Consider the following 144,179-nt stretch of genomic DNA (forward strand, 5'->3'; position numbering starts at 1 on the left):
TGCAAAGACAGCTCCCCTGATTGACATTATGTAGGCCCTATTGTATCACTAACTTTTTAACGCTGACTTCCTAAAGCATGTACATGTATTTACATGTTTTAAAATAACTCAGGGAAGTAACTGATTTCTCGGTTCTCACTTTCCATTTTGTTGCCAGTTAAGTCACTAACGTAATGCATAAAACACACTGTATGCATAATGAATAAGCAAAACTGGATATGTTTTACATTCAGGGACACCATACAAGCATTACATGGTACACATGTTAAGCAAAGATGACGGGCTCTTGAAGATTAAGTAAATGTTCAGTTTACGATAACTTGCCAACTAGTATTGGTGTGGATGACAACACGATGGAACAGTTCAATATCATAAAACATAATTGAGAACATTTGTTCTATCTCTTTACCACTCTCATTATGCCATCACAAGATAAAGCATGTCTCTCACACTTCATTCAGAGTAAACAGTTTTTATGTTGACATATGATGTACATACACTGTACATGTATCAACAAATGACATTTGATCTCAGTTTGTGTTGAATTGTGTGCATATGCCATATAAATTTGCCTTGTACAAGGAAATGATGGCTTTGAGGATCATTTGTGTACAATTAGTGTAAATGTTTAATTTTGTGGCTGCTCATGTCTCATACAGGCATCTCATCTAAGTGAGTTGGGCAAATTTACAGAATGTGCAGACATGAAATGGAACAGCCATGCTCACATACTGTACATACAAAGGGTGTATGGGCACAGAAAGCAAGAGATTCTCCAAATTCCACACTGCACAGGTGTGAGACTTGTTTGTATCAATGGACATCCACTGATAAGTGATTATCGCTAACCAGGGCCTGTAGTCCAAATGGTAGACAAATAAATGTTTGTTGTGTTTAAGAACCCTATGGCCAAATGCTCACGTCTCAAAGTCATACATCTATACAACATATGATTATAAAGAACAACCCTTGTGTCTGAAAACAGCAGTGTCCTCAATGCTTGTGACTCGCCCAAAGTATGCGGCCCTTGAATGATGCAACGACGTGCCTTCCCTCAATATTTCCCCAAATTCCCAAACTAGACAACTCAAATCAAAGCACCAAGATGCAAAAACATTGGCAATACAAACATGCATATTTACAGCACATGATTACAAAATTCTGACAAAAATTACATACAATGTAAAATGATGCTCCAAAAATGCTTCATCCATGAATGTCTTCCAATTTCCTGAATCCGAGTTTACTACTAGGAGTGACTCCTGTAAACATTGATATTTTCACGCTATTACTTTTTTGCGCTGAGAGGTTAAAAAACATATTTGCGGGTTCTTGAATTCGCACTGTGCAAATGCTTACTTGCATTTCTTTATGCAATTCACAAAAAAGAAAAGACTCCAGGCATGAAAATTACTATGCTGTCCGATTCATATCCATACAAATGTACAGTCTGCACAGAAACTACTCGCACACCAGTACATACATGCGCACAAATGAATACTACATTTGTACTACTAACAAGGGCACATGTGAGCACGCACACACATGCGCACATACACAAACACACACTCGTACTCGTACTCGTACGTCATAACTGACGAAACACATGATTTAGCCCGTTTAACAGAGGAAATTGCAAAGATAGTTTTGCGGCTTATAGAATTCGTGCTAGCCAAAAGTAGTGCGAAATATGTGAAAATTAATGTACTACTAATATTTCAAGTTTACGGTAGTCTGAGGATTCAACATTGAACATATTGTTAGAAATAACACTTCAACATGGGCACATTGCTATTTACAGTAAAGCCGAAAAACTGAGAATAGTTGAGACTGGCTATAGCACAGCTCCTATCTTAGCGTGGAATCAAAGATGGCAGGTTAAAATAGAGAATGAAATGTGACCAGACAAAGGAAACAACGCTTTCACGTGTATGCATTTTATCAGTCTTCATAGTTGCCATTAAATCACAGCTAAATTCCTTTCTTTTGAAAGAGAGTTTATATTCCGTGAAGTCACTTGAAAATTCACTGCACCAGGATACATCAGAATTGGTGTCCATTGCGACTTCCTGCACAGCTCATTAGTTAACCCATTGAGGACATGCTGATTTTGCTACAACATGCATTTCCCATAGACACCTGCCCGAGTATACTCGGGACTAGTCTTCAACGGGTTAGACATACTTGGCCACCTCCACTGGAGGTCACAGGTCAGCTCAAACATCTCGGAGGTGGTCCCCCAGGCTATGCAGTAAACAAACTATCCAGAGTGCTTCTCAGTCATCCACTGCAGAATTCAACAGCACAGATTTCTCTTTCCTGTGATATTGCCAATGCATATCCTCTTCTCTGATGATTCCGTGTTATATACCAGCAACACAAGGATATGGAGTATCAGCTGAAACCATGCTTGAGAAAAAGCCCATTGCCAGCATCAAGATCATATTTTCAATGCACATGCAAAAATCATAACTCTTTGTCTTCTTCTACAAATATCCTGGTACAAGTGTAGTACAGTGTACGAGAACTAAATAAGAAAAAAGGAAAAAAAAAAAGAAAGTGCTTCTGCCAAACAAATGCTGTGCAGCAGAAAGTGTACACAAGTTTCTAAAGTGGAGAAAACTATATACACACCTTATAAGCCAGAGGAGGAACCTTCTTTATGCAGGCAAGACATAATAACTTTGGTCTTGTCAAATTCAATGCATTATGTAGATAAAACCTTTAGTGTGCATTTTACTTTCAAAAATCTTGGCTCCTCGCAAAATTTGTGAAAGTTTCATGCATGCAAAAATTTCTGCTTTTACAGTATCGTTAATCAATATATCAACAGCGCATTTTTTTTTAAAATGCCAGTTAGGGGGGAGGGAATATAACATTACACAACATACAATGCAACTAACAGCCAACTTCAGCCAGTGTATCTGTTGGCTTAAAAAAACAAATACTAAAAATCTGCAATTTTTGTTTTATGAGAAATTCTGAGGAACAAAGTTCTTCATGAATTCCCTTAATTGATCTTTAATATTTTTTTTTTGAATTTCAAAATGCTGCAAATTATACACTAATACCCTAAAACACTTATACCAGCCACTGAGTTCCAATACAAGTTGAGGAGCTTTTAACTATCATATGTGTACCGTGAATCAGTTGATGGTTCATGGTGATTATACGAACCTCTTTCAACTTTGTCAACTTTGACGGGAAGTGCTCCAAAAGCAACAATACGCCATAGGGTGAATCTCATCATACAGTCACTTGGTGATATTAACATTGTGTAAATATAAATGAAATGCTTCCTATACAGTGCCATGACTTGGGCAAACAGAATATAAGTGGGTCCTGCGTAAAAATATCAAATATCCCAAAATGGGATGTTGTTGTTCAGAAGAGTCTTAGTTTCTGTGTTGATGTCTCCCTTGAGCCAGTCCATCACCTCATGTCATCTGAAATTATGCATAAATAGACGAAAAAAAGAAATTTGAGATGACTAAAATAATGTCTGGACAATATATGCAAATGATTACCCCATTGACAAGAAAATCTAATTTATGGTAAGGCTATTTCAATCAAACGTGTTGGCTGATTTCACCTTTCTCAGAAATACGTGACATTTTCTACATGTAGTCTCTGAGAACTTGAAGGAAGTTGTTCACACCTGCAAAATGTTTGAAATGGGGGAGAGTTGAAGAATGCTGCAAGGTGTAAAATCAATAAACTATTAATTTACACATATGTAACCTTTCTTCCCGATAGGCTTGTCTTAGCTGGACACGACAACCTTGTTAAAGCTCCTATACCATTTTTTTATTGACACCTGTGTTATTTCAAAATTCTACATCTGTTCAATATTTGCAACATAAGAATAGGGCACGATGTTTGCCTTCTTTTTATATACAATATTTTGTGTTTTCTAAAGTAGCATTCATTATTTTTCATAACTTATAACTTAGCAACATGAATAACATATATCTCCTTATACATTTTCAAACACCTGCCTCACATTCTCACACAGCTTTATAAAAAGTCTTTGCTTGTTTGTATAATCTTACCAGTAATTACTTTTTTAGCTCTACTACTTTGACTTTACCCAAATTATCCATGACTATCATGTTATCATTTGTTTTGTATTACCCCTTCTCTCAAAGCCAACATGAACATGGAGCATACAATCAGTTGCTTTTAAACTAATGGCATGCTGTGCTCTATACAAACAAAACCTGCTTCTGAATGAGAAACGAACAATTGAATACTTGTGTTAGGTAGCCAAACTGAGATTTTCACAAATCGATTTACGGGATCTTGTCTATGACAAATGAAGCAAATGAAGACATTGCTCAGAATGATACACCTACAATGACATAAATAGAGTTGATCCCAATGTAGAGTCAGAGTCAGACTTAGAGAGAAAGATTGTGAAAGAGGAAGACATGAGGAAAAATACTCCCACCCACAAATATGACGCTTACTTGCTTTCACTCCCCAAGAGGTGGTGGCGGTGGTATTGGAGCTGGCAAACTACTGGTGTCTGCCTGTGCACCTTCACTACCTGGTACAGCTGGCAGCTCTTCCGGCTCCTCGTCCTCATCCGATTGTTCCTCCTGGCCTTCAGCTACTTTAGTAGTTTCCTCACTTTCTTCTTCCTTACCTTGGAAGGCACTGGCAATGTCGCTTTCCTTTAACACAAACTTTGCGGGAGCCTCCTTGTCTGCTTTTTTCAGCTTTGTCTTCCCAGCAATCTCTGCTGCCTCCGACTTGTCACTGATAACTGGCAGTGCCTTCCCGCTGGCACCCTGGAGGAATGCATCGAGGTCTGAAGATGGAGGAGCCTCAGGCTCCTTCACTTTGCGTGTCGGCCTCTTCCCAATCATTGGCATCTGCCGCTGGACCAGGGTTGTCGACCTTACAGATCTGCTCCGGAGTACGGGCGCCTCAGTCGCAGGTGGCGTGGTGACAGTGGGCGATGTTGATGGCGCGGCTGTTGTGGCTGGGGTGGCTGAAGACGCTTGAGCGTTCTTCCCGCGGAGCAGAGCTGTCGGGATCAGGCGCTTGGCGCTGCTTAGCTTGATGCTCAGTTTGTTGACATCCTTCTTTGCAGGTGCAGCCGTATCCGTGTTGCCACTACCTGCATCCTTCCTGAGCTCAAGGGGTGGTGGCATTGTGTCGGCAGTCCCCTTTACAACAGCCTCTGCAGGCTTCTCCCTTGTGAACTCAAATGTCCCAAAACCATCCTTCTGCTTCCTTGTAACTTTAACATCTGAAGATTCCTTCTTGAGATGTTTAGCCAAATCCTGCACATCACTACTGTCTTCAGCTTTTCTCTTGGTCCCTTTCTCCCCCTCTTCTTCCTTGTCTTTGCCAGGACCAGACTCCTGGGAGTTAAGGGATGCTAGTTTTTCCAGGTCGAGCTGCTTTTCGTACTGTTTGTGTTCGTCAACAAATTTCTGAAATGTGAAGAACCAAGAAATGATTTCCCTAAGAGTTAAACGAGCTGCATTTTCTAAGTTACTCATATTCATGAACATAAACAAACTTGAACAACAAAACATAAACCATGCAGACCATATCAGTTGGCTTAAAGTAAAAAAAAAAAAATTTCAACACACACTCCTTGAAACCAAAGAAACAGGGGGAAGAAATGCACCTAGAAATCTCACTCACCTATTTGGAATAAAAATTTCTCTAGCCTGATTAGTTGTTGGAATTAAAAACAATAAAATGAAAAAAAAATATTCCAGTGCATACGTGCTCTGACATGATGCAAAGCATTTAGCACTAATATTCTGTTCATACATCCACTTCGTTGCCCCATCTTAAGTTGTACAAAAGACATAACATACGTGGTATGCCAAGTTGTGACTTGGGCTCTTCATGTGCTCGGTCCCACACACGCCATCACCGTAAAACTCCTTGCAAAGACGACAGTAGAATCCATTCACTGGCATCATGAACTCCCCACCTGGATGAAAGCAACAGCAACATTGTAGTACAAGCCAGTTTAGTCACATTGACAGTATGAAACACTACGAGCACTCAGAGCACAATTCTTGCACTCTTCTTAATGGGAGAAAATAAAAATGGTCTTATTTATCCAGGGTAGCCTCTTCAGTGTTGCCGCTGCTCTACCAGAGGGCCCTGTCCTTATTATTACCCTAGCGTTGCCAGGTACCCATTTATACACCTGGGTGGAGAGGGACATTGTGGGTAAAACATCTTGTCCAAGGACGTAAGCGCCGAGCGGGACTTGAACTCGGGTCCTCCAATTGGGAGGCGGAGTCTCATCCACTATGCCACAGCGCCCCCACAGATTTTGGTAAGGACTACTTGTTGTGGCATGCATGTTGTGGTCATCTTCCATTTTCTGGAAGAGGGTGTGCAACATATGGGTGATGCTACCAGAAATGGAGAACTTACCCGCAGTTTGAGTTTATCTTCAAGATTTGTGATGCATGTCAAGATATTTTGGAGAGCAAGAATCCCAAATGATGTCTCCAACACAAAATGCTCTCTGAAACATGCCAAAATGAAATACCAATACATATAATTTGTGCTAGGAATTGAGATAGATGCTTCTTAAACATTGACATAAAACACAACTTGATGGCAGGATTGAAGTAGCCAACAAACTGAATCTTCCTTCATCCTCGATGTTGAGTGCATCACCTTTGACAGGGGCTTGAATCATGCCCTCGGTGGAAGCTTCCTTGCTGGATTTGAGATCACTAGGCATCCACGGTCGGTCCATTGGATCCATTTGCTGAAAGACATAGAGGATGGGAAGGCATCACTTTTAAACGATGCAAATCAATCCACATGGGGACAACAACTTTTAGCTCGCAACCTACACAAGAAAAACTTGTTACATGGACTGTCCTAATTGGCCAATTTCACAGATTTTCTCTGCTAAACAAAGATTTCTTTTATCGATTACTTGAGTACAATTAATTTGTGCTCCTCTGACTTCACATCTTCCAACAATCTCATCATAAATAACCACTTATTACTGAAGGATGTATCTGAGCCGAGTACTAAACAAATGTAGCTTTTTGGACAGACTGACCTACATACATAAAGATCCTTTACAGGAAACAGTCCAGAGTTCATCAGCATTGAGTGCAAAACTTGGGTGATCTCTCAAAATGCTAGCTTTTAACATGGATACCCCTTCAAAGGCTCCCTCAAACACTTAAAAAACAAATTCCACCACCTTTCCACCAACAACAACAAATGGTGAACACTGCAATGACAGCATGTTATCATATTCTGCACCTGTTGGAGACCTTTCGCATTGTCACATAAAAGTAGGTTTTACATGAATGGGTCTGCTTGCATGTCATTCTGTCTGGCTCAGGAAGTGTGAATTCAGGAACATAAATATCATACAGAAAAGTACATACCACAGCATACCTGATTGATGCAGTGTGTTGCCTACAAGTATCTACAAAATGTAGGTGAAATCTCTTCTTTTTCCTTTGAGGGTGGGGGTAGATGCATTTGATACTCTCTACTAAATCTAGACTGTGCATAGTTAAGATAGTAACACTCTCTTTGACATACTTGAGAGCAACATCCATGACAAGACTAGTTCTTTGTAAGTATCACAGTGACTCACGTTGCTCTTTAGATATATGGTATTATTTTCACAAATGATGCACCACATGACCTGTGCTAAGCAAGAATGGTTTCTATGCTTACGGAATAGTCTACAGCACAAGTCCAGCTCAACACAAATAAAAATGATGTCAAGGCATACTCAGTATCGTTCCAAAGTATCTAATGTCACCATTACGATTGCCCGAGTGCAGATGACTGAAAAGTATATTTGCTACTGCATGGATTACATTTCTGTCCCAGTTCTACAGGTACATTTACTGAAAAATATACTCCACTTTTTTATGTCATCTATTTCGGAAAATTGCTAATAAAGTGAAGATACCTATCATCTATGAAAGAAAAAATTTGGCGACTGTGAACTCTATGATTTTCTACAAACTACGATATAAAACTTACTTGATATAGTATCTTCATGATAAACTAGCTATGTGTCATGTACTACATACAAAGTGTATCCCGGAAAATAAACGCTCAGTATACCATGTTTCGCGGATCTAAGGCCCAGTGATGCAAGAAAGAATGCAAACGTGGAAACTCCAGTATGCATTACTCAGAAGCATAACTGGTATTTAGATTCAACAAATTATACGGGATCAAGCTTGCAAGGTCACCTGTCACTCTATGTTCAAGGTGACTTTGCTAAACAGAGATAAAAGTTAAACATATGAATTTTCTGATTCGTCAGAACTGGACATTATATAAGAAAGTCTAGGAATTTCAAAGTTTCATGTGTTTTTATGAACAGTGATATCGATCACAATGAGATGAGATGATGTTGCTGCCATAGATATGTCTCCCACTGACTGGCAAAGATATTCCTCTACAAATGAAAAGGATATATCATATACTTTGGATCAATTACTCCTTCAGTATGTGTTCATAAGTTTAGCAATGAGGACTTAACAGAGGGAGGGGGTTATAGTTGCTTTGGTGGAATCTTAGATATTTTTTATGCACAAACCAATAAAAGAGTTGCGAGATGATGGCACTGTCATCACATCAAATTTCCACATCTGATTGTGACTGATAAATCACTGTTGTAGAAAAACATGTCATGCCTTTAGAATTCCATGACTTTCACTAACTTTAGATTTTTCTGAAACTTGACCAGCTTTGTTTCTTGGCTTTACTCTACATCGACTTGAAAGTGCTGTAGCATTTCACTGCTAGACTTCCTTCAGTTCCATTATCATGCAAATTAAAGGTATACTCACACACAAAACTTGAAGACAAAACCTCCACGATGGGACTCTCTCTCTCTCCACTCTGAGATCACCAACTGCGAGTGACCAAACACCAACATACAGAGTCAGGCACACAGTCATCCATTGTGCAGTCTTTTTGTCATATTTTTTATTTTTTTTTATTTTTTTTTGCTCCATACCTTCACATGCTTCTTTGAGTGCAGGTGAATGAAAAACTCTTCGAGATTGGGAAAGGACTTCTGGCATGTCCTACACCAGTGGTCGCCGTTGTCAAAGTATGCAAACTTAAAGCGTGCCTTGCTCTCCGGGCGCTCTTCCACTGATTCTCGCTTGCTCTGTGAAGTTGAGGCCTGTACGCATTGGGACGCGATCAACATTAGGGGAGGGGTGAGGGGAGAAATAAGAAAAGAAAAAAGGCTTGTTTGGTGACTGGAAGTATGAGGAAATGGTTAACTGAAACACGGTAAGTCTGATCTGAGGATCACCCCAATTTTAGGAGAATGTTAACATATCTAAATTATGTCTGTGAAGATTGCTTTTCCTTCTCAGAAGAAAGTGAAGTGCTTTGCCTGTCAGACACATGCACAAGGCTGACATTAGCACCTTGTTCACAAGTGATGAAAGGAAAAATTCCATGCCAATCAGCCAGACTTGCAATTTGGATTTAGGATATATGCCAACAGTCTATCTTTCTTGAGCAAAGTTCTCCTTTTTTAATAAGAAACACAAAGATGAGCTTTCAATTCCCAAACACATACTCCAAAGCAGGGTGATCCTACATCTTACAAATCAATACATCCAAGCCAACAAAGTCTATTCTTCAGTCATTACCTGTAATGTGTCACAACTTCAGCACTTGGGTGGCAAGATCACCTTATTACCTTGTTTCATATCCACCAGCCAGCACTTCTCATAAGTCTTCGTTGTACTAGCTTCTTGACAGATGAAGAACAAACATTCATTGGTTATGTTATGAAACTGATTGAATGAAAAACAATTTGGTACACAAAATATTAATCAAGATTTTTCCTTCATAAGATCACCACAGTGGTCGAGGATTATCCAAAAAAAAAATTACATTCTTTATCCTGGTACATGCATACAATATAATTTGATTCACAAACCCTCATAAGTATTTCTTTGGTGTGGAAATGGACAGAATATCTTTTCACCCTTGCATTACACCATCCTGCCTTACAACTAGAATTCAAATCCAATGGTCAGTACAACTGCTTTATGTGCAAGTGTGTGTGGGTGCGTCATCCAATAGAGCACATTACTCTTTCTACTATAGCAAGTATAAGACAAAAACTACGCAAAGCAGCGCTCAATATTAAATAAAATCTCTGATATAATCTTCAGAATCACAATGGTAGTGTGATAAATGTTTATCAGAGTTGGAGAAGGATCCACGAAGGAAAGTTATGCTGTTGTTGCAGTTTGAAATCTTACCTTCCCTTTCTCCCTGTCCCTGTCTCTGTTTCTGTCACGGTCTCTCTCGTCCCTACTACTGCCAGATCTCTCTGTGGACAAGCTTCGCCTCTCCATTTCTCCCCGGTCTTCCAGTGTCCGGGTGCTGTAAGCCTTTCTCAGCGACCGGATCTCCTCAACTATCTCCTCTTGGAGCCTGTTATTCTTCACCAACAGAGGATCTTTGTGGCCATCCTTCTGGTGCTGCTTGCGTCTCATCAGCTCACCCTGCTGCTTTCTCAATATCGACAGCTCTTTTTCAAGGACATTGAGCTGCCTCTGGTACTCTTCCTTCTCTTTTCTCAGTCTGTACTGGCGCTCCTCTTCCTCTTTCTTAAATTTGTACATTCGTTCCTCTTCCTTCCTCTGCTCTTCTCTTCTCCTAGCTTCCCTCTCTCTCTGCAGTTTCTCCTCCTCCCTTCTGATCTTTTCTTCCATGGTCTTGAGAGCTACCTCCCTCATGAGCCATTCCTGCTCCTTTTTCAGCATCTCATGGCGGCGTTTTTCTTTTTCTTTCAGCATCCGCTCCTGGTATTCAGAGCGGACTTCCTCTTCAATGCGCTTTCGCTCTCTGGTTTCCCACTCCCGCTGGCGGAAGTATTCCTCTTCATATCGGTGTTCTTGTGGCTCATGCCACATCTTGGTGGATTCCTCTCTGGTAGTATGCCTGCTCCCTTCATAGGAATATGGCTCATCTTGCCCTTGAGGCAGCAGAACGATGCGTCGATTTGGTTTGGTATCTGAAGACATGGTTTCCTGAGCAACCTCTATCTTTATGTTGGCCAGATCCGAATACTGTGAGCGTTTGCGTGATGCCTCATGATCTAATTCATCATCACTTACAGGTTCCATTATTGGGCTACCTGAACTTGCTTTGGAGGACCTGTAAGGTTTTTTACCATCTTCCCTGTCAAACTCTCCTCTTTTAACCTTGTCTGTATATCCATCATCACTTCTGGGTTTGGCCCCTTTGCCTTCCACATACTGAGTAATGCCTCCACTTTTCTTGGATGGCAGGTGGCTATCTTCTTCCCTAGGCAACTTCTCTGCTGCAGTATTAATCTTTTCCCCTACTTTTTCCTTCTTCTTTTTCTTCACATCTCCTTTATCTTTCTTTTTCTTTTTCTTACCAGGCTTAACCATCTCATCTGGAGCAGGTGTTGCAGGAACTTGTAATCCAGTGACAAGAAATGATGCAGTTTGATTTAAGCCTTCTAACTTGTAATCAGCACTAGAAACAAGAGGGTCAGAGGCACTCTGTGCTTTTATGTCTGCTTCCGATCTTTGCACTTCAAGGAACTGTGAGATAGCACTTGCATGTTTACTCTGTGATTCCTGCACTGTCTCTTGCCCGGCCTTGATCCCTTTTTCTTTTTCTATTGCCACTTTTTTGGCCATGTCAAAATCAAAACCAATAGCTGTGAGAATATTTTGGATCTGTGTAGAATCCATTGTTTGTTGCTGTCCTGTAGGTTTGGTCTCTGGGACATATTCTTCCTGAGATGTAATAGGTACTTGCTCTACATACTGCCCTTGACCTGGGAATGAAGTATGCACTTGCTGAGCCTGATTTGCGGCAAATGGTGGCTGAGCTGCTGAAGGCATCTGATCATAGCCCCCCTGGCTTTGTGCAGGCTTTGTCTCACCATATAGGAACTGGTCTTCCTCTTCAAGCGCATTCGCTTGTCCTGGTTGTGGCTCTGACAGAAATGGTATTTCCTGACTGCGTTGAAATCCCAGCCCGCTTTGCAAGGTTGTTTGAGCACCAAACAATCCTGACAGAGGATTACTTTGTGGCAGTTGCTGCTGCTGCAGCTGGGGTGGTTGTTGTGATTGTTGGGTTCCAGCTAGTACAGCTGATAGCTCTGGTGTGAGCCTGACTCCAGACTGCTGAAGAATTGTAGACAAAGTATTATTGGTCGATTGTGAAGCTGGTGGATATGTGTCAGCTGCTTGATTTCCAAGTCCAGGAATCATTCCTACATTTGTTGATGATGCTGCACCAAACCCATCAACTGAACTGCCAAAGGTTCCTCCTGCTGCAGATGGAATGCCTGCAAATCCTGGAAGAGAGTGCTGATTTCCACCAAGAACTCCGAGCAGTGAAAATGTGTCTGATGCAGTTGATGCAACTGTACTATCACCTCCTAAACCAGGAATCCCCATGCCACCTTGTGCACCAAAGAAACCTGCACTCTGTTGTGGTTGTTGCTGCTGTTGCTGCATTTGTTGCTGAAGTAAATACTGTGGCTGCTGTTGCTGAGCAGCACTCACTGCAGTGAGCAAAGATGCCACTGACTGAGAGAGCGGTTGGCTGCTTTGAGGGGCCAAAGTTGATAAAAGCGATGTCAACTGTGTCAGATCTGGACCAACATCTTTGGCGACGTCTCCACGGGCTGTCTCTGAAGGAATGGAAACTGGAGTTGTTTGCTCCTGCGAGACAGGTGGTGCTGTCCCCTTTTTCTTCAGGATTGATTTTAAAGGTTTGGCTGTCGGAACAGGCAGCAAATTTGGCTTTACAGCAGGTTCTGATGTTGCTGTAACTGTAAGAGGAGGCATGTCAAGTATAGGACCACTGTAAACCTTGCTTTTCATCGGCTTTGTTAACTGCTTCAAGCCAAGAGGATCGTTAAGTCCACCTCCCTTAGCAAAAACAGATGGTTTTGCTGGTTCACCTAGATTGGCATCTTTGACCTCTTCCTTGGATGGGGTGCTTGGTTTTGGCATCAATTCACCAGTAAAAACATCAACTTCTCTTGATGCAACATCTTCTGGCTGCTTACCATTATCCGGTTTATCATCTGTAATGGCTTTATCTTGTCTGACTTCTTTAGTGTCCTTTACATCAATGCCTTCTTTGGCAACTTTTTGATCAGATGCAATCTCCTCAGGTTTAGAGATCTTGTCTCCTTTTCCTGCAGATTTAGAGTCCTTTTCCTTTGACTGACTCCTACTTCTGCTGCTGGAGCTGAAACTTGATCTGGAGTATGAGCTAGATCTAGATCTTGACCTAGACGAAGATCTTGAGGAACTCCTTGAGCTTGACCGACTGCTGCGAGATGAATAACTAGATTCCCGACTTCTTCGCCTTTTGTGCCGAGAGTAGCGCCTTTCCTTAGACCTTGAGCGGGAGCGTGATCGAGACCTCCCTCGCCTTCTGTCAGTGGGCCAGTATGTCCTACCCCTGCTACCTCTACCACCTCTGGTATAGTGGTACTTATCATGATACCCTCGCCCTCTACCACGCACAATGAACCTACCCCTACCAAATGTGTACGGAGAAGACCTTCTCCTATGATGTTCTCTGCTATCTGACCTTGACCGTGACCTTGAATCTGATCTTCGTCTTCTATCGTCTCTCCTATGTTCATGCCTGTGCCTTTTCTCACTACGATCTCTGCTCCTACTACGCCTGTCCCTGTGTCTATCTCTATCTCTACCTCTATCTCTATCTCTATCTCTATCCTTGCTCTTTTTCTTTCTCTCCTCTTTTTGCATCCTGCTTTCACTTTTTTGGTCCTCTTTTGCATCAGGTGGATCTTCCCTTGGTGTAGCTTTTTCTGTACTACTGGAAAGAGCTTCCAAGCTTTTCCTTGCTGTTCCGGGATTATTGTACCTAATATCCTTAACTATTTGACCAACATGCAATGATGGGTCACGCTTTTTGACAGGCTTAACGGGTTCCACTTTGGGCTCAGGTGGTAGAGGTTTAGGCAAGAGTACTATGTGTTTGTCTGAACTCTCTTCGTCACTCTCCCACTTCGATTTTGGAATGGTGACTACAGAAACAGCTGGTTCCTTGCTATCCTGATCGGGCTCCGAGGATGGAGAGACATCATCAAGGCCACCAGAGCTTGGGGCTTGGGGTTCATGTACCTCAGCCTTCGTCACATTTGACTGCTCTTGAACTTCTGAGTTATCTCTGGGTTGGGATGGACCTGATGGCCTCTGGTCATCTTCTGGGTTGTCTCGTTTTGTCTGGAAGGTGATGACGAGGGCTTCCTTGGGCTCACTGACGTTCATCCTGAAAGCAGAATTAACATTAAAGATAAATATCTAATTCTTCATGGGAGACTGAGTTATTACAATGGATTTCAGAAAGGTACCACATATTCTAGGTATCACACTAATGGTCTATATTTGTGTGTGGGGGTAGGGTAGGGGATTAGAGTCCAGTTCATGATCTGTAAGACTGTGAAAATTTGAAGTAACAATAATTTTCAATGTTGTAACAAAAGTGTACATGATGGCAGCTGTCTCATTGTTGCCTGGCTATTTCAGTTGTGACTGCCACTGCAGTAACTCTGTTCATGTCTTTGGTCACTTTAAAAGAATTCTTACAATATGTGATTTCCTTCTACAACTACTCACCATTGCACTCTTAACCCGTTGAGGACGGAATGATTTTGCTATAACATGCATTTGTCATAGACACCTGCCCGAGTATTCTCTGGACTCGTCTTCAACTGGTTAAGGTGTCAAATTCTGTGCAACATTGTGTAATATGACTGTAATTTGGCATGAAATGCAGGGACTCGTTGCCTAACATGCTGTACTTTGAGAAGAAAAAGGTTATGCAGCAGTAAGGAAGAACTCATGCCTTCATTTCATTCCATAGTTGGTGAGGTTACAATTTGACTACACATATTGCTCGGCCTGTAGAATGGCTGAAGTCAAGCTTTTACAATTTTATGATTCTGCATACCCAGTACCTGAAGTGCACTCAAGAAAACATGAACAGACATTGCTCAAAGTTAGCCAATTACAACTATGAAAGTATCTTGTCCATGAGTTAGCAATGGAAATAGTGACCATCACTGAGCATCAAATCAATGATGCTGACAGAACTACAAACACTTTGTAGAGCATGATAGGTACATGTATCAATGAGTATGTGTACAACTACAAACTATTTCATATAGCGAAAGTGTGTGGAATACTACTACCAGTATGCAGATATTACCTTGATAGAGGTGAAGTATAACACCTTTTATATCCCTCGCAAATTATTTCTTGTCCTGTGATTGGTCGAGAGCACTGAAAGCGACAAAAACACGTTTCTACCATGAAAATCCTTGTTCCATCAATCTTACTAAAAACCCTATCAAACTGGTGATGCAGATATCTGGTGTACGTACCGTGTGTGTGCTCAGTGGTAGCGCGTAATGAGTTTGCAGATGGCGCGCATGTCTACTAATGTACAGTGTATACCAGTACTTAGCGGCCGAGTGCGCAGTTGTTTCTTGATAAAACACATGTACGTGCTGGCCTCCCCAAGCATGACTGACTGTGAATGACTTGTCAAAAAGAGTAAAGCAAGGAGGATGCTGTAAAGGGTAAATTACAGAATACCGGCAGCCAATCAATCTTTAATTCATTGGGAGGGATATAAAACAAATATACCAGGCAATTGTTCGAGGCACCAGTTGAAACTATGTACATCTGGTGACTTCAATAGCACCATTTTCTTCGGGGCTGTGCCCCTCAGAAAATAGTACTATTGAAGTCACCTCATGCACATTCAGTATAGTTTCAACCACAGCCTCTCAAGCCTGGTATATTTGCATAACATCCCTACCAATATTTAAGTGTACAGTGCTTAACCACTACTCATGAATCGCTTTAGCAAGAATCCACTTAAATGAAAAAAAAATTGATGTAACAAATTTTTCACATTATTTTCACCACTTAATCAGAACTATGAAGAACTTTATCAGGACAAATCTGGCTGAAACACTTCCATTCTTCATCATTTATTTCTAAAAATAATATGTAAATCCTTGAAATAACAGCAGGGATTTCATTTCCTCACAAGAGGGATTATTTTCTAACCAGTTCCTGATAGCTTATGTTGACTGCAGTCTAAACATTTGCCATTCTAATTCAGTGAGATGAAGCGCAGAGGCGGTCATCTTATTGAGCGTCGTCAGCTACCATTCATGCATTTACACTGTACCACCCCTTCAGTGTATGTGATACAGAGAGTCATCCTTCCCGCGTGCGGCTCATACTCTCCCTGTTCGTGCAAAGTACAATATGCTTGCAGTGTGTGTGTGTTTGTGTGTGACAGCATAATGAGGGGGCATGAATATGAGGAAAATGTGTTCGTACGATCATTGCAATCAGTGTTGTCGTAATGTGCATGTTGTAAACATGCTATAACAGCATGTGGAACGTGGAAGTTAGCATAGCTGACTCTTTTTATGTATCATTAGGGTTCTGAGGCATCTTAAAGCCAAAACATAGTTCTGGTACGCCTGCAAAAGTTGTCAAATTTTGCTCCCAAATGTGAACGTATGCCTAGGAAATGTGTGGAATAACGCTGTAATAACAAGATATTTGATGGGTAATGACGAAAATGCAAAATATTTACCAAAAAGGTTCAGTCTAAGAACTTACCCGAACGGGGTCAGGCTAAACTCGGACTTGGGGATAACTCAGCCTCGCTTTGACGGAGGGATGAGTTGTATTGGTTGTCCCTCTGGATTGTACAGTGTTGTACTATGGGAGCGGCCTGTATAAACTAGCACTTCGCATTCTGGCTACTCGCAGTAATGGTCTGAGTTGTTAAAACGCGCGCATCAAAAAACCTCTTTGGCGCGCATGCAAAATTAGTGTGCGCCTATCAAGCACCTCTAAAAACAATCAAAGACGCTTGATAAACAACAACAAAAACTTCAAAGACAGCGCGTCTCAGCAACTGAGGTGATGTGTGTATAGGCTTGAGGACCGCACGCTGTCCATTTGTTTTGCACAGGATTAGCACGCACTTTCTTGTCTGTTCAGTTAGGCCTCGTTTGGTATTATACAGTAGAATATGGCGATCACGAACTGCGCGTAAATTGTCTGAAATAGGGTCGAGTTTTCCCTGAGACCGAGTTAGTCTGGATCCTTCTGGAATAAAAGTCGGTTTCCGACTTTTATTATTTTTCTCAAAATACTCCAAAACGACTCATCATCCCGGCAAATCGCGTCAGCCAGGTAAGTTTCTTTGTAGACTCTTTCGATATATTGCAAGCAAATATGAAATGGTGCCAGACGGGTTCTCAAACCCTTACCAAAACTATGTTTCACTATAACTTTATGTACATGTACTTTGAACTCTAAAACAGGTTATTTTGTGGATCAAAATGAAGGAAGGTTGTTTCGATAGCGATGATGCATTTGCCAAAGTTATGAGACTGCTGTGCCCATTCTCATCGCCGTTTTGTGTCTATGTGTACAGCGTGTCGTAGCGCATGTGTACTTGCTGCTGTGGTACTCAGCGGGACTGATTAAATGCACATGGTTTAGAGTACTGCCCATATACTGGGCTTCATGTTGTGTGCTTTGCACTCGTAGGCGAATGTCAGCCACCACTTAAACAGGAGCACCACTTAAATGGGAGAAAAACTTGTCTCCCTGGAAAAGAATGATATCACCACAAATTTGACCCCTTGTGAAATTGTGTGACAAGGTCATTCATTTGCAATATATAACATTTACATTCACAGTACAGGGCATACAGTATTAGTATGTCTGTTTCAGCAATGTGTGCATAAGAGCTAAGAACAATCTGTACATACGTGTACACTTGATGTATAATTATGTTTGTTTGTTTTTTTATGAGAACAAACATATCATCTAGAGTGTAGCTCAGTTGTACTCCACAGGATTTAACATCTTCTAGGCCAATTACAATGAAATACCCACATGAAATGCACTTGCACTTAAATCTCGCCATTTCTATTGCATAAACATCTACACTGGAAATGCAATGATCTACTGGAATAATTGGAGTGATATTGTTAATAAAAGCTTCCATACAAATGTCATTGTTACAGGCTTAATTAGGTCCTTATAATGTACATGCACCAAATATCATGACTGCACTACATGTGTAAGCACAAAAGCGAGAGAACAACTCTAATCTCAAGTCAATATGCTACCGCTTTTCACCAGACCATTTCATAAAAATAGCTATGGTACTATGAACACATATAATGCTCAATTACTGAATTACAGGAGTATGGCTGATGTGAGAAAGATTTCATGATACCTGTGTACATTTCTTGACTTTGACCATAACATTGTCATATCGTTATATGGGGGGGGGGGGGTGGTACTCACTGTTCACTCTGATTCTCGGGTGGTGGAATGTCAGCATATAAGTCAAAGTCCTCATCAGCCACAGGGTTTTGCCTCTTCTTTCTATGATGTGGGACAGGAGCTGGTGTGGGATTTGCACCCTGCTGAGATGTCACAGGTGGTCCCAGGCGTTCAGCAGCACTAGGTGCCTTAGTGACAGGAGGACCCAAGCGGTCCATGGCTGATGCTGGGCCTGGGTCCTGCTGGCCAAGGCACTGGTCATTTGTGACAGTTATCACTAGGGAAGTCTTCGGCTCCAGCTGACTAGGCTTCCCAGGCTCCTGTGAGTTTTATTGTAAACACACAATTTAAGGGCCAACTTGCAAGTGTTTTGCATTATCTCACATTGCAACAGGCATTTCATATACACGTATTCAACTGCACACAAAATGTAAGCTTTTTTTGTTTTGTTTTTGTGGTAGTACTCATGAAATAGAAATACAATGAAGACAATTATTTTTTTTTTCTTGAAGAGTAACCACACATTACTGAAACATACAGTAACTAGAACCGGAATTTGTCAACATTGACAAATTAGGTGATCCGATCTTTTCTGAAATCAATGATTTGAGTCCTTATCCAAATATTCACGACCATACAGGTTTCATCTCCAGGGGCAGATCCAGGAATTCTGTAAAAGGGGGGCGTGACTAATATTTCTAGTGCCACTTCCGGGTTTCATTTCATTGTTTTTCTTTTTATTTCTTTTGTTTTTTACGAAAATTAAAGGGGGGGGGCGTGCGCCAGTTGCGCCCCCCTCTGGATCCGCCACTGATCTGTGTTTTGATTGGACATTGGCCGTGTGATGTTTGGATTCTCATTTAGAATTAGACCTGCCATCTTTGGTACCGAATTCCGTATACACTAACGGAAATGTAGAATGAAGTATATTTGACCTTTGACCTCGCTTTGCACACCCAAGATGGCGTCTGAGCAAAAAGTGATTATTTTATGAAATGATTCTTGTAACATGGTCTTTACGTGTGCAAAATATGGGAAAGATAGGACATGTATTCACCAAGATACAAGATGATACATTTATGACCTTTGACCCTAATTCAAATACCCAAGATGGTGTCCGATCAAGTAGTTGTTATTTTATGAAATAATGAACGTGACATGAACTAAATATTTACTAAATATGGGGGTGATAGGGTATATTTTTCTTGAGTTATTGCAAAGGAAGTTGCAGAAAGAAAGAAATATCTCAATACATCGGAGATAAGCTAATTTCAACCACGTTTTTTGACATGATTCCGTCTTCGCATGAAAAACAAAGGGCACACTAGCTATAGCGCAAAGTCTCAGCTACAACATGTTAAAATCTGGGAGGAATTCACCGAAGGGTAAGTGAGCTAGTGCTCGATAAACACAATCATGTCAATTTTCACATCTAGAAAAATTCCCTCCCATACAGATAACACGTCATAACGAAGATACAGGAAGAAGTACATATGACCTTTGACCCCACTTTGCACAAACAAGATGGCATCTAAGCCAAAAATGTTTATTTTGTGAAATGATCCTTGTAACATGGTCTTTACGTGCGCAAAATATGGGAAAGATAGGACATGTATTCACCAAGACACAGGATAAAACATTTATGACCTTTGACCCTAATTTACATACCCAAGATGGTGTCTGATCAAGTAGTTGTTATTTTGTGAAATAATGTACGTGACATGAACTAAACATGTGCAAAATATGGTGGTGATAGGATATGTTTTTCTTGAATTATTGCAAAGAAAGTTGCAGAAAGGAAGAAATATTTCAATACATCGAAGATAAGCTTTAATTTCAACCAAGTTTTTGGACGTGATCCCGACTCCGTATGAAAAATTGAAGGGCACACTAACGATAGCCCAAAGTCTCAGCTACAACATATCAAAATCTTGGAGAAATTCACCGAAGCATACGTGAGCTAGTGCTCGATAAAGATAGTCATGTCAATTTTCATTTCCATAAAAACTGCACTCCCATACAGATTACACGTAAACTGGTCAAATTTGACAATGTTACTTTTAATCCATTTTTACGAGGTGATGCCGTCATCCAATCAAAATGTTGTTTATATATGACTGAAAGACCATTTAATAAGCTACAACATATTGAAATCTGGACGAAAATCAACGAAAGAATAAGTGAGATACGCTTGAGTGAACTTAAAATTTGATGACGTCATTTTGAAAATTTGCTTTTTTTTACTTTATTAAGAAATTTGATATCTTTTCATCATTTTTCCAGCATCGCCAACCCATGAAATAACATGTACAACTCATCAGCTTTCAGAATATGTAAAGAAAATGGGGGGTCACCGTCCATCCTGACGAGTAAATTCGGATTTAAAATTGGCGGTTTTTTGGCATTGTTGCACTGTATATCGCCATTGACGCGCGCGCGGAATTTCAACTTTGACGGGCCCATATGACGTCATATTGAGTCGGATTGACTTGACACTTGGTAGAAATATTTCTTGACATTTCAGGCATCCGATAAGTGTAAAAAAACGGGAAATTTATATTGCATATAAGCTGTGCGTGCGTATATGTGCGCGCACGTACGCGTCCGTCCAATTTTTTCAATTTTTCAAAAAATGCTCTAAATGGTCTAAAACGTGTGCAAAAAAAATTTGAGCTCGATTTGAGCATACAAATATTTCAACGCGCGCGTACGCGCACGTTTTAAGAGAAAATATGAATTTTGAGAAATTGAGTGGAATGGGCATAACTTGAAATATATGTGACGTAAATTTCATTGAAAAACTCCATTCCATTAATGAGATATGAGTGAGAATGTGTTGTCATATAATGACGTCATAGTGACGTCACGATTGACCAATCACAATGATATATAAAATTTGTCGTCTTTGGGACACGATACATATATGGTATGAGTTTGAAGTTGATACTGTGAGTACTTTCTGAGTAAGTAGATACACAACTTTTGTCCAGAAATAAAGAAAGAAGCGCGTTCTAAAATAAATATGAATTTTGACAATATGAGTAGAATCCGCTTGACTTAAAATATATGTGACGTAAATTTCATGGAAGAATTCTATTCTATTAATGAGATATGGATGAAAATGTGTTTTCATATAATGACGTCATAGTGACGTCACGGTCGACTGATCACTATGATTTTATAAAATTTTTCGTCTTTGGGACATGATACATATATGGTATGAGTTTGAAGTTGATAATCTGAGTACTTTCTGAGTACGTAGATACACAACTTTTGTCCAGAAATAAAGAAAGAAGAAGAAGAAGAACAATGAATCCGTACAGATACAGAAGGTGATCCGAGAGGATACTCGGATCACCTAAAAACGAAATACCGGTACTGTTGATGTTGCAAATATGGGTACCATATGTGACCGTGCACCTCAAAACGAACATAAAGTCGCACACACTGATTTTGCGTGAGGACTGAAAATAAGTGAAATGGGTCAACCTAGCCGAACTTGACTTTTTCATATTTTCTGAAAGAGCGGGTCTTCTTTTACATGATGCTAAAATTTGGTATCATAAAACGGGAAGGAAAGTGTGTCTTTTTTAGCAGTTTATCTCGAACATTTTTGGTAGAATAGTGTGATTATTAAGTGTGTCTTTAGAATCCCTTTTTCATTTCTGAAAAACCTTGTCCACACTCTTCACTTCCAACTCTAATAACTTTTGAAATGATAGTGCTACTGCTTTGAAAGTTATCATTGATTATGGACAGAATGTGTTAATCAGGCATGCTTAATTTCAGTTTAATCTGATAATCCCTTCATTGTTGTTACTCTGGTGGTTTACTTCCTGTTTTTCGTCCCATTCATTGCACAGCCAGCACGGTTTGGTAAAGATTAAGCGCTTGAATAGACACTGTACTTCAGAGCCTCTTTTCTCAGTTCACACTTTTCCTGAGTTTGAGCTTTCTTTCCAATATTTAGATAGGTTAGGAGAGTCCATTTGATTTGAGTTACATCATTTTAAAGCTTAAAGTCTGCTCTTTCAGAATATGGTCTTAACTAAAAATTCATGTCAAGCGACTTTTTGTTTGTTTTGAGGTGCAGGGTCACATATAAAGTGGACTTTCCAAGAATCTGACAGCAAGACAAATGCATGTACAAGTAATTATATAGGTACATGTATGATGGTTCAAACAAATTGTGCAATACTTTTCTCAATTGTTAAAAATCTCAATGTGGTGATATAAAGTTACAATACATGGCAAAATAATCCTTTCCATGGATATGTCTTTACCATCACAGCTTGTGTCCTACATCATCATGTTCATTTTATTACACCATTCTATCAACTTTGCAGAGATATTTCAACAATTTGCACTCAGATATTTAATTTCCTAAACATGTACATAGTGGGTAGAGACCAAACATGACAGAATACCTCTCGAGACGAATCTTGATGATGTGGTGATGGGCGTCGCTGTCGCATCGGGTCGGAATCTGCACTTTCCATGGGATTACTGCTTTGAAGGGCATTTTGATCCTTCTGAAGGGATGAACTCCTAGAACGCGACTCACGTTCTCTTGACAATTCTCCCCTTCTTGACTCGCCCTCTAACTCTGCATCTTCTCGCAATCTGTCATGACCGATGGAGGGCTCTCTAAAATCCTCCCTCCCAGGCCCAGAACTAAAATCATCACCAGGTCGCCACACTTGGTTCTCTTCCCTTTCAAGGCTCCTCTCTCTATCGCTGCCACCAATATGGTCAGGACTGACTAATTCTGTGTCATATCTAGAATCATCAGGACCAGAATTTCTTTCACGACTCCTAGTCCTAGAACTATCATGGTGATCCCTATCTCTTTCATTAATCCTTTCCTGATCTTGGTCATCATATTCAAACTCATCTTCCTGAAAATTGTCAACGGGCACTGGACTCCTACTACGTTCATGTCTAGATCTATGTCTATCATAATCTTGCCTTTCGTCGTCAGCCCTTCCCCTGTCATAAAAGGGATTCTCATCATATTCAGTAGTGGGATAATTTGTGGAAAAATATTCTGGACTCTCATCTGTGGACCTTTTCCCTTCCCTCTCCCGACTGTGTTCCCATTTTCGGTCATCATAGTCCTTGTACTCGGATCTAGCCGTTCTGAATTCTCCAGCAGAGAATGAACTGGGCCTATCCCTATCCCTGTACTCATCATATGCATCTTGATCATATCTTTCGGTTCTTAAACTCATCTGATCATAATCATCAAAGCTACCTCTTGCACTTTCAGGCAACGAGACACCTTTCCCTCGATCAAAGTCCCTCTGTCCCTGACCAAAGTCTCGGGTGGACATGACCTCTTGCATTGCAGTGTCAGAATAATGCCTTTCACCCATACCTCCTCTTTCGCCATGCCCTATGCTTCTCATGTCAATGCCATCCACATCACGTCCTCGACCTCGGTCACTGCGTGGATCTAGCACCGCCGACAGGTGTCTGTCACTGTACAGACTAGGCCCGGCCCCAGGCCCACGTTCGGTGTCGGCTCTCAGTCGAGGATCCGTCATTACCCGCGAGCCTCTACCTTGCCCTCTACTGCCGCTACCAAATCTGTGTGGAGGAGAATCACGCCTGCCGCCAGTATGGGGCTCCCCCGGGCCCGGTTGTTGTGAGCGTTGGTTCTGACGATAAAAATCATCCCCTCGCCCTCTTCCTCTACCTCTTCCTCCCCTCCCTCGAGTTCTTGGGAACCCTCTTCCCCTTACCGGTCTTCTAACAGATCCTCCTCTCATCTTGTGACGATTCACTTTCAAAAGACCATCTCAAAATAACACTAAAGTGGATACGACGTTCAGTTCAGTTCACATGGGGCCACCATTTTGACGCTGTCAAATTACAAACAACAGATGGCGTATGGCAGTTATCCACCACAGAGCCTAGCGCCTTCCGCTCGGTGTCTGATCCACGATAACAATGGGATCATGTCGAGCGACATTCCTCGGGCGGGTTCTGTGCCAATGCGCACAAATTTTACACACAAATTTATAATAATATCAATAATAATACCATAGGTAATAAAATGGAGCATGAACTCCATGTACCTGAAGAATCAACGGACTTTTTGATTATTTGGGTAAGTTCCTTTGCTGGGGTAGTTAAGCGCAGTACATGGCACTGTCTAATTTTTAAGGTAAATGTGGCTGATTTGTATTCCAAAAAAAAAAATAATGATAAATAAATAACTATAAAAAAAAAGTTTTCAGCGCAAGACGGTTACCTACAAACCAAAATCACTTTAACAAAACTAAAACATTTAACCAAAATTTCTCCTCTTTAAAATGGCCATCACTACGTCAAACTTGAACCTGTGTATGAGATCTTGCGTTGATGGCTTTCTCTTAGGGAGGCAGGGAGATTGAAAAGTTTCTTTGGCCACTCAAAAGAACTGGAACTGGATAAAGCAATAAAAAAGTGAAACTTTTTCTGTTATTGTCATTATTCAATGGGAGACAGTCTCATCCATTTTTTTTTTCGGGGGGGGGGGGGGTCTGTTGTGGAGCAATTCAGAATAAGAATAACACACGGATAGATGTTGATCGGACATGTCGTTCATGTAAGAAAATAAGTCATAGACAAATTTGTGATATTTTATTTCATTTTGAGATTTTCTTTTCGTCCAGGTGAGAGTCATGCTATTTTCAAGTTGACCTTCGTAAAACATAACTTTAACCCTAACTAGGCCGGGGGGGGGGGGGGCCTCCTAGGCCCCCCCCCCCCCCCCCCCCGACGTTCCGCGCGATGTATCGCAATCGCAAAAAGCTATCGCCGCGACGTTTCATGACTTCTTTCTTTCGAGTCTCCCGCATCTTTTGACACCAAATTTGCGACGCCCGGGCGCGCAGTTCCGAAGTTACGCATAAATATGTACATGCATGTCATACCAAAAATTGCTCAAAAACGTGAATTCGTGTACAATTTCAATGCAAACTGTGCTTGCAGGCAAATTTCATAAAAGCATGATCATTTTGGTGTTTTATTGATTAAGATCAATGAATAACATATTTCATTGTTCGGAGCGATGTCGCGAACAAATTTCATCGAAAAAACAATGAAAAACATGAAGTCGAAAAAACAAAGAAATACATAAGAAATTCAAAAAACAATAAAATACTTAAGAATTTTTTCTGATATCACAATTTTTTTATTAAATTTGCTAAGGACACTAAAAGGAATATTCACACAAAAAATGTGCCTGTTTTGAGCTTTATTTTGTGATTTATACCAAATAGTCTGATTTCATGCATCATTATGCATAAATTAGCATAATATAGCATAAATGATAATTTTTTTAAAAATTAACTTCATGGTACTTTAGATTATATCATAGGCAATGTGTGTGCCAATTTTTGTCGCGATCGCGCAGTCGACGGCCGAGATCTGAAGGGGGGGGGGGGGGCTCCCCCCGGCTCTATCAACTACCTAAATAGCCCGGCCTAGTTAGGGTTAAGAGATAGTCAAATAGCAATGAGATTCCATTGAAATGCAATGAAAATAATCAGGTTTATGATAATTGTTATTCAAAGTTTCTCTTTAGTATTTTTATTTGTCATACCACTCCAGCAGATGACGTGCCTTGAAAATGGTGTCATCACCTCATAGAATAACCCTATACACGTATCCTGTTGATCTGCATTGACAAATCTTTAGAAGATTAAAAAAAAACACACGATTTAAAGGGAAATTTATAGAGTTGTAAGTGATATAAATTGTTACTTATTAAACGAAAATGTTATGGTATACTCAATCAATAACCAAGGAAGTCAGATATAACGTTAACGGCAATGGAAGAGTTTTCGTGATTACATCTTCATTGCCTTTTATCTCATACATTGCTTGTTTGTTTGTATGCCGGTTGTCATTTTTCACAAGATGGTTCAGGATATTTAGCTCATATCAGCTAGGCCTATACTATAGCCAGTTTTCATAAATGGTTCAGTTGTTTGTAGGCATACTCTTTTTTTTTTAGGGGGGGGGGGGGGCACTTCACTGGACCACATTTTCATCGGATGTTACGATATTAAAATCAATAAATGAAAAAGAATAATGCTTCCAGTCGATAATCCGGCAAAAATGTACTCGCCTTTCCTTTGACATCATTTTTTAAACAGCTTTTATTGCAATGCAACAAAATTCAATGCACTTCTGGTAATATACAATGTTATACAAAATGTCTGATGTAATGAAGATTATATGATTTACAGCGTAATGGGGGTTCGTAATGCTGCTGGGATCATAACATCATCAAATTGAATATAAATAGAATGATGTGCATAAGATATAATCAATATCACATTGTTTAGTAAAAATATTTGAAATGCTATACTTATTGTTATATAACATTCTTATGCACGTCAGAGACCCCAAGACAAATTGAATGCAACAATCTTCGTAGAACAATGGCATTTTAAGTTTGAAAAAAAAAAGATAGACAATAGGTTCAAAATTAATGCCGTAATTTCTGCGTATAGTTACTGCTGGATGAGAAGACTTATTATATACTATAGTTTATGACAAAAAAAAAAGAAGAGAATTCTCAAAATCTATTGTTTTAAAAAGTATAGACCCTGTATATTCCCTCGACTTGTAACTGACGTATTAAAAGGGTAATGTTATTTCTCCTGTCTTCTGAAAGAGGCAAGTTAAGAGCTCTTTTATTATGCAAGAAAAGTGAAAATATGTGCATGAATTTTCTTTATTTTTCTTTCTGTAGGCACCCTAGTATCGTTCTGCCAAGGAGGTACTAGTGCAATGTACCTCCTTGGTTCTACCATGTGGCATGCGCAGTGGTAGTCTTTTCATCCAGCGATGCGTGACACTGAAACTTCAACAAGAAAAAAAAAAATCATAATTTTTGAAAGGATTCTTTAAAGCAAACCAAAACCCAAAGAGAAATGTGGATTGAGTGAAAGCAGCAACATTAGTAAAACACAGCAGTGAAAGTTTGAGGAAAATCGGACAATTCGGATGCAAAAATTAGGAATTTTTAAAGTTTTGATGTTGGAACCGCTGGATGAGGAGACTACTAGAAGTTATGAAGTCATGTGTGGACAACAACAAAAAGAAAAGGGAATTCCACAAAAATTCATTGTTCACAAAAATTACATATTCCATCAACTTGATACTGACATAGTTAAGGGCAGCAATTTTTCCCCCTGCTTTCTGAAAGCGGTTAGTCAAGTGCTCTTTCATTATGGTAGAAAAGTGAATTTTTGTGGAATTCCCTTTATATTTTCTTTATATTGTTGTCCACACATGACATCATAACCTCTAGTAGTCTCCTCATCCAGCAGTTCCAACACCAAAACTTTAAAAATTCATAACTTTTGCATCGATTGTCCAATTTTCCTCAAACTTTCACTGATGTGTTCTACTAATATTGCTGCTTTCACTCAATCCATGTTTCTCTTTGGGTCTTGGTTTCCTTTAATGCATCTTCTAATATTCCGTTTGAAGATACCAGTTGAGAGACCAATTTCGTTTTGTTCTTTTAATCCGTCAAAAAAAATTAAGAACACGCATTCCTACTTGAATACAATGACCTTCGGTCACAGTATTATGCAAGGCACTGGAAGAAAATGAGAAATGTAACCCTATATATTACAACATGCAGGAAAACCAAAAAACTGCCGAAAAAAGACCGTCTTTATCTTTTGTTCTTTGGTCCAGTACAAGTGAAGAGTATTTTACCTTTTGAAGTAATTATTTTCTGGATCAGGATTTCTAACTGAAAAGTCAATATCAATCATGTTCGCTTGAACATTTTATTTGACTTTCATGTAAGGGAGTGTGCGCTTGAACACTTTATTTGACTTTCATGTAAGGGAGTGAAGAGGTATAATTATTCATTCAAAGTGGTGTATGACGAGAAGAATAATCCTTGTAGTTATCAAATAAGGAGGAAAAGTAATTAATCTACACAATGAATAATTCGAATCTTGCTTTCTACAATGATGAAGAATGAACGCTTCAGGTCAATCCACACCTTCGTTTTGTCGTGCCATGCGATCCTTGTAACAGGCCCCATGCACCTGTTCGCTGGTCCTCCTGATATGAGCCGCCTCTGAACACACTCGCACTGTTTTTGTGTCGAAGCGTAGTGAGAAAAAAAAAAAGAACAACAACAGGGGTTTGCTAAATGATTACCACTATACACAAGCACACACACACATACACACATACACACAGTGGCAGCTGTTGTTTACGTGTGTACGAAGCGTGCACATACAGCGTGTCATTTTGCATGCCCACCTAGTACCTCTCGGCAATCGCGAATTCTTATGTACATGTGTGAATAGATACCCGGATGATGCGATTGCATACCACCGACCTTATTTTGCCAAGACAGATGCTGGGAGGCAGTGCAGTGAGGTGCATGTACTTCTGAAATTCCGACTAGATCTACGTGTTTGAAAATGTGACGATTTCACGATGTCGGGGTGGATATCATTCGATGAAGATGGGGATGCTTCTGCCCCAGCGGCGGTGGCTTCCTCCAATGGACCAGCTGCCACGACCACCAAAGCCGTGAATTCGGGCGGTGCTGGTCACAGACCAAACAACTCCCAAGCGTGGGTGAAGTTCGAGGAGTCTTCGAGTACGTTCACACCCACTGCCACTGGCGGCGGCAACGAGGTGGGGCAACATCGCCCAGCAGTGGTCCCGCAGCACACGGGTAAGTACAACAGGACTGGACAGCACAGGAGCGCTGCGCCGGTTACATTGCATGCATCGTTGTGGACGTAGATCTCTTCTTCTTCTTCTTCTTCTTCTTCTATAATCTTCAAAGGGCTAATGCAGCCTATCACGAAGATGAATACAACTTGTGTGCACGAAAAACAAACTGGAAAACAAACCAACAAACAAACTTCACCCCAAATTCTCCCATTCGTCAAACTTTTTTTTTAAAACTTCAGATCACACGACCTGAGCACGAAAAAACAACAAAAATCCAAACCAAAGCAAACCGGGAGCCCAGAACGAGAGCCCATATCAAGGACAAGGCTCAGCCATCTTGAAATATACCTGGTAGGTACCTAATATTAACAGAGACTCCAACCCAAAGCACCTTCTGATCTGGAGATTCTCCCGCCTGAAACCCTTTGCAAACGGGAGACTCAAAGTGGATGTGTGCGAAGCGCGAAGTTCTTAGGGTTCTACATGCTCTCTGGTGCTATCTTATTTTTTCAACATACGACAGAAATAAGTAAGAAATCCTTTCCAACGGGAGACAAAGAGACAGGGCGGGAGAAATTAAATCTCCAGCAGGAGAACAGGAGATTTTGCAAAAAGTAGGTTTTCGGCGGGAGATGTCCCGTCGAAAACGGGAGAGTTGGAGTCTCTGTATTAAATACAGCAGCATACTAAAATACAGTCAAGAGCTCTCCATTGAAATGTATTTGAGCATGTGCAGTTGCTGTGTCAAGGATATGAAATGCTGGTACAAATACTAATAGAAGGGTATGTAGTGCTTGGAACAGTGGTCAATGTAGAAGGACGTCATACTGTGCCAACACAGGCAGAATATCAGACAACCAGGGCATCGGGCAGTATAATATTGTGTCTATAGATCTAGACAGAAAAAAATCAGTCTGTCTGGAGGAATTTTGTTTTGTTTTGTTTTTTCATCATTTTTTGACATTTATGGCTCTCCTCCGGAGGGAATTCCGTGGAATCAAACATATTCTCTGTGGACCATATCCCTGACGACCAGTATACAGACGAAGACCGATCTTTCAGTCGATATATTGTACTACCAGGTACCTTGTACATGGATGTTTGTAGTATGACGTAGTATTAACCTGTTGAGGACGGACTGATTTTGCTACAACACGCATTTCCCATAGACCCCAGCCCCGAGTTTACTCGGGACTCGTTCTCAACGGTTTACATCTGTGTGGGATTTCGTTGTTTGTTGTTGTTGTTGATTTTTTAATTTTAAGGCGTGTATCATTCATTGATGAATGTTTATGCCTAATCCCTACTAAAATTCATACAAATATCTTTTTTTCTTTGAAAAACACAAATTCAAATTAATTTCGCTGCAAAATATTGCCGCAATTTTGGAGATTCTAAAACAGACTGACACCACCCATCATTGGCAGTTTTTGTGTATTTTCTGGCCAGCCTGGTTCGTCGTGAACAGGCTTGTCAGCTTGAGCATGCGCGTGAGCAAGCCTAGGCCACTCCAATACTGGCCAAGACTGGGATGATGTCTGTTAATGTTACATGTCCCAGATTATTAGCCTGTGTTCCAGTAGTAGTGTGTTATGCAATGTTTGTTTAGATATCGTTTGTCTGTCTGTCTTGACCAAACCTACCAAGTCTTAGGCCTATGGCTTGAGTCTCACTCCCCAGCAACCTATCACCTGCCTAGCAATCATTTTCTCATGCTTTCCAGAAGAAAACAGCAACAACAACAACAATGTACAGTAGCAGGTAGATCAATGATAAACATTGTATGACGAGCCCAATATGCTGAACTGAGTTAGGTAAACTTTTTCCTAATTCTTTTTGTTAGCTGGAGGCATACTTGCCAACTCTACTGATTTGAGTGGGAGACTCCCGTCTTTTAGAGATTTAATTCAGCTACCCATTGGTACCAATTTGTTTCTAATAATATTATACCGATTTGGTAGCAAACCTGCCATATATATTCGATAAAAAGAAAGTTATAATTCCACTAGGGATTGTCAAATTTGCAATTTCAACTTGGTTAAAAACTATGTGCAGTACTTACTCACATTCACGTCCATTGATACATGTCGTCCCCACTTACATCAAGTTCAGTTACTCTCTGTATCATGCCTAGTCTACAGTATATGTACATGCTACTGCAATAGCCACCCCTGGAAAATGTACACATGCAATATAGATCATGTCAGTACATGGCGACATAAATCTATGTCCGGGAGCAAAATAAAAATCGTTGTAGTTTGGAGATGCTTAGAAATTTGTGGCTGTTCGATCTCTCTTTTATATCACTTTTTAGACAAGTTTAGAAGAAATCATTCAAGACTGCATCTTTTCACATTTGACTTTAAAAAAACTTTTTTTTTTTTTTTGGGGGGGGGGTCACTAAATTTGAGCACACTTTCCTTGTGTGAAGGTAACACTAGCGTTGGGGATCTATAACTATGATCATTATGGCTTGCTTCAATATGATTGTTTGTGTTGAGGCTTGATTTCACATGGGATGGGTGGGAGAAATAACCAGCATCAGCATCTGAAATCACCCACTGTATGCTAAACAGGTATAAACACCGAGTATGTAGGACTTGAGTGACTTGACTTGGATTAGAATGCAGGATGTGCATAAGCACTTGCCTGATTGCCCGGGGCAAGTAAAATTCTAAGTCGGGCAAGTGTTTTTGGAACAATGAGAAAGAATACTTGCCTGAATTGGGCAAGCAAAATGTTTTGAAGCCACCTTTACTTCCCAACTCATACATGAAGAAGTCTCAACGCAATCCAACACCAACACTCTACTGAACCAAGTTTGTTACTTTGCACATGTGCTGTTTATGAAAGTAATGGTGACTTATCAAGCCCTTTGACTTATAAGTGATTTTCTATATCATGTTCATATATCTTTGGACTTTCTTATCGGGCAAATAAAATTCATGCTTGGCAAGTGTTCTGCAACAATTTGAAAATCTTCTTGCCTTACTGGGCAAGTGGTTTGAAAAAAAGTTATACTTGCACCTTGAAATGTATACTAATGTTTTGTTCTGTTGTTAATTAACAAAGTTTTTTACATGTAGAACAGTTTTCCTAAAGGTTTACATGGCTGCATATGTTATAATTATCTTTATTTGGAGGAGAAATGTGAATCTGACTGGGTCAAGCTTCAACATTAAGCCTGCAAGCAAGTATTTCTTAAAATAGTAGAAAAAGAATGAAGATTTTTTTTCTAGCTGTAAGAGATTTCAGTCATGTTAACTTGATCTGTTAAATTTCAACACTTTTTTCAATGCAATTCAATTCAATTCAATTTTATTTGTTCAATTCCACCAAGAAAACAAATTACAGAAATTGTAATATTGGGTGAAGACAAGAAATCAATGATTACACAAACATGACAGATAGCTAAAAAGAAATGTCTGTGTATCACACTTCGTTCAAATCCCCAAATACAAAATTGTACATGCTTTCTTCGAAAATGTAGCCATTCATACAATTAGACCTACAGTAGTTCAAGGAAAGTGAACACTCAACACATTTACAATGACAAACATGTCATTGCTAAATTTTCATATTTTGCAAATTAGATGAAACTGTCATGACACGTTGTCAAGACATACTACTGTATAGACCTGTTAGGAGAATCATGCATTATGATGGAGGCATACAAATGTACCAGTCCCCATAGTGACATTTCTAGTTTTGTAGCTCTTGAGGGTATTTGAATGTGTTTCAAACAAGGGAAAGATGATAAACACAGCCAAAGTTTCTAGAGCTGATTCTACAGGGGGCTTCCCATAAAACTTATCTCTTCATATCCTGGTAACAGAATATAAAATAATTTTTGCCAACTGAGATGTGTGTATACACACACCATCCATCATTTCTGTGATTGCTGCTCTTTAGAATCTCCATGATGTTGATTGTAATGTTAGCACCCCTGTCATTGGTGTGCATCATACACTTTGGCCCAAATTCACGAAGGTGGTACAAGTGAAACCATGGTTTAAACCATAGACAAAGATCGTAGTTCGGTTCAACAAAATGACTGATTTCGTAACGAAATAGGCCATGCGACGCTTGGCACCCCATACAAAAACTACACTCTTTGGGGATGGTTGAAACCATGGTTTCAATTGTACCACCTTTGTGAATTCGGGCCTTTATGTTTACAGTTGCAGGCACATAATTAAAGGACAAGTCCACCTTCATTAGGATTGAGAGAATGCAGCAATATTAGTAGAACACATCAGTGAAAGTTTTAGGAAAATTGGACAATCCGTTCAAAAGTTATGAATATTTTAAGTATCTGCGCAGTCACTGCTGGATGAGAAGACTACTACAGTGTATGATGTCACATGCGTACAACTAGATATAAGGAAAATAAAAAGAGAATTTCACAAAACTTTACTTTTTGAATAAAATGCACATTTCTTCAACTTGCTACTGACGTATGTTAAGGGTAATGCATCCCCCTGCCTTCTGAAAGAGAGAAGTCAAGTGTTCTTTTGTTATGCGAGAAAAATGGAAATATGTTGAATTTTCTTTATTCTTTCTTTATATCGTTGTACTCATGTGACATCACAAGCTTACTTCGTCTTTTCATCCAGCCGTCACTGAGCAGAAACTTCAAAAATTCACAACTTTTGAATGGATTGTCCGATTTTCCTCAAACTCTCACTGATGTGTTCTACTAATATTGCTGCATTCACTCAACCCACATGTCTATGAAGGTGAACTTGTCCTTTAAGTCTAATTTGATTAGGCTCCTCTTTAGTCACCAATATGATGTTTATGAAATTCACATATTTATTGTGGACTAGTAAATAAATGATGGACACTTTGATACTGCATGGTGCTCTCTGAAACAAGGCAATCAATTATTAGTGTCAACTTGCCTATCTGCCCTTTTGCTACAGATAGTTCACTAAGTGTGGTCGCTACACAAACTAGAGAAAAATCAAATGATTAGAATACCCAACTCACAGTACCTGGGAAACTGTGCTTTGAATATGAATTCTCAAAGGAGGTGTGGCCTATTATAATCCTCCATACCATATCAATCAAAAGTTTGAGTTCGGGAGTGCAGTGGTGACAGCTACAATGTATGAATCAAGTGGCAGTGTGCAATCGCAGCGGACAGGTGCAATTAACTCGCCGTTTTCATTTTGACGTGACCTCGCATTCCTCTTGAATGAACACGTTTCGCACAAAAACCGCTAGAAGAGTGTCGCAGCAAAACTGCTGTAACTTTACTATCAATTCATATTTTTTGATAATCCAAACAGTTATGAAAAATAAAAACCTCATTTTAACCTGCCATTACATTACCTTGTTTATATAACGACGATAAAATATTCCAAAATGGAGCAGAACTGGTATCATAGCTGGTAGATATTCACATTTTTGCTTCTTTCTTTTTAATAAGCCAGTTCTGATAAAGTAAGTGGTTGTTTATGAGGTGGCGAAGTCCCCAGTAGCACTCTGCTACTTATAGACACCCCGCGGCCCACTCTCATGCATGTACAGTGTGTACTAGGCATCTGCAGCAGTCACTTTGCATCGCACAGTACCGCAGTATGCATTGACCAGTCAGCTCGCTGGATCGAAGCAGCATGGGAAAGTCCATTCATAGCGCAAGCGCAAATCAGTTTTTCTTAGAATATGACGTCATTATTCTCCTTTGCTGCTCCCACACAATTTGAGAATTGTGACAAGATACCTCATTCATTTTCACTCGTAACTTCAAAAATAGGTCTTTGGCAAAGCGAACAGCACTCTGCTAACGTCCGCCCATGTCTTATGAATATAGTAATGTATGTTAAGTTTTATGAATATTTAGTGGTGCGACCAGATGTGTCTGGAAATAATCGGAGGGTAGTTTTCCGAGACAGCGAAACATGAAATGTTGAATTACATAAAAATTTTTCAATCGTTTCTCGTGATTTTTCGTATGTGAATAGAAATCATCATTTTGCATCGATACTAAAAGTTTGAGCGATTCTGGTTGATGTATAGCGGAGATATGAGAAGGTGAAATTTTGGTGAAAATGAGAACGCCCGATTCGCACTGCCTCGATGACAGTTGAAAATTCAAAACGTTTCGTGGGTTTCGGGGGTATTAATTATAGTCGTCCACGGCGACTGTGTGAACGACAACATGTGTGGCGCATGGTTTATTGACAGAAGTGGTTGGAAGTTCATGTAAGCTCTGCTCAATTCATAAAGGTCGTCAGCAATACTGTGATTTTAGTGAAATGGATTAGAATTTGAAATGACTGTGATTTCAATTTCATGATTCTAGTTTGATTACTTGCTCCTACAAACTCATGATTTAATTAAGTTTATAAAATGGGTTCAAGAATGTAGCCAATTGGAAGCGCTGAAATGAGTCACATGTGCTTGTATTAATTTCTCACTAACATCCACGGCCGACGTCACAATGTTTGCACTAGCAGTGCGCACTCAATCAGTTACAAGTGCGTCGCGCGCTACTATACGCGCTGTCAATCCTGTAAACAACTTCTAGTTCGGGCTGCCGGCCGGCCTTTCTTGTGTGCATAACATGTGTGGCATACGTATTATGTGCAGGATTTCCGAGTGCGACGTGCGTAAATGTTTGGGACGAACATTTTCGGACATCTTGATCCACAAAGGTACGTGAAAAATGCTGTTAGTTTTCGACCCATTTTATAAAACAAATGATGCACAGGATTATTCCGTGGCGTTAGTGGAGATGCAGCTCACTCTCGGGTATTTACAATGTAGTGCAACATGCACTTGGCTTCGCCTCGTGCATGTTTCACAATTGTAAATACCCTCGAGTACGCTACATCTCCACTAACACACTCTATCCTGTGCGTCATTTGTATATTATTACTAGGGAATATGTAAAATCAATGAATAGATGGGCAAAAAACAAAATTAAGATAGAAAAGATAAGGTGTAGGTCACAATATTGCTCTGACTAGAATTAGAGAATATGCCTACACACATAACTTCACAAGCTCTTCTGAGCTACATTGTGTGCAAACTGCTATCAGTATCATGATCTTGAAAAAAAAAAAAAAGACCTCATGCTGCTCACATCCATGAAGCTATATATATGGAATGTTTGCTCGCATTTAATTCTGTGGATATGCTCATGGCATGCTGCTGCCCTGTCATGATTTGCTGGTGAACTCCCCTCTGCCCAGTATTACAATCATGTTAACTCCTGCTGGTGGGTGAAGAGATTGGCACGGACTCCTGCAGCGTCGAAAGAGCCAGAAGTACAGTGTGCACTTGCTGTGACACAATCAACTTGTGCCCCCTGAAGTGCACACCTCGGTGTTCTTGGGCTGCAACATTCCATCTCAGATTTTGTCTGTCGTCAGTTTCAGATTGGATTGTCCAACTAATGTTTCCAGAACATATTACTGGGGTGCATGTTTCAGATCCCCATCCCCCCCCCCTCCCCGTTACCAACCATGACTACTACGTACGATGATATTCATTCACAGAATGTTTGTGTGCTTAGGTTCAGAGTAGCGAGGTTTGCTAGTTACTGTCACATGTATACAGAGCTAGCATAATATGGTGTGTCAGTGATTTTTTTTTTTTTTTTTTACGTTTTTGGTTGAGCCATGATGTACATGTGCTTTGAATATGAGTATGATCCAATTTATAAATGTGTACATGCATCCTTAAATTGTTATTTGTAGCACATACTTACCCAATTCGTTTGGGCAACAGGCCAGAATGGCTTTACCACTATTTACTTGAACACAAAGGTGTGTAATTGGATCAACAATAAACCACAGAAGGGTACAGAGCCATGTGTAACAATGCACAAGGTTACTCGTACATATGGAGAATTCACCACAATAGGTATGTGGTAGTGGCAGTAAGTTCCAGAATCCTTGGGCGGTAATGACTGTTCGTGGACTTTCATGTGAGATGTACATGGCATTTTTTGCTTTGAGGGGAGGGGGTCTTATATTCTTTCTGGGAGAGAAAAATTCCATGTTGTTGTCCTTTATCACTTTGTTTATATTGGCAACCATATTATACCATTTTCTCTGATGATCAGTGATCAGTTGAACCGAATAAAGATTTTAGTGTGAGCATGATACTATCCCAAAGTGTCTTATTATTTCTAAATTTGTCTACTGAATTTTGTCTTTAAAAAAGAAGGCTTTGACTTTAACAGCTCCTTTTTATCCCGAGAGAAATGCATTAAATGTGTGCAGACCTTTGTACCTTTACCAAATGTTATTTGTTTGACCCATAGTCAGTGCATTGGGATCTACTGTGTGTAATCTTAGTGTGTTCCTCCAGCCGTAACTCACCTACAAATTGTATTGTCCGTTGGTTCCTGGACATCAAAATTTAAACAGTGTCACACTCTGAACCTAAAACTTGAGTAAACAGTCACTAGCGCTTCATTTTGCGCACTGCTTTATAGGTAAAGTTGCCTAATTTCCGTGGTACAGACCTAATTTTTTCTTACCGTTGTGCACTAATCATACATGTAGAAGAGTTTTTAGTCACTTATCCTAAACAGTATTATATATTAACAGAAGCAACAAAATAAAGTAAAGTGAAGGAATATTAAGAACACATAAGTTTTGAGGAGGTGAAGGCAAGAGGAGTAAATTGGGAAGTTGAAAGAAAGGGAAAGAAAGTGTGAGACAGAGAGGGAGAGAAGGGGAGAAACACACTCACTGAATCAACACCTGTCTCCATGCACCTGACAAATTTGTAGATGCGAGACCCAAGGGCCCCATTTCTTTTAGAGATACAAGTAGCTTAAAGGGATCGTACAGTTTTGGTTGAGACCTAATTTCAGGTTTCTAACATTTTTGTGGTGAAATAATGAAAAACCTCTTATGAAATATGAAAGAGCACATGATTCTATGAGGAATTTAACGTTTATTTCATGAAAATTGGTTTTGAAATGGCAGAGATATCGAAAAAAGAGCGATTCTAATAAAGTGTGGGACCCACACTTTATTATAATCGCTTTGTTTTACTTTGTTTCAGTCATTTCAAACCCGATTTTCATCAAATAAACTTTGAATTCCTCTTTAAAAGGTATGCTCTGTACTACATCATAAGTGTTTTCTTGGTATCTCGCAAAAAGTTAAAAGCCCAATTCTCATCTCCACCAATACTGTACCATCCCTTTAAGTTATTGGAACTCCATTTTAACAGCATAAGCATTTCCCATACAATACCAAAAAACAAACAAACAAACAAAAAACAAAACCCAAAACAGTACACTGCTCAGAATTGATTGGTTTTGGCCCACCTGCTCCCTGGTTGGATGCAGTTACTGCATATATTGCAATCATTACAGAGTGTTTTACGATGAAACAGAGTTCCGTTCCATGTCCCCTGCCATATTCCCATCTTTGTGAGCAAGTGTTAGGGTGCACACTGGTTAGTACACTATATATAGGCCAGGACATGTGGACTTGGTCTAGGCATGGGCCAAGCTTTGTTGCTAATTATCAATGTCCTTGTTACCACCAAGGATGCACATTGCTACACAACCTGGAATCGGTCTTTGCTCCGTCTTGGCATGGTCTAGGCTTAGGCCCACTCTTTGGCTCCAATATGAATGTCCTGTGAGTCTTGGCCAGGGTGTTGTTACTGGACTTGGCTCAGCCATGGAGCTGATGTAGCTCCATGGCTGAACCGAGTGTTTAGTGCCAAACCTCACATGCCAGTAATGGGCAGTATGTGATTGTCGCAGTATCAATGCATAGATCTGTTCTCATTTCCTGGTTGGCATCCAAAAGTTCAAGTCTCAAGACATTATTACATTCAATACTAACATGTAAAATGTCTCAGTACTCTTTCATTTTAGCATTCACATTAACTTTACAGAAACACCTACATATGTGCTCTAATATAGCAATTATCTTAATTTGTATTGCGCATTTGAACAAAGTAAGGTATTCTCAAATGTAGGCATAAATAAATCACTCATACATGAAACCCCAACGATTGAGGAAGATGTTTTCATTTTTTTTTCTTTTTTTTTTTCCAGTCCTTCAATGTATTTGTGCTCTTCAGGAAGTCATCACAGCATCTAAACAAGCATTTTTGTAAATGTTTCCTTCATCCCTTCTCTCTGATTTCTCTTCATATTTTCTGTCAGCCTTTCTCTAGGCCTTGAGCATCTGTTCATGATGGATACTGGCAGAAAACAAGTGTTCATATTATTATCTTTATCACTATTGTCCTCATTCAGTATGAATATATCATAAGGATAACTGAGCTCCAGCAGTAGTATGAACTGGTTATCTAGCCCCATCCCACCCCTTTCCCACTTGCAGACTGCAGTAATCCTGCGGTGGTGATAGGCAGAACCCTGTAGTAATAGGTAGGTATTGGTCCAATTGGAGAAAGATTGAAGTACAGTTGAACCTCTCTTATCCGGCCTCCCTTTATCCGGATCTCTCTATTATACGGACGCAATCTCGCCGTGATTTTTAAAAAAAATAATTACAGGAGGAAAGGGGGATTCCCAACTCCTTGAGAACTCCTACACAAACACACATGAATTACATGTACCGGTACTTGATACATTTCTTAATAATTATTTAGGTAAATCATCCCAAGAATTTATAAAAGAAAATGATTTCATTCTTGCAAACACGAACCTCTATTTTTGGGTCTGTTACTGAGTGTAACAATGAAAAGGTTGCAGTATACACATTACTACATGTGGTACTACAATGGGCTACATCAGTACATGTGTATGACATGTATTTAAAGCATTGAGTCTCCCGTATCTGGCCAAATCCTTTATCCGGATAAGCCCCGGTCCCGACTTGTCCGGATACGAGAGGTTCAACTGTATGAGGGTAGGGTATAAAGAAGGAATGATGACCTACAGAGGTCATGACTACTCTGCCCAAGTGGCACTGGCAGCATGAGTGTAATGCTTAACCCCATTGCCCCTATTTCAAGCAATTCTTCATTGATCACAGGCAAAACTCCATGCTGGCAGGCAGTGTTCCTCTTTAATGATAGCAAGATTTAAATGGCAGTGGATTGTGCCGAATGACTGATGAATTGTGGAGGTCATGACTATTAGGGCTTAAGTAGCAGCATGAAGGGAAAATTAACCCCACCCCCATCTACTTGCAGCAAGCTTGTTATGGTGACAGGTAGATCTCATAATATGTGTAAGTAGTAGTCAAGTTGATAGAGAGGTTGAGGTAGCAGTGGGGTGCAGTCAGACTGGTGAACTATGGAGGTCATTACTATTGGAATTCCTTTGCCTGTGAATGCCTTAAAGGATCACCCCGAGTAGTATCATATGGCATTTCTTCCAGATCTAGTGTTTTGTGCCCATTTTCCGTGGATTTAGAGGCTAAGTGAATGTCTTTCTATAAGTAACTTACAAAACCAATTTGTATACGAACATAAGGGAGGAATACATTCTATTAAAAAAAAAGTCAGTTTATCATGGCAGAACAATGCTGAAAAAAGAGGACTATTTTGTTGTCATTCATTTCTTTCATTGACCAAAATATGATGAACTCAATAAAGAAATGTGAATATATCACATCAGGATATACAGAGGTAATCAAATTATGAACTTTAGATTAAGCTGCATTATAAATTTATCTGAAAAGATGACAAGTATGTATACCTCTCACTGAGTTTTGTGGATTTTTTAAACTACTCAAAAGTGATGAATTGCTCTGTGCAGATCTAGCGTCAGCCTTTAACCAAAGAAATTTCTCCCATGAAGGCATTCAGATTGTAGTAAACCTTGCAGATGTTGGACCCATTATCCACTTCAAGTCAGGGAGGCTTTTCTAACCAGAGGGCAGTGAGTGTATAGTACAACCAATTTAGAGCATACTTTTTAAAGGTAAAGGGTAGTTTCCGTATGCCTGCAGAAACTGTTGATATTTGCTCTTAAATGGACACATACGTACATGTATGCTTAACCCGTTGAGGACGAGTTCCGAGTATACTCGGGCAGGTGTCTATGGGAAATGCGTGTTGGAGCAAAATTAGTCTGTCCTCAACGGGTTGTGATACATGTAACACAATTTCTGTTGAGTAATGACAAAAATTTGAAATATTAGCCATGAAAGCAGGATATGCTGACAAGAGTGAATCGCATACAACTTGTGGGGAACTACCATGTCTGGGGCATGAGTAATTGATCATCACTTTAAAACTCTGTACCTACCCACTAATGAAGGGGGAACGCTTCAGAAATAAAAAGTTGGGTACTCCATTCGATATTATGTCACACTTTTGATCTCAGTCAGTTACTCCAAATCATCTCATTTTCCTGGCAAATTGTGTCATCCAGACAAATTTCTTGGTAGTAAACCATTTTGCTTGGGTATTGCAATCCAATTCCAAATGGTTGAAGATGAATTTTGATACCTTCTGAGAAGTGAGTTTTACCTTTAATGAATGAGGTGTCTTTTCATATCAAATGTGGTACTGCAGTGAGCCTAGATCAGACTCACTGCAAAATATTTAATAGACAGTGATACAAATGTTGTTGTGATATTTATGTGTGTGGGTGTGTGTTTGGGGGAACAGGCGGTAGGGAGTGAAGAGTTTGATATAAGAAGCACACCAAACCAAGTCTGTAGTCTTTACTACTATATTTTTGACTCTTAGAAACAATCCTTAATCTGTATGTGTGAAAAATATTTACAATAAACTTCAAATGATAATGGAAACCTAAATGGTCATCGATGACAGTGTGTGACTCGATAATCGTGTACATTTCATAGTCACTTCATTCTAATCATTCGCTAAATGTCCTGCTTAGACTGTATTCTACTCCGATGAATAGCCTGATATACCACAGTATGCCTATTCTACTTGCATAGATTTAACAATGCGCTATCATGTGATGTGTATTTGTGTATGAATTATTGACTTCATATACAAAAAAAAAGTATATGTATATTTTTTTTTATCATCATGCCATGAAGGTCTGTGGTTATTTTGATTAATTTTAATTTGATGTTTATTTTTATAAGTATCATCCTAGCTTGGTCAATGACATTTGCATTATGAGAGACAGAGAAAAGGGGGGAGGGAGTGAGGAAACGGAGCTGTGAATTTTAGAGTGTATTTTGTTAATTAGATGATTCGAAGAATAATTCCTCAATCTGATAAAAGAAGTGGAGACGATGTGTCGCAGTGTGCTGGGGTCAATAGGATGCTAATGCAAACCTGAGAATTGGTTAACTAATAATCAGTGCACATTGAGGGGAGGGAGGATCAAGGGGGAAGTGATCTATATGTTGTATGCAGAGTAAGGTGGATACATGTATAATTACATGCATTATTATACCCCCGCATACACAAAGTGTATAAGGGGGTATTTATATTGGAGTCGGCGTGTGGTCGGTCGGGCGGTCTGTTGCAAATCTTGCGTCGCGAACTCGTATAGTTTTGAAGCAATTTAGATGAACCTCAAGGTACATGATGACATTGAGGTGTAGATGTGCAAGACATGTTTTTGTGTTTGTTGGAGAAAGTGTTGCCATGGAAACCTTGTGGAGCGAACTACTTCCACAGTATTTAAGCAATTTATTTCAAATTTGGCAAGTATAATGATCCATAGGTGTAGTTATGCAAGACACTCTTTGTGTTTGTACCCAACAAGGCATTGCCATGATAACTGCATAGTTTCTTGAAAATCTTGTGGAGTGAACTACTTCCACAATTTTGAAGCAATTGAAATCAAATTTGGTGGACATTATGGCATTGAGATATAATAGATGTGGAGACCTGTTTTTTATGTTTGCCAGAAAAAGCATTGCCATGGTAACCACCATTTTGCCAAAACTTTGTGACATTTAGGATTTCTGCATAAACGTGGGATGTACAAGAAAGAGCATGGCAGACCTGATCAAACTCACAAGGTACTCGTAAAGTACTGCACATTATATACATTATGTACATACACACACTCACATGGTACACAAACAGAACCTTTTATCAAACCCTGGTTCAATTCTTTTTCATAGGGGTGTGAGCTGCTGGAGCAGAGATGTTAATCACCTTTAGTGATATTTTTTTAGACAGAAGTTAAGGGTCTATATCATGGGAAAGAATGTACACAATACTTCACTGTGCTCTTTAAAGTGTTGTAACTTGTTTTGCTTTAATACCATGAGAGACTTGAGACTTGATACTGTTTTTGTGTGAGGGATTTATGCTGTTTTATCACCTTCAGTGGAGAGTATTTATGGTAAATTTTATTTCTTCTTTTAACATTTTTATTATTTGTGTATTTTTGCAGGTGGGTCTGTGTACAGCAGTGCAGATGTGATGTCACAGGCATCAGATGATCACTTCTCAGCTGTGGCGTCCTCTGTCATCTCCTCGAGGGGCAGCTTTTCTGAGTCACACGAGAACATTTCAAGTTCCCGCGAATACATGCCTTTGGAGTCTTCTTCGCCCAAACCAGGGACAGTCACCCCAATTCCAGAGGGATGGGTGAAGTTCACAGACTCCAAATCTCCTGTGAGCTCCACCCCAAAGAAGGTAACTGCTGATAGGAGGCCCTCACACAATGGGAATTTTGAGGATACTGGGACACCCAGTCCTGTGAACTGGGTCAAGTTTAATGAGGAGAAAAATAACGAGGTGCCATCAGTGAACTCAATACCATCTCCTACCTCGCCGTCTGTTGACAAATCAAAGCCAGCGGAAGTGCCCATGTTGGAAGTCTTTGGCACTGGCAGCCATAGCATTGGGAGCAAAAGGACAGACGTACAGGGCCAAGAGGCTGCTCAAAAAAGAAGCTCACCCATTCGAGATGTGAACAGGAACATTTCAGGGAGCTTGCAGTCCAGCGAAGAGGAGGGGAAAGGTGATGGAAAACAGCTAAGCGCTACTCCCATACATATGACTGACCGTGCAAATGACATGGAAGTTTCTATGTTGGTGGCGGGTGTTGTTCGTTCTGGCGACGTGACCCCCTCTTCAACAGGTAATCCCTTTAAGCAAGAAGCACTGAAGCAGGAACAGCAGGATGGTCATAGTAAATTTGAAGCACAAGCGCGAAGGACTATGTCCCCCTTTAACCCATTCCTAGCAGAGGTTTCAATGTCAGGAGACAGTGCATCTGCAAAGCCTAATGTAAGTGCCACCTGGGAGAGATTTGATGAGACTGACAGTGCCCAGGTTGACTCTCAACGTGCGTCAACAAGTCCGGGAAACCCATTTGCAGGCATGACAGTCGGAGCAAACATGCACAGCGATCAGAGCGTGGGCCAACCTTTCACCCCACGCCAAGGACAAGAGAGCTTTGTCGCTGCAGCACTTGCACAGCAGAGTATGGCAGCATCACAGCCTGCAAGACAAGTCCTGGCAGTTCAGCCCCTGCCGCAATCCCTAGCAGACCAAACAGTTGACCAAAGAACAGCTGCCCTCCTCTCACCAGACTTGTTTGCCTCTCAACCCATCAGTCCATCCAGCATGAAGCCAAACCAGTGGCCACAACCACAGCAGCATCAGCAGCACTTTTTCCCGCCAAACACAGTTACTACACAAAGCAGCTTTCCCCAGTCAACTCACGCTGTTGCAGCTAAGCAACCTGTGGCGGCCATTGTGGCACCAACAACCATCTCACCGCCAGCATCTCTTGATGTCCCAGACTTTTCCAAGGAGCCACTGAAGCAGAGAACTAGCATCAAATCGAATATATCCAGCCCAAGCAGTGACAAAGCAGCGCTTTTTCAAGATGAATATCCCCGTGAGTCAGTGGACCTGTCTGAAGGATGGCCTCTAAAGCTCAGGTGTCCAGACAAGAAGAAAATTGCTGGTTCCAGGTACTGGCAACCAGTTCATGTAAGACTCTCTGAAGGGAACATCTTGCAACTGTTCAATGATAGAACTCGGAGGGAGCCATTCCGTGAACTTCCTTTGCAGTGCAGTTATGAGTTGCGCTTTCCAAGCCTACAGCAGTTTGACGTGAAGGGGAAAATTCACACTATCAAACTCATGTACACATCCTACAAGGAAAGACGGAGCATTGGCAGTGGATACAGCAAAGAAGCAAAGCTGGAGCAGCTCATGAAATTGGGTTCTCTTGACTTCAAGGTATTCAGGAGCTTTGTTTACACCATCAGTGATGCCTTAATGAAATTGACACTCTTTCAGGACCGCGGGGCTCACTATCAGCAGGACATGATTTCGGTTGTGGTCGGCGATGACTACCGTTGCCTCGTGAACAGTGACGGAGAAGTTACCAGGCAGTCAATCACCGTCAACCTGAATGTTCTGTCATTTCTCTCCAGCAGTCCAGATTGTGCCATTGGTGTCAATGACGTGCAAGTCAAAGGCCTGGATGCTGTTGCCAGGCAACACCTCATTCCAAACAAGACTTCCGACTGGATTCGCCTGCACAACGTGGAGCTCCACAAGTGCGCTAACAAGAATGTCTTTGCGGACTCCCGCATGATTGAGTTTCAGCCGCTGAATGCATGCCAGTTCCGACTAATGCAGTTCCATGTGCAACCATCAGAGGAGCAGGACCTCCCTCTGCAAGCCAAAGCGGCTCTGTCTGGGGAAGGCACTCACCTTGAGCTCAGGGTGGATCTACTCATACCAGGTTAGTATATAATATTGTAACAGTTCGTTCTCATTTCACTTTTTCACAAAACTATCTACCAGGTTATTTAAAGTGACAATCCATCGTATAACAATGTAATGCATGAAGAGCTCTTTCACTCATCAAAATAAATTACAACTCTTGGATGTTATTGTAATGTTGTGGTCAAATAAAAATCACACCGGTTTGATATAGTATAGCATATTTAGATGCTGGATATTTTTTTAATTCATATGCAACTTCAGAAAGACAGGCTGATACAGGCTCAAGTCTCTAAGCTGAGAACTACTTTTATCACATGTATTATCACTGGAATAAAAAAAGAAAATGCTTTAATGGTTTTCATATGCCCTCTGTCTTTTTGGTTGATCAGTGCCTTCTTGCCTAATGACAGTTATCAGTCTACAACTAAGCAAAAAATAAAGAAAAAATGATTATAGGAAATTTCTTCCCTTAAAGGGATAATCTGCCGGCTTGAAGACCCAGTATGATGTCCAGGTGGGCATTTTATAAATCACTTCAGAATGATTAGCAACTCACTAAATTTGTAGTTGGCATAGCATTCAACTGCAATGCTCACAGTCAATTTGTCGGTTGCCACTGTGGTGACCGCAACTATTGTAAATTGTAATTACTGCCAAGCTTCTATGAAGGGGGGCCTCAAAATGTAATTCATGGGCATACACCATTACTGAAGATTCACACCTTATGTACCACAAGAGTGATGGAGGTTGAGTAATGCACCGTACACTCAATAGGCTCAAGAGTCACATCAGTGGTTTGGCACAGATAGTGTTTGTTCAAATGGGTTAGATTTCAGGTGGGATTGTAGAATACATGAGTGGTTTCTTTCATCCTTTTCATGTGTGAGGGAGCAATAAAAATGGAATGGGTATGTGAGTGAGTGAGAGATGAAAAGAGACAGACAGACAGACAGGCAGACAGGGGAAAGATAAAGAGAGAGAAAGAACAAGAAGGAGAAAGAATAAGGCAATAGATGCTAATGTACACCGTAGATAAAGGTTGTAACCTTCATTGGCCGAGCTCTCTCAGTGTGTCCACCACAATTTACTTATGTTATGTCAGAATAGGATGCAAAATCTTTTAGATCAATCTGAACATAGCTGTGGCCGTCACCAGTGCAGTTCATTTTAAATAGTTGGTATCCAGTTCAACTCATACTGTAATCCACTTTTAGTCAACTAGTGAAATGCACAATGTTGTATTAATGAGATGTAGCAGTAAGGTTCAACTGAACAACAGTTGAACTAATCATGAAGTATTTCACACTACTATGAGATGAAATGAAAATTGAAAAAAATAATAATTGGCATTTAATTGAATTTAATGAATAGTCTATTATCTACATGGTGTTAGTGTGTTGGGAGAATTAATCTGTGTCACTTAAGTTTCATTACATTCCTTTTTTTTAATTTTTGCTTCCTCTTTTCTTGTACTCTTTTGTTGTGTTCTATTACAATCCTACTGCTACAGCTGCTATTTTTTTCTGCCTGCTTACTCTGCTTGTATACTTTCCTGTTGTAAGCCATGTGATAGAACAGATCAGTTGAGCATATATTTTAGAAAGACAGAGAGAAAACAAATTTTATTCATGTTATGTAGATGGAATAATTTCATTTTCATGGATATGAGCAAAACATCCACTGTGCATTTGACCTTGGCATTAATTCAGTCTGCAGTGGTACTTTCCAAGGACCTGTTACTAAAGATGAAAATACAAAAGGGCACTAATTTCAAACCCTGTCCTGGAAATGAAACACATGATTAGATTACTTGGTTTATAGGGTGAACAATATTCAAAGTTGATACATTGGATGGGATGTATATCAAAATAACATTGTTCTCTTCTCTTTTACTTAACTGTTTACACACCTTGTTCAGAGTAATTTTACATGCTTCATGGAAGCAAGCCTTTCCATTTTGCAATTCTTGGAAAAGTCATGTACCAGTGTGTTTCTTGTTATTTCCCAACAGTTTGTATAAAAACTCTTGTTATTTCCCAACAGTTTGTATTTCTCTTGTTACAAACATCTCTTTGAACTGCTTTTCATAATATCAAGAGATGACATTCATTCAAAATTGGCATTCAGATTAAATGAGGACAATGCCATAAGTACAGTTTTGCTCACAGGCCTTTTCTCCTGTTTTTGTTGTGTAGTCATGAGGTAGATGTGCTAAAAATTGTCAAATGTACATTGTGCTGCTCCTACTGAATTTCACTGTGAGGTTTAAACTATGGCCTGTCTTTTACATGCAATGTATCTGAAGGGAAGATACATTACCAGATTTTTGTTTTGTTTTGTTAATTTAATACAGAAAGCTAGAAAAGAAATCTCTAAGTCAGTTTCATGTTATCATTTGACAATGACATCTGAAATGACGGTGTTTCTGTGACATTTGCTAAAAGTTGATACTCCATGCATCTGTGCAGTGGTCCAACAGTGAATATGATTCTGCCATCAAACATGGGCGTGTCTCTTCGAACATTCTCATCCCAGCTTGCACAGGCAAGAGGGACCCCACCCATTTCACCTGTGAGGATGTCATGGTGCACGTTCCGATACCAGACCAGTGGATCAGCTACTTCCGGAAGCCCAAGCGGATGGGGATGTCATCTATCCATGCCATTAAGAAGAGGGCAGAGGTCATCAAAAGAGGTATGTCATGTGTCACGTACACTACTGGTATTACTTCTACTATTACTATTCCCACTAATGTTGTATTTATGGCCACTTCTACTACTACTACTACTACTACTACTATTCCTATTACTATTACTACTACTTCTACTACTACTGTTACTACTACTACTACTACTACTACTACTACTTTTAGTACTGCTATTACTAAATACTATATTACTACTTCTACTACTGCCCGTATCACTAAGCACTAATACTACCTCCATTGTCAATGACTGATTCTTTCAACACTTCCAATTCATCATTACTTCAACTGCAAACTGTCTACATTGTACCACTTCTACTATAATTAGTATTATTGGTATGACTTACATTACTTGTATACTGGTGCCATAAATACTGTGAGTACCACACTTTAACACTATTCCTACTACCTCCACCACTTCCCCTGCTGCTCCTCCTACTACCACTACTACTACTTGTACTGTTGATTCTGTTGACAGTAATATTTATATTATATTGGATGGCTATGAATGGGATACCAGGGAATATTGCACGAGTTAGGGCCAATATTGCACAAATCGAAGATGAGTGCAATATTGGCCCTAACGAGTGCAATATTCCCTGGTATTCCATGAATCAAGGCCATCCAATATAATTATTATCATCTATACAACCAAGTAGAACAAGCATAAACTGCACAAAATTACCCGGCTTCTACTAGTCTTTGAAGTTGACTCGGCAGTCACATCCCAGCGCTGAAAAGGGGAAGCCCCTAAAACTGCGTATCAAACAAACAACTGGCAGGATGTTTGCGCGCTTGTGAATTGTAACAAAATGATGTGCACTAGAAGCAAGCGTTTGCGCATTCAGCAAGCGCTCGTGCAATAAACGCGACAGAATTGAGTATGGTGTGATCTTGAACGGCAAGTAACAACGGTAGCCTATGGGAAATTAATGCCTTGGCCTATGCATTTCGTTCAATATGCTCTGATATTGAACGGTAAAAATTGAGCGGACAACAATACGCATTTTTAATGTGCCGCTAAAACGTCCTATATAGATGATAACGATCAATCTCTGTAAACCAGGTTATGACTTCTAAGTCACCTCTGATTAAGTCACGGAATAGCTGTGCCTATCACGGAGGTCAGGGAAGAATGACCAATGAGAAGATTTCATCCACATAGAGACGGCAGGCAAAGGTCAAAGCTAAGTGTAAAGATGGATGGTCTTGATATTTTTCTTAGGCATGATATGATGTATTCATTGTCTACTTCTTGAAAGACATTTAAATAGCCCATTGTACACACAGTCAAACCTGTCTTATTAGCCCCCCCCCCCAACTTCTTTCTCTGCAGCCACTGTAAACTTACCTTGAGAGAAATTATTCATGAAAAACTTGATAGTGTCCATCTGTCTAGGGGTGTGTCCAAGGGTTACCTTCTACGTGTGTCCGAGGGCCACCTGCTACCCATAGCGTAAGCTATTTCGCTGTTTATACAGGCAGCAATAGACTCCATGTTGATCGTTGTCTGTTGGGTTACTAACCTGTTCCTCCTGCTAAAGTGTAAAACTGTATTTGATATGATGGCCTACCCAAAGGCCAAACATTGTTACTGGGACTATGGCAGTTCGAAAAACGTCAAGAATGATACGCCACGTTTTTTGGTCATCTATTTTCTGAGATGCGACAGTTGTTGGTAGTGTCTCATGACCCTTTGCATTCAGATGCATGTAGAGCTAGGGAATACATGTGTGTGTGACCAGGGAGGTGGGAACCACTTCCCTGGTGTGACATACCTGTATGTGTTACAGATATAATGTGATAAAATCAAATTGGCTGCCAACCTCTCTATGGTGAATACCTGTCCATAAAGGCCACATCTCATAATTCCCTTGAGTGGGTCCCATGTCTGGACTTGAATAGACTATCTTGACATCTTGATCATATTTTGGGATTCTGAATGCATTCAGCTTCTTGTCAGGGGAGTTACATGTATAAGCCCGTAGGGTCAATGTTGCATCAGGGTCTTTTTCTCTACCGGGCTGCGTGCATGCACAATGTACCTTTGATCGGCAGATTTTGTATGGAGACAAAGGTCATTGTAGCTTTGCTTGGAGAATCTGTCATCCAAGATAAAATTCTTTCCTGCAGTATCTGTGTTTTTATGCATGGATAGATTTAGAAGATAAATATGCGGCCTGTGACTATGATAAGAAATTTACATTTAGGGTGGGAACTATCATATTTGTACAATAGATCATTCGCAGTTGCATTTTATTTGAATGATTTGAAGTAGTGCTGGCTATTAATGTAATATGGCGTGTAATGTTGCTGAATGGGGTTTGCTGAGGTGTTTTCAAGAAGAAAATTATAAAATTGTGCCGAGCACTAAAAATAACCATGCACCTAATACCACATACTCTTTTATGTATATATACACACCTACACAAAAATGTATACATTTATTTCCTCTTTTTCTCAGGGACCTGCAAATTGTGGGCATCATGAATACTCCCTTAGAAAGATAAACCAAATTATGTACTGACAGACCATAAGCACCATATAGACTTAAAGAGATAATGATAATGACCCTGTATAGGAAATCAAATTATGTATTGTTGTCATTACATCTAGTTTGGTATCACCCAGTTACTACCCAACACAGCAAGATTCAGGTCTATCAGGGCTTGCATGGACTCATCATAGCTTCATAGATATGTCAGTCTTTGCAATGAGATTAAATGTTGAAAGGATTGTGTGTGTGCTGTGTTAGCCATTCTACTCTCTGCCCTTCTGCAGGAGAGACACCCATTTATCTTGATCATGTTTCAGCTGAGTTTCATATCACAATATGCCTCATAAATCCCTGTAAGTTAATGGAGACATTCCCAGGGGAAGACAAGATTCACTTTTGCTAAAGCTCAACACTCAACTTGGTGTTCTATGGAGGGGTCTGATGGCACATGATACATAGTATACTTTCAAGTGCCAAGTCATTAATGTCCTGTGAGATACATTATCATCTCTAATTCTACCCGGTATGTTTCATTCATTTAAACTGTTCAGTGATGAAGCCTGTCTGACCTTCCTTGGCATGTAGGAAATTTGAGATTCATTGGGGTATCATGAAGTTTGTAGAGTTTGTAAAAATGATAGTAGTAATAGAGGGTATTTATAATGCCCTTTACCACTCAGTTTGAGTGCTCAAAGGGCATGTACTATCTCTTTAATTTCAGCTAATCAATTTGTAGGCTGTAGTTGATTGGTAACCGAAATGACAGTGATTTTCATTCAATGGGTGTCTCTGAAAGAATTCCAGCATATTGGTCCCATGATCCTGCTTTTTGTGTGTAATAATATTTGCTTATAATCCTAGATTAGGTTTGTTAAACTTAGAATGCCAAGGGATATTTCATTACGAAATGATTACTATATCGTTTTTTGGTATTCATAGCATTAGATATACAGGAGGGGGACAGTCCTGGTTCTTTGATATTTGAATTAAATCAGTGGTAGAAAGATATGGCTTCTCTTCTGAAGTGGAGTGATAAAAAATGTGTAACATGTAATATATAAGTACACAAGCATCTCATGGATGCTTGTTTTCTTCACTGACTTTTCACCTATAAACACAATCCCATGAAAATTTATTGTCTGTTCAATCCAGTTTCTTGAATTAGAATGCTGGACATTGCTACTGTGCTGTTGTGAAAAGAATGTATGAAGAAGCCCAGATAGACTCACAATTTGTATTCAATAAAAAAGAGAAAAATGAGTATGATATATCATAGCATGAAATAGCATTTGAAAATTTCACAGCTCTAGAATAGAGATATTCCTTTTGCAGGGTGTGTGGTCAAGTTCATGGTGACTTCCTTGTTGGATTGGTGTGGAATCTCAATCAGATGTACCTTGTATCTAGCTGCACTCAGACTTGTAAATTATCACATTGTTCTCTTCCCTGTCAGTAGTGTTAATAATAATAATAATAATAATAATAATAATAATAATAATAATAATAATAATAATAATAATAATAATAATAATAATAATAATAATAAAAACACACACACACACACAACTCAACAACAGAATTTCAATACATTCATAAGATGTGATAAGTGTCCCAATTCCATGCATGCTGTCTCTTCACTGGTTTTTCTATGCTGATGGTGGTTTCCATACTGCATACCGCAGAACAGTTCTAGCTCATGGTCATCTGTTGAATATTCAATACTTTAAAATCAGACATTTTCATATGTATGAAACTTTCACAAATGTTTGCACGGGACCAAAATTTGCGAAAGGAAAATGCAAGCAAAAGGTTTCGTCTACACGTGTAGTGTACACTTACTTTTTTCGTGGTCGTTGATTTGCAACAATTTCATACCAGGAAAAAGGCTGTCGGCTCCAATTCACTGAAGTTTCATGTTGCCAATGTTTTTGGTTTTGCAGTATTGTATTCATTTAATGGATGTTTTTGTGATGATCTAGCATGGATTGATGGAAGTCAGTATGCTTAAAAATCAATGATGTGTAGTTATGGGGTGCAAGTTTTAGTTGAATTCAAAAAGCACACTCTGCTGTGTCATCAGTTTAATGTAGCCACAAGAATTTTATGTCATTCATTGCCCTAGGATACTCATTAAACTTTAAAGTACAGCTCTATACCGTATTCAAGTTAACTTATATTGTAAATAGAGAAGCTTAAGACAAAGAGGAAGACAGAAGTTTCATCAATCAAACATAAGAAATTCATGAAACGTTAAAACGTTTCAAACTTTTTTTTATTAGCTGAGGTGATAACATCAAGACATAATCCTCCAATTGTTTCTGCACAAAAAGGAAATGACATAAAAATAATGTATTAGTCAATAACTTGGCAAGTGCAACCTGTATCCCCTTTACACATCATTGCTAAATCATTGCAACACACCAGATATTTGACAATTTTTTGATGAGATCATGCCAAAAAATAATTTTGGGATAGAGATTGGTGTGTATGGGGCAATGGGAGACTTGTAAGGCCATGACATTATCAACCCATCTAATTTGCTAACGTAGTTGATTCTAATATCAGTGGTTTACAAGAACAAGTGCACTGTACACCTGTGAAGATATAGTCAAAAATTGTTTCCCTTCTGAACATGTATCCTTGAGTTTTTATGGCTTTAATAATATTGATATTCATGCTACAAGCATCATATTTGTTGTATCATATTTTTCTTGTAGACAGTTGTGTTGCACTTGGAGCTGTGCCTGTAGGGTTAGAGAAACCTGAATAAATAGACATCTTACTAAATTCCCTCTTGCCACCAATCCCTTTCAGCAAAAGTGTGTAAATTTAAAATCAATGTTTGTGCTGTGTACAATGCACTGTATGTATGTCAGATAGTACTAACATTTACTGGGTTTGAGTTTAATCGGCTTTACTCTACTTATCTTAACAAATTTTAACATGGTGTAGAATTGTACTTTAAACCTGTCAACATAAAATTTTTGTTTACTTTGAAGATGTACCGGTAGTCATGATTTTAAGAGCTTTGCTGATAAATATTGATACTTATGTTACAAGGATCATGTTTGTTTTGTCATATTTTGCAAAAACATTGATGTGTTCCACCAATTTGTGCTTTAAACCTGTAGGAGTGTACCTACAGTGCAGTTCTGGTGTGTGGAATAATTCTCTAATGCTCTCTGGGGTTAGGCCATCATCATCATAATTATTACACGAGGCCCCCACACCCAGTTAGGTTCTCTAGCACCTTGCAGTATGGAGGCAGAGCTCTGTAGCTAGTGCTGAACTGTATAGTCTTTATTTTACTGCCGGCTTTTCAGCAGGTACTACTCAATGTGTCTGGAGGCAACAAAATTGGCAAGATCAAAATTAGCATCCAATTGATATTTTGTGGAATTTTCTTTACCACGAGACCTGTTAAACCAACAACTTTGAAAAGACCAAAACAAACCTACATGTACAATGTAGATACCTAGATACGCATTATACATTATTACATACATACATGTGCACATACATAGGTACATTGTACATGCGTCAGGGCTCAACACTAACTTTTTTCTCTTGTGGCCCATGCGGGCCACTAAATTTGGAATTTGAAATGTTGTGGCCCGAAAGAAAAGGAAATATCAAAATTCAGTTTATATTTTAGCTGCCTGATCAGGCCACCAAAAGATTTAACCTTTTGGAAATTTGGTGGCCCAACATCAATTTCCAGTGGCCTATGGCCACTGGGCCACAGCTAGCCTTTTGTCAAGGCCCTCTTGCTGTATGATGGCTATAATGGGAGAGCAAAGCGGGCCCTAGCCAAGCTCAACATCATGAGGGCCTTTTGAGATCTGCTCCACTCATCCTACGGAATAGTCTTATTAATGGGTTCTGGTCAAACAATGGAATGACACACTCACCGTATTTTCTGTGTTGGCATTGTCTGGCCAGTTTGCATGCATCACTGACCACCAGTGGAGGTTCGGGCAGACAGACACGCAGATTGGTCAATTTTTGCTCCTCAATTCGGGGAGCAAAAGTTAGTAATTGGAAGGTCTTACATTAGAATGCGAATCTGATCTCAAAAGGCTCTTGCGCTGTTCAACTCAGCTAAGTTCGCTATGTTCGCCCTCATTTGTTCACCACCATACAGCGAGAGGACCTTGGCAAAAGGTTAGTCCACCGCTAAATGTCGAACCCTGCATTATGCAAACATATACACATACATACGTATGCAAACATATACACACACATACACACAAGCTTACATCACACAAACACATAATGCACACATGGACCCAAACACAGGCCTCAACATTATACCCCATGAATAAAATTAGTTGGGGAAGGGGGAGATAAAATGTAATTCATAGCCATCCATCAAGAGTGATATTTGTATTCATCTGCATGGTTGTCATTCTTTGAAATGTCCCTTTCTTTGACCTTACTCCTGTATAAGATGGTGTTTCCTTCTGCATGATTGTATAAGAAATGCAAGACTTGAATTTTTTTTTCTCCATGTGTGGGTGTTTATTTAGAAACTAGGAGATTTTAGAAATGATACCTTATTCTGTCCTCGCAAGCGCTGCATCAAAGCCAAAATGAAATGTAGTTCTCATATGTCAGCAGAACTGCAGCTGAATATTGCTCCAAGATATACACTTATGCATAAGAAATGGATGAAATAACTATGTAATAACATGATTTCAGGTTGGTAACGATGAAAATGCAAAACATTTAAAAAAAGGTAGCTTGAAGTCCACAATCTCAGACTTAACATGTTCTTGGTTGCTACATAATTTTTCATAATCGATTATCAATAATCAACAAATCAGGCCACAGCAATATCCATCAATCTTCCACTCTGGGTGAATCGCATACAGGTTGTTGGAAAATAGGATTGCAAGGGCAGGATTTGATCATCACGTAATGTTTTTACCTTCTTCCCACAAGACTGAATGGGGAGGCCCTTCTGGAATAAAAGTTGTATACCTCAATCAAAATCATTCCACACCTATGGTCTCAAAATACTCCAAAACAACTCATCGTCCTGGCAAATGGCGTCAGCCAGGTAAGTTTTGTGGTAGACCCTTGCGATGAATTGCAAGCAAATTTCAAATGGTGGAAGGTGAATTTTGAGCCCTTTTGAGAACTATGTTTTGGCTCTAAGCCCAGTCTCATACTCTCACTGGCCAGAGAAGGCCGCGATAGATCCGTAACAGGAAGCATGGTGGTGTATAGATTTGGTGCTGTATTTGGAAGGAAAACACTAAGGACAGGGAGGCATTGTAGCGAAACAATTGATCCAAGTGGGGTCAGATCAGCTTCTTTACGAGTGATCTAGATTGCAAGGGATAAAAACAGTGGGGCTCAGCAGAAAGCGTGACATGACTCTTTTAGGAAGCAAGGTTTTGTTAAATACACGCTTTCTTTTTATATGGAGCCTTTTGAACAAAGAAGATATTATTATGAATACCACAGGGGTAGATGATAGGAGTAGGAGATCAGTGCTAAAAAAACAAAAACAAAACAAAGTTACTGAAAAATCTGAAAAGTATTGAACTGATACAGACTTGTCAACAAGTCGAACAGAATTCCTCATGAAGTATTCTTGGCATGCTCACCAGCTCACTGGTTTTGAGTAGCCTTGCTTCATTTGACTCCTTGCTCAATAGTCTGTGGATTACATTTGATTACACCAAGTAATATTCCACTCAGACTGTTTCATTTACCATGAAGTGCCATCACCATCAGCTGTAAAATACATTTGTCGCTGCTAGTGTTCGCTGATGTTCATCCGTATAACTGTTCTATTTGAACGGTTTCCACTTAAAGGGTGTGCACAGTTCTGCTTGAGGTGAGGATTTAGCTTTTAACGTTTTGCGAGATATTCAGAAATCACTCTATGACATGTCAAAGAGCATGCAATTCTAAGGGGTATCAAAAGTTTATTTGATGAAAATTGGTTTTAAAATGGCTGAGATATCCAACAACAAGGTGAAACAAAGAGATCCTAATCAAAGGCGTGGCCTGTCGCCTTTTATTATTATCACTTTTGATATCTCAGCCATTTGAAAACCAATTTTCATCAAATAAACGTTGAATCCTTCTTAAAATTACATGCTCTTTCATATTTCTTAAGAGGTTTCTCATTATCTCACTTAGGAATGTTATAAACCTGAATCCCCACCTCAACCAGTACTGTACAGTCCCTTTAAGCTGTGAAGAACGTTCGCCCAAGTGTCCATGCATGATAAATTTGCGTGATGTTTACGTGCAAGGTTTCACAAGCTGTCAAGGGCGTGAGATTGTGTAGAGTCAATAAGATGTGCAATATTCTCCAGATGAGTGAGTGGTATTATTAGTATCTCTTTCTCATGTGATATGTGAGAGATAGTATCTGTCCCTATCCCAACCCCCATCTTGTCCCCTTCGATAATAAATCTGGTGAAAGTGTGATAGTGAGAGGGATGCGGAGCTAAGGACAGCATCACTGATCTCTCTCCCTCTCTTTCCGTGCAGAACGTGAGAGATGGACAATAATGCAGTCCCACTGCCCATAATGCAATGTAAATAGGTTTTGTACTAGAAATGTTCGAAGCAATGATTTATGACTATCATTTGACCTTCAGAACACCTCTCCTCACTCAGGAAATGACACAACTTGCTGGCAGGATATGAGAATATGATTTGATGCTATTTTCTTTTGTGAAAGATATTCACGCAAAGGCTTTGTGTGTATCTGTGTGTGTGTTGAGGTTTGTTGCTAAATAAAAATGCTTGATATTAATCAAAATATGATTTCAGCCTATCCCATCATACTGAATTTCCATAACATGCACTCCCTGTTGAAAAGGGCTGATGTTCTCAACACACATTTAGATTACCACAAGAGATGTGTGTATGACATGTGTATGTTCTGTACATGTGCCAGTTGGCAGCTAGATGTCTGTTTTATTGCCATGTTTTATTGTTTGCAAATTTACTGACAGGTCACTGGTAACTGACTTCATATTTGTGCAGGAAAATTGTGAAAGCCAGAGAGAGTCTGCAATTGGAATATGCTTCATAACGTGCAGTCAAACCCACTGATGTCCGCACAATGAGAGTTGACATTTAGAACATTCATTTCTTAATCAAGACTTACTGGCAAATCCGTGCATGATGACGGATTACTTGACACTGAGGTGCAGAGGCCCTTTGGTAGGCATGGCCATGCCAGCAAAGCCGAGCATGGCTCATATTCCTTTTCTGCAGTGAATGTGTTACAAAATGCTAGAATGCACACTGAGATGCAATCCTTTCTCTTGGATGTACCAGTGGATATGGATACTACACTTGTATATGCACATTTTAGGTGTATTTTGCTGAAAAAAATCAACAACGGGAAAACTTGATTAGTGAGCCTTTGAGTTTATCAGCTATGTCAATGAAATCTACATCACAGTCAATGGAAGACATCTTTTGTTCAGGCAAAGGTTTTATGAATTATGATTGTCATTGCAAAAGCTTTTTATGTGTCGTTTCAATACTTTTATTTCACATTAGCAGTAATGTCTTACTTTGAAATAGTTGCAAGTATTGATTGATGTACACTGTAGCAATACAATTATGAGGTGTATTTTCGTGCACTACTTTCTGCTAATTTCAAAGAGTGGTTTCCAGTAGCACCATGTGTATGTAGTCCTTGATGGGACTGTTGTCTGACGAAACAAGACCCTAGAAAGAGGAGAGTAAAGAAGGGAAACAACATAGGGAGAGCTAAGAAAGGAAAATAGAGACAGTCGAAGGGCAGCAGTGAGCTGGAAGTTGAGGTAGCACTGAGTATTAGTTAGGAAGATAGGAGACAGGGACAATTGTGAGGAAGAGCAGAGTGAGAATCTAGTAAAAGGTTTGAAAGTCAGTTGGGGAAGAAGTTTGAACCAGAAAGGAGGGAGGAAGGAGAAGGTGGGAACATCATGGAGATAAGAGAGAGAAGTGATGAAGGTGTGAATTTTCAAACTAGATTTAAAGAAACAAAGCGGATTAGAAACAATAGTGAACGCAGACTATGAAACACAAATATGAAAATTCTGAAAAATTAAGAAAAGTGTTGGGGTAGTCATAAGGACTCCTGTGGAAGAAGGAAATGTGGGAAAGAGAGCAATGATGTAAAAGTGTAGTCCTAAAATGGGACAAAAGAACTGAGAAATATATAAGTCGTGGTCTGTACATGTAGCTGTAAAGAGTGATGAAACTTCTTTATTTCATTTACATCACCATGCAAACTGTAGAGAACTCATATAAGATGAGAATTTGTTGATGTATTATTATTTGGGAGTCTTATTTCTTATGTGTGGAAAGAGTATCTGCCATAATATTTGTGCTGAACAAATTTCGTTTCAATGAGGTTTGCATTCTGCAAATGTGTTTCTGTTTGTTTAGTCTGACTTGCAGACACTTTAATGACCATATAATTGTTGATATGTGTTGACATGATCACATTTATGATATTTCATTATCTTAATGTGCTAGCCCACTATGATGCAACCTAAATCTTGTATGAGTGCTTGTTTGTCTCGTGATATGGTGTCGGATACAAGGCTAATAATGTCCAGATCAGATGAAAAAAAGAAGGATGTTTGAAGTTCCTTGTGTGAGGCCTCTACGCGCCAAAAAGACTGTCCTCCTCCGATGTCAAAAGTGTTGACAACTCCCGGTGAGGCATGGTGGTGATGCATGGAAGCAATATTTGAGATATGCAAATGTCACAAACGATTCGACAGCATCATACGGCGAACGTTTGCTCTGCAAGTGTCTAGCAAGACTGTCAGAGACTTGATCAGACTCGTCAACCATTCATCGCTGCCTCCTCGTTTCAGCTGATGTATTTTCATCATGCATGGAGCTGTGGTACTTTGAGTTATTGGATTTGACAGGCAATTAGGGAAACAAAAGAGTGGGATGTGGGCAAGGCCATAAGGGGCATTTCCCTCAAAGGCAAAGTTCTTCCTTCAACTTCCTTCCTGCATGCAAAAGTATCATTTCATCAGAATATTAGATCCACATGCATACTGTAGGCTGTAGAGTTGTCAAATACAACATCTTGAATAATGATGTTTGCCATCTCACCATTGCCTACATTGTAGAAAACTTCTTGCTTTGAATGCACAAAAAAATGAACATTTCCTTTCCTCGTAATGAATTTGTGTGAGAAATTGCTGTAAATGTCAGAGACAATATGTCAGAACATAATGTTTTTCACAGACTTTCTGCAAAGTCATTGAGGAAATATTTCTTTCGGATATCCTCTGCTTGTGTGAGTTGTGTGTGGATGTAGTGTATCTTATTAGACTAGAAGAAAACATGAATTACTGAGAGACGCAGGTGAAATTTCCTCATGTTGTTTTCTTGGGCTTCGGCAAAAGGATCACGCATGTTCAAGACACAAGTGTAAAATATTTGGCTGTACTCTGATTTTCTTGCACTTCAAAACATGTGCCTCAATTCACACCCATCTCTAACTTCAGATGATAATATTAATGTTGATGATGATGATAAAAATAATTATAATAGTTTTATGTTATATGATTTCTATGTTATTTCTCATATTGTCATTATAGTCTCCATCATCATTCCCCCTGTTTTTTTTTCAATTTCTTAAAGAAAGAAATACCCATACATGCTCATAACAGGATGCCAGTGTATGTTGCGTTTCCGTATAAACCAGACTTGGAAGAGTTATTCGAATAGAAACATGATGCCTCAGGGAGAACGAAGGAAGAAGGAAGTAAATGAGTTTTCAGCCATGCTCTTCCTGCCATTAATCAATGCTGGCTCAAAGGAGATTGTCACCATAGCCTGGTCTGATCGGCTTGAGCATTCTCCAGCACAGCGCACTTATAACTGTAGCTATCGAAACTACCCCCTCTGCTTTAAAGGAACCCCCATATCCCCCCCCCCCCCCCCCCCCCGTGTGGCATTTACGTATATTATATATATATTTTTTTTTTCATTTCTTTGCATATACCTCAATTTCTTAATGAAATTTTTATGTCTGTAATTTCATGACACATTTTTTTTCCTCCATTTTTTTAGGAGTCTGTGATAAGTGAGTGATATTATAGTTACTTTTCATTGTTTTGTTCTTGGCAGAGGAAGTGTCAGGGATCTTGAATCCTCAAAATGGATCACTTGGTCAAGGTTTTTGAGGAGTGTGGTACACAAACAAAACCTTTCCTGGAAGAGAGTGCGGTCTTCCCGTACAGTTGCAGTTAGCACCAGATTTTCCCAGTGATATAAAAATAACCACTTTCTGTAGTCCATGAAGACCTATCTATATGATGCAGCTTTTGAAAATAAAATCACAAGAAGAATCATTACCCATCTTCCCCACACATCTCTACATTCTTACGTGTCATCAACGTCCTTGTGATTGATGTGTAAAAAATTGAATTTTTCCATATTTAGAGGTTCCATGGTCTTGAGGATGGGGAGGAGAAAGGCTTCTGTTCAAATTCATGTATGGGTGGTAGTCAGATTGGTGTTCTAAATGTAGCTGTTCTGAAATGCCATTTTCCAAATCTTGAGGAAATGTGCCACAGTGCAAAACACTTTTTTTGTCAGTGTAAAAATATAACTTTCTATTTGAACATTGATTGTTTTTTTTAGACTTTCTGAGAGGACAAATGAAATTTGTGACCATTGCTATGTGGAAAAAGAGATTATTGCTCAGCGATTCTGGATGCTTACAAGTGTAACATACACGTGTATTACATATGTCACAGTGGTTTCATTTTTTCACAGATATTGCAAGCCATTTAATATTTGTAAAATGATCAGCATTCTAAATTATTGTCTCCAGTAATACAACTTTATGAATTCAGATTATACAGATATAAATGTATATTGTTTCCAAGTTGGGAAATTGCCAACTTTGCTTTCAGAAAAGAGATGATACTCACTTCTCACTTTGTCTCTCTGGTTCTTGATCGCAATTTCAGTTTTCGAAATGGCTTTGACAAGTACCACTTTGCAAATTATATGGCGTGGTATACTATTGTACTGTGCCTGTGCTTACCAACTGGCCCAAATTCCCTGAAACTTGCTTGGAAACCTTAATTTTACACCATGGGTGGTATTCTGAAATCCTTCCTAGGAAGAAATTTCTTCCTATAAAGTCAGGATTTTTTCCTAAGTGGTATTCTGAAAATCTTCCTACCTGGTAAGTTTCTTCCTATAAAAAGTAAACTTAGGAAGAAACTTAGGAAGGGGGGCGGGAATATGCAAATTTCTGACTTAGGAAGAAGTTGGTATTTAGAATGCACTTAGGAAAGAATTTTAGGAAGATATTTAGGAAAGCTGCACCCCTGTCCTAAGTACGTTGTTAAGAATAGATTAGCAAGCTGCAAAGCATCGTGTTTATAGGCGCGCTTGTCATTCACTATGCAGAACATGTACTTTGATGCGCAAAATGGGCGTGAGAAAGGGGACATGTGGCGCACATGTGTATTTGACCCTACGTCATAGTAATATGCGATTGTCATTGGTTGGTCTCTTATGATACGGCATTTCGTAATGTCGTTTCGGCTTATGAAAGGACGTGGGCGGAGATAAGGATGGCCTAATTATACCCCCGCCAAACGAAGTTTGAAGGGGGTATATAGGAATCAGCGGACGGTCGGTCGGGCGGTCGGTCGGGCGGTCGGGCGGTCGGTCGGGCGGTCGGTCGGGCGGTCGGGCGGTCGGTCCGTTGCAAATCTTGCGTCGCGAACTACTTCCTCAGTTTTCAACCGATTCCCATAAAACTTGGCACAGATGTGTGCCTTGGGTTGTAGATGTGCAAGACGTATTTTTTGACAGTACCCAAAAGTACGTTGCCATGGTAACGGCATATTATGGGCAAAAATGGGTACAAATCTTGCGTCGCGAACTACTTCCTCAGTTTTCAACCGATTCCCATAAAACTTGGCACAGATGTGTGCCTTGGGTTGTAGATGTGCAAGACGTATTTTTTGACAGTACCCAAAAGTACGTTGCCATGGTAACGGCATATTATGGGCAAAAATGGGTACAAATCTTGCGTCGCGAACTACTTCCTCAGTTTTCAACCGATTCCCATAAAACTTGGCACAGATGTGTGCCTTGGGTTGTAGATGTGCAAGACGTATTTTTTGACAGTACCCAAAAGTACGTTGCCATGGTAACGGCATATTATGGGCAAAAATGGGTACAAATCTTGCGTCGCGAACTCCTCCCACAGTTTTTGATTAATTTTTTTTTTAATGGCAAAACTGCTTCATCAGTGTTCTTCCAATTCTCATGGAATTCATATTGAATGTTTGTCTTAGGATATAGGTCAGCATGACACATTTCTTGACAGTGACAAAAAGTATGTTGCCATGGTAACAGCTCACATATTATGAGCCAAAATGATGGAAAATTTTGTGTTGCAAACTACTTCCTCAGTTTTTGCCCAATTTCCATGAAACTTGGTACAGATGTGTGCCTTTGGTTGTAGATGTGCAAGACGCATTTTTTGACAGTACCCGAAAGTACGTTGCCATGGTAACGGCATATGAATGGCAGAAGATCAAGGAAAGATCTTGCGGATTTAACTACTTCCTCAGTTTTTTGACCAAAGCTTATCAAATGTTGTTTTGACCAAAGCTTATGAAATGTTGTTTGGCGGGGGTATAACCAGTCGCTGTAGCGACATTTCTAGTTTGCATTAAGAAGTGCCTAGGAAGAAATTTCTGAATACCAATTCTGTCTTTCCTAGGCACTTCCTAAATTTCTGACTTAGGAAGAAACTTAGGAAGATTTTCAGAATACCACCCCACAAGTCCAACCACCCATGGTATGGTATACTGCGAATCATAGCAACTTGTCCTACAAAGATACTGCAGACTTCTGGTGTAGGGTGGCACTGCTATAATGGCTGATGACAAGTTGATCTGCAATAAAGATCTCAGCAATCATTCTGGCTTCACATGCACCTGTCTCAGAGGAACAGATCTAAAAATGTATGTGAAATAGCACTAGATATGATCATGTATGGACAGTGTTAGGTCTCAACCAGTAGCTATTTCTTGATTGGCATGAAATAGCCATCACCTTGAACTTTGCTAGGGTCTGTGTTCAAAAGTTTGAGTGGTTGACACAGATGCGAACCAACAGCAGGGTACATTAGCGAGTCATGAAAATTGCGCACTTCAACTGCACTCTCGTAACACAGAACAAAACAAGTGCTTAGATCTTGTCTGGGCTTTGTGCTCCAAATTTGCTGGTAGCACTCTTCAATGTGTTTATGATGAAAGCTTTCTTGTGTTTTAAAGATGTGAAACTGTTTCTGCACCAATGACATGGTGATTTAGAAATTATGTGTCTAACAAGACTACATGTTTTCCATGAAAATGGGTGGAAGTTGAATAGTAAATGAAAGGATAGAAGGTTTTGTTTCAATTTGCGGAAAAGAAGACCATAAATGCTGGTGGTCATGATGATAATTTGTGGAAAGAAAAAATACTACCGAGCTGCATGTGTTGCATTTCATTCACCCTTTGAATGCCGTAGAACACGAGAGGCATATTTGTGATAAACAATTTGGTTTCAAAAGACTAAAACTGTAGTTTATACCCAAATAATGTATGAATGCTGGGCCATATCTTGCAGATGACATCTGCAGCAAAAAAAAAAAAAAAAAAAAAAAAAAAAAATCCCTCCTGGGGGCAAAGTATTTGTGTTAGTGTGGAGGAATTGACCTGAATTAATGAGCAGGATGTGACAGGAGTCTCTCACATCTTCTGCAATCAGTTCTACATGACACTTGGACTGTGCCTATAGTAGCAGGAGATTGAATATGTGCCAAAGGGAAACACCATCCTGAAACTGCAAAACTGCATTTGAATGATATAACATAACATACAAGTATTAAACAACATATCTGCATTAATACATAATGTTTGGAATTGATATCCTGTTTGGAAGGATATGGGTGGTGGTAGGTGGGATCAAGTGAATACTTGTCTTCCCTCTTCCTCAAGTCTAGTTCTGCTGTGTGTGCTAGTTGTTCACTAATTTCCCCTCAAGCCCACATGCTAGTAATGAAGGAAATTATAGATTTCCTTACAGGATGCCATTAAGTCATCCATGTTTTTAAACTGGGTGATGAAAATGATAGCTAAGAGAGGTTTCTGACCTCAAATGATATCGGGTTATCGGGTATGCATACAGTGTAGCCATTTCATTGCCAATCTCTATTGTACATATACATTATGAATGACTTTGTGTTGTAGGGATAACAGTTATTCATTTTATAACTTTGCTACCTGTTATTAAAGTGGTGTATAATACATTGTAAAAGAAAGAAACATAATTGAAATCAACATCCATTCCAGGAATCACTTTTCTTTGTACAGTATATCAGTTTTTGTTATGTTTGGCAAAATTCTGCACTGCTTACAAGTAGCCTAATGAATATGGTACATATCAAGCATGGGGATAGCATAATTCCCCATAAAGTTAACTCATTCCCCATGCAATTCTGAAGTCCTCCATAGACCTTGCATGAGATGCAGCATGTTATGTCACCCATAGCAAGGGTTTATACCAAAACACACCCTTAGACAATGAATGCTGAAAGGAACTGTCATGTCTAAACTCTTATGTTCATTGCAGTAAGAACTCAGTCCCAGAAACTTTCTCAGATATTCAAGACAAATGTGACTGTCTATGAGCCTCTCAGACAGAAAAACTCTGGATTCATTGGAGTAATTCCTTGGGGTCTTATTTATTTATTTTTTGTGGTAAGCAATGTAAAAATGGCATATTTTCCATTTATCATTAAAATTTCTTTTCTCTATGTGGTCTGTGTGTTGCCTGCATGAAAATTAACATTTGCATTTTTTGGGTGTTTATTTTGTCCACATGAATTGCCACTACAACTGGCAAAGCATTGCAAGTCGGTGAAAATCATAAACACATACATGAATTTGTATTAGAAGGCCAAAGCACAAAAATCTCCACTTTTACTGGGGCAGTGTGCCCTATATTGTTCTGCATGTGAAATCATGATCACTTTTCTCATTGCAAAATTATGAATAGGAAATTTGATACATAATGTGCATGGTCGGGTCGTGTGAGTGAGCTCTGATGCAGGATTTAGGATGTCGAAATTCTCATTCCACTCTTCGTGTTTGTTTTTGCACAGGTTGTGTGAACCCGGCACTACTTGAAATCTCTGTTGGAACAGCGAAGTACGAGCATGCCTATCGGGCTGTCATGTGGCGCATCGAGAGACTACCAGAGAGGCACACAGGTATTAAAACAAAGAGCATGATGCATCATAATTAGTTAGGATTGACATGATATCAGACATGTCTGGAAGCATGCCAGTCTCGTCTGCGATTGAGCTTCAATTCAAATTGCTCTTCTTTTCTTTTCTCATTTTCTCAGCCACACATTTATTGCATGCTGAAGTAATTTACAATAAGTTAAGGGCTCTAGTGCTAGTGGCGTTTTATCTTACTTATGACCTTAGAATTATATGATATGTACGATTAAGCCAAGAGCAAATGTGACTTCAGTGTGTAGTAACTGACTGCTTAAAGGCACATGGTCCCGGTGGTTTAGTCAAATGCGTACGCGGGCGCACGGCGCAAGTTTCCTACAGAGACCTACGCTATCGACTCCTCTTTAGTGCTTATGCTGTGACCCTTTTCCCCGAGACCAAAGAAGTCCGATCCACTGTAGTCAGTGGTCCGATCACAGTTCGGCTCATGATTCGGCTGGGGGGATGACAGCTTTAGCAAACTTCTTTTGTGATGTCATAATAAGAAGCACATATGCACGCACCCTGGCATTACTGCAGATTGCATGATGCACAGAGAAGACAACGAAGGCAACGTGACTTAGCAACACCTACGCGCTTTACTCTTGATGACAGCTCAACTTCGGTAATCTTCGTATCAATGCTAACGGTGATCGGCAGTATCATCGACAGCGCCCTCTACACTACCGGGACTATGCGCCTTTAAGTTTTTCCACTGTTGTCTTTCATGCATGCTATATTTACACTGCACTGAGAAAGACATACACATATACCTCCTTTTTCAGATAGTGGATATGGAAAGACAAATTTCAGCACTTTATTTAATATACTTTAATATGGATATCTGTAGATTTCTTGAATTGAAAAGTACCTTGTTTACTTAACTGAATATCATGATGTAGAATTGCAAAGGGAAATTGAAATTGAGAGAAGCATGGATTATATGATTCATATGGAACTTATTACCTGGCACTTTTTCCTCCAGACATTCAGAACTGCCAAATTACACCTCGTCATCTGATGTTGTACAAGAAAATCATCTGTTGTTTTGCTTGACTGATCTGGAAAATTTCTTAGATTTCCCAGGGTCCTTGTTCGTGCGATAAACAATAGTAATTTTGAACGTGTTCTACTCCTTGTGAAATAGGTCACCCAGCAACACACCTGCTGAAATGTCACCTCAACCTCACATCCATCCGGGAGGTGCCCGAGAACCTGGCGCGACCTGTGGAGGTGGAGTACACCACCCCCTTCACAACCGCTTCCAAGACCACAGTGCGCTCCCTGGCTGTTTGCAGCGAGAGGCCCATCGAAAAGAGGATATGCTATAGGGCAACCTACGGTTACCAGGTGCAGATTGCGGGGAACTACAGCAGGGTCTCCGACTCGGACCTCGATGGCCCCAATAAGTGCCCTCAACAATAAATATTGGGGACCAATAGATTGCGCTCACTAATTGGCAATGAGACTTGAGTGTGTGGATCACATAGTGCTCCTGAATTAAGATTTGAGAGAGGTGCCAAAAAATGCACATTCAAACCATGTATGTATTTTACACATGTCATGTCCGAAAAGGAAGCTTTCCTGTCAGATGTGAAGAAGTTGACATTCAAAACTTTGTCATTTTCATCATCCCTTTAGACACTTCTTCATTCAATGAACATGTGCAAAAGATTTGAATATAGGGAATAACAGACTATTTACAAGTCTGGAAGCTCTTTTAGATACTTGGAACATGACTTTTCAAATTCAATAATCTTATTTTGTCGAATTCAAATTTTAGGAAATAATATGGAATAGTCTGTCTTTAAAAATTGACTCTGACTTTTTATCATTAAAATCTTGATTCTCAGTGTTTTCATTATGTATCTAGTCAATTTTTCCACTGATAAGATGTTTGCTAGAAGCATCTTTGCAACTGTAACATGAAATGTGCGCAACTACCAGGTAGTATCCTGCAATTTCGAGAAATAAGATTCTTTTCTATCCAAAGATAAGTAAATGTCTAGATTGGGATAAGTCCATGCATTTCACCCTATACATTGATTTTCTGTTATGCATAGACTTAAATGACATACACTTCAGAAAAATGAAATTGGCACATTCATCGTTATTCAAAAAAAGTCTGCTTCATGTGGATACTTTCAATGTTTCAAACAGACAAAGATGAACTATATATAGAATTGATTGATGATCATCATGTGCTATATAAATCACAAATGTCATTATTATAGTTACAAGATTAGACTTAGCAACTCTTCAGAGGCGTGTAAATTGTAACTTTCAGTGTATCCTGTTCCTGAAAAAAAAAAAGAAGAAAACCCATCAGAACATTGGTTTCTTTTGGGAATAGAAATTACGGTCAATGTTATTACCTTGAGAAACATTTCAGTAAACTAACAACTCACTTCTTGGAAGCTACACTCAAAGCGCGCTTTACATTATTTGGCTGGGATTGTTGTTTCAACTCATGAAAAAAAAAAAATTTATTGATTTTATCATAGCCAAAATGGTGCTTGCAGCACTTGAGATAAATCAAATGCAAGATGAGATACTTTCATTAAATTGAACTGAGAAGAGAGACCTTATGTCCTTATACTGTAATAGGAGAAACTCAGAGGATGTTATTTTGTTCACTTTCAGCCTCTCTCGCATAGTGGCAGGCGATGCATGGCACATTGAAACAATAACCACAAACTTTGTTTGTGATGATCAGGTTCAAGGCGGATGGATGACAGGAAGTGAAACCACTTGTGCAATTTGAACAGTGACCATCTCAGGTTGTGTGAGATTATCGTTGGTAGTCAATCATGTCAGTAATTGACTTTATTTTACAAGGTTCAAGAAACAGCCAGTCAAATTGCATGAATGCTGCAATTAAACGCTTCATAAATTTGCTTCATTGCATAAATGGCAAATAACCAAAGTGACCAATATATAATGGTGTCGAAAGAGATTTTTTTTCTTTTTAACAAGATGTTCATTAGCGTGTTGTGAGACAATCTTAATTTTGTTATGGGAAATTAATGTTTCCAGCAAACTATGTCTATATAGGTGTTTTATGTCACTAGCACTATTTTACATGTCTGCTTTTTATCAGGCTACATGTGAGAAAAACCGAAAACAGTGAATTCTCTCTGAATCCTTCATATTCTGTAAGGTTTTTGAGAGCAGCCATTTAGCTATGAAATGGAAATCAAGTTTAGGGTATGCTGTTTTTGATTGAATTTGATAAGATGGTGAAGCGCTGCAGGAAGGCTTGATATTTGACCGTAGCAAAATGTGCCTTCTTGATTATTCTCACAATTTGGATAAAGGCATTAGTTGCTAGCATTCACCATGAATTTAGAATTCATTTTCTGATTCAGTTTTATTGAGTTGAATTGAAATGAATTTGGAAAGCTCTGAAAATTGCCCAAGACCTCTTCTTTCTTTTATAACGAATGATGACAAGATACACAAGGGTGTTCTCATTCTTAGGTTAAATTTTTGTACTCCCCCCCCCCCCAAAAAAAAAGGCGGTGTCTGAAATTAAATACTTTGGCAGTATCAAAGGAGCAGCCTGCTAATGTCTTACTATATTTAGTGTATATATTGTCATCCAAAATAAGTAGATATGGTTTTGATATGAAAAATATCATATTTTTTAATTGGATCTAGCATACTTGGTGTGTGCAATTTCCTCATTCTTAAATCATTCTCTTTTGTCCTTCAGATTTATTATGATTATTATTTTTTGAAAATTTTACCCTTGAGTATGATTTTGGTTTTGCAGAGGTTTTCATCCCAGTAATTTTAAAATAAGTGAATTTCAGCCATGCAGTTTGCCTTTTGCATTGTGAAGTTTTTTTCTTATATCAACACTATTGTGCTTTATCATTGTGCAAATCAACATTATTCAGTAAATACAGGCTGAAAATTGGTCAAATTCTGCAAGATAAAAAAGAAAAGAATTGAGAAATTGCTTAGTGCAGGACTCATAAATATATATTAAAAGTAGCAGATCATAATAAAACTGTGCTGTTTGTAACATTATCTCCATCTGTCCTGCATGAGAGTGCCACTATTGTTGTTGTTGTTTTCCAATAGAAAGACTGAAACAGATTAAAAACAGCTGCACTGACATCATACCATACACAGGTGTCAGCAGTGACAGGATGGGGATGGTTAAAGGGTCTGATGTAAGGCAGTGTAATCAAGCAAGGTGCATCCTTACAGAGAAAGGGATGAATAGCATACAACTAATAGGCTCCCCAGAAGAACGAGGGACAGCTCAGTAGAAATTCAAGCCAAATGTCTAAGAAATATTGAGAAAGTTAATATCATGCTAATGTCAGCAAGCTTACTTGCTTGACTTTCCGAATGGGCATTTCACTGCACCTGCTGTGTTTGATTTATTGTGACCTCACTTTATACACAGGTATTATCTACTCTGCCCCTTAAATGGATCAAATTTCACTTCTCCAATAGGAGCATTTTCTTTATGGCTTTGCCCAGCAACTATCTAGGACAGAATTCTGTTCTTTCACTTCTTATCAGATGGTACAGGTTGATATTTCTGTGCAGACTAGTAATTTATTTTAGTCTTCATCACATTATGTTCAAAGTTGACAAGAAGCTCAGTGCCAGTGTTGTCCAGGTCATGTGACCCAAACTTTAAAGAAAGATCTGAAAAACCTTTTTCAGCCCGAGGCCCACTTTTGCTCTTTTAAGTTGTTTTTGAGGTCCAGTTAGATCAGATATTAATCTTTTTTATTCTATTTTTTCTTCACATCCCGGTCCTCCTGCAAGAGCTTTGTGGCCCACTGCTTGAGAAGCACAGATCTAAAAAAAAAACACCCAGTTATAACAATATTCATTGGATCATGACTTTTTTTATTGTTTTACCGGTATTAGCTTGTAGATTCCCTGCCTCACATGACAAGTTTCATTGATAAATTGAGTTCTTCTTTTGAGATATGTTTGTCTTGAAAGGGGATATTGTCATTTCAGTGCAGATTATTTTGGGTTGTTTCTTCACGTTTCATTCCCTTGTATGTTTTCCAATCAGTCTATTATTATGCATAGATGTTTTAGTTTGTTTTTCTAATCATTCCATGAAAATGTGCTTGTGTGTGTATATCTTGGGTATCAGACTGCTATGTGATTTCCTCCATTCCAGATCACAGCACCACAGTGCAATGAAAATGACACTGAATATCCTCATCACACACTCTTAAAATCTATTTAATAAGAATAATTGTGAGGATTTAATAATGGTAATAAGCATCTAACAGTGATCAGAAATTGGAATTTTAATGCTCATGAATTCACATCAGACAAGCTGTGTATGTAAATGAAAAGATCACTGCGTACTCACTATTGCCTTGAAGACCAATGTAACTGCGAGTGATGTTAGCAACTGATTCTGAAATCACCGTTTTGAGTTGAGTCAACCCAAAACCTTTTGTGATGAATGTCTTATAAAACCCCACAGAGTCAAGTGATATCGGAAATTTATACACAGACACACACATGCAACCACACTTCTGTTCTGGCATGTGCTTTGTCTGAAGTTGTTTGACATTAACAATGTTTTGATCAACATGCCTTTTTTTTTTTTATTTCCGTGTAGGGAATCTTGAAGAACTGTGTTAACACTAAAAGCATAATGTAATATATGATATACTCGTGCAAATTGACAACTCAAATCAAGTTTTATCCAGAAGTTCTTTGATTATGGCAGGGCATACCTATTATTCAATGCCAATAAAGCATTGGCAGATTTTTATGCCTCCGCCACGAAGTGGTGCCGGAGGCATTATGTTTTCGGGTTGTCCGTCCGTCCGTACGTCCGTACGTCCGTCCGCTTTCGTTTACGCGATAACTTGAGTAATATTGACTTGAATTCTACCAAACTTGGTCCAAGTATAAAGTATGATGGGGCAATTAGTTGATTAGATTTTGGGTGAAATCGGCCAAAGGTCAAAGGTCAAGGTCAAATCATGAAATTGTATCCATTTACGCGTTAACTCAAAACTGGATCGAGCAAATTTCACCAAACTTTGTCGGAGGGTGATATATAATGGGACAATTACTTGATTAGTTTTTTAGTGAAATCGGACAGAGGTCAAAGGTCAAAGATCAAGGTCAAATCCTGAAATTTATCTGTTTACGTGATAACTCAAAATTGGATGAAGCAGCTTTCACCAAACTTGGTCCAAGTATGATGTATGATGGGACAATTAGTTGAGTAGATTTTGGTGACATCGGCAAGAGGTCAAAGGTCAAAAGGTCAAAGTCAAATGCTAAAAATGTTGCTATTTCCCCAATATCTGTGCAATGCCCTAAGGTATTTTCTTGAAACTTGGTGTAGACATGTACTACTGCGTAAAGATTCTCCAGAGAGAGTTTCATGTCATAAGGTCAAAGGTCAAAAGGTCAAAGGTTAGGTGAAATGTTGCAATATCACTTCTCACAAATGGTTCAATGTATCTTCATGGAACTTGGTACATACGCATGTACTAACTGGCAGAGATTATCTAGGGAATTTAGGGGTCATAGGTCAATAGTCATGGGGTCAAAGATCAAGGTCAACTCCTCAAAATTTTACTATTTCCCTCATACACTAGTATATGAAATGCTTACATTATTAGTTTTAAAACTTAATATATGCATAAAGATTCTCCAGGAAATTTCCAGCAAGAGTGTCAAAGGTCAAAGGTTAAGGGTCAAAGGCCAGGTTTCAATGCCCCCCCCCCCAAAAAAAAAAAATCTATTTTGTACCGTAATTTACTCAATGCATAAACTAATAAAAGGGTCTGTCAGAATTCAAGTAAAAATTCTCAATTCCCCAAGTATGTGTACCTGCACTCTTCGACAATTATAGCAAACCCAGTTCAAGGAAAGTGAACATTCAAGTCATTTCTGACGAACCTGTCATATCAGTATTTTGCCAGTTATGTGAAACTGTCATGGATCACACATTGTGAAGACATTGTACTATACGCCTATTGTGAGAATCATGCATTATGGCGGAGGCATCAGTCGCCATAGCGACATTTCTAGTTCTGTATGATATGAGATTGCTAGAACATTAAAATATGACTCTCTACATGTTAGAGATTTTTGGTAGACATACCTCTTTGCTGAGCCGCAGAGTGGTGTTTTATGTTGGTTTAGCAACAAGTTTGTGTTCTGTATTAGAGCATCAGTCATTTGACCTGTCTGGTTACCTTGATCATTTGATATTCCTCTGTTTGTTGATCGGTTTAAAACAAGTGCAGTGAGCCATAGCTCATTGTCTTGGAGAGGGTCAACAAGTATCTGTATATGAAACCAATCTTTTCGTTTTTGGTCAGGCTATTTACATTTTCCCTGTGATATTTAAGTGCATTCTGACAACATAATGCTCTATACCAAGCATAGCTTTGATAACATTAGTACTGATACTAGACTAGGTCTAACACAGTTCAGAGCTAGTCTAAAAATGTAGAAGACTAGAAGCTACAATGTATAGATCTCTCTCTTCGATTACCTAGTCAAAGATTCTATTATTAAAAATGAAATTCTAGTCAAGATGGAAAATCTGGGCATGAATAAATGTAATGACTCGAGTGGAGTGCATGGACGATGTTGTGCCTATCAACTTTTTGGTGCACATGCTCGGGTCAAAATTCAAGGTCAAATTCTCAAAATTCACTATTTCCCCCCATATCTATGCAATACCTGAAGGTGTTTTCTTGAAATTTAGTGTAAACATGTGTTCTACCTGATATTCAGAAGAGAAGTTTGGGCCTGAGGACAAATTTGAAGGTATAAAAAGAAATGCAAAAAAACTTCATTTCTCCATATCTTGGAAATGTTCAAGGTACCTTCATGGAACTTAGATGCATTTAGATTCTACTGCCTGACAGTGATTCTCTTGTGAAATTTTGGGTCATGGGGTCAAAGGTCAAGGTCATCTAGCCCAAAATTTCATTATTTGTCTAGAATTCTAAGTATTTCCCACATACATATATATCTATGCAATGCCTGAAGTGTGTGTGTTTTTTTTTTTACATAGCGTATCGGGTATGTATTACCCAATAAAGATTCGTTTGGAAAGTTTTTGGTCCAAAGGTCAAAGATCAAAAGGTATGCAATGCCTGAAGGTATTTTCTTGAAATTTAGTATAAATATGCAAGACCGGCACTACGTTTTTAAAGTGGGGGCCCCAGTTTATCATTCCTGGTGCCACTTCTGGGTTTCATTAGCTAACAAGCAAATAAAAAAGGTCTTCAGTGCAACATTCTTGTGCCGCTTCCCGGTTTCTTCAGCTTGCAAGCAAAAAAAAAAATAATAAAGAAATAATAATAATCCAAGCGATATTAACTTATTTTAATGTATTTACTGCCTGACAGCTAGTGATTCTCTTGTGAATTTTGGGGTCAAGGGTCAAATGTCTAGGTCAACTCCTCAAAATTTGACTATTTCTATATATCTGTGCAATGCCTGAAGGTATTTTCTTGAAACTTAAGTGTATTCATGTATTACCCAATAGTGATTCTCTGGGAAAGTTTTTGACCAAAAGGTAAAGAGGTCAAGTGAAAATGCTTAGTTTCACTTAATTCTTCTTCCATACATCTCAGAGGTAGCTCAAGGTATCATCATGAAATGTTGTACATATTTATGCATGTACTGACTGTTTCACTATTTCCCTCATATCTATCCAAATCCTGAAGTTTGTTTGTTTGCTTGTTTTTTAACTTGGTGTTTAAAGATTTTCTAGGGAAAGTTTGGGGCCGTGGGGTCAAGTGAAAATGAATGCTGAAATTTCACCATCCCTCCATATCTCGGAAATGGCCCAAGGAATCTTCCTGAAATTTAGTACATATATGTATATGCACAAACTTCCCAACAATGATTCTCTTGGGAATTTTTGGGTCATGGGGTCAAAGGTTAAGGGGCATGGTCACATTTTAAAGTGCTAAAATTCATCATTTATTGCTGAAATTACACTTTTTCATCATACCTTTGAGATTACGCATTCACAATGATTATGTACTAGCTAGTGTATGGAAAGATTTGGCCATGGGGTCAAAGGTCAAGAGAAAATATTAGAATGTCATACATTTTTTCCACATTTTTAAAATAGCTTTATGTACACTCAGCAAAAAAAGAAAGTAAACGCTTTTTCAAGTTTAGATTTCTCATAGAATATTTGGCTGAAAGCTAATGTATTATATACCATATTGAAGGTAATTTAATTGGCTATCAACCTGGTAGGTCAACAAAAAGGGAAACTTAACGCATGAGTGAACACCATTGTTTTTCTCTTCCAGGGCACAAAAGTAAAAATTGCAAAAACTGAACAAGTTGTCATCCATGTGTATGTGCTCTTCCATAGAACAATAAGAATTAACAACACATTTCACACAAAAAGAAACGTGAATTAAGTTGTAAAAACAAATCTTTTGATCTCTATGATATCTTTAAAGCCTAAAAGACCATTGAAGGCTAAAAATGGAGGAAAATAAAGCATCTTATGTCAAATCTAAATTCAAGTGAAATAAGAGAAGAAGTAATAATTAACAAAAATGGTACAAATTTGAGGGTTTTTTCAAATTAGGAAATTGTAAATAATGTTTGATTCTTGAAATTGTCACATGGATATTAAATCACTAGTTTAAAAGAAATAGATAAAGAAATTCTGCTCATTTAACCATCTTTATGCTTTCTATTCCCTATGTCATTTGAAGTTTGACTTGACATAAGGTTCTTATTTTTCCCTTTAGTTTCCTACTTTGTTTTTCTTAGAGGTAATAAGGATATAAAGAGAACAAAAATGTGTTTTTCCTATTTCATTCATGTCTCTCATTGTCTTAAACTGGACTTTTGTTGTCTATGTTATCGTGAAGGGCATTTGCAAGTGAAAGAGAACATGTCAATTTTTGCAATTTTTGATTTTGTGCCTTGGAGGACAAAAACGAATGTGCTCACTCATGCGTAAAGTTTTCTTTTTAACTAACCTATGAACTTAATAGCCAATTAAATTACCTTTAATATGGTATATAACACATTGATTTTCATAAAAATCTTCTATGAAATACATGTATATGACCTCGAAAAAGTGTTTACTTTCTTTTTTTGCTGAGTGTATTATACTAATAGTGAAATGGTTGAGACCAGTTGTAGATTCTAAGGAACTATCCCCTTCTACATTAGTCTAGAAGGGTAGAGAACAAGATAGACTCTCCTAGAAAATCTTCTAGCAGTTGTATGAATTCAACCTGTCGTGGCTAGAAAGAGTCTGAAACCTATTGTGTTTAGTAATGTAGTACATATTATGTCTTAATTTTGATGCGAAAGTTCACTTTACAAAACCTCACATCTAACTCAGCTGTAAAACTAGGCTCTACTTTTTGTGGAAAATTAGAATTAATTAATGTCAGCACTGTCATTACAAAATACAGTGCACTCCCGTTAAAACGAACATGGTTTTAGCAAAATACCGTATCTGCTCTGTTTTTTATTAATTATTTGTTTGGATAACGAAATTTCGAGAAACGAAAGAAAACTGCCAGTCCCGAGGACTTCGTCATAATGGGAGTCTACTGTAAAAAGAAGGGAATGAATTGGCATCTTCCTCAATCTGTGTCTTGGTTATTTCATTGCAGTCGATCTTATCAGATGGTGGGCTACATCTTGAATGCTAGTACGGAAGCTTGAATTGTGACCAAGGGCAAGAAGTAAAACTGAACACTAATGTCAAGGGTAAAAAAAAAATAGGGTGAAACAGAAGAGAGGGATGGGAATCATCATGGATGGTCCATGTACATGTGGGTAATTCCATGAAGTTGGGGCAGTGTCCATGTAGCATCGTGATATTCAAAAAATACATTTCAGCATAACTCAATATTGATTATGCTATACATTTATTGTTTGTAGGCTTTACATTTGCATTGAGGCCACACATTTTCTTGGAAATTTTGTGCCATTCAGACTCAATTTTGAGGAAGTTATTAAACAATATGTAACGGTGTCCTGTAGCATCGTGACGTGTCCATGTAGCATCGTGATATTTTAAAATTTGGTCCTAAGAGACAAATTATGGCAATTAGCTTGACCCAAATTTGATGCAATATGCGTATTTACTAGATTAGTCAGATAGCTAAATATCTCAAATTTCCTGTACACAGTTTTAATTTTAAAAGAAAATTACAAAATGTATCACGATGCTACGCGGTGTCCTTTTTTGTGACATTTGGTGGACACCGTGTAGCATAGTGACACATTGTGTAATTTTCTTGTAAAAGTAAAACTGTGGAAAGGAGAGTTAAGATATTTAGCTATCTGACTAATCGAGTAATTATGCATATTATATCAAATTTTGGTCAAGCTAATTGCATTAATTTGTCTTTTAGGACCAGATTTTAACTATCACGATGCTACATGGACACGTCACGATGCTACAGGACACAGTTACATCTTTTAAAAATAACTTCATCAAAATTGAGTCTGAATGGCACAAAATTTCCAGGAAAATGTATGGTCTCAATACAAATGTAAAGCCTATAAACAATATATGTATAGCATAATTAGTATTGAGTTATGCTAAAATGTCACACTTTGTGCCCCAACTTCACGGAATTACCCATGTAGGACTTGGGTGTCCTCTGCATCAACCTTAGATTTAAACAGGGGGGCAGAACTTCCACCTCCCTGATTTTAAGACGTAGAGCTGTGCAATGTTTGTTTTATTCTGTTTTTATTTTATGTTTGTAATACGGATCCAAAGTAAGAAAAATAAAGCATCAATATCAGTGCTCTTATGTGTATCTGCTGTTGGTCTAGATAAATGAATACATCTAGTGATATCCTCACTCTTCTTTCACTAGCTGCTACTTTTACCATAACTTGCTCTTCTTGTATACGCCCAGTGATAAATGATATAGTGTCTAAAGTCTTTTTCTTTTCCTCTCCATTTTCCTCCCAATATGTGCTCTTGTAGAGGAAATAACATCTGGTGAAGTCTACGATGTAAGCCAGTCGACACTACCGTTGAAAAAGCGTCATCCGAAGTGTGCCAGATGTCGAAATCATGGTCTCATATATGACCTCAAGGGCCACAAGCGGGTCTGCGCATATCGAGAATGTCAGTGCGATCGCTGCAAGCTTGTGATAGAGCGTCGCCAAGTGATGGCTAGGCAGGTTGCTCTTAGCCGGGTACAGCAAGGCAAGTGCAGCAGGTTGCAGAGGGCGGAGAGTTTCGAAAACCTGCCTGAAAGTCAACGATTTTATAGAAGAGCTCAAGAAGTCCACCAAGCGTCATTGACCAGCAGTACCCAGAGTGCGCATGAAATAGAGGCAGAGAAGGTCTTCGCACCTTCGTCTGAAACACCATTTAATTCTTCTGAAATGGATGAAAGAGGTATGAGACAGAAAAGCGAAAGATTAACAACATGTGTATCTCTGCATGTAAACAGTGGACTCCCGTTATAATGATGGCAAGGCAGTGCACGACTGGCAGTTTTCTTTCGTTGTAAGCAAACAAATGAACAATAAAAAACATAGAACCGATAATGCTGTGGCCTGAATTTTTATTTCATTGTAACTGGAATTTCGTTATAACCGTGTTCACTATAACGGGAGTACACTGTACCAGAGGTCCCTACTGGCAATGTTTTTTTTTTTTTTTTTTTTTTTGTATGTGTGTTCACAATTGTTCTGTGTAATTCCTGATCACTTTTGTTGCACCAGAATGAGGTGAGAGCTTTTGAAGTATACCAGTATGAGACATACCAGTATGAGAAAGACAAAGGCATTGGGCATGGAAAGCAGATGAATGTAGAGTACTGCTACTAGTTCCTGTCTTTCGGCTTGGTCCTGTGTTCAGATTCTTAAACTTCTATCATACCATGATGTAAAAAAACTAAATGAATTTCCAACATAATTTCCTGACTTTGTTTTAGGTATTGAACAGAATTTGGTTAATCAATAGTTTTGTTTTGAATCCAGAGCTGTGAATAGAGTCAGAATCCTGGCAATGCACAAATGCGCATTCTGATGAAAAGACAACATTAATTCCAGTATGAGTTTTAATTGTGTGTTTTTAAAAGTAAAATAAAGAAAATATTTCATGTATATTTGCATTTCACTTACTTCTGTGTTTTCACTCCTTCGATAAAGGTGGCGGTGATTTGTATTCAAACACATACCAGTCGTGGAACCAAAGTGATTCAACCAAATCGCAATCGCCAAGGCAGGCCGAGGATGCTGCTGAGTTGTGGTGTCAGTCACCCTATGCCACTTCTTATCGATCAAGTAACTCTTGCTCTGGATTCATGACAGGGACTTATGGTTGCATTACTACAAAAAGAACAGCAAGTGGAGACTATTACAACGCATATCTCACCACCAGTGGTGTCTTGTCAGCTTCATCAGCATCACCACCACTAACATACTCATCAACGTTACCGATATATTCGTCCAATGCAACAACGACATCAACATCACCATCCGCGTTCCTCAAAAACACTTCGCCTACCACACCCAGCCAGCACTTTGGTAGTTTTACGACGAATCATCCCACGAATGATTCGGTGATGGCTACTTCAATCTATCCTGCATGGGAATCACCCTCTAATTGTTCAGCTTCTCCACTCGCGGAATGTACAACATCTGCCAGATCTCTCCCAACCTCCTGCAACACTGCAGCCTCTGCCACTTCAGCCACGAAGAGAGCACCAGCACAGTATCCCACCATCCAGCTTCCCTATCAATTCAATGAAGGGAAGTCATCCTGCAGCCTCAGGTATCATCTCCCAGTATCTGATTTTGTCACTAAAACTGCTAGTCAGATCCTCAAGGCAGCCACCTTCACTCCGCCATCTCTTCCCGCCCCTACCTTCTCTTCTCCAGTCTATGCTGGGACTTACTCCTCATTCAGCCTACCCAGCTGCGGAATACCATCGACTGGATTCTTTCCAACAACATTGCCTTCCCTCCATAACACTAATATGGGCACATTTGGGCAGGCCTGTCCACTTCCAACCACTGACATTTTGTCAAGTGAATCAATGTCGTCCACACAGATGTCTTCATATTCTGGTGTATCAGACTATTTCTTCCCAACACAAACCAACGAGCATGACCGTGATTATGCACATGATCCAGATGGATTCTCTGTGCATAGTCGGGCAGCTGTGTATAGTGAGGTCTGCCGCAGCTTTATGTCCCAGTCTCCTATGTACTGATTCATGCATTGAGATGGATAATGTTAAAGTTGATTGATGGATTCTCATAATGAATCTAATGCCAATGGTAGCAAATTTAATGATGTTTAAGGTTTGTTGGTCGCAACTCTAATCAGCCACCAAAATTTGATGCCACATGAATTAAATATCTGTTGCTATCGCTGTTGAGATGCTAAATGAAAAGATCCAAGCACCTCAGAAACAATTGTTATCAAATATGTAAGGCAAGCTTTTATTAGTGTATTCAAAAGATCACATCTCTCATTCTTTGTGAAGTCATTGTTTTTTGTTTATGTTTGCTGGTATTCTAGACCACAGGGCTCAAAAAGGCATATGTCACCATTACAGGTTAGGGTCAATGTTAGTGGTCCTCCTTTGAAGTATTTTGGACAAAATGTTTACTTTCTTTTTAACTTGCAGGTATGACTATTGTACATTGATAATTTTGAGAACACAATAGAACCATGTAAGATATAAACTTTAGCCTATGCTGCTGATTACAGCGCTTGTGTATTTGTGGATTGTAATCATACATTCTTTCATATAGCTGGTTCATTGGTAAAATAATGAGTGGCACTGTTCATTAATTATGGAATACCATCTAAGGTCTTACTATTTTGCCTCCGTAAGAATAGCAATTCCAAGTGAAATATTGATAATACAGTATTGGCAATCGTAACAGATAGTAATATATACATTATAATGTTATGAATATTCAGGTACATTGTATTTCACATTCAAAACTACGATTTAAGGGAAATTGCTTTATAGATCACATTTTGATAATTAAGCTACAGGTATACAACACAATGATTGGTAACTTCAGTATCTGGCTGTCATGATTGCAAGGAAAAAGTGGAACTTCTGCAGATCCTGATGAACTGATTTACATTGTATACTATATGCTGATAACATTCTGAATTAAGCACTGTCATTTGTGGTTTATTTTACGACTACGGAATGTCATATTTTGTTAGGAAAGCAGTGAGGACATGCTATGATGGAGATTGGTTTGATTTTTTTTTCTTTCTTTCTATACATCAGTTGACCAAAATTTCATACAGGTTGTGTGTTTTCAAATAATTTTATGAAACCAGTAGCATAACGCTGTGTGTCTCAGATATGCTCAGGATTTTTAGCGTAGTGTGGTTTTTTGCTAGGGCTTGTGAAATTTCATTATGCTGTTTCTTATTCCAGATGAAAAACTCTTTATAGTATTCAATTTGCATATATTTCACATATTTGTGATAGACATTAGTTCTTTACAATCAGAATTATTCTTTGTTGTGTAAAAAAAAAGTTTATATGTTCATGGCATCTATGGATCAAGGCTATACAGTGCACTCCCGTTACAACGAACACGGTTATAACGAAATTTCGTTATAACGTAGTAAATCTTCTGGTCCCAAAATTATCACCATTAAAGTCTATGGTACAAAATTCGCTTATAACGAACTCGGTTATAGCGAAATTTCCGTTATAACGAAGTCTTTTCCGAGCGCCACAGACAAAGAAAAACAAAAGAAATGTGCTCCGTTATAACGAAATGCGAATTACTTTCGAAAATACATAGCGGAACAAGCATTTATAGCGTCTCTGCATGGGTGAACGCTTCACACCACTGTGTGTTCGCTCCTTGTGCCACGCACAGTTTCTGAGGGGAACTTGCGTTTATTATTGTGATACATATTTTATCCCATCACATTTCGCATAGCTTTCCAGTGTATGATGAGTATTCAGCAAACATGATATGATATATAAACGTGGTTCCTTGTTTTCGTTATAACAAAAGAAAACTGCCGGTCCCGAGCATTTCGTTATAACGGGAGTGCACTGTAGTCACTTGACCATTAAATGTCATCAATTACACAAACTCGTTTAGATTGTATACTGCATTATCAGCAAGTTTCTTTTCTAGGAATAGTGTTCAGTTTTTATAGAGTTTTGCCCATGCATCATTTGTATCACATACTTGACAATTGTTGAAAGTTCGAAAATACTAAGTCATAGACCTTTTCCAGCTGTGCATGCTTGAAATATTGTCAATTTTGTCTCATACGTGTCTCACTTAATTCTGTTGAAGAATAAGTACATTGTAACATTCCAACATGATGGTGTTCATGGCAATGATAGATTTATTCATGATTTTGCAGATGAACTGGAATAGACAGAATATAAAGGACCCAGCACCAAAAAGAGTCTTAATATCATAACATCATCACGATGTAGTCACTCCTGTTTTTCCTCATTGATCTCATCCATACACATTAACTCCAAATGAATACCATTAACTTTGGCCATAAAAATTGTGTACAAGATTCAGCAGTACTGGAGGTAACAAATATGTACATAATACATTTAGCATATCTCATCACATAAAAAGGCAAAAGCAGATGATTTTACTGTATTACAATTGGAACCATTTTATGGCCACAATATTATCATTTTGCGTAAACTGCTGCTCATGTTTAAGGCACAGTGCAATGAAATTGTCTTCTTTTCTTCTTTTTTTTGCACCTCCATATTATAACCTTAGCTATGGTAGCATCTCAAACACTCCCACCTTGAAGTTCCCATGTCTTATATCAAGTAAAAACAAGCGCGTTCTCGGTAGATGGTGAGTAAATATGTAAGCCCGATAAAAAGAAGCACTTTAGTTTAATGAAAAAGTGATCAAGCTTCAAGGTATTCAAATGAGGAGAGAGCACAGGTGTGCATGAACTGTACAATGTTTCACTAGGCAAAACAACTGTGATGGGTATGCATAGAGTAATCATCTGTGTGTTTGACAGGGTGCCTTTTTGCAGCAGGGGGAACTTCATTCATTGATGAAACTGCTTTTAATATCAGCTATGAAAGTACTCTCACTTTCCATAACACATACAAGTAACTCTCGCTTTTGTTCTAGAGTGGGACTAAGCACACTCAAAGCTCTTTAGCTGTTCCATCAATGAACACAAATGCCCATTCTGCAAATAGGCACCCGGTCGCAAACAGGAAAAATTACTCTAATACTCGTAGATAATGTGACATTTTTGGAGTTGTTTAAAGGTAACAAAAGTGTGTCACACACATCACAATGCTTTCACTGATGGGAATTCCAGGTTTTGTTTAAACAGTATCTTTGACAAGAAAGATGGGATGAGATGAGATTTATAACTAATTGATCAGAGTTGACTAGAAAAGAGCACTTACTGACAAAAAACAAATAGCATTATAGAAAAGACTTTGTCAACAGCAAAGCATGTAAACAGAACAGACAGCTATAGGACTTATTTAGTGGCGATATATGGGTTAAACAGACTCATGCAACATTACAATGTTTTGCCCCGCTTGTTTGAGAAGCACAGTATTTGATGCACACAAATGCATGGAAAAGGACTTACACTTGAATAGAAAGCACCCATTCTTACTGTCTTTGTTTCTCTTGTTAAATCAATTTCTATCATTCTTCCATTCAAAGTGATCCCCCTTGGTAAGAGGATTGTGACACAGAGATGATAATGTCATTTGATTCTTTTGAGTCATATCATTAATGCACACTTGCGCATACTGAAAAGATGCAATACCCATTGATCAATTCTACCATTCTACTTGAACTCTGCACGACATCATAGTCTTGAGTCTGCGTTCTGCCTTAGCAATACAATGCATCAAAAAAGTAAAAACTGATCCCATTCTTCAGTGATAATTTTGGGTTCCAATATGCACTGAACACTCTTCCATTGACTCCTGATTATCTTTTGTGAGACACACTATACATAATGACAACAACTGGTGAGCTCATCACAGGGAGGGGAGGTACCGTATTCCCATTTAAAAAGATCCATTATTTACATGGAAAATTCACCTCATTAACCCCTTCAATGATTAAAGGACCCACAATGAGGTCGAGGGGTAAGGGAATGAAAATAGAAGCTTACAGGTGATTACAATGAATATCTTTCTAATTTCAGTATCTCAAAATCTTATTGCATCATTTCTGTTTCACTTTATCTCTCTTATGTGTCACCTACATGAAACTTCAGACAACTTTCAAAGTGCTCATGACACTTACACCATCGTTTCTACTTGCATTTACATGTCTGTTAACAGTCATATCAACATCTCTGTCTATATTTAAAAAATTAATTCCAACTGTAGTTTACTCCAACACGTCTGCATACATCAACATGCCTGTTCAACCAACACGTCGGCTGACACCAACAATTGTACCAACGTGTCTACTTCACTAATTTCTATGTGAATATGCATTATCTGTCTTCTCTTTCTGCTGTGGGAATATGTACTGATGGCTACAAAATGAGGAAGAGAGGACAAAACTTCACTTAATGATCTATTTGACAAGTAAATACTTGACGACATGTGTGAACAGCAGGAAATATTCTTGCTGTGTAGGGGTATGGTTACTTTGTGGTCATGTTCACTTATCTAACATCAACCTGTTAAATTAGTACCCTTACAAGACAGGCTTCATGACACAAATTTCTTCTTTTTTCATTTTTCTTTTTAAATTGAGCTTTGGAATTGGGAAAAACCTGGGATGAAATAACTTTTAAAAGCCTGAGTATACCTAACTTTAACATAATAAGTCAACAAAAACAAACAAACCTCAAGATGCTTTTATTCCATACATAAACACAAAAAGACATTACATTGTACTACCATACACAATCGTGTAAAAATTCAAGGAGAAAATAACTAAGGACAAATAATCAGAAAATCCAGTTAGTTAAAATGTTATCTGATACCATCCAATCACAGAAAATTATTGTTATAGTCTAATGTAACCATATGTAAATCAGCACTTCTGTGTACATGGACTTTGGCACTTTGTAATGACTATTGGGGGCTTTGCATGTTCACCCATGCAGACAAACTTCAAGGCAGTTTCTGTGTAGTAAACTTATGTCAGGGCTGCACACTAACCCATTTTTTCTGCCGGTCCAACCTGTCTCTGTCGGACCGGTAAATGCCCCGTTTTACCATTTTTTACCGGTCCGAACAGAAAATTTACCGGTCAACAACGACAACCTAAAAAAAAACATTAAATGACTTGCAAACTTATTTTCTTGTTTTTTATGGACGTACCCCAGGGCTGCACACTAACCCATTTTTTCTGCCGGTCCAACCTGTCTCTGTCGGACCGGTAAATGCCCCGTTTTACCATTTTTTACCGGTCCGAACAGAAAATTTACCGGTCAACAACGACAACCTAAAAAAAAACATTAAATGACTTGCAAACTTATTTTCTTGTTTTTTATGGACGTACCCCCTCCCCCACCCATGTACATTTTACAGATTAATATTTTTTTTGGAAAACTTGCTTTATTTATTGCACAAGAAATTTAAAAAGAAAAGAAAGGAAGAAAATAGAATGTTTGTTTGTGAATTACAGTGTAAAATGGTAATGAACAAAATCAGATTGTATCAAATGCGTTTGTGACTTTTTCTAAACATCGGCGCACGAACTTGCTTTGTAACCTGCTCTTGGTGGTCAGTTGGATTGCGACGATTTAATGAATTATTTTAGCTGTGATATTTTCTGATGCACGCGCTACAAGGGGTTCTTTATTTTTCTCCCGACAATCTATTCACATTTGTGCATGCGTTCTTGAAAGGTACACGACATGCAGGGCCGAATTCGCAATCCTTTTTGCGCCCATTTCCACCTCAAATATTAGCGGGATTGTGACGATTTCATAAATTACTTCGGCTGTAATATTTTCTGATGCACGCGCCAAAAGGGGTTGAAAATGTGTCCTTTATTTTTTCGCGATAAACTCTTCGAATTTCGTAAGTGCGTTCTTAAAAGATGCACCACATGGCTGAATTCACGATACTTTTTGCGCCTATTTATACCTCAAATATCAGCGGGATTGTGACGATTTCATAAATTACTTTTCGGCTGTAATCTTTTATGATGCAAGCGCCAAAAGGGGTTGAAAATGTGTCCTTTATTGTTTCCCGATAAACTCTTCGAATTTCATACGTGCGTTCTTAAAAGATGTTTCACACGGCCGAATTCATGATACTTTTTACGCCTATTTCTACCTCAAATATCAGCGGAATTGTGGCGATTTCATAAATTACTTCGGATGTAACTTTTTGTGATGCACGCACCGGCTAGAATGGTTGAAAATGCGTTCTTTATTTTTCTCCCCATAATCTCTTCGCATTCCGTACATGCGTTCTTTAAAGGTATACGACACGGCCGAATTCACGATCCTTTTTGCGCCTATTGTTTCCTCAAACTTCAACGGGATTGCGATGATTTTATGAATTATTATTCGGCTGTAATCTTTATGATGCACGGGCCAAAAGGGGTTGAAAATGTGTCCTCAAATATCAGCGGGATTGCGATGATTTTATGAATTACTTCGGCTGTAATCTTTTGTGATACACGCGCCAAAAGGGGTTGAAAACGTATCCTTTATTTTTCCCCGATATAAACTCTTCGCATTTCGTAAATGCGTTCTTAAAAGATATACGACACGGCCAAAAATCATAATTCTTTTTGCGCCTATTGTTTCCTCAAACTTCAACGGGATTGCGATGATTTTATGAATTATTATTCGGCTGCAATCTTTGTGATGCACGGGCCAAAAGGGGTTGAAAATGTGTCCTGTATTTTTCTCCCAATAATCTCTTCGCATTTGGTACATGCGAATACGACACGGCCAAATTCACGATCCTTTTAGCGCCTATTTCTACATCAAATATCAGCCGAATTGAGGCGATTTCATGAATTACTTCGGATGTAATCTTTTGTGATGCACGCACCAGCTATACTGGTTGAAAATGCGTTCTTTATTTTTCTCCCCATAATCTCTTCGCATTCCGTACATGCGTTCTTTAAAGGTATACGACACGGCCGAATTCACGATCCTTTTTGCGCCTATTTCTACCTCAAATATGAGCGGGATTGCGATGATTTCATGTATGACTTCGGATGTAATCTTTTATGATACACGCGCCAAAAGGGGTTGAAAATGTGTCCTTTATTTTTCCCCGATAAACTCTTCGCATTTCGTAGATGCGTTCTTAAAAGATACACGACACGGCCAAAAATCATGATTCTTTTGCGCCTATCGTTTCCTCAAACTTCAACGGGATTGCGATGATTTTATGAATTATTATTCGTCTGTAATCTTTATGATGCACGGGCCAAAAGGGGTTGAAAATGTGTCCTGTATTTTTCACTCAATAATCACTTCGCATTGCGTACATGCCTATACGTCACGGCAGAATTCACGATCCTTTTAGCGCCTATTTCTACATCAAATATCAGCGGGATTGCGATATGTCATTAATTATTTCGGCTGTAATCTTTTGTGATACATGCACCAGAAGGGTTGAAAATGCGTTCTTTATTTTTCTCCCGATAATTTCTTCGCATTTGTGGATGCGTTTGCAAAATTATACACTGCATGCAGGGCGGAATTTGAGATTCTTTTTGCGCTTATTATTGTTTACTCAAATTCCAACGGGATTGCGAAAAATTCATGAATTACTATTCGGCTGTAACCTATATGATGCAAGCGCCAAAAGGGGTGAAAATGTGTCCTTTATTTTTCTCCCGCTAATCTTTTCCCATTTCGTACATGTGTTCTTAGAAGGTATACGACACGGCCAAACTCACGATCCTTTTTGCGCCTTTTTCTACCTCAAATATCAGCGGGATGGTGGCGATTTCATGAATTACTTCAGATTTAATCTTTTGTAATGCACGCACCAGAAGGGTAAAAATGTGTTTTTTTATTTTTCTCCCGATAATCTTGTCGCATTTGTGCATGTGTTTTTGATAACCAACACGGCATGCAGGACTGAATTCAAGATCCTTTTTGCGCCTATTATTTCCTCCAATTTCAACGGGATTGCGTTGATTTCATGAATTGTTATTCGGCTGTTATCTTTTATGATGCACTCACCAAATGTGTCCTTTATTTATTTTTTTTTCTCCTCTATAATCTCTTCGCATTTCGTACATAAGCTTTTGAAAGATACGACGCGGCCGGTCAAATTCATAATCCTTTTTGGGACGATTCCTACCTCAAATATGTAAGCGGGACTGCGATGATTTCATGATTTTTTTTTCTCCCTAGTATTATCTCTTCACATTTTGTGCATGCGTTCTTAAAACGTACACGGAAGGGCCGATTTCGTGATCCTCTTTGCGCCTTTCTTCATTATGAGACCATTCTGAACGAATGAAAATATTCATCTGTGAAATGACTGTGTAAAACGAAAATAAACGCAATCAGATCCATTTACTGTATCGCTGAATATTGAATGTCTTTTTACTTTTTCTAAAAATCAACACAAGTAAATTAGTTCTAACATAACTGCCACGCTGCTGCGAAGCCGGGATCGGATTGATCTTGCGTTAAAAAATCATGAGTAAAATGACCCAGAAATACGTGCGCTTCTATCAATGCTTCTTGTCTGGCATGACCGCCGATCGCAAGCAAACGAAAAGCAGTTACACTGTACATGCTTTGCATCGTTTGCTTTGCATGTATTGCATTGCATGGCAGTGCGTGAGCAGCGCCAAATGCGCAAGCGAGCGCGAATAACTGGTCGACTGCTAGTGCTCAAAACTAATATAATGTTTACTGTACAAATTGCACCGGTAGACATAAACGAAAACTTGCGTAAAACTTGTTGAACAGTGCGATATCTTGCATTCTGTTTCTTCCTGATCGGGGCTGCTCTTTTTCTTTCTACTGACCCCACCAATGCTTTTTTTTTACTGGTCATGTCGGACCGGTAACTTGTGGATTTCCTGAAAAGTTACCGGTCCGACAGTGACTTTTACCGGTCTTTGACCGTCGGACCGGCGCCAGTGTGCAGCCCTGCTAATGTTATCTAACACTACCACTGTGTAGGCAACCTGCCTTCTCATGGCTAGACCTTGTATGCTTTTGTTGACTTTACCTAACAGTAAACACGTTAGATAGGCCTAGATCTAGGCCTACCTTTAGAACTAATTTCTAGTTAGAACTAACTGTGTTAGGCTTTCTACGCCTACTGTTAACTTAGAGGGGTAAAAAATAAGAGATCAAAATCTTAATAATGATAAAAACATTTAACTAGTGGTCTAGACTCTAGGGTCTAACGTTAGAGTCCTAGGCTGACCTGTGTAGAGGTAATAGTTGTAGAGTTTTCTAGTAAAGTTAGACATAACCGGTTAGGGCCCCTATGTACGTTTTTTAGAGAAATACAGGTTCTACCATGGGCATTAAGTCCATCTAGAAATTTAATAGGGTTCTAGTAGAAATCTAGCGAACCTGTAGTGTTACTAGTTTCTAGTAGAAATCTAGCGAACCTGTAGTGTTACTAGTTTGTAAGCCCGCTAACGTTAGATAATCTAAAAAGTGTCTAGCAAGTTTATAGGCCTAGATATTTCTAATGTTACTTATCTATAGGCCTATCTAACGTTAAAGACTAACCGTTGCGTTAAATAGAAAATGGTCTAACGTTAGGTCTAGGCCCGTCTACTCTAGTTAGTCTACACTTATTAAACGTTAGATCTTCATCTACGTTGACTACGATCTAGATCTAAGTAACTTGTCTTTAGACAGAGTCTAGGTAGGTAGCGGCCTATATACCTAGCTTTAAAAACTCAAGAAAAAGGGGATCTAGAATTTCTACTAGTACTACTCCTTTAAATTATACATCTATTGTTAGGTCTTGACCCGACCGTTGACATCTTCCGTATCATGAATCCTAAATAGTGGCATATCGTACAGTATATGACCAATGAACCCCATCGGCGACCCCAGCACGTACGTACATGTATAAGCCAGGTGCCCGCACCTCGTCAGGGGCCCGAATACCGTCACCCCGCTTAAAATCGTTTTGAGCGCACTGAACAAAAATGTATGCCCGGGACTGTGTTCTGTACGCTTGAAACTTGGCAGGACTACCACAACCAAGCAAATTGTGGTGAAAACCGAACAGTTTTTCGCGAAAATCTGAAATTTTAATAGGGCTAGACTTTCTATAGGAATACGTGTTATATGTCACCCGCACGCATCTTTTACGTGTATGTCTATGGGAACATCACGGTCACCGCACACGTCTTTTACGTGCTAAGTCTATGGGAGAGCGGGTGACGAGTTGCGGGCCCCTTCCTTAGCGCGCAACTTTTTCGCATCGTTCACCTTTGACGACGATAGCTGCAAATTTTCAGTATCGATCAGTGAACTTGTGATTCCATTGGAATTTTCAGCATTTTTCCTGTATGTGAGTTGGATTTCAAAGAATTTCAGTGGCGAAATGTGATTCAATTATGGGCAAACATTAACTATGACGAGGTGCGGGTCACCCAAGTATACTGTACGTATTGGCAGTACAATGTATTGCAGTTAACTATACACAGCCGGCCCACTCGCTGTACGTAGGTACGTCGTTCGCACGGCGTAATTATAGCGTCTGGTCGGGCTATATTGCAGTACGAGTACTGCAATACTGCCAATAGGGTCTACACGCACGCACGACGTCTAGGGCCGGCTGGTCGGGCTAACGTTCATGTCGTTTATAGTGAGTAGGCCTAGGCGCACGGAGTCCTAGTTATAGATCTCCATCACATCAGTCAGAGAAATTAGAATCTATAGAATCTAGATGTACAACTCGAGATTCCTGTGATTATTCAAATGCTTCTATAGAGCCTATAGTATCTAGGACTTAATGATGAAGGTCTAATAGAAGACACAAAATTTAAAAGGATTCTTGCCTTCTTGACGAGTTTCACGCTGCCCGTGTCCGTGACTCTCGCGTTCAAGACCTTCAAGTTGAAATTCCATTGCTGCAGTTTTGGCGGGTAGTGACTCTTGTGTGTTGTATTGTTGGTACCGGGCGTACCTGTAGAAATGATAGTTCCTTTTTTTAAAAGGAACGTCTATAAAAGTTGCTTACTGTACACCTCTAACATTGTTGTTAGGCTCTGCATTATCAGCCACCATTCCATTGATACAGCTAGCTAGCAAGTTAGAGAGATCAGAGTGTTGCTGCCCCGCCGCGCCTCGCGAGCTCGTCGATCGTGCATGCGCGCCCGGTCGGTCCGGTCCGATGATCAGGCGCGCGCGCTAAAAAAAAAAGACAAGCAAGGTCTGTAGCTGTATCTGTATTATAGCGCACGCAGTTCACAGAACTATATAGACCGATTCTGTGACGCGCTATGTGTATTTTTGGCATGGGCGGCGCCATTAACGCGGTGTCTTAGCCGACCCGCCCTCCTCTCTCCCCCACCAGCTTTGAATTTTTCTCCTTTTTGAAGGGGAAAAATCAGATGGGTTGGATTTTCAAAGTAAAGAATACTCTTGATAGCTTAGGCCTTTCTGACGTGTGGAAGAGTCAAGCAAGTAATCTATCTTTATCTTCATTCAAAAGAATAATAAATACAAAAATTAAAGATATGAGTCAACAGGAGTGGCACAGTGATGTTGAGTTAAACAATCAATGCACTGTTTATAGAATTTTTAAGCAGCAATTATGCTTTGAAAAGTATCCGATTCGTCGTAATGAAAATGATAGGAAATCTTTAACACGTTTTCGTTGCCTTAATCATAAGCTTCCAATAGTGTCTGGGCGTTACAAAGACATTCCAAGAATTGAACGTTTGTGTACTTATTGTTCTCAAAATGATATTGGTGATGAATTTCATTATTTGTTTGTATGTCCCTTCTTTACGACAGAACGTAAAAGATTTCTCGAAAAATATTATAGGAAGTATCCTAACACATTTAAATATGATCAATTGTTCAATTTCACTAGAAAAAGACTTTGTCAAACATTTCGAGGTTTTGTAAGGTAATAATGTCCTCTTTTAGTTAGTTACTGCACTTTATTATTTCGTTTGATTTAGTTTATTTTATATACTAGTCCAGGCTAGAAGGCACCCAACCTTGTTTTTGATATATACAATGTTTTTTGATGGTTTCTTGTCAATTCGAGGGTGCTGATTCCAAATCCGATTGATGCCACTCGCGTAACCATGAGCATTTTCGGCAAAATGCAAAAATCCAAAATGGCCGCCAGATATGCTAATTCGGCCGTGATAAACACAATAATGTGCATTATATGACCAATTATTCCACCAAACTTTGTACATTTCTGTTCCTAGAGTTACTCCATCTGCATTTGCAATCGAATTTTCATTTCATATAGGTTCATTTAGCATTCAAAGCTCTTTTTTTTAATTCAAAATGGTCGCCATTCCTATGTGTACTATATGAATGGCAAAACATATGCATGGAAATATAGAAGTAATTTACTGTATTTCCAGTCCCGTGCCTACGCTATCATAAAGTGTTGCATGTGCAATATGTTGGGTGTCACTTACAATATATAGGGGCCTACATAATTAATATGAGCATTTAATATTCATAAACCTTACGATGTTGAACACAATTTCTTATATATTTCATTTTGTCTCAACAAAAGTCTCACAATATAAGTTCACTAAACGTCTTGCAAGGAATCAATATACAGTGGCGTATCTAGGGGGGGGGCAAGGGGGGCACGTGCCCCGGGCGCCACTCCTTGGGGGCGCAAAAAAAAAAAAGAAGAAGAAAGAAAAAAGAAAAAGGAAAAAGAAGAAGTAGTAGAAGAAGAAGAAACAAGTCACCGGAAGTAGTGGGGGGGGGGAAGAATGGTGGGGGGGCAGAAAACCAAATAAAAAAAGATAAAAACAAAACATAATGATGACTCGGACAAAATGACAATGTTTATTGTTTTCACACAAGAATTCCATGTTATGTAAGCTGAAATACAACAATTTTCGGCTCGCTCGCTGCGCTCGCTCTCTAAATTTTATATAGAAGAAGAAGGTGAGAACAAAATGTGATGATGGCGCGGACAAAATGACAATGTCTATTGTGTTCACACATGTCATTTTATGTTTAACAGGCAAAATGTTTCACGGAGCAGCGGGTGCAATTTCTTTCGTTCTGAAGCGATCGCCAATTGGATCAAAAGAAGGCGCCAACGGTTTCGAAAATACGGGGGGGGGGCGCCAAAAAAAATCAAACAAGATAAGAACAAAACGTAATGATGACGTGGAAATATACAAATTTCGGCTCAATCGCTCGTACTAATTTAGAGTATTTCTTCAAGTCCTCAGTTTGTCAGTAAAAATCGTTATCTATAAGGCCGTCACTATATCTTGATTAGAATTGTAAGATTTGATAAGCAAAAAATGACAAGAGTTCCATGTTTTGTAAGCTGAAATACAAACATTTTCGGCTCGCTCGCTGCGCTCGCTCGCCAAAATTTATCAAACCAAAAAGGAGATAAGAACAAAACGTCATGATGACGCGGAAATATACAAATTTAGTTCTGCTCACTCACTCGTACTAATTTAGATTATTTTTTCAAACCTTCAGTTTGTTGGTAAAAATCGTTATCTATAAGGCCGTCACTATATCTTGATTAGAATTGTAAGATTTGATAAGCAAAAAATGACAAGAGTTCCATGTTTTGTAAGCTGAAGTACAAAAATTTTCGGCTCGCTCGCTGCGCTCGCTCGCCAAAATTTATCAAAACAAAAAGGAGATAAGAACAAAACGTCATGATGACGCGGAAAATATACAAATTTCGGCTCACTCGCGCGTACATGGGAGGCATTTCATGAAGCAATTTGTCAGATATCTCGTCTGACAAACTGTTAAAAGCTACTGAAATCCTTGCTTCTGATTAGCTGAGAGCAAATTTTGTCCGACAAGTTGTCGGACAAAATGCTTCATGAAATGCCCCCCTGATTTAGAATATTTTTTAAAGTACTCAGTTTCTTGGTATAGATAAATCGTTATCTATAAGGCCGTCACTATCTTGATTAGAATTGTAAGATTTGATAAGCAAAAATGACAAGAATTCCATGTTTTGTCAGCTGAAATACAAAAATTTTCGGCTCGCTCGCTGCGCTCGCTCGCCAGAATTTATCAAAATTCATTACATTTAAATCACTTTCAAAAGACACCTTTTAAGGGTTTGAAAAGCATATCATGCGGACTTTGCTTAAAGTCCCTACCGGGCTCGGGTTGGGGTTGAACACTAGTCTTTTTCAGAAATTAGGGACGCAATTTTCGCGCTTGCCCCGGGCGCCGTTTTCCCTAGATACGCCACTGGTATCCCATCATATTCTACATGCAGGTTGAATATAAAAAATATAATACTAACACAATATATTAAGGAGCCTAGATACATGGTATTTATCAAATAATGTTGAAAATGGAGGGGAAGCTAGAAAGCAAAGCTTGTAATATGCATTCCCCTAAAACCATATTAACAAAGTACAAAAAAATCATATACAGTAAGTGCAGAGATACATGGTTGCAGACAAAAACACAACTAAAAACCCTTTACATTGTAGATTTTTTTCCATCAATGAGTTGGGGGGGGGGGGAGGAGGGAGCAGTCCTGAGGCGAGTTCTAAATGGATCATAACCTCCATCACTTTGACATGATTTAATTTAGAAGTGCCGCCTTGATATTATCGAGCAAACCTGATTTTCTTCTTGAATTAAAACAACAACAAAAACTGTTGAAGGCATAAACGAAACTGTCCTAATGCAATACCGTACAAACTGTTCATTAAACATCAACCAAGGAGCAATGTGAGATACCTTTTTCAAGGACAAGTCCATCTTTATATACATAAGGATTGAGGGAATGCAGCAATATTAGTAGAACACAATCAGTGAAAGTTCGAGGAAAATTGACCTATCCGTTCAAAAGTTACGAATATTTTAAGTATCTGCGCAGTCACTGCTGGAAGAGAAGACTACTACAGTGTATGAAAATAAAAAGAGAATTTCACAAAACTTTACTTTTTGAATAAAGTGCATATTTCTTCGACTTGCTACTGACGTATGTTAAGGGTAATATTATTCCCCCTGCCTTCTGAAAGAGAGAAGTCGAGTGTTCTTTTGTTATGGGAGAAAAATGGAAATATGTTGAATGTTCTTTATTCTTTCTTTAAATCGTTGTACTCATGTGACATCACAAGCTATAGTAGTCTTTTCATCCAGCCGTGACTGAGCAGAAACTTCTAAAATTCATAACTTTTTAACGGATTGTCCGATTTTGCTCAAACTCTCACTGATTATGTTCTACTAATATTGCTGCATTCACTCAACCCACATGTCTAGGAAGGTGAACTTGTCCTTCCATTCAGTTCTCTCACAGTTCCCAGGTGTTGATAATATACACTTTGACATCATGATCTCATTCAGTCTTGTCTTAAAACTAAAACCGTCATTTTTATTGTCTTTAAAGAACCCTTTAATTGTATGTTTAGCAGCAGGCGACATCAGCCCCAAATTTGCAGAATTCTCAGGCTATGCATATTAGTCCTGCAATTGTTTTAATTGCAATCACATCTGGTGATGTTCAGCACTTCCTCAGGGGTCAGAGGGCGATTATTTGCCATAGAAACAGGATGAAGACATGAAGACTTGCTTGATCACCACCCGTTGAAGACCAGATGGCTTTGTTGCCAGGCCAGAGACAGTGTTGTAGGTAACTTGGGTGGTATCAGAGATGACATCAGACCAGCATCTGCACCAACCTGTTTTGGGGTCAAAGCTTTCAAGTTACAGTAGGGAAATCTAGGCTTGTGGGATTTTAGGCGCATTGATGGCAGGTTGTTCAAGGGGGCATTTCATGAAGTGTTTTGTCAGATCTTTTCTTTTTGACAAACTGTTATAAGCTATTAAATTCCTTGCATCTGATTGGCTGAGAGCAAATTTGTCAGGCAAAACGCTTCATGAAATGCCCCCCCCCCCCAATGCTATCGTGTTTGGAAGGTCAGGGTATGCGTTGACGGCACTGGTGACACTTGCCATCCTTTCCTTCCAGTGTGAGGGAGAGTGATCGAGTGCCAGTGGAAGGAGGGTGGACTTCCTTAGCCTATACTTGGAAGGCTTGCCACAGAGGGCTCTACCTTGAACATAGCGTTGGCAAGATGGTTACTAAGATGGAAGACATGGGTCTGATGATAATCTAGTAAAGGTTGGGGCAAAGTCTCCAGAAGATGAAGTACTCCACTATTGTCTTCAGATGGGTCAGTACTCGGCTCATGTCATCCAAGGACTTTCTATGAGACGTAAAGGCAAGATCATCTGCAAACTTCCTATACGTGAAGTGAATGTAATGTCACCACATGTTAAAAAGACCTCTAGTGGAGTTAGTTTACAGCCACCATTAGGAGGCCATCATTCAGAGTCCTTACACAGCTGGTCTGGTTACCGAGAGCAATCCTGAATCTGCAAATGCTGAAGATTAAAGACAAGCAGTGTGAAGTTGTTATAACACTGCTTTCAGAATGAGGCAGAAAAAAAAAAGAAAATTTGTTTATTTCACACGCTCTGCCGTTCATATTGTGCAGGGGTATGAGTGGCATCCATTTTGAAGTTTTGTATTAAGAAGAATATAATAAGCGTAAAAACAATAAACTTTCTGTTTGTTTGCTTGTTTGTTTGCTTGTTTTGCTAGTGGCACTCATCAGATTTGCATTGCACATGCAAAATTCGTCTTCTATTTCTATGCATATTTTTTGCCATTCATATACATGAGTATAGGAGTGGCGGCCATTTTGAATTGAAAATAAGCTTAAAATACTAAATGTAGCTCTTCAAATGAAAAATTTCTTGCATGTGCAAGTAGAATTACTCAAGGAACAAAAATTTAAAAAACTTTGATGGAATAATTTTTCATAAAATTGACATAACTGGGATTATCATGGTCAAATTAGCATATCTGGCGGCCATTTTGTATTTTTGCGTTTTGCCGAAAATGCTCAAGGTTACGCGAGTGGCATCAATCGGATTTGGAATCAGCACCCTCGAATTGACAAGAAACCATCAAAAAATATTGTATATATAAAAAAACAAGGTTAGGTGCACTTTCTATGGAGCCTAGCCTGGACTATACCCTTTGCATGATTATTTGCATCAGGCAGTGCCTGCATCGTTCGTAATTCATGTGATAGATTTACATTTGTATAGTACATTATTTATAACATACTTTTATGCAAATTATATTTGAAAAGTATGTTGATATCTTGTATATATTTGCATTATACATGTACATATGTTAATTCTTATTTGAAATTTTTCTATTTTGTGTATTTTCAATTGACATTGTACTCCCATACCCCATGAGGGTCGTTGAGTAATAAATCAAACTTCAAACTTCAAACTGCAAACCCCCTTCCGCGCGCGGAATGAAAAACTGACGCATGGTCGTTTTAGCCAATGGGCGTCTCGTACTGAGTGCGCGAATGCTTGCTTAGCGCGGGAACCTTTTTTACATGTGCGCGATAAACATGTTGCCCGTGGGGTGGGGGACAAGAGGGGGGTCGGCTAAGACACCTCAAAATGAGCTTATGGCTGCGCCCACAGTGCCACAAATTGTCTGCTGCCCTCAACGAACCCGAATCGGTCTATAGCAAAGAGATTATCAATAGGTAGAATGCTCATGCCCATTCGCAACTCACGCGCACACACAGTTACGTGTACGACCGCAAATTCAGCCATGCTCTTACATTCAATTTGGTACCAATAATCAACGTTGGTGAAGGTGATGGGCAAACTACACTTCCGAGGCGATCTGGGGACCGTTTCATGAAACTTTTTGTCAGTGATTTACACTGACAACTGTTAAAAGCTACTGAAATCCTTGCGTCTGATTGGCTGATAGCAAATTTGTCGGTGAAAACCTCCGACGAACTGGTTGATGAAACGCCCCCCAGGATGTAGCTATCTTTATTGACCGATTCGGGTTCGTTGAGGGCAGCAGACATTTTACGGCACAGGGCGCAGCCATAGTGGGTGTATCAGCCGACCCCCCCCCCCCCCCTGCTCTCCCCCACCCCCGGGCAACATGTTTATCACGCACTTGTAACAAAGGTTCGCGCACTAGCAAGCATTCGCGCACTCAGTACGAGACGCCTATTGGCTAAAGCAGTTTTTCATTCTGCGCGCGTGCTAATGTAGGAAGAGGGGTGGGGAGTGGGAAGGGGGGGGGGGGGTCGGCTGATACACCCACTATGGCTGCGCCCATGCCAAAAATACACATAGCGCGTCACAGAATCGGTCAATAGCGTACACATTCAGATCGCCGAAGAAGTGATAGTTTGTCTCATTGCCTGAAACTAAAAGTTGATTATTTGTTTTATATTCCACATCTAGGGCAACGGCGTAGCCAGGATTTGATCTGGGGGGGGGGGGGGGGGGGGGTCGGGAGGGGGTGTCCTCCCACGGTGAGAACTTTTTTGCATTTTGATGTTGTAAATGGTGCAATTTGATGCATGTTTTTGCGCGTTTTATCGACTTGAAACAGTCTCCCTTGTTTAAGGTAGCAATCATTTTCATGTCGATTATCATTAACCAATTTGGCTATAAAATGGTATCATCTAACTTCTTGTATTAATTCTTACACTATATATCATGAACACGACCGAACCCGAGCGAGCGGAGCGAGCCAGGGGAGGGGGGAGGGTGTGTCCCCCTTCCACGGTGAGAACTTTTTGCATTTTAGTGTCTTAAGTGGTGCAATTAATATGGAGCATGTTTTTGCGTGTTTTATCGACTTGAAACAATCCCACTTGATTAAGGTAGCATTACATTTCTATGTAAATTAGATTATCATTGAACAATTTGGCTATAAAATGGCATCATTGAAATAAACTTCTTGTATCTATTCTTACACTGAAAATCATGGACACGACTGAGCCCGAGCGAGCGGAGCGAGCGGAGTGAGCGATGGGGGATGGGCGGAGGGTGGACGGGGTATCCCCCTCCAACGGTGAGAACTTTTTGCATTTTCGTATCTTAAATGGTGCAATTTGATGCATGTTTTTGCGTGTTTTATCGACTTGAAACAATCCCACCTGTTTTAGGTAGCAGTATATTTAGATGTAGATTATTATTGAATAATTAGCCTATTGAATGGTATAATTTAGATAAACTTCTTCTATTCATTCTTACACCGAATATCATGAATTTAACTGAGCCCGAGCGAGCGGAGCGAGAAAAGGGGAGGGGAGGGTGTGGAAGGGGGTGTCCCCCTCCCACGGTGAGAAACTTTTTCATTTTGATGTCGCAAATGGTGCAATTTGATGCATGTTTTTGCGTGTTTTATCAACTGGAAACAGTCCCACTTTTTAAAGGTACCAATATATTTTGATGCAGATTATCATTGAACAATTTGTCTACGTAAAATGGTATTACTTATTAGATAAATTTCTTGGATTAATTCTTACAATGAATATCATGAACGCTGTCTGTTCAGCAATCAAACAGAAAAAGCATGCACACAATTAGGGTGCACGTTAGTGCAGATAAGAGTCATTTCTCCTCTCACACGAAGGTGATTTTGCATATCCATACCTGAAATTCAGCGATCTGGTGCAAATTTTTGGTGCAATACTTCTTCAGGGAAGTGTTAAAATCACGGAATTTAGCTCTTATTCCGAATGTGCATCATCTCTGTATATGTACAAACTCTAGAGAAGTAGAGCTTGGGGGTGGGAGGGGGATTCCCCCTCCCGCTCGACCGAGCTTTTGCGTTTTTAGAATTGAAATAAAGCGATTGGAGCACACTTTTTGTGGAAAATTCGGAAATTGTCATTCCCCAAAGTGTACTAACTACGTCTATTATGAGGGGACTAAGCAATGGGAGGGTGGCAAGATACCTTTCCCATACTCAGTGGAGCTTTTTTCAGTTTTAGAACTGAAATTCAACAATCTGGCGCTCACCTTTTTTTTTTTTTTTTTTTGAATATCTGGAAATTTGTCAATCAGAAGAGAAGTGTAGCAAGTCTGTGGAAGGAGATTTTGTATAATTTTCTGATTGCAGTGAAACGTTTTGGTGCTCACATTCTGTTGCATATTTGGAAAACTGTTTATTTTCAAAGTGTAGCCACAATCTACTTGCATGCATGGGGTAGGGGAGGGGCCGGGCGAGCATTGCAGGGAGAGAGCGTGGACAAGACAGTGTTATCCCGACCCTTAAAATTCCCGTATACGATGGAACTTTTTTTAAAAAAGTTGAAATAGAGATATCTCGTATACGCATATAACTATTATTTGAAGGAATAATTAGGAAATTATACCAAAAAAAAAAAACAACAACAGTAGATCTAGGGCACTGAGGGAGGAAAGGTTTGATTAAAAGGGGATATTCCCCTTGTACATGAGGTATATAAGTGATAAGTCTTGTGCACTCAGAATTATTCAGAATTTGTTGTAAATGTAAAAAGTGTAAGGCGACGGAAAGGAGCACAGAGGGAGACGGTTTGGGAGGGGGTATCCCCCCCCCCCAAGCACGACAGATTTTGCATTTTTCGAATTCAAATCCAACGATCTGGTGCACAATTTGAGTGAAATATTGAAAGAAATTATGATCTTACTTGATGAAAGGTTGAAAGGGAGACCCGCTTCATGTTGTATGCATACAGTATACACGCATTTTTTTCCGCCTCCCAAATCTCCGGTCCAAATCTTAGGGGGGGGGGGGGGGGCGACCGCCCCCATCGTCCCCCCCCCCCCCCCTTGGCTACGCCAGTGACGTATACGCAGAGGGTGAAATTTCGGCCAAATTAGCACCAGTTATTCACAAAGTCCTAGAAATTAGGAATTCAGGAAAATCATGAAAATTATTAACTCCGATTTTGTCAATTAGACTTCAGATATACCCCTCTCTCTCTCAAGAAAAATCGTCCTTTATAAGTGGTGAGGTGTAAAATCGCACCATAATTTCGGACACGAAATAAATGTATAAGTTATCAACATAATCGTCCGTAAATCATGAAAAAGACAGGAACGGGAAATAGATAAAAATAGTGGGAAAAGGGAGGACACGATATTGTGATAATTGGATCTATATATATGACTAGCCTATCGGAGATTGCGGGAAAAAAATTGATTGCCGGTTGTATCATACAAAATTCAATACCATTCACTATACGTAGAACGTGAAGGATAAACAAAAACAAAGGATATACAAAGAGATCAAATTGCAATGTTTTCTTACATGAAAGGTACTTCCCACAGCAAATGAGAACAAGCAATTGCTGAATGAGATGACATGAAATATGACAGATGAAGACAAATGCCGAACAGACCGAATCATATCATAAATTTAAAAAGCTAAAATAAAATGCTTCACATTTCCCTCGACCTTGATAAACATCAGCTATTTTGACCCATCCAAACCTCGCTATTTAAAAAATCAGCATAGCCCGAGAATAATTACACACTCTTTCATATATCATAAGAGGTTTCTAATTATCTCATACAAAAAAATGTTAGAAACCTGAAATTAGGTCTGAACCAAAACTATTCGATCCCTTTAATGCAAATTATTGTCAGTTAAGGCCTATATTTATATAGCGTGCTAAGTGCCTGCTAATGCTATAGGCCTACAATGAGTCCAGAAAGAACTTCACACTGAATGAAAAAAACTATCAAAAAGAAAAATCGTTAACAAATAATTCAAAATTAAACACTCCATCAGAGTTGTAACAGAGCTGTTACCGTGTGCTTGTACTTCTGATGCGCAAGTTAAATCTGAAGTTAACTGCAATAAAATGAATAGAAATTTACGAACCTAAAAATAACAGTGTAAAAATTACTAACAAAATAAAAATATTTATAACAAAAAGGAAATATCAAAAGTTAAAGAACTTTGCAGCTGGTACAAAAAAAAAAAAAAAAAAAAAAGGAAAAAGAACCACCAGGCCAATCCTTACAACAAAACAGAGCATTGTGACGTATTTGTGACATTTATTATCTCAGTCATCTCGTGGGCTGAAATGCATCAATTGTCATCAGCGCAGCGCGTACTGCTTGCAAGTCATCTCGTATGCGCAGGATCTCACCTAATTTTTGCGAATGTTGCCATGCATGGTAAACTTCGCAAAGTTAGCAGACTCTTTAATGAACAACGAAAGAAATACTTAAAAAAATATTACTGGAAATACCCCAACACTATGAAGATGGATCAATTATTTAATTGTCAAAAGAAAACAGTCCTTTCCAATTTATCCAAGTTTTGTAATTATATAATGACACATGTTTAGATTATTAGTATCTTTTATCCTTTTTGCAAATACTACATGCCTTTTTTACAGGCTGTGCCTTCTTTACAATTGATATGTAACTTATTTGTCTTTTCATTCTCTCCTCCTTTTTTCTTCCCCTCTCTACTTCTTCTTCTTCTCGTCCATATTTCCTTCATTCTTGTTCACTTAGCGTATGAATTCATTTCCGTATGTCTTTGCGTTTTTTCTTTTTTTTCTGTTTCTTTTTTCTTTTTTCTGAACCAAAAGTCACTCGTATATCTTTTGTTAATTCACCAGTCTTGTGTCCTTCTCACTCTCCCTCTTCACCTCCATATATCCCTTCTTTCTCTCTCCTCTCTCTCTCTCTCTCTCTCTCGTCATATTTCCCTTTCTTTTTTTTTTTTCCACTATATATCGTGTATATATTGTATATTTCTGTACATTTTTTTCTTTTCATCAATCGCATTTCATTCTTATTTTGTTTGTTATAGTTGTTTTGTACACTTTTCAGAGCTATTTGCAATTATTATTTATTGATATTATAATGTGCTATATGTTTTTCATTGGACTCCGATACCCAGAGTTTGGGTTGTGAGTAAATAAACTTTCAACTTTCAACTTTCAGCAAAATTGTAATGTGAACGGGTGGACCTAACTTCGCGATTGCTATCTTCGCGATGAGAATAGGCCTATTGTGAATGGGCCTAATATTCTCGTCTGTTGGGCGAGCGCTTGCTGACCGCGCAAACGCTTGCTACTAGTGCGCGTCATTTTGTTACAGCACACGCGCGCAAACATCTTGCACCACGCAGTTTTAGGGGCTTTCCCTTTTCAGCTCTGGGATGTGACTGCCGGTCTGAGTTAAAATATCTAATATAAAAGATATATTGACCTTTTCCTTTGGTAGGACTAGGAATATAACATTTAATTTCCCTTGGGAAGTTATATTTTTGTCTCGAAATACTATTGTTCCTCGACAAAAATATAACTTCCCGCGAGGATCTCAAATGTTATACTCCCCCGCTGGTAATCTGTACTAGTATCTGTAGCACCGATGTCAGTGATGTAGACATGTTCTATCCATGGTTCTATCGCGTAGCAGACGCCACCGTATATTCACTAAAGTGTATTATTGGTTAGATATTTTTGTCAAATACTATGTAATTTGAATATTAGACTATTGCAACAATATTATTTTAATGGAAAAAATATATATTTTTTATGATAAAAATTGTCTAAATACACAAAATTGATTGAAATTTTCTGTTTCGAATTTGCTTATGCAGTCAGAGCCAAGAATCCAAGGGGATACATTGATTTGTTCAATAGAGCTATCCCCTATCGGCAATAAGAGGGCTTGTTGACGAGTATAAAAGCGCTGAGCCACAGTCGATCGGTGGCTTCGGAGAAGCCAAGACAGCGGACGACTTTACGTGCTGTGTGTGTAGAAAGCAAATGGTCTCTCTCGAATTGCATTTTTCTGCTCATCTTGTTTTCCACCGCTTTATTTGCGATGGCTGCCGGTTCTCAAAATGTGGTGAGCAGTGCTACCAGAAATGATTTAGTTCCATGAGTATCAATGCTTGTTTTCATATATTATCATGTAACGTTAGATTCTAATTTTCTTTGATGCGGGAAATTTCTTTGGGTTCAGTCATCAATTCAAATGCAAGGTGTGAAGCTAATTCGTCTTGTAATTTGCAATTATTCATGTTATTCTTGATTTTGCGTCACTAATGCTACCTGTAGCATTAAGTGACATTTCCTATATTGTTTTTTTCGGAGAGCTTTAAATGATTTTGGCATTTATAACGTCTTTTGTTGGGCAGGTTTTAGTTTCGGATTTGAGGGACTTTCTCGAACATGGCTTTGTCTTCATATGATTTTGGCATTTCTAATGCCTAACTCATAACTCACAGTGTTACTCGAGTATTAGTATTAATTTTTTCTTTCTCCTTCAGTCTAAGCTGTATAAGAGTGTAATCGACGATGTGATCAACAATGTTCGCGAGGCATTTTTGGATGAGGGCGTAGAAGAACCAGTGTTACAAGACCTGAAACAGGTAAGTAAGGTGGTTAGAATCGAAGGACATTTTTAGTTTGAAAGATCATCACCATGTCTGACCAGACGTGGTGTGACGTGTGCGAACTGAATGCTGGCGAAGAGACTCGGCTGTAACCGTTTAGGGGCCTAAATAGAGTCTATAAATAAAGTAACTGAATTGCTGCAAATTGCAACCCAACTGTTTTTTAGGCGGAATTAATAAGCTGGACATGTGACTAACAAATACAATAATAAGAAAATGTCAGTCGAGCCTGTGCACTATTTCACTGGTGGTGGCGAAGAAGAACATAATATTATCTACCTATATTAAAAAGTTAAAGAGGCGGAAACTTGTCGAGAGCCATGCACAGCTGCCTCTGTTCCTGTAACAAGTGTTACGGTATAGATAGCGCTTTTTTTGCTCCACGTGAGTCTGTAGCTATCTACTTGATATTTCCCGCAGTCGCCTTTATCGCAGGATTCTGTAACAACGAAAATTAATGCGAAACTCCAATGGAATACATGTATCCGTATGTTGTATGGTGATTGCACGGGATAAGGCATCTACAACGCGTGATATATCTTGTGTTCCAGGGATATGGGCGTACTGTACCGCTTCACGGCGAGTGGCATTCTGCCATCTTCCTGCGTTTGCCGCGACCTCTTGTTAGAACGGTATTTGCATATGTCCGTGTATTTATAGTGGGGCCTCATTTGCGTACCGCATGGTGTTTAGCCAATGAACGTCATGTGCACTCAAGCGACCTCGGTTCCAGCTCGTGCATTATTCATAAAATCAAGATTGCCTATGCCAAGTTGAAGCTCCCACTCTTCATGTGATGGGATTCTTCGTGCAATTCATGGATGTTTCTTTCCCTAAAGCCTAGTAAGAAGTCTTTCATTCACCGGCTCCCTCCTGGCAGGAATCGTGCAAGTCTCTGGCATTGTGAACAAACATCTCTGTCGTTTAATTACCAGTATAAAAAGGGAGGTGGGAAGAGATTCCACCTCTCTGCAGTAACTGTAGACGCCAGTGCAGTAGTCCCTGGTCGTCATAAGTTAGTATGTCGTCATTCTAGAAACAAGATGACTTAAAAAAAAGAGAAAAAATAATAATTGCATTTATAAGGCGCATTATACTGGTGTTTCTAAGCACACAAAAAGACTATGATAAAGATAAACAAACAAAATAACATTAGGACAATGCAAAACCAAAATTACAATCACAAAAGAAGAAGAAGAAAAAAATCACTTTAGGCCTACCATTTACTATAATACCAAAACCAAGCAAAGTTGAGGGCTAAATGAAGTTTCACAGGTTGAGCAATCAAATGATATTTATACTGGGGTTTTTATCAAAATATGTCCTATTCAAACTGAAGGATGTGAGGCTCAATCAGTGAAAGTCTTATTCTTTCTGATCTTTTGATAGTAGTGGGTTGCAATTCAGCTTGCTCTCTTCAGTTGATACACTTGAATGACACTTGGTAATTGCCAGCAACAGAAAGCTACCTGTAGAGTTGACATGCATGTGATTTTAGTGCAATTTGATGATGAAAGTGATCTAATCTTCCTTTGTCTAGAGTAGATTATTGTTCATCCATGTAGTGGGGAGTGATGATCAGTTTATGGAACACATATGTTTCTAATGCACTTGCTTACTTTTGTTGCTGTGTTAGTCTTTGAATATTGGGTTGAGTATATGTGTATCATGCATTATAATAGATTTTAAAGCATGCAAAAAATGATAATTGGTTATGCATGATAGATATGCTAAGTTTGCAATGCTACTAAATGTAATGAAATCATACAACTCCATGAATACTTTTTTTTTCAAATATAGTCATTCAGCAATATATGCTATTAAGAGATGAAAAAATAAAATACATAATCCAACTGATATCAATATTTTATATAAAAATGCTTTGATATGTCATGGTGAGATATAGATGTCATATTTCTGGATTATTGTCTAGTAATTTGTCAAATAAAGGATGGCACTGCGATTGAAAAGTCATGCCTTAGATGGATCGATATAAAAGTGAAGTTCAATTTGTATCTTGGAGATACGTAAATGGTGTGATAGATTGTACAATGTACTTCATCATTGAATAAATGAAATCATACATTTTATTAAACAAATTTTATGTGAATAATGAAATATAGAGTATAAAAAAATCATAGTATCAAGAGACATGGACTACCACTTTTTGGTGGTTTAATTATTGATAACAATCTGTAAAAGTTTTATCATTTCAAATTGAGGTTTATTCTGGATAACACTGTCGTATTGTCTAGGGGTGACAAGACCTTATCTTGACCAAAAAAAAAAATAATCTTGAATTTGTAGGGCTCAAATCAGTATGCTTGATATTCAAAATTGAGGTAGGTTTTTTATGTTAAATGTCAATTGAGATACAAGGTCTTGTCAACCCTGGGATAACATGACAACTAACATTGGACAGAATGCTATTGATTGTTTTGACATTATGTTATTTTTATTTATTTATTTAGATTATACTGTAATGATAATTAGCAAGAAGATTTTGTTAGTTTATAAAGATTACAGGCCAGAGGATTGAAAAATTGAGATTGAAGTATAGATTTAGTTACACTAGATAACTCTTCGGTTCAAGTATGTTTCACAAATTTTTGTTTGCCCAACTTCAGTACATTTTTTCCATTGTACCTGCAACATTATAGAAAAATGAAATGTGTTCCTGATATATTTCTTTGCTATCGTCTACAAGATTTGGGAATCAAAACTACTGCAGTCACGAGCCATAGACTTAGGTCCACGACCTCAGCAGCAGCAGCAGCAGCAACAACAACAACAAACCGGAGGGAAATTTTCTGTTCGAGATGCATCTGCGTCATACCAGTCCACAGGACAGGAGAGACAACAAAACAAGCAGAGTGAGTTCCTGGATCATCACTGCCTTTGTGTGTGTGTGTGTGTGTGTGTGTCTGTCTCTCTCTCTCTCTCTCTCTCCTCTCTCTTTGTCTCCTAGCTGTGTTTATGTATGCTGCTCAAAACAAGATATACACTTAGACTTATATTTCTGACATAAATTTAGTCAGAGAATGCTGTCCTTAATGATTAGTGAATTGTGATACGGAGAAAATACATTGCCAGGTATACTGTTTGCACTAATGGTCAGTATGTCATCATTTCACCCATCTGTCCAAATGTCTATCCTTGTATTTATGCTGATGTTGTAACTCAACAAGCAATCCTTTGAAGTTCTTCAAACTGTTGTGTGAAAGAATGAAGGATGCTTGGGGAATTTATTAAGAGCGTGGGATGAATTTAATAGACATGAGAGGTCATAAGGAAAAGATGGAATGGAATGGATTTGATTTTTTTTTTTTTCATGCTATCTCATTCCCTTGAAGATGCTGAAATTCCTAGACTTTGTACAGGTCTCACCAAATGTCCTGGACAGTTTGTTAAGTCTGTCACAGCTAACAATGTTTGTTGAATGTGGCTTGTAATCAAGGGCAATTTGCTCATCATATTTTGGCAAAATATATGTATGCAGTAAATGCACATGTATTTGTTGAATGACATCATCAATAAATGTGAAGTGTTATCGTTTTTGTTGTTATGTGTATATTTACATATTGGTTTGTATCTAAGGGCCACTTTTCATCTATTCGATGGTTCCATCAGGCCTACTTCTACTTCTATGGTGCTTCTCATCAAAGCCTGTTCAGCAACTGGATGAGGGTTTGTGATGTGGTGCTTCAGACAGTGGATGCCATTTGTGCTTTGTGCTCTTTCAAATGTATACAGGTGCTCACTGTGCAAGTAAAAAATCTCTTCCATGCTTAGTTGGCTTCTATGGCTCTCTTGAACTGCTCAACAGAGGGCAGTTCAATGATGTGTTGAGGAAGCCTATCCCAGTCTAATATCTGTTGCTAGGAAAAAAAAAAATGTCAGTTCACATTATGGTGTACTAGTAGATCTATGTAGTGTGAGGATCAAATGAATGACTTCTCCCTGCTGTATGCCTTCATTTGCTACCAGGTTCTCAGCCACCACTGGACCGCCAAGGTGCTTCAGCAGCTCAAGCCCCATTGGCTGGGAATCTGGTAAGTGGCTCATTTCAATTGCAGTCCTCCTCTTTTGCAGTCCTGTCAGACTGGGCAAAGTGTAGCGAAGCCCATTCAATGGTGCCACTTTTTCTTTCTTTTTTTTTAAACAGAATACAGCAAAATATTCTTAAGCAGAATTGGAGTCAAGTGCAATCAATGTGTAAGTTCTATATTCATCTTGGGAGGTGCTTTGGAAGCACAATGGTATGCTTTCACTGTGCATAGATTTAATGTGAAAAGGCAATTCAGAATGATGAGTCTGTAGGTCCCTTACTGTGCAAGAAAACAGGAGAGCACATATTTTTGTCATGGTACTCAAACACAGCATTATTGTGTTGCTTGTAAATTATTGTTGTTTGTATTGTTGGCAACAATTGGTAATTTGATTGTAGGCTTGTGAACATGTTCGGCATAGCTTTGAACAATATGCAATGATCACAGTTTTGTGAAAATGCCCCTACCCCAAATGTTCCTTGTGAGTGACTACTACATCTTGATGGCTTTCTCTTTAGTATGTGATATTTAGTGGTCATTGGTATGCCGTAATTGAAACCTTGCATTTGTGCCAAATTTTTTTTGACAGAGTTCGTCGGCGGCAGCAGCCAACCTTGCTGTGCAGCAGAACATGCTCCATCTTCAGCCGCAGCAGATGCAGAATGTGCCCTTTGCAATCCAGCAGCAGGGAAGTGGTACGCATGTTTTAGCCTGTTTGTGTTTCTTGGCCCATATGTGCTATTAACCTGCACAGCGGGCAATCCCAAACAGAGAGTGACTAAAACTGGTGGAAGATGAGGATTTATAATGCACTCTCCCTGTTGTCGGTTGGTACACTGCTGACTGTAATACTGAATTTAAGAAAATGTCAATGAACTATTCTATCATGTGGTATGTCAGCTTTGAGGGACTGAAGAGCAAGCGATGCAATCATTTCATTTTGTGATACGTCAACTTCTGGTAGTTGCACTTGCAAGTCCCAAATTCTAGTAAAAAACAAACAAAGAAGTGTACATATTTAGATCCACAAACATGAGCAGTTACATTGTGTGGATTTTGTGTGATTGTTCAGAAATCACTCAAAATGTGGTATTAATATTGAACGGGGGAGGATTGAAGTGTAAAATTTGTTTGTCTTAGTTTCATTTTTCTGTTTGTGTTATTTGGCAAATGTCCTCACGTGGAAATGAATGGTTTCTTTGTTCCATATGAAAGGTGCTGGTGCCACGCAGACATTCCCTGCGTACCAGCTTCAGACCCAGCAGCCAAGTGGTATGATGGGCCTACAGTCCATTCCAGTCCTCATCCAGCCAGGGGTGCAGTCCACCGGCCAGGAGCCCCATATTGTAACTACCCCCCAGGGTGTGGTCCTCTCCCAGGGGGCCATTCGTGTGCAATCCAGTGGAGACCAGGTATGAAAATGGGTCATGTACAATGTTTATGCCTCCGCCATGAAGTGTGTCACAGGAGGCATTTTTTCAGGTTGTCCGTCCATCCATTCAACCGTGATCGATTTTGTGGATGGTGCACTTAAAGGGACTGTACAGTACTGGTTGAGGTAGGGATTCATGTTTTGAACATTCCTAAGTGAGATAATGAAAAGCCTCTTATGAAATATGAAAGAGCATGTAATTTTAAGAAGGATTCAGCGTTTATTTGATGAAAATTGGTTTTCAAATGGCTGAGATATCCAAAAAAGTGCTAATAATAAAAGGCGACATGCCCCAACTTTATTAGGATATCTTTGTTTCACATTGTGTTTGGATATCTCAGCCATTTCAAAACCGATTTTCATCGAATAAACTTTTGATACCCCTTAGAACTGCTTGCCCTTTGACATCTCATAAAGCAGTTTCTGAATATCTCGCAAAACGTTAAAAGCTAAATCTTCACCTCGACCAGAACTGTACACACCCTTTAAAGGGAAAATCCAGTCCCCCCCCCCAAAAAAAAAGAAGTAAAATCTTACATATTCAATGGTAAAAATTTGATTGAAATCAGATGAAAAATAAGGAAGTTATGAAATTTTGAAGTTTTGCTTATTTGTGCTTATTTTTGCAAAACAGTTCTTGTACAGTGGATATGAATATGCAAATGAGTGAGCTGACCATGTCATAACCTCACAATTTTCAATTGATTGTGTAAAAAAAATGACTAAAATTCAATGTTTTTGTCATTGACGTCTAAAGTGCGTCATTCCTGGTTGAATAACTTCAGAATAGTAATCAGTTAGATATGTCAGGATTTTAACCTTGGGCATAATCGCGTTAGAATGAAAAACTGGAAATTCCAAAATTTTATGTACAAGTTGTGCGGGTATGACATGCTCACTTTGCCATTTTCATATTCATATTGACTGTTCAAGAACTGTTTCCTGAAAAATTAGCGAAACTTCAAAATGTCATAACTTCCTTATTTTTCACCCAATTTCGATCAAAATTTTACTGATGAACTCGTAATATTTTACTCTTTCTTATCAGACTATTAGATGAAACTTATAGGCCTATTTAGACTGGATTTTTTCCCCTTTATGAACATTTTGAGGTATCCAACTGAAACTGGGCGTATGTGTACATAAGTGGACAAAATTGTGTCTAGCAACTGTTGAGTGCACATGCTCAAGGTCAAAGGTCAAGGTCAGATCTGTCAAAATTCACGATTTCCCCCATATCTCTTCAATGCTTGAAGGTATTTCCATGAAACCTAGTGTATCGATTTCTAGAGAAAGTCTTAGGCCATTGGGTAAAAGGTCAAAAGTCAAATAAAAATGCCAAAATTTCACTTTTTTCTCTCCATATCTCAGAAATGGCCTGAGGTATCTTCATGAAACTTAGTACATACGCATCAATTGCCGGACAATAATTCTCTTGGGAATAATTGGGTAATGAGTTTCAAGATAAAGGGTCAAAGGTCATGTTAAATTTGCTAAAATTATACTATTTTGTGCTGATATTATACTAATATCTCCATACGTTAGAAATTCTCAGTGCATATGTATACATGCATTACTGTACAATTGTTCTGTCGGGAAATATTTGGGCCATGGGGTCAAGGCTAAGTGAAAATGTTAAAATGTCACCATTTTCTCGGGTAGATCTGAAAATAGAGAGTCAAAGGTCAAGGACAAAATCATAAAATTTCACTATTTCCCCCATATCTCTGCAATGCCTGAATGTATTTTCATGAAACTGTGTTAATGTATTACCAGTTAAAGATTCTTTAGGGAAAGTGTTGGGCCATGGGGTCAAAGGTCAAGTGAAATTGCGGAAATGTAACTTTTTCTTCATATTTCTGAAATAACTCAAGGCATCATTATGAAACCTAGTACATATACATGTAGTGCCTGACAATGGTTCTCTTGGGAATATTTGGGTACTGGGGTCAAAGTTCAAGGGTCAAAGGTCAGGTTAAATAGTTCAATCATACTACTTAATGCTAAAATTACACTATTTCCTCCATACCTTGGGAATTCTCACTGCAAAAACAAAATTAAAATGGGGACATTCACGTATTACTGCACAATGGTTCTGTAGGGATATACAGTATTTGGGGTCAACGGTCAAGTGAAAATGTCAAAATGTCACATTTTTGCCCATATGATGAAAATAGCTCAAAGTATTGTTATGCAACTTGGATATTACAAGTTAGTATTTGAAGAAAGTTGTGCGGCATGGGGTCAAAGGGCAAGGGTCAAAGGGCAAGGGTCAAAGGGCAAGTAATGTTCAAATTCCTAAATACTTGCTCTCTGAAAGAATTAAGCCATCCAATTGAAAGTCGTTTCAAGTAGTGTGTAACTACTCAACATATTTGGGGTTGTGCCATCAAACTTTCAAGAATGTAATTTCAGTTTTTTGCTGATCGTGTGAAACTCTCGTCTCACATTGTCAAGATGTACGTACCATAGACCTATTGGGAGAATGGTGTGATATTGCAGAGGCGTACCAGTTGTCGTGTCAACATTTCTAGTTTGTTCTTGTTACTAGTAATAGTGGAAGTAGTAGTGTTATTAATTTTTTTTTTTTCAGAGAGCGGGTTGAAGTTTGTCCTAGTTAAGTTATTTGAGTTCAGATTATATATTTCAGTGTGGGTCCTGTGTGTGTGTTTGCTTGTGTGTCTGTGTGTGTGTTTGCTCAATTGGATTACAATAAATCCAGGGAGATTAGACCTCCCTGGATGCTTCCATGACTTCTCAGTTGATACATTATGGGTGTCCCAACATACATTGCACCATGATAATTATGAAACAGATTACTGCGTACCACGTTATTTTTGGCATTGAAATGTCCAGACCAACTGTTTGATGTCTGTTTACGTATTTCACAAGGTATCTCAATGATAATGATCATGTGACAATGCATTCATCAGGGGCCCGTTTCATATTACTTGTTATCAGTGACAACTGCCACATTTCTATGGCAAATTTGCTCTCAGCCAATCAGATGCAAGGATTTCAGTAGCTTGTCACATCTATGACAAGTTGTCACTGATGACAAGTTTTATGAAACGGGCTCCTGGTCTTCAAATCACAGATATCCATGTGACAGCAGCAGTAATGATTGGTGCACATTTCCTTTCTCACAGCCTCCAATAGTTCAAGTGGACGGTACCAATGACACTTCTGACGAAGAGGATGATGACTTCGACGAAGATGACGATGACGACAAAGATGATGATGACGACAATGATGACAATGACAATGAGGATGCAGGAGGAGATGATGAAGAGGTTTGCTTTTGACCTTCTCAGACTTTGAGCAACAATGCACTCGTTTACAAGCAAAATGAATGTTGCAGTTGTACTGTAAAAATAAGTTTTAAATGAGCTTGCAGAAGAAATATATGTTGTGTTGTGTACACGTTGATGAAACAAAATTTAAATCATTTGTGAAACGTTGATCAGCATTACTGTGTGTGACTTTCATCCATGGTGTCATGTCATGCACTAAATATTGTTGCTGATAACCTTCTGTTTTACTTTCCTGTGCTTGCGATATTTCCAACAGCAGATGAACTTTACGCATTGAGTAAAGAAAGCTGATACATGTTAAAGGGTGTGTACAGTTCTGGTCGAGGTGAAGATTTAGCTTTTAATGTTTTGTGAGATATTCAGAAACCACTCTATGAGATGTCAAAGAGCATGCGGTTCTAAAGGATATCAAAAGTTTATTCGATGAAAATCGGTTTTGAAATGGCCGAGATATCCAAAAACAAGGTGAAACAAAGATATGCTAATAAAGTTGGGGCATGTCGCCTTTTATTATCAGCACTTTTTTGGATATCTCAGCCATTTGAAAACAAGTTTTCATCAAATAAACGTTGAAGCCTTCTTAGAATTACATGCTCTTTCATATTTCATAAGAGGCTTTTCATTATCTCACTAAGGAATGTTCAAAACATGAATCCCTACCTCAACCAGTACTGTACAGTCCCTTTAATTGCCAATTATCAGTTCTTTGTAGTAAATGTGATACAGTGCAGATAACTTTTTAATAAGTCTTTATTATTTATTCGTGGTATCTTCTGCTGGTTAATGACAGTAGTGATTTTTTGATATGGAAGGAGACGTACATTAGTGTACATTCATTCTTTGAAATGCTCATCAGTGACATAAGTATACTATAAAAGTTGAAATTTTCACGCATTTTGTGCAACCAGAAATAAGCACGGATAATAAAAGCACATGAATATATTTACTTGTTATATGTACCAGTATGTAATGTCTTGATCCTGTGGATTAAAAACATGCAAAATTCATCTTATTCAGCAGAGAAAAAAACCCACAAAATTACTTGTGTGCAAATATCCACTTTTACAGTAGTATTTTCTGTCTTTTAAATTAATCATTCTGGTTTGTGAATTAAAGTGACAGTACTGGCACTAAAACACCGAGTGCTTTATTAAGATGCTCATTTTAATTGATATTCTTTTCAAAACATTTCCCCCATCCCCTTACGCCTTCCAACCTGCAAACATAAAACATACAAACAAACAAAACAAACAAACAAAAACACAAATTCAAAGCAACACAAAAGATGAAGAACATAGATATTCCTTCCTGATAAATTCTCTCCCGAGTATGATAGGAAATGCAAGCTGTACATTGCCCTGCTTAAGGGCATATTTACTATCCTCACGATCAAGACAGATGGAAATGTTATAGGATATTCTTCAACTTAGCAAGTAGTGGAAAGCGTTATCATTGTTTATATTGTTTATCATCACTCTTTGCTCATTTTCTTCCCCTTTTTTCTACTGTTGCATCATGAGATTGTTTTCCTTGCCTGCTCTACTCATCTTATTGCTTTTTTTTTTCCATCACCATCGATTTGCAGGAACCTTTGAACTCGGCAGATGATGTTAGCGATGAAGACCCTTCAGAACTCTTTGAAGCTGACAATGTCGTAGTGTGTCAGTATGACAAGGTTAGTAGAGACTGAACAGACATAATATGAAAGCCTTCTGCACTTTAGTAGAATTATGAATAGTCATACATCAATCTTGAATAATGTGTGGGATTCTCGTCTTGCATTGATAACCTTAGTTTTCATGTGTCCCAACTAGCCCTGATAAACCACAGACTTTAATACCATTGACTGGCCCAAGTCTTCCATTTCAGTACTAGTATTTTGCTAAATACCCATACTGTATTATAGTAGATACATTCAGTTCTTCATTTCACATGACTAAAGTCCATTTTGAATTAACTCTACTGTTTGTCACTTCACAGATAGCACCCTTTTTTTTTAATTTCATTCAGTTTTCTTATTGCGGAATGTCCTTATCAGTTAGATGTGCTTGAAGAGTTAAATCTCACAAACCATAATATATTTACCATAAGTATCATTGCCCAAAGAGTCAATAGTTGTATGCAAATAAGAGTGCTTTGTATTCTGGTACTGCTGTTAAAGTATTAGTTGGGCTGCAGTTCATGAAAGTCTGTTGTGTATTCAAAACTTAGCTTCAATAAAAAATGCAAGTTTCATAGAAATTTGACAATGAATAGGAAAGTTATGGCATATCAAAGCATTACATGTTGCATAAAATAGAGGTATTAGTCGCACCCAAATTTCCTCTCTCTTTGAAAGTCGCCTTGGAGGAAGTGGCATTTTATTTGAAATACTTTAAGCAATAGGACATTTAAAAAAAGAAATCTTTGTTTCATATATGCATGACTCTTGTGCATGATTCCTGTGATATAAAACTGATCAAAGTCATGTTGGATTCATCACAGGTGAGCGCAAATTACATTTGTAGAAAATCACAGCTGAACCAAATCATTCTGAACAGAATGATTCATTGCATTGATGCTCTGTTCTCTTGACTACAGATCAACAGGAGTAGAAACAAGTGGAAGTTCACCCTCAAACATGGCATCATGAATCTGAGGGGCAAGGACTATGTCTTCTGCAAATCGACCGGCGATGCAGACTGGTGAGAGGTCGCTCTCTGGAGCGGCAAGTGAGGAGAGAAGAGAGAGCGTGTCTTTTGTTGGTTCTTTTTGCCAAGCATCTTGCTCAACCCCCCACATTGTGGACGTATGGTACAAATGACCAAGTATGCACGGGAACACATGAGTATTTATTCAGTCACCAATGTCATGTCATCCTGGTTTATTATTTGTCTTTCCCTCCTAAAAGGAACGGTGGATTTGTCTAAAGTTTAGAGGCATCCATTTTGTTGTGTGGTACAATACTGAGATAAGTACGTGTCACATCTAAGTGATATTAAATCATTATTTGTAGTTGAAAATGGAAATTAGTGCCTATCAAATAAGCCTTAAAAGACCATTGGATGATGAACCTATTGAATGGTTGTCTTATAAAGTGACTAATATCCCATGAAAGACATCCAGAAATTCTTCTTTGTTTTAAAGCCTCACCCCTCCACCTCCAAAAAACAACAACAAACAAACAAACAAACAAACAAACCGTGTATTAATCACATGATTCATTGCAAACAGACAGGAAGATATTTGGGGTCATGAATTTTTAATATAACCATATACATTATTTTTAAGCAATGTACACCTTCAGCTTTTCAGTGTAAATAAAAGTTCTTGTCATGGAAGTATTATTTCTACTCAGAGTATCCGGGCCAGCATGCTTCACATGATATGATAATGATAATAATAATGTGATCTTATTTACCCAGAATGGTCTCTTCATTGGCCGGTAAGTACTGCCTTTCAAAGGGCCCTGCTGTAGACATTACCCTGTCAATGCAATGTGTCTGTTCCTTTACTTGGGTTTAAAGGGTAAAACACCTTTCCATATAGCTAGGGATATTCTTTCAGGATGCACCATTTCAAGAGTCCAGAGCTCCAACCAGAACCTCTGTGGGGCTCCCTTAGGATGACTGTTTTTTAAACGATGTCACACTTTGAAAAAACAACCAGCATTTACCAGAAATGCATCAGAACCTGCAAACTCTGAAGACTGACTAACTGTAGTAAAGATCTCCTCTCCCATCACAGATTGTAATGAAGATAAGAGGGGGGGGGGGGGGGGATGTGATGGTACTGACTGGTGGAATGCCAAGCACAGCTTGTCTGTGCATTTGTCTGCCCTGTGATCTGACTTTTGGTGGAGATATACAAGATCTCTTGGGTAGTAAAGGAAAAAGGAAATCTCTCCTGTCCTGCTGTGAATGTCAATTGAGATAATATCTTGTTTAAAGGATAATTAATCAATCATACATGTGTATATTGTTTGGTTTTTCTTTTTGTCCTTCTCTCTGAAGGAATCTGTGGCTTCAAGTATTTTGTTATAAGTATCACAGTTCTGCTAATCGGGCAGGAGACTCTTTCGTTATGATGCTTGCAGTTATGCCAAGTTACCATAAATGTCAGTTCCCACAACACCCAAATGCTCAAAGCTGGTTGGCTAATGAATGACTGGCCACAGTAACCATGGTCATTCCAAGCTGCTGTCAATCACACTTGCCCTATGAAATGGTACCATGGACTGTTAATATGTTGTCTGGAGACATTATGATCATGCATGTGTATGTTTGGAATACCAGTAGGAGATTAAAAACAATAACAACAATAAAGCCTTAAGGCTTTTGCTACCGATTTCAATCCAGAAATGGTAGTCTTTATCTCTTCTCCCATTAGCTACAGTGCTCTTAAGCCCTCCCTCAATCTAGCAGTCTGAATAGAATCAAGTATTTGCTCCTTGATTCACTCATATTACGGTAAACATCACAGAATACTCTACCATCCTGGTTGTGTAATACCTACAACACACTAAACCTTTGGTCCCATGAGTATATACCATATGTAACACCCATGTAGATGTTATAATGTGGCAGGGTATTCTTAGTTCTTTGACTTGGCTGAAATTACGAGGCTCGGTACTATCGACTGTTAAGGGAGTAATCAGCTCTCCCCAACCACTTGTTTTATCATTTGGGAAGGGGGGGGGGGGGAGGGTAGTGGGACAGAGTCCTCAAACTAACATTAGCTTCTTGTGGTTTGCTTTGTCTAATCATGTGATGGACATAATATGACTACAGTTCATTTTATGAGCTGTTGTAACATTCACGTGCTAAAGTACTGACACCCTTTTAGGAAAATACATTAACAGCTTATCGGATATATAAGAAATACCGCCATTCATTTCTGATTGAATGGAAAGGTACTGTAAAGTTCTGTGTATACGATGCACTCTGTGTATAGGGCATACCTGACATGTATAGTTGGCAGGAACACAAAAATTATGATAGAAATGGCTACCCAAACCACATGCGTCAAATGTCAGTAAATAAGACGTAAGTATGCCGACTGCACGCATGCAACACTGCTTGCACCCTCTGCTGCAACCTCTAGTGGGAAGTATTGTAGCAAGTTCAATTCATGGAACATCTCCATGCTATGTGCATGTGTGTGTGCTCTTACAGCGTGATAAACAGAGGTGCCGACAGTCGTAAAATGCACAAAACATTTTCATTTTGATGGCATACATTGTTGATATTGTGAAAAGTGATGGTGTTTTTATGTCTGTGTTTAGCACTCTGGGTATTTAATCAGACACCCGACGATAGTAGGAAAGTACTTTGGCAGACAAAAAAGAAAAAGAAAACAGATATTTTTTGTGTTGTGTACTCTGGCTTGCTTAATGTTGCCAAAGCAAGAAAAAAATGTCGGAAATAATCATCTAAATTTGAATATCAGTTTGTTGCTGAATAAATATCCCATGCACTGTACACAAACTTATAAAATGCACCCAAAGGAGTCAAAACTGCAGGGAACTGTGAACGAGAGAGAATAACAAAGTTGTTTGAAGAATGTTGTGAAAGTTCAGGCAGACTTTTACGTCTGGTGAGATGAGTCTTGCATTCGCACAATGTCAGCATTTGTGGAAAAATCAGGCTTAGAATATAGAATAGTTAGCATGTCAGAAGTCATTTCTGAGGTATATTAGATGTTCTGGATACAGTTATTTCCAAGCCTGACCGACACCCTCTGCATATGAAGATGGTCTCCAGCCTTGTGGGAGTGTGACTTGTGAGGGGATATCTTTCGTGGGGTTCAGAATTTTTGACATCATATGGGACCAACTCCATCATTGCCTCAGTGCTGCATGAGTTGGCTTCATCTGCGAAACAAATGCAAGCAAAGTGCATGTGGACCTGTTTGTCTCAGTTTATGTTGCTTGAACAGCTACAGTCTGCCAATAGACCCAGTAATTCTCCGAGCAGGGAACTATTGTAGCTGTGGACACAAAAACATGATGGCATTTTAACCATTTACCCTCCAAAGGAAATATTTTATCTCTGTCTATATGGTGGTGCCAAAGTAATTTCAGTTTGTCCTTAGTTCTTATCAATTGTCACTCATGTTAACCTCAACTTGGACTGGAGCTTACCTCTGATTTGCCTGATACAACAGCTACCATTAAAAGGGACAAGAATTCTACATTTAGGAATCTTATAGGACAAAGAAGGTGTAGTATGTAATATGTGGGAATCTGTGTCGAAAAGCAGTCACAAATTTTCAAGTAATGATCTAAAGTCATGTTAGCTAAATGTGTAGTTGTTGTCATGTTGTATACCATTTTTTTTTTTACCCAATGTATTTCAACTCTTGTACTCACATCCAAAAAAAGAAAATCCCCATGGAAAAGAGAAAGAAAACTTTTGGCTTGTCCAAGGTTCTCTAGCAGCACCTTTTACCTGATCAAGTGAGACCATAGGAGGACAGGCATAATTACCTTCAGAATTGCAGTTTTCAGAGTAACTTCATTGGATTAAGTTGTTGTCACCATGTAGACAGTAAGTTTGGATGGAATATGAAAAACTGGCAGGCTTACCTGGTACCCTTGTGATATGTGAAAACAGTCATACTGTACTTTTTGTGTGAGTGCGAAAGTGGTAGATGTAATGTGTGGACAAGGTGCTATGAATATTATTGGTATAACATTGGTGGTGCTCAGATTACTCTTTGGCGACCTGAGAAAAATGAGAAGGGGGGGGGGGGGGGGAGGGAGATGAGTGTGGAAGGAAGTGACTGCAATACCTCCATCCGTTCCTGATAAGAAGGCGAAGCTTATATGAATGACACTCCGACATTGATTGTCAGTTATGTAATCCTGTTGGCTTTGGGCTTTTTGTATTGTTAACCCGTTGAGGACGATTTGATTTTGCTGCAACATGCATTTCCCATAGATGCTTGCCCGAGTGTACTCTGGACTCGTCCTCAATGGGTTAATGCGACCTGTAATGGATTATTGTGAGAATTTATTCGATTTCATGGGAGTCTTACCTTATGCGCCAATGGGGATCAGTGTTTAGGGGAAAGTAGAATGGCCAGCATATATTTCATTTTTATCTTGTGTCATTCTGGGTCCTTTTATGTAAGGGAACTTTTTGAAATGTCATGACTACACATGGAATCCATTTGTTACACTTAGCTAAACCAACTGAAATACTGTATGTGCATAAGTTCAGATTGCAGGAATTAGCTTGATCAGTGTTTGTCTGAGATGAGTAAAAAAAAAAGAATTGTCTACTGATTGTATGATATGCCTTAATATTTTTTTTGCCAGTAATTTTGGCCAAGCGTATGACATTGGTTATATGTAGTCAATATAGCTGCAGCTTGTGCTTAATAGTTTGAATCAGAGACTTAGAGTTTGATGTAAAATAGTAACACTAATCATCTGTGTCAGTTCGCAAGAGTCACTGGCTCAGAGAGGAAAATGTAATATTGGTCCCACAACTCATTAATCCCCTCTTGTAAACTTTGGTAACTATCCTGTAGATGATAATCAGTGACCCAGTTGTTAAAGTTCTGTAAATTTCATGTTCATGTTCCTCCATTTTTGTTCAACCTCAAGTGTCAATTTCACACAGTGTTTCCTGTCTGAAAACATAGACTGTAGGTTTTAAGATTTGAAGCGAAAGTCTTTTGTTTGGTCTAGGGTCTAGCAAGGGTTCTGTGTGTGAGAGAGTGCCAAATATCTGTAGTTTTATTAGTGTTGTATTTGTTTTTGTTTTTTGTTTTGGTCATGATCATGATCATGTGCTTCTACACTTGTTTCTCAGCATTTTTTATTCAATTTCGTTTTTAATGAATGAGCGAGACACTCTTGATTAATATCAGGAATCACCTATAAAAAATATGTTAACACTCATCCTTGCTCCCCTCTGCTATGACTTCATGAAGTTTTGATATGTGAGGATGCACCTTTCAAATGTTGTGTATCATTACTTTCTAGCCATTCTCTATCTTTGTTTATCCAGCTATGTTAATGTATCACACACTGATGGACGCTTCCCACCAGTGAGGTCTTCAATTGCCAAATTCCTCAGTTTGTGTTGTATCAAATCTCTTATCCTCTGGTGCAGGCTAATGTTTACTCTCACTGTGTCTCCAGACACTTTGCACATGATGACAAAGTACTATAAAAGCCATTATTTTTTTGCGTACAGATATTTTTTTCAAATGAGGAGGTCACAAACATTTTTGCAAGATGCTGTTCTCGCGATTCGACACCGAGGCAATCGTAGATGTACGCCACTTTACTGTACCTAGCAATATCTTTGCGTGTTGTGAAATTCCCATCCAACAGTGATTTGTGTAATTTGTGAAAATTAACCCCCCTCAAAAGTTACTGCTTTTGCAGTGGTTTTTGTTTTCCATTTATCTCCCCTCCCCCTTTCAAATCAACTCAATGATGCCAATAGTTGCAGTGTATATACTATTACTTCTAATGCCTTGATGGCTGTATGTACTTCCCAACATGCTACACTATGATTTGCTGGCTTTCCTGACTTCTGCCTATCATTTTTCCCCCCTGATTCAAAATTGTGGTTTGAGATACTTTGTTTTGGTTTAGTGATTCTGATACATACTGAAATAAATCAACTACATTTTTTTTTTATCTCCTCGTGCCTCAGTACAGACATTTAATGGTGTGTCACCATAATACTGAGGTCTTTTTCTTTTTCTCACATGTGACTCAGTATTTGCATGTTGTATCTATGCTATCATTTGCACAAGTGAGAACTTTATATTTTCTCTCACAAAGTAAACATGATCAAGACCTCTGTTAGCATTCATTGTCTTCTGTTGGTTTTGTTCATTGTCATGTACTATTTACTGGAATTGGAATCATGATGGGCAGCAATCGCCTGCCAAACTGACCACACATTAATGGCCTTATGAGTAAAACAGAAATGTCCAAATGATTGCTTTGCAATGTTGTGATGATTGTTATTGTAACCCGAACATCAGTGGCGTGAAGGATTGGTATTGTCATCTTTAGTCTAATAAATATAAGGATTGTCATCGTATTAGTTACTCAGTTGTTGTTCAAGGTGCTAATGTTGTCAATTACTTTAACTAATTAAAAAAAATATATATATCACAACGATTAACAGCTGGGGAACCTTGATATGAAATATAGAACTTTGTGCTCACTCTTGCATGTTGCAGGTGTCATTTGCAATTCATGGTCTTTAAGGGAACATGAGAATACATTTTTTTTTTTAAGGTGCATATATGACGGAAAGAGTATCTCACCGAAATGTAGCCATTCTTATCTCACATCTTAATTACCACAGGAAGAAAAGGCAGGAATATTGCATGGAAAGTCTCTCTACTCTGTTGAGCTTGAGCTTGTATTTGACACTGCCAGTATGAACTAATATAAGCATGATATTGGGATAATTTTGAGAGCGTGAAAAAACAAAAAGGGGAAGGGGAGAGGGAGCTCGTGTCTACAGGTTTAGAATTTTTTTAATTAATCAATCAAGGTAACACAGATGTTCATTCTGAATCAGTTCATGACAAGGTTCGTCTCCAGAATGGTCCGTCTCCACCGAGTGATAAGACTTGACCATGAACTCATCAACCGAAGCCATGGAGTTGTTGCTTTGGAATGGAATTCCAGTGATGATCACAATCCATTACCCGGAGATGATTTGAAATAAGTGCATGTGTGTCACAGAAGAAACGTATTGATTTAATCATGTTGTGTGATATGTGATATCACTGCGTAGGTGTGTTGTAAATGTGGATGTATCACACTCACAGTGTTCATGTACATACTAACTAATAAAAGAAATCCATGTCAATATGAGAACGCTTGCTGTGCATTAAGAACAGTTTACTTTGTAGAGATGTGTCGTCCTGTGTTCAGGCGAAGTGATGTCAGATGGGCGAGTCAGAGGAATGTGGAGGATAGCGAACTGCAGTGGGTCATGGAGCAAAATGTGTGACTACTCAAATACGATAAAGTGCTTTAAAAATGTGGATATGGTTTCTTATCAAATGATTGGATGAGACCAGTCTTATGAGAGCAGTCTTATTTTGCCTAAAGGCTCAGTTTTACTTATCACAGGTCGTAGGTGTACCAGTGACCCAGCACTTTTACTTCACAGGGCCTACCGATCGCTCGTCTGCGTTCAGCTGCATTGCCCGTGTCCTACAAATCATGTACTACAAATCATGCTACGTCGTGTGTGTTTGGTTCAGTTAGCTTAATCGAGCTGGTACTCACCTAGGAATCTTGCGAAAATGGCTGCTGCAGAATTTAGAACATGTTACCATTTTATAAAACAAATAATGCACATTGGCCGGGCATTAGTAAAGTTATCCACCCTCTGTAACTTATGAGCCGTCCAAAGCACACGAGGCGAAGCCGAGTGCTTCCGACTGTTCCAAAGTTACTATCCGATGGATAATCTCACTACCGCCATGCGTAATGTGGATTATTTCCGAAGTTAATTCTATGAAACATGAACAGGGAAATCCATTATAGGCAAATCATTGAGATTAAATTTGAGGATCTATACAATCTTTCTTGATTTTTCACAAAATCAAGGTGGTGATGATTGATCAATGGTGATGGTAAAGACGGTGATTGGATGGTGGTGATAATTGGGTGATTAATTTGGTTAATAGTGATAGTGAATGAGTGATATGATGGATGAAGCGAAGCATAGTGAAAACAGTGATAGTGTGAATAATACTGACCGGGAATACTGATAGTTCATTTGATGGTGATCTTAGTGGTGGTGATACTGCAGAAAGAAGTATATGAATTCAATTCACTTTATTGATAAATCCAAAAAAAAACAACAACAACAACAACAAACAAAAACAGAATACTGTGTAAAATGTGACGGGGAGTTCACAAAGCATGGCCAAATGTTTGAGTTAAATGTGATTCCCTTTGAAGAGTTAAAGACATGTACATAGTGACTTGCACAGTCTATATGTTGTGATGGTAGTGGTACTGCAGAAAGAAGTGTGGTGGTGATGGTGACGATGAATCCTAGGATGTAGCGTGGTACCAAAATAGCGACGATGATCTTTACGGCGGCAGCGATGGTGCATTTCATGGTTGCGTTACATGATACTAACGGTGACGATGGTGGTGATATTATAATGATGATGCCTGGGATGAAGTATGGTGGTAAATGATAATACTATTCAATGAGAGTGGTGGTACGTGCCGTGGAGATGGTATTGATGATATGACGGTGGTAATGCCGCATGGATGAAAATGTTGTAAAGATGACAATTCGACAACAGCAATGATGCATGGCACGGTGATGGTATGGATGGTAAGAATGATGGGTGGTAATGATGGTGATGACGGTGACGAGATCTGAAGCAAAGTGTGGCGGTGAGGACGAGAATAATGATGGCGTATTCGAGATATTCGAGGTGAAGAAATTCGCTGTGATGGTAACAATGATGACATCGGTACCGGTACTGCTAAATTTGCCAACGACAATGATAGCTACCAGAATACGTTCTCTATACTATTGATGGCAATCAAATCATAAGCAATCTGTATAGTATACCAAATCACACTTGCATTTTTCAGTTTAAGTTACATGTTACAATCTCAACTTCAAAATCCTCAGTCAGCAACCGAGCTACAGTCTGTATACTAGTTATAACAGACCAGGGCCCCGTTTTATCAAAAGATATAATCGATTATAAATTTCATTTTGGTGAAGAAATTGCTTTTTTTAGGAAGGAAAAATAAGACACCCCCAACGGAATATTTCATTAAAAGGTCTATAGAGCAGGATATGTTAGAAGAAGAAAAATTAGCAGTTACACGTAATACGTTGTCAATACATTTACAAAAGTGGGAAAACTGGAAAAAGAATTGAGAATTTGTTTTGCGTTTATTTGATAGAGTAGGGTCTGCTGCACATCCACCAGGAAATGCCTTTTCCACGCACTCGTATAATGTGTTATAATGTAAGTCAGGACACACAGGTTTCAGTTGCCTTTGAGGTTTTGTTGTGACGGGGGTTTTGGAAGGGGGAGGGGGGATGGGGTGGGGTAGTAAGAGGGAGAATGGACGGGGGTATAGAGTGGTGGGGGGGGGGTTGCGAGGGGGGTTGTTTTGGTTTTTTTAACAATAAACTTCAATCAATGGATATTGATATTTTAGGTTGGATTGAATGAAAGCTGAAAAGAAATTATTTTTGGGTAAGTGATTCAGTTAATAGAATTTATTATGTAATGAACGAATAAAATTGTTAAGAGATTGAGGAATTAGTAATGTAAAACTAGAAAAGAAGAGACGTTTATATATTATGGATTGTGTATATGGATTGTGAAAAAAATGTACCAGAGTGTATCAAAACATGTTAAACTGATGTAAAGTTTTGGTATCAGTTTTGTATTCATTGATGTAAAGGATTATATAATTGGTCGGGAGAATTTTGTATAAATGTGTTTGTATATTATGTTTCCATTGATGAAGAATAAAATATTCTTTAAAACAAAACAAAAAAAAAATACCACACAGGCTGCCATAGACTTACCATAGAAATCAACTTATATAATCAATTATAACTCTTCATAAAACAAGGCCCAGATAACTGCAAAAAGTTTAGCCGAGCTTTAAGGCTATCATCTAAAGTCATCTATATTCACCATTTGCATTTTTGTGACTCATGTAGGTCCTACATGGCTCCTTAGGCCTGATAGATGTTCCTTAATCCGTATACATCTGTTTCTGCCGTTAATGAGGACTGTGTTTTGGACTGAGATCAGGTATTCGTGTTTCTTTGATGTTATTCAGATTTTTTATCGCCGGTTTCACCGTTGCATTTTATACAAATAATGAATGTTTATGAGTGCAATGGACAGAATATTTCATGAGGTGAAAGATGATTATTAATGATCCCAACTCGGCTTCGCCTCCTTGAATGGATCTATATTTTCATATTTCACCTTAAAAAAATTGTCTATTGCACATATGAAATGAAAAACATTCAACCCCAGGTGAAAACGGCAAACGAAAAAGAAAGAAAGAAAGAAAAAAAAAAAACTGCCAAAGTAACATAACGAGAATGGCCAATCGCTATATCCAAAGCTGGCCGTCGGAAATTTTGAACATGTTCAAAGTTTGGAATACTTTAGCTAAGCGTCGTCTGTCAACGTAGGTCAATTTTGTGTATAAAACCAGGTGATAAACGAACAAAAATTTTAATAAAACGTACAGCTGTGTTTTTGAGACGGAGTATTAAACGGCACAGTGGAAGAGTATTGTTTAACAACACCTTAGAGAGAAGTTTCTAGGGATCTGTAGGTAATGTTATCACTAATCGTTGTCATGTCAAGGAAACCTTAGACAAGCCTTTAGATTAACTATCATAGGGTTACTTGGCGACGAAGAATTAATGCTTTTGTTACAGTGTAGGTTTTCCCCGCCCAATTTCGTCAGTTTTATTCGATTTAACGATGCAATCATTCAAGTTCTAATAAATTTGAATGATCACGGAGATCATCATTCAAATAGGTAACTAGTTAATTTGATATAATTTCGTCAACATGCGATTTCATGATTTTCTCACATAAACGTGTAAAAATTATATTAAATTAAAATTAAAAATGCATGTGAAACGCACTCAAATTCGCATCAGCACCGTGTTACGGCACATTTTGGTAACTGCACATTTTGGTAAATTTACCAAAATGTGCAGGACATTGACGGCACATTTTGGTAACTTTCTGCTCCTTCACAATCATCACAAAAATAAACTGTAAGTGCAGTTGGTTTTTGTCCTCACCGAATGAGTTCGGTAGCCTAAAGGCCGTGTCACACCTTTCCGGGCAAGCTACGCGGGCTTGTTGCGTGTAAGGTTTTGCCAGCACGCAGGAAAATTATCTCGCCCGTAGTTGCCCGGAGCTGCGCACGCAAGTCCGATTAGCCAAGTTTTGAGCAGCACCTCGCAGGCAACTCCCACGCAGGTACTTCGCAGTCCCCGTATGCGGCCAGCGCGGCCAAGATAATGACATTCTGTCATTTCTGTTGGACTTCTGCCATTCCTTCAGATGAATTTCTGAGTTGTCAGCCCCCACGCGCCTGGCGCGCAGGTCACACAGAATACTCGCAAGAAGAACATAAGTAGCACGCATCCAGCAAGTAAGACACATGCACAACTCGCCCAAATCCTTGTCCGCCCTCGGAAATTGTCCGGTATGCTGGAAAATCCTCACACGCAACAAGCCCGCATAGCTTGCCCGGAAACGTGTGACAATGCCTAAACACGGTTACGGGTAAAAAGGATTTGCGTGCGCACCTCCGGGCAACTACGGGTGAGATACGTGCTAGGTACTGTTATGTGTAGCTCATCTGCGGGGACCTCCGGGTAGTAAAAATTGTTCTTCGCAAGTTGCACGCACGGCTTGCCCGGAAAGATGTGACACGGCATGTCATGTAAGGCCGTGTCACATCTTTCCGGGCAAGCTACGCGGGCTTGTTGCGAGTAGGGATTTTTCAGCACGCAGGAAAATTTTCTGCGGGCGGACAAGAATGTTTACGAGTTTCGCACTTATGTCTTATTTGCTAGACGCGTGCTACTTACCTTCTACTTGCATGTATTCCGTTTGACCTGCGTGAGAACTTTGAAACCGATCCGTTTTCTGTTACGAGTGACTTACGGGTACTGCGAAGTACCTGCGTTGGAGTTGTCTGCAAGATGCTGCCGGTAAGTGTCTCCTACTGGTGTTCTGCGTGTACCCACGCGACTCACTCGGAACATGATTATTTTGAACATGCTCAAGGCCTTGTCATACCGTATCTGGGGAAGTTTGACTTGCGGGGAAGCAAATTTGCTACCCGGAGCTCTCCGCAGTTGGTCAGCACTTGACAGTACTTAGCGCGTATCTCGCCCGCATTTGCCCGGAGGTGCGCACGCAAGTCCGATTTACCCGCAGCTAAGTTTACAGCATGACCAAACTTTTTCCGGGTGAGTCGTGGGAATTGCCCGTAGAGGTACACGCAGAACGCCAGTAGGAGGCCCTTAGCGGCAGCACCTCGCAGGCAACTCCCACGCAGGCATTTCGCAGTCCCCGTATGCGGCCAAAGTAATGACATTCTGTGGTACTTCTGCCATTCCTTCAGAGGAATTCCTTCACTGAGTTGTCAGCCCCACGCACCTGGCACGCAGGTCACACAGCATACCCGCACGAAAATCAATCACAATAGCTCACTCGAGCCTTCAGCTCGGGTGAGCTAAATAAGTAAGTGTCTTGCCTGTCTTTACTGCAGGACCACATCACCTTAACTCCTTGACCGTATTATAAATCTCAAGCCCATCCATGGGTTTTTAGTTCAGTTACCAAAATGTGTAGATTGTCCTAAATGTGCAGACAAATCCACTTTTAACTGCACATTTTGGTAACAGTTGATCCCGTCAGGTATAGGTACACTATCGGCACATTTGGGTAAATTACCAAAATGTGCAGTTACCAAAATGTGCCGTAACATAGTAACGGCACATTTTGGTAACTTGCACATTTTGGTAATTTACCAAAATGTGCCGTAACACACCGCCGTGTTAAAGAATTCAAATCCACGAAAAAGCAAACATCTGATAGCATGTGGGTAGTTTGTTTGTTTGGTGTGTGTTTGTGTGTGTGTGTGTGTGTGTGTGTGTGTGTGTTTTTGTTTCTACTTACATGTATGTTCTTTGTGGCCACTCATCTGTATGAATATATATTATGCCATCTTAATGTACCTTGAAATGGGAACTGCGCCTTATACATACTGGCATTTGGCCATTCCTCTGGCAAACCGCCATTGAATCAACAGCTCGTAAAACTTCACTTTCATGATTAATTATAGACCTGCATATATTAGGCCTATATTCATTACTTTATAAATGACTTTAGCGGCATTATGAATTATATCCATACTGTTGCGGAATAACGTGGAACTGAAAGGAAGGCAGGCAGAAAAGAAATACGTAAACTATAATTGAAATTAAATGAAGCTTTGAAATGAAAATGAAACTGTAATAATCAAACTATGTAACAGTTATAAAAAGGGGGCATTTGACGTGTAGAAATGCGGTACGAATTACACAAAACTATATGTAGAACTTGTTTGTTTGTTTTTTGTTTTTGATTGAATTTGAACATTTAAAGTTCGAAGTTGTGCCTTTGAACGGAATAACTGAAATGGGTACTTTGGACGACTTTGAAGTCTATCCAGCTGGCGCGAAATTGAATGCCAGCTTGGCACAATTGAACTAATTTCTCTCTAAATTGAATGAAAGAGAATCTAAAAGGAATGATATGAAACATATTTGAATGTTCAAAGAATTAAAAGTAACGTGAGAGCAAAGCGTGGGCAAAAATCGCTCGATCTTGAGGCGCCTTCTCAATAATTCGAATACAAATCTGATGAAATTGGGTGGGAAAACGTGTAGTAAAGTCTTAAAGACGTACTAGTATATTATAATATTATGTAGTCCATGGCGGCTTCTAATATACATGTACCAACGTATGCAGCGGGAGTCGAACAACTTGAAAACCATTCACATTCTAATCCAGAGTGAGTTTTAATACATTTTTTTTAATTGTTCATGTTTGAATACAGCCATACATTCAGAACAAGTCAGTTTGATTGTGTCTTTTCGTCACGTAATAACGCACATTAATCTGGTTTGAAGGACATAAATCGGGGTCATCCCACTAGACCAACATCTACGAGTCATACAGCCCTCGAGTTCGACATTGAAAACAGGTCCATGAGTCATACAGCTCACGAGTCATACAGCCCATGAGTTCGACACTACGCAAATAAAGCCCACGAGTTCGACACTTTAGGTAAAAACAGCCCACAAGTTCGACAGATACAACACGGGGCTTAATGTGTCGGTCTCGTGGGCCTTGTTAGCTTAGTGTCTAACTAATGTGTATGACTCGTGAGCTGTATAACTCATGGGCTGTATGACTTGTGAGCTGTATGACTCGTGGGCTGTATGACTCGTGGGTGTCGGTCTCGTGACGTGCACCCCATAAATCGTTGTAATAAGCCTCTTAACTGTTTATCATAAAGAAAACAACAACATTTAAAATCGATGTGCAATATTACTTCCACTTCGTCTGTCGACAAAAATGCACGCAAAATCAGTCAGGACGAATGAGCGGCAATGCAGTCATAGGGCCTATAGTGGGTGGACATGTTAAAATAATAAAATGCCGGTATCAAGGAGAATATTAATACGCTACACAAACTCTCACGCATGTTATACCAATGTACATCACGCACCCGCGCGTGTATAAATTATCATAATATACGTGCATCCATAACTATGAAATGTCATGAAGTTCAGACAAAAACAGCTTTCATGTCAGGGGATGGAAATGTATTTCGTAATTTGTATAGGCCTATTTACGAGTAAGTTAAGGGAGACAGATTCTTCGCAGCTTTACTTGACAAATGACAACTCGTGTAGTAGATACACAACATTCAAAATGAGAAAGAACGCATTTCAAAGTTTCTCATGCTTCTACGAAACGTTGATATCTGTTACTTTGGTTTAGCCTCCAGCGCTCGTAGACCAACGACGCTCACATTTGTTTTGACATTAACAACACAAAATAGCTACTGTCATGTATACGATACGCATATGTTGAATTCCCCCAGTAAAAAAGAAACAAAGAAAAAAAGTGACCAACGCCAAACTATTACAACTTTGGACGAATTTTATGTAAGGGATGTACTCTCCTTCCCTTCATTAGAGGAAAAAACAAAAATTACGAAGATTTTTGTGCAAGTAGGCCTAACTACGAGACTCATGACAGCACCATTAATTTATCTCATTTCACAACGTGGACGTGACCGACATTTCTCTTTTATTAAAACACGCAAAATGTTCAAATTTCATAACTTTCTTTCTCCTTGTCCGATTTCTGTACAATTTCCAAGTCTTTTTTTTTCAGCATTTTTTTTTTCAGATTCTCTTTTTGAAAGGCGACTTTGAATTACCATGCGCATGTACTGGGACTATGCAGTAGGCCTACAAAGCAAAGAAACATTCATATTTCGTTGCTATCAAAAGGAATTAAGCAAAAATATGGCAAGGGATACACTGATCTGAAAAAACAACAACAACTCTAAACTCATTGTTGTCTTGGTCTAATCAGTTTGCAAACGAGGGATTTTGCCATACTTTCTAAAATAACGGGTAATGATGATGCACAGTACTACAAATAATCGTTTATAATTTCTGGAAAAAGGAACTGTATACACTGTATTATAAATGTATTTGCGCCGTTGTTTGTTTGTTTGTTGTTGTTGTTGTTGTTGTTGTTTTTTTTTTGGGGGGGGGCGTTGTTATTATATCCGAGAACCCTAGCACTTTGTCGAAAGCTCGTCTTCTCTTCACAGCATCCTATATGAAGACGTTGAAAACAAGACAGTAATGCAGAGGGCATGATTGTTGTATACACGTCATTGGTTACGTCACTCTCAAGTTCCAACGCTCATTACAGGTACATGTACAGAATACTAGTAGAAGAACGCACTCTTAAAGGACAAATCGAAAGCACATGTTCATCACACGTTTATCATCAGCTGTCACATACCAGTAGATTAAAGTGGTGAAGTGGAATCCATCAAACAAGGCAAGTGCCATAATGTGTCTCGCCCATTCGCGTACAAGAAATTGTACACGAATGGGATATAACAGATTAAACTAGAAATGTCGCTACAGCGACTGGTTATACCCCCGCCAAACAACATTTCATAAGCTTTGGTCAAAAAACTGAGGAAGTAGTTAAATCCGCAAGATCTTTCCTTGATCTTCTGCCATTAATATGCCGTTACCATGGCAACGTACTTTCGGGTACTGTCGAAAAATGCGTCTTGCACATCTACAACCAAAGGCACACATCTGTACCAAGTTTCATGGAAATTGGGCAAAAACTGAGGAAGTAGTTTGCAACACAAAATTTTCCATCATTTTGGCTCATAATATGTGAGCTGTTACCATGGCAACATACTTTTTGTCACTGTCAAGAAATGTGTCATGCTGACCTATTTCCTAAGACAAACATTCAATATGAATTCCATGAGAATTGGAAGAACACTGATGAAGCAGTTTTGCCATGAAGCATTTTGCCCTATATTTTACCAATAACATGCCGTTACCATGGCAACGCACTTTTTGCCACTGCGGAAATATGTGTCTTGCACATTAACATATTCAGATGAACATCTGTACCTAATTTCATAAAAATTGATCAAAAACTGTGGGAGGAGTTCGCGACGCAAGATTTGTACCCATTTTTGCCCATAATATGCCGTTACCATGGCAACGTACTTTTGGGTACTGTCAAAAAAATACGTCTTGCACATCTACAACCCAAGGCACACATCTGTGCCAAGTTTTATGGGAATCGGTTGAAAACTGAGGAAGTAGTTCGCGACGCAAGATTTGCAACGGACCGACCGCCCGACCGACCGCCCGACCGACCGCCCGACCGACCGCCCGACCGCCCGACCGTCCGCTGATTCCTATATACCCCCTTCAAACTTCGTTTGGCGGGGGTATAAAAAAAAAGATATAAAAGAGTAAAAATTTATGGCAAAAAAAGAAACGTGCCATAAAAGCTTAAGATTGGGCCCTTAAAGTTCGTTGACTCCTGCCTGTGACCTTTGACCTTGTGGTGACCATCCACTCCCCAAGGGACATCTACCATCCAAGTTTGGTAACAAACGGACCTATGGATCAAAAGTTATGACCCATACTAGAAATGCGCCATAAAAACTTAACATTGGGCTCTAAAAGTTCATTGACCCATGCTTGTGACCATTGACCTTGTGGTGACCATCCACTCCCCAAGGGACATCTACCATCCAAGTTTAGTCACAAATGGAGTTATGGATCAAAAGTTATGACCCATGATAGAAATGCGCCATAAAAACTTAACATTGGGCTCTAAAAGTTCGTTGACCCCTGCTTGTGACCTTTGACCTTGTGGTGATCATCCACTCCCCAAGGGACATCTACCATCCAAGTTTGGTAACAAACGGACCTATGGATCAAAAGTTATGACCCATAATAGAAATGCGCCATAAAAACTTAACATTGGGCTCTAAAAGATCGTTGACCCCTGCCTGTGACCTTTGACCTTGTAATGATAATCCACTCCCCAAGGAACATCTACCATCCAAGTTTGGTCACAAATGGAGTTATGGATCAAAAGTTATGACCCATAATAGAAACATGCCATAAAAACTTAACATTGGACCCTAAAGTTCATTGACCCATGCCTGTGACCTTTGACCTTGTGGTGACCATCCACTCCCCAAGGGACATCTACCATCCAAGTTTGGTAACAAACGGACCTATGGATCAAAAGTTATGACCCATAGAAACGCGCTATAAAAACTTAACATTGGGCTCTAAAAGTTCGTTGACCCCCGCCTGTGACCTTTGACCTTGTGGTGACCATCCACTCACCAAGGGACATCTACCATCCAAGTTTGGTCACAAATGGAGTTATGGATCAAAAGTTATGACCCATAATAGAAACGTGCCATAAAAACTTAACATTGGACCCTAAAGTTCATTGACGCCTGCCTGTGAGCTTTGACCTTGAGGTGACCTTCATATATGGTAAAATGTGAAACTTTGTATGACCCCCTCTTCCCTCGATGTTTGATTGCAATTGAAGCCCAGAGTAAAGAGTTATTGAAGTTTATGTAGCGTTACGGACAGACGACGGACGGACGACGGACGAACAGACACCGCAGGCGATCCCTTAGTCTCCCCTCACCTCCGGTGGGCTCGACAAAAATCTTGGTTCGCTATAGGAAATCAAGAAAAATCTCACAACTTCGGACAAAAAAAAACAATAGTTGTGCTGCAATGAAATTAATCTCGTACTCGAGTTCTACGTAAACCGGGCTGTATGGGGTATAATTATAGACATTCACCACCAATACGAAGATGCAGCGATTTGTACATAATACATTTTACACATACCACACGAAGAAAAGTCACATAGATACACAATGTACGATGCATACACATAAAAAATAGCACAATCAAAATTCATTATACAAACTGTACACGGCTTTGACACTGCGGACTTTAAACCAGACACAGCACTCACATTGACAAAAAAAGAAGAAAAGAATATCTGATGCGTAAAATTAATACTGATGAAAAAATAAAGATGAAAATATAAAAACAAAACCACAAGACGTGTTTAAGACAAATTTCAATTCCAACTGCTTAGCAAATCCCTCCTTGATCAGACTGATCTATAGTTCCGTGAATTTGACCTCGTAATTACATGTTGAAACGCATTTGATAGCAACATTTGCTTAAAAACACTTAATTACTATAGATCGAGTGAAATAAAAAACAACAACATGAATTTGAAGATATCAGTAAATCATTTTGTGACTATATTAGATCGCTAACTTGACATTCGTGCAATCGGATGTTTGCCAAATGTGAAGCAGAGCGACGTTTACCAATATATTCAAATTTTACGTATGTCTTTAAAAAACTCTTTTCAACTACCAAAAGACTTGCGTGCGAGATGAATTCCGATCTTTTTTTACATTAATTCGGCAGCAACAGTAAAAGAAAATAAAAAGTTACTTCATACGCGAAAAAAAAAATGCATAAATTTACGATTGATTAGAAAACCGGTCTAAAATATAGAACAGTAGTTTACTAACATTTTCAAATTTAACTACACCTGTGTATCAAAGACTCCCTGACAACCAGAAAATCACTATAGGCCTACACGCTAAATTCGCGCCGTGAGTAGGAAATGGATGTGTTCTTGATTATAATAAACAACAGAAAGTGATTCCTCGAACGTCGAGACAAAAGAAAAAAACACCAAACAAACCGACCGAGAATCTAATCTGACACTCCCTGATTTTCGTGAACTTCCGTCCTGTTAGACAACCTCGCGAGACAAAAATGCACGCATGACTATTTAAAATACAATACTGCTTGCTGCTTTGTATTTAAGTCGACGATGCGTCATCAAAAGAATGTCATACCAAGATACTTCTGCCAAAAGGGCAAAACAATCAGTTGATTTATTCAAAATGTTTCGATCTGATTGACTTATTGATTGCCACGTTGAGTTTGAAAAGTTACTCACGATAAAACAAACTTATGCAACACACACCCTGGTTTCACAATCAGGAAAGAAATATTAAGTCTCATCAATACTGATTTTGGATACCAAAGCACAGCAGGTGCCTAAGACTTCATCAGGCCTCAGTTTTATCAAAACTTATAATTGATTATAGGTCCCCAAAATCAATCATAACTTTCCAAAATGAATCATAAGTCTTGCTTGATAAAACAGGGCCCTGGTCTTCAATATATCGTGATCGTTGTCCCTAGTCAGGCATGCAGCATCCAGAAAATGAAAGTCTCCGAGAAATGGATAATGTTTGCGCCTTGAGAAATGTCTGGTAGACAGCAATCAAAGCAAGAACAGAAATCCTGGAGAAGCGAGAGCTGATACCAGGCAATCATACTGCTGAACAATCAGCAGCAATCGCAGATCGGAAATATTGCGAAGTACATCCGTAAGTATAAGCCTGTGTTTAGTTTAATATAGAGTATCGTAAATTACTATCTCCTTTGTCGTTTGTTGATTGTATTCATTGTTAAGTCAGGTTCCAGCCTGACTCGCATTGCACATCATTAGAACAGACATGTTAGCACATTGTCAGTATTCATACTGCTTAGAATTCGTTCAAGTTCTGGTCTGTATCCATAGAAAGGTAAATAAATATGTGCACTATATACATTCGTTGTGTCCCTGGGTAGACCAAAACGGCCAATAATGTCAGCGACGATTATCGTCGGTCATCATACTTCTGTTTGAGTGCGATGTTGAAGGGGTGTGCTTCTTGGGAAGGGGAGGGACGCAGTTCGAAATAAAGTTTTATGTGTTAGAATCACTGATCCCTGTCTAGGCCCGACCTAAAGAATCGTTTCGTGATCTGCAGAGCACGGCATCATGTGGATCTCGAGGGACTTCTGCGTGTTGTCCTTCTCTGTGGGGGTGGTGTTGACCGATTGGATGCCGCTGTCTGCTCTGCTGTTTTTCCTGAACGCGTCGTTGTCCACGTGGTTGTGGTCGTCGCGATGAGGCGCGAGGCTCAGCCTACAGTTGTTGCGATTCATATCGGAGCCTTCGTCGCAATGCGTGGCGTCATCATCGACCTGATGGTAACTCTCCACCACCTGAGGCAGCAGGTATTGCTTTTCCTTGTGGTAATCTGGTCCCACCATATCGGCACCGACGTTGCTATCAAATTCTGGTGGGTAGAATGACACTTGACCCTCATATTCACCATCGTAGTTGTCATTCTGATCGGCCTCCTCGGGCACGGTTTCAAGACCGTCAACGGAAACCTGGACTGTGACACTGACGCGTTTGACGTACGATTGGTGCTTGTCCGAAGCGGACGATGACTGACAGTTGGACTTGCTATCATCCGCCGTGAAGCGTGCCATCTCGCTGTCCCTCGTGTCATCATCGTTCAGGGGAACCATGGGAAATACATTCGCGTTCGCTGTTGACACGTGATTGGGACTGCTGTTGGAGTTTACCGCTTGGTCTCTGTCACAATTTGCCACAGATGGCATGTTATCGCTGGTGATCCCAGTCAAAACTGACCCCAAAGAATCACGATGACACTGCTTATTTTTGTCGTGTGCTGTGGAGTTGATCTGCGACACAGAACGTTGTCCACTCGTTGCTGTTGGATGGTACTTCATTGCCTGCTTCTCACACATGCCGTGCTTGGCGAGTAGTAGGTACAGATCTCGGCGGAAAGCTTTGGTGAATATGGCGTAGAGAAAAGGGTTTGCGCAAGAGTTGATAGGGTAGAACAAGACGATGAATATTTTTGTTTGGTTCGTTGTCAGGATGTGGTGGCCAAACACCATGGAGAGGCCAAAGAGCGCCATGGGAGCCCAACAAGCGAAGTCGGTGAACACCAGCACGGCCATGCGCTTTGCCACTTTGGAGTCTTTGCGTTGCATGACGGTATGGGGGTTGCGCACCGTCAAGTACATTTTGATGTAACAGAGGCAAATGACAGCAAATGCGATGGTATTAACGAATAATACGATGGCGACGTATGTGATGGTAGCCGTTCCATCTTTGCTTTCGACGTAGAAGGGCAGACACATGCTCGTGATACCGTAGTTACCGACGTTAAAGAGAGGTAGGACTGCCACCAAGATTGCAAACAACCAGCCAGCTATCATGATGCGGGCCGCCAGACGAAGGCGAATACGCTTATTAAGATCGATGGCGTAGATTATGGTATACCAGCGTTCGATTGTGATGACAGTAAGAGAAAATACGGATAGTTCACTGGACAGCATGGAAATGAATCCCGCTACACTGCAACCCGCGCCATACTGCCACTGTAAGGAGTAGTTGAAATACTCCCCTGCCGTGTGAATGTCTACAGAGGCAACCATAAGGAGATACACGCCCATCCACAAATCGGCGAGGGAAAGATTGCACATGAGAAACTTTGGGACAGTCATCTTATGACGCTGCGATGCCAGCACCAGGAGCACAATGAAGTTCCCGATGAGTGCCGTACCGGAGACAATCCAAACCATGACACGAAGAAACACGTACCCCATAACGTCTGAACACGGGTGAAAAGCGTTGGGTTTCGGTGTGCAGTTGACACTGGAGTATTCATATTTAACCACTTCTCCCATGCAGCTGCTGCCATTGTGGCTATGGGAGGTATTGGGGTCGATGACTTCGCTGTTGAAACTGTTATCCTCGTATGTAGGATTGGCTCTCGACGGACTGATTTCAATGGAGCCATTGGTGACTTCACTGGGATCGAAGGGCATGGAGTTTTGGAAGTTGAGCTGATGGCTCTCCTTCAGCTGCTTTGACGACGGAGCAAATATGGACGGGATGTAATCGTCACTGTCCGAACCACGTGGTATTGTGTTCGTTCCGGTCATGATGGGTATATTAAAATTAACGCTCTCTCGATTCTGTGATGTCACCGTCGACATCGTTGTGGACGGACATGGTTTCTCTTCAACCCTCGACGACAGGTCCGTTTTGGCTGGGTTCCCGTAGTTCAATTTGGTCTTGTACGTGAAGGCGCAGCAGTGACTAAAGTAGGTCAGCTTAGCCTCTTTGAGGCGCTCAAAGCGGAAGATGGGCGGAAACTTCTTCAGAGACGGGGTTTTCTCCAGGTTCAGCTCTAGAAGATATTTCAATCCCGCTGTAGGCAGGTGATCTATCAGTGTTTGCTCAAGAGACCTGCATAAGGGCACAAAACATAACAATACGTGTAGATATATATATTTTTTTTTTCATGAAAGTTTTTTTAAAGGATGCTTAGACACAGACATGGACATATACAGAAAAAAAAGGTTCGAATTCCATCTAGGCCTGCCTAATATTGTCAGTTTCTCCGGTTGAGTACGTCCTAAAATTATATGATGAGTAACATTCTTGAAATACAAATTATGCATAAAGATGATAATCCATTTTAGCTTATATCATAACTTTATAACAAAAATAGGGAAAGTGGTAGGGGAAAGAAGTACCATGCTTTATATACTTTATTTTATAGTAAGCACTTCTATATTCAGGGTTGCGGGAAAAAAAGATAATGAACATATCAAATTGAATCTAAGTCTGTCTGTACGCACAAAGGATGAAGAGATAAAATTATGTGACATACGAAATTGTTTCGTTGTCGAAACATTTCACTATTTTTTAAATTTTTTTTTAAACAATAGAGGGTGAAAATGCACTGGGAAGGACTAATAATGACTTCATCATGGAGGTCATTAAAGACTTTAAGTCCATTGTCAGTCCTACTTGATTGTTTTCTGGGCGAAGACTAGTCTTGTTTTCGATTCGATTCGATTTCGATTTCGATTTATTTTCATATTTCTCGATGAAAAATACATCAAATATAACAAAATTAAATGAAGTACATGATATCAAGCTGGAGACATACATAAAATATTGCAAATATATAAAACATATAGTGGTCGATCTATGACGTTTTGAATCTGTGATGGTTGTTGGTGGTTGTTGATGGGAAATGGAAAGAATAGCTTTGTTGGGTTTGATAACCATGATATTCGCCTTCCAGATCATCTGTGGATAATTGATGCATAAACACACTAACGATTTAAAAAGCTGAATCACCTATTTTGAATAATTTCTCAGAAAATGATAATTTGTTTATATGGCAAAGATGGTTTCTCCTTAAATATTCTGACAGCACGTTGCCGGGTGAGAAAAATCTTATCAAGAATAAAACAATACAAACAAACAAACAATATTTAATGATGCATTACCTCCCCACACCAGAACACCGTAATATAAAACACTGTGTGTTCATTAGAGTACCATACAATGCTTGCTGAATGTCAGTGGGGAAATTAATATCCTTAAGTTTGTAACGAGTTCTATAGTATCTTTTGTAATTTATACGCGAATGAATTACTAGTATGTGGGAGTTCCATGAAAGGTCATTATTCATGTATAGACCAATAAATATACCTAAATGTGGATTCAGATTATTGCAATCAGGAAGAGGATTTCTTTGACAGCTGCTAAGAACACCATATTTTGAGGGTTTTTTTCCACAATATTCAGAAATATTTTATTTGCATGTATCTAAGTTTTGGGATCATGATGTCCGAAAGAAAGAAAAAAAATATGTTAGAGTCATCTGCAAATAGGATAAAACGAAACAATTTTGATGACAAGAGATTTTGAGAAGTATGAAATGAAGACCAAGTATAAGAATCATTGTGCAACATCGTACGAAATTCCTTGAGGACTACAAATGAATGTCCTTTTTTTCCACAAATTGTTTTCTATTAGACAAACAGCTTTTGAACCAAGACCTTGCCAAGGATTCTTTGATGGCAAAATTTGTATAGCAAATTATCATGACCCATCGTGTCAAATGCCGTGTCTAAGGCCCGATGGATCAAGTTGAGTTCCCAATTCTTTTAACACCCCCAAGATGATATGCTAAACTCAGTGTTCCAGTCTCACGTGGTCTACTGGTAAGTAACATCCAATTCAGAATGATGAAAAATAATGATACATTTGATTATTACAACATCGTGGATTCTTTATTCTCGATCCTTGATGATGGTTGAACGTGATACTCACAAATCGGTTAGTCCTTCGAAGCCTGCAAATGCATTTTCCGCCAATGTCGTTAGCGGGTTGTGAGCGAGGGATCTAAAAAGACACATACACACAAACACAAGTGGAAGGAAGATTTTGACTTGTGATCATTATGCATTACTACACCTATTGACACCTTGAGGTTACATCGAATTTGAGCTGGTATTTACCGATGATTTCCAAAGTTACATTACTACTTAGCAGTGTCGTAACCCATGATTGTAGTATGACGTTATAATGTTATGATCACAGTGTGTGGACAGGTCATAGTGTATGTTCTTCTTGTGTATATGCCTATTATAAACGGGTTTTCTTCAGATCCATCTTTGCTACTATACTTCCCCTACAAATACTCCTAAAGCGTCTGCTATTATTGTCATCGTTTTACAGTTTTATAATTATTTTCTTCACTTTGACAACGACGGCAGATATGAAACTGATGATCACCTACATGTCAACTTATTCTTTTGATGTTTTCAATGTTTTCTTACATTGCTTTGACGAAAATGAATGATACTTGTCAAGTGATGGCGCCGTCTAAGAATTCCGCCACTCCACCTCCCTTACCCCAAAAGATATCACTGTGGTGCCCACTCAAATATATTTTTCCCCCACAGAATCCCTATAGTAAAGTACCTGACTATCCTAAGTCTATACTTAAACGCAATGTTTTTTGTTAAATCTTATGGTTTGCCATTTATTGCAAGTACATTGCAATGTTGTTTTTATGAGCCCCAACATATAAATATTATTTACAAATAACACAATTAGGAAAGGTGAGGGTATATTCTTGAATACTCACAACGAGCCTATTGTCGCTCCAAAGAAAGTGTTATCGTTCAAATGTTCGATTTTGTTGGATGCCAAACTCCTGCATAAAAGAACAAACAGACACAAAAGAAAACAAAGCAAACGGAAATCAATCACAGAGCAACTCTTGGTCCCGGTAACTCTCTTCCATGCATGGATTCTATCTGGGCAGCGTGTGATCACTTTTTGTCTATAGAGAATGTGGATTAGGCCTATTTGCATGCGATATCGTGCGAGATTCTGTAGAGGTTGGATGGTCTCTCCTCCCGTAACACTGCGGAAGTAACGGATGACAATTTCCCTTGTGTATAGTCTTCAGTAATGTCTTTCACATCCCACGATACATTGCCACATGAGGAACTTCCTCTCGACGAATAACCAGCCTTATAAGCTGTAACGACCATGGTGTAAAACAGTTTGCCAATAAGATGTAAGAAAATTCATCGCCATAAAATCGAATGGTGTCGTAATGTTTGTGCAAGCAATAAAACACTGGGTGCATGGCTTCTTTACTCATGGATCGTTGCCAGAAAATTGATTGTAGATGTAGCGTAAGGTTTTAGGACATGAAAAAAAAAATGCATATGGGAAATTGGCTTAACGTCGGAAACAGCCATAGAAATTGACTTAACAATATTTTAACAACGAGATTTTAAACTTCCGACACGCCCCAAATGGGTTTGAATCCTTGAAGCAATTTTCGACGTAAAATGCCGGCAAATACCCGGATGTCTCCTTTGCGCCGCTTTAGGGTTGTAATGCACCAGAAATTTCTATTTTCCTGTTGATTTATTAGCTTTCAAGAATGTTATGTTAGTGCAACCCTCGGATATTGTACAAAATCACCATATTTTCAGGGTCGTTTATGAAATTTCTTCCTCGTTTCACACTTAATGGTATCCAAATCTTCTCGATGAGTTGATTAAGCAGGCCACTGTATATGAAATGGCAACGACGTACAACAAATTGATAGCTATCAATCTAATGTAGTCCGCGTATTTGTATTAAAGTTAGACAAATAGGACCTTTTTGGCATCTTCACGATAACATAACAAGGACATCATGTGAACAAGGCTGGAGAAAAGTTGGCCCCATCCCAAGTTGAACATCAGGACCTTAGTGGGTTATGCTGCCCTTCATATCAGGGTTTTATCTCTCATCTAAAGTAAGGTGTAATTGGAACGAGTTCCCTGTCTACACAACGCAATTTAACTAGCTAAGTGCAAGCCATCCGACGCCATATACGTCGATAAGCATGCAGAATGTGTTCTTCTTGACATGTTAAAAAGTTAAATCATAAAACTGGTGACACGTAAATCAGAAGAATAATAAAACTAAGGAAATCTAATGTATAAAATGAAAAGAAAGCTGTTTACAACTTTTCTCCGATGTTATCAGCGCCTTTGAGTGATTACTATGTCTTAAAGAAAACCAGCATGAATTGTCTACAGTTTGGAAAGAGAATGAATTCACAGCATTTTCATGTATAAACCTACAGGAAAATAAATTGTGAGGTTATGTAGATCACATTTAAAGCCCAAACAAAGTTCTGGTACGTCTGCAAAAGTTGTCAAATTTCGCTCCCAAATGTGAACGTATGCTGAGGAAATGTGCAGGATAACGATGTTATGACAAGATATTCGATGGGTAACGACGAAAATGCGAAATATTAACCAAAAAGGTTCAGTCTCAGAACTTACCCGAACGGGGTCAGGCTAAACTCGGCCTCGGGGATAACTCGGCTTCGCTTTGTGACGGCGGGATGAGTTGTAATGGTTGTCCCTCTGATGGTACAGTGTTGTCCTGTGGGAGCGGCCTGTATAAACTAGCGCTTCGTGTTCTGGCTACTCGCAGTAATGGTCCGAGTTGTTACAACGCGCGCATCAAAAACCTCTTTTGCGCTCATGCAAAATTAGTGTGCGCCGAAACAACAACAAAAACTCCAAAAACCGCGCGTCTCAGCAACTGAGGACCGCGCGCTGTCATTTTTGTTTTGTTTGTACAGGATTACGTTAGCACGCACTTTCCTGTCCATTCAGTTAGGCCTCATTTGGTATTATGCAGTGGCCAGTAGAAGGTGGCGATCACGAACTGCGTGTGAATTGTCTGAAGTAGGGTCGAATTTTTCCCGAGACCGAGTTAGTCTGGAGCCTTCTGGAATAAAAGTCGGTTTTCCTACTATTATTATTTTTCTCAAAATACTCCAAACCGACTCATCATTCCGGCAAACCGCGTCAGCCAGGTAAGTTTCTTAGTGGACTCTTTCGATATATTGCAAGAAAAAATGAAATGGTGCTAGACGGGTTCTCAAGCACTTACCGAAACTTAGTTTTCACTTTAACTTAATTGGTATGATGTCACTGTGATAAATATTGCTGTCTTGAAAAAAAACAACACACACATAACTTTGAAATCCAGTAGTTTTCTTAATTTCAAGCATGGGTTCATTTTTCTATGAAACGTGTATACTGCTGTATAATTCATTTGATATAGCTTGTCTTATAATATTCAATCAATTCGAATAAAGTGTTCAGTGGCCCGTTGCATAAAACTTACCATTGAATTTCAATGGTAACTACCGTCAAAATTAGGCGTCACAGCCAATCAGCATCAAGGATTATAAAAATTACCGCTAATTTGAAGACTTACCGCTAGAAAGGAGCGGTAAGTCCAGCGGTAAGGGTTTTATGCAACAGGGCCCAGATCTGCTTTCACAATAACGGCGGTAATCCCATTCGCAGATGACAGAAGGGATATCTGGAAGGGATGCTTACAGCTTGTTGATT

General features: G+C 39.1%; 4 protein-coding genes across 5 annotated transcripts in view; 2 read left to right on the forward strand and 2 right to left on the reverse strand.

Moving 5' to 3' along the window:
- Nucleotides 1–3,313: 3,313 nt before the first annotated feature.
- LOC139718243 (uncharacterized) lies at nucleotides 3,314–24,228 on the reverse strand. Of its 2 annotated transcripts, XM_071629725.1 has the most exons (8): nucleotides 22,805–24,228; nucleotides 18,399–18,697; nucleotides 10,272–14,313; nucleotides 8,999–9,169; nucleotides 6,664–6,757; nucleotides 5,841–5,959; nucleotides 4,470–5,444; nucleotides 3,314–3,446 (listed from the first exon to the last, which is right to left on the reverse strand). In XM_071629725.1, the coding sequence occupies exons 1-7, from the start codon at nucleotides 24,146–24,148 to the stop codon at nucleotides 4,476–4,478; spliced, it is 7,038 nt and encodes a 2,345-aa protein (XP_071485826.1). In that variant the 5' UTR covers nucleotides 24,149–24,228; the 3' UTR covers nucleotides 3,314–3,446; nucleotides 4,470–4,475. The 2 variants fall into 2 exon arrangements, with proteins under 2 accessions (XP_071485826.1, XP_071485825.1); XM_071629724.1 differs by lacking the exons at nucleotides 3,314–3,446; nucleotides 4,470–5,444; nucleotides 5,841–5,959; nucleotides 6,664–6,757; nucleotides 8,999–9,169 and adding an exon at nucleotides 9,701–9,751.
- Nucleotides 24,229–28,743: 4,515 nt separating this feature from the next.
- On the forward strand, nucleotides 28,744–67,738 carry LOC139718244 (uncharacterized). The gene is made up of 5 exons (XM_071629726.1): nucleotides 28,744–29,088; nucleotides 43,384–45,699; nucleotides 48,219–48,377; nucleotides 66,066–66,173; nucleotides 67,333–67,738. The coding sequence occupies exons 1-5, from the start codon at nucleotides 28,845–28,847 to the stop codon at nucleotides 67,608–67,610; spliced, it is 3,105 nt and encodes a 1,034-aa protein (XP_071485827.1). The 5' UTR covers nucleotides 28,744–28,844; the 3' UTR covers nucleotides 67,611–67,738.
- Nucleotides 67,739–103,871: 36,133 nt separating this feature from the next.
- On the forward strand, nucleotides 103,872–117,347 carry LOC139718245 (transcription initiation factor IIA subunit 1-like). The gene is made up of 9 exons (XM_071629727.1): nucleotides 103,872–104,007; nucleotides 104,432–104,533; nucleotides 107,265–107,430; nucleotides 108,545–108,609; nucleotides 109,196–109,301; nucleotides 109,822–110,018; nucleotides 113,188–113,331; nucleotides 114,938–115,027; nucleotides 115,933–117,347. Exons 1-9 carry the CDS (start codon nucleotides 103,984–103,986, stop codon nucleotides 116,038–116,040), a joined length of 1,002 nt encoding a protein of 333 aa, XP_071485828.1. The 5' UTR covers nucleotides 103,872–103,983; the 3' UTR covers nucleotides 116,041–117,347.
- A 19,002-nt stretch (nucleotides 117,348–136,349) lies between these two features.
- LOC139718173 (follicle-stimulating hormone receptor-like) overlaps nucleotides 136,350–144,179 on the reverse strand; it is an 18,148-nt gene continuing 10,318 nt past the window's right edge. The window contains exons 4-6 of the mRNA XM_071629653.1: nucleotides 144,168–144,179; nucleotides 140,566–140,637; nucleotides 136,350–138,681 (exon numbers count right to left, since the gene is read on the reverse strand). The exon at nucleotides 144,168–144,179 is cut by the window's right edge and continues 57 nt beyond it. Coding sequence (XP_071485754.1) covers nucleotides 136,350–138,681; nucleotides 140,566–140,637; nucleotides 144,168–144,179 — 2,416 coding nt within the window. The remainder of the gene's footprint in view (nucleotides 138,682–140,565; nucleotides 140,638–144,167) is intronic.

This window comes from Diadema antillarum, unplaced genomic scaffold, assembly GCF_040938485.1.
Source record: "Diadema antillarum isolate AM-2024a unplaced genomic scaffold, OU_Dant_1.0 scf00000091, whole genome shotgun sequence".
Lineage (NCBI taxonomy): Eukaryota > Metazoa > Echinodermata > Echinoidea > Diadematoida > Diadematidae > Diadema > Diadema antillarum.

Excerpts from the sequence above, each read along its gene's own strand:
- LOC139718243 (XM_071629725.1), bottom strand. The coding sequence starts at position 24,148 with ATGAGAGGAGGATCTGTTAGAAGACCGGTAAGGGGAAGAGGGTTCCCA. Across the intron at positions 14,314-18,398 it reads CCCGAGAATCAGAGTGAACA|GATGAACGTCAGTGAGCCCA; the intron begins GTGAGTACCACC and ends TTCTGCTTTCAG. Across the intron at positions 6,758-8,998 it reads ACTCAAAGAAGCATGTGAAG|CAAATGGATCCAATGGACCG; the intron begins GTATGGAGCAAA and ends TATGTCTTTCAG.
- LOC139718245 (XM_071629727.1), top strand. The coding sequence starts at position 103,984 with ATGGCTGCCGGTTCTCAAAATGTG. Across the intron at positions 104,008-104,431 it reads CTGCCGGTTCTCAAAATGTG|TCTAAGCTGTATAAGAGTGT; the intron begins GTGAGCAGTGCT and ends TTTCTCCTTCAG. Across the intron at positions 109,302-109,821 it reads AATCCAGCAGCAGGGAAGTG|GTGCTGGTGCCACGCAGACA; the intron begins GTACGCATGTTT and ends TCCATATGAAAG.
- LOC139718244 (XM_071629726.1), top strand. The coding sequence starts at position 28,845 with ATGTCGGGGTGGATATCATTCGATGAAGATGGGGATGCTTCTGCCCCA. Across the intron at positions 29,089-43,383 it reads AGTGGTCCCGCAGCACACGG|GTGGGTCTGTGTACAGCAGT; the intron begins GTAAGTACAACA and ends GTATTTTTGCAG. Across the intron at positions 45,700-48,218 it reads GGTGGATCTACTCATACCAG|CTTGCACAGGCAAGAGGGAC; the intron begins GTTAGTATATAA and ends TTCTCATCCCAG.